Genomic DNA, 107056 nt, shown 5'->3' on the forward strand with positions numbered 1-107056 from the left:
TTTTTCAAGAGAAAATTTTTCTAATCATCAGATTCGAATTAAATTAAATCTATTAAGATTTGGATGGTAAGAAATTAATCAAGGACAACGTAAATTCGATATATAGCATTAGTATATATGTTAATTAGGAACTAGAAATCACTCGGATTAACACTTTTTATAAGTCAATATCTTCTTTGGTTCTTATTTTTTAGTACTTTGAATTAACTATAGGCAAGAAAATCTTAAAGTTTATGATATGTTAAAATATAAGTTAACATTCTGGATTGCTGCTTTTCGCGCGCGCATTTATGTAGATTTTTGTAAAACAGTCATAGGCAGACTATGAATTGACCAAGGTTATGGGGGCATGGCCACTAACATCTGAATACCGTCTAGAACCTCTTTTAATTAACTATTGTATAACTACTTTGCAACTATTTTTCATTTTTCTAATTATATTTATTGCTACTTGAAACTACGTTGCGTCCTCTCTTATTTTGTTAGATTATCAAAACTAACGACATCAATATACTTGAGTTAAACTATGGCATTAATTTAGCCCTCGTGTCTAACAATTCAGGTATTGAAAGTAGGTTTTAATTCAATAAATCATAAGCAAGATTTTTTCAAGTGAAAATTTAAAATGATATACCGAATTAACATAGAAATATATGCTATTCATGTGTTGTATAATTATTTTTCTGCTTAAAGATCAAGCTTCCTGCAAAACCGAATATAATCAATCGCTTTTGGATAAGTTTAATTTTACTTAAGTAAATACTAAAGCTATTTTAGGTTTATAAGATATCAAATAATATTAACTAACACAAAACTAAATATTTAATCCATTAATTATATAAACAGTAGTTTAAGATGCTCTAGCTTGACAAGAATTATTTTGATGCTTATATGTACATATTTATGCACACTAGCTATTAATAGAATTTAAAATCAAAAATTTAATAAAAATGGCTAATGTCTTTGATTCTGATGAAGATGGAGGTGTCAATGAAGTGGTTGCAAATGATGAAGATGATGAAGAAGATGATGACTATATCCCAGAAAAACAAGGTATGCATCACTTAAAATGTTATTACAATTGGTTTTGAAAAATTATTTCTTTTAAAATCTGAATCATAATTTTTAGTAAATAAGATTAGAAATTGTAACTTTTTGTTGTTCAATATTAATAGTATAAAAGCATTCAAGTTTAAAAATTATGGTTTCATTAACTACATTTGTACTCAACAAAGATTGACACATGATATTTTTTCATGAAAAATAAGAATGCAAGACCACAAAGCTTAGAAACAATCCAATTTACACTAAGTAACTTAAAATTAGTAGATGATAGTATAACCAGGGCTGGATTAAGGGCACTGTTGGCCTAAGTCTGGTTAATAAAGAAAAGCCTAATTTTGCAAACAAAATGATAATGTAAACAAAGTTAGCACAAATATATATATGTATATTAGTGTATGATGTTCAACATTGCTTTTTTCCTTGCCTCAGTAAGCTGTAGGTACCAAAAACAAGTGCTGTCAAAACATCTATTTCTAAACTCTAGATATTAATACTACATTGAAGGGTTGTAGTATGTTGTTCAGCATTTAATATAATATATCAGCTTCTTAAGATGAAAAAGTTATTATATTTCATGCTGCTTTTCTTGTATCTCTTATCTTTTTCATCTTTAATACACTAAATTTGCTTAAGAACAATGCATATGTTCTTGTAACTAAGCTATTATACATAAACAGCTCTTGCATTAGTATTACCAAACATTTAGTCACTTGGAAATCTGATGTGAATCTGTTAAGATCCTCCATATATGTATAGATTCAGAGAAAAGCTAATACAGTTCCTGAGTCAAGTCTATGTGTACTTCCAATCTAGTAAATTCATCCACCATGTGCAACCACAATTTAGTGGGCTAAACCACTATATTGCGGTTACACACGGTGAGTTTAGTTCACTTGATTGGAAGGATAAGATGGATTGCACAAGACTCTTGGCAAAAAGGAAGCCAGATTAGATGCTGCAAAGTAAACCTAGTTGCTGACAATACTGAGGTATTACCTTTGTAGAGAAAAAGTTTCAAATTGTTACTCTTGAGCATGTTTCCTCACCTCCTTTACCAGTAACAATTTTGATACCTACAATGGTGCGTAATGAAATTTTTTTTCTTATGATAAGAAACTGTCTCTACATATCTGTCTATATATGGCCTGATCCTTTATTGTTGTTTCTTCTAGTTCTATTTTAGCTTTTTGTAGCTATCACAAAGTTTTGTCAGGATTTGTATTCTGGAATCATTTCTCTATGTTAGAGTTTGCTGCTAAACCTAAATAACATTTGACATGAGAAGTGATGCTGTCTCTTTTAGTGGTGGTTATAAACAGTCAAAGAATATCCCCATTTGTTGGAAGATGTGAGCTTGGTTTACCATTCTCTATCAACCAGACTTTTGTTCAGTTTCTTGTTATTACCATTACAGTTTTCTCTTGCAATTATAAATATCAATCGTTTTAAACTGTCAGTGTACTGAACTCTGCAAACAAATATCAATTAAGTGTTTATTATACTTTACTTTTAGTAGTTTAATATTACGCTGTTAATCCTAATAATAGTATTAATCATCAACCTTTTGATTTTCTGTTGAATGAACAAACTTCTATATCAATCATTTAAAATGTATTAAAATGAAAAAAAAAAATTATTATTTTAAATAAACTGATTAGTTCATCCTTAATTTGGTGTGTAGAAGAATAAAAAAACCTTACAAAACAATTATTTTAGAATATATATCAGTAAAAATGAAATTTAAATTGTTCAAAAAATATTCTAATATAATTTTGTCATTAAGATGTAGTTATAACTATATTGGGTTTTTGTAACTTAAAAAGTTGTTTATGAAATATATCAAATTCAATTTCTCAACGTTATTTAAAAAACTGTTATTTTATGCAAAAATGAGATTTATATTGTTTAAATTATTTATAATTACATATTATCTTTATATTATTCAAATTTAAATCTTGTTGTATATATATATTAGAAACCTGTTAGTTTTTTTTTAAGTTGTTGTGTCTGATGATGCTGATGATTCTGATCCTGATTTCAATGCAAAAAAACGCAAATCATCAACAAGTAAGAGAGGCCGTTCTTCTAGAAGTTCACCACCAGAAAAAAAAGCAAAAGTTACTGATACATCTATTAAAAAAGCCAAAGGAAGACCCAAAAAATCGTCCCCTACCAAAGCACCTGTTCCTAAAACTCCAGGTCAAAGAGGAAGACCACGTTCTATATCAAAAGTTACTCACAATAAATTAAGTGAAGAAACAGAGAAAACTAACGATGTGATTGATTCAAAAAGAAATTCACTTAGAAGGTAAATTTTTATTAACCAGTAGAAAATAGCAAAACAGAATTCGTTTAGGTGGTAAACTTTCATTTACCAGTTTCATTTACCTTATTGTATTGTAATCAATAAAAGTTAATCGGAGAAAACTGAGGGAAGGAATGCAAAGAATTAATTTCTGAAATTAAATGCCTGATATTGATTTAATATGTTTATATGTTGCATTTATGAATGGAATTGTATAAAACTTTCATTTGCATAGCAAAATATTACTGTACCTAGTTAGATTTGTATAGCATATTTATTATTATTCTTTACTTTAATAATAAAATATTTTGACTCGTTACTTGTTATAGATATAAATATTATTGATGTATATATTATTATTATAATATTTCAAAAAAGTACATATAAAAGCGTGTCAACTAATAAAATGTGAAAGTAGAAAACCTACCAAAAAGAAGTACTCATCAATTTTTTTTTAAAATCTAAATAGTACTTCTAATGCATTAGTATATAAAATTGAAATATCTCAAAGAAATAAATTTATTCTTGTGAATGTCCAATATAATTTCAAGCTTTTGCTTTTGTGGTCCCCATAAGCACAGCGTAATCATAATTATTTGATGTTTTTTTTTACAAAAAAAATTCAAATCTTTAGTGTCTCTGCAAAGGGTTTTTATTTTTTTCATTTTTTTGATTCATGATTACCCAGCACTTTTCAAAAACTACCAATTCTGGGTAGTTTAGAGGATTAGCCATTTTTAATCAATGTTTACATCATTTTATTCTATAGTCAGTTTATCATAATGACTTAAGTCAGACCAGAATACAGGTCCATTATCATTTGATTTAATGAGAGGTAAGAGATGTTTTTGTAAGCCATCTTTAAAATATATTTCACCAGTTAGTGTCAACTTACACATATAAAATGCTGATTTTTTGCCACAACTGTGAATTACTTACTAAATAAAGGCTTTTTTAGCAAATTTATCATGTTTTATATATTTAAATTTTTTATTTGCTTCTCTATAATTAGAATTATAGTAGACAGCCCTAGGATTTTGTTGACGATTGTACTTGATGTAAGTTCTATTGTAATTTGGCACTTTTTGTGAGTTGAAAGAGTGAAGACCATATTCATTTCAAACTTTTACAACAAAACTGTGAATGAAAGAATCCATATTTTTTGGTCATTCTCTGAGTTAGAGACCTGGGTTAATCTTGAAACCATTAACAAGTTTTCTAATCAGTTTTTAATTTTGAAAACCATCCATCATCAATTTTCCATCACCAGATTTTGGTCAAATTGACTTTGTTTAAGAAAAATGTTAAGTAAAACAACTAATGATGTAGGGATGAATTTACTTCTATTAAAAACTTCCAAATATTTGTGTATAATTGTTTCTCTAATGTCTTTAGTCTTTTTTTTAAATACAATTTAATGGAATTATAATTTAATGGTAAAGTTAAAACATTTCATAGTTACAACATTTAGTAAACAAAATACAAACACAATAAGAATTTTATCAATATAACCACTGAAGAAAAAGGTGTATTTAACATTTTACGTTTTTTTAGTTTACATGCTTTACAAAAGTATTTCACAGTAAGGAAATCATCCTTACTGTTTAGCAATGCAGGTTGACAGCTATTATTCTAAATATGCTAAAAATTGAAATATTTGCATTATAAGAAACTTGTAATCATTAATTGTTTGTACAGTCATTTATATCAATAGATGACTATACAAACATAACTGCACATAATCGCTGTACAAAATAATTGTATCAATGCTTTTAATGTAATGCAGCATTATAGATTTAGCATTTTGATATAAAAATTAATTTACACCATTTCGATGTAGATATAGTATGAGAATAAAAGTATTATGTAGTTAGTGAATGGCTAAGCTATAAACCTTTGTCTATTTGCTGTTTGATTGATTGTGTCAGCTAAAGTAATAAGTTTGGATTGGGTAGTAAATCAATGGACAATAGTCTAAGAAACAAAGTAGTTTTTTTTCTTTCATTTTTTAAATTTTTTAAAAAACTTTTATTTGTATAGAAACCCATTCAGATTTTTAATGTTTTAAAATTTTTCCTAAAGTAAATAAATTCCTTATTTGCCATTTTCATTTTATCAATGAAGAGTATATTAAGGTGGAATGCAAAAATGCATCTTGTTTAAATTTTAGCCCAATAATAATGAAGAATTCTAAAAATTTTGGTTAATTCTTTCTCAATTTTCAGGAGCTCAAGAAGCACTCGAAAATTAGTTTCTTATGCTGATGCTGATTTTTCAGGAGAAGAACATCAATCTGAGTATGATGAACTTGAAGATGATGTTTTAGAAGATAAAAAATCAAAAGCAGATGAACAAGTAAACAAGAAACAGCATGTTGAGAATTTATGGTCAACTTTTAAAGATGATGTCAATAAAAAAACTAAGAATGTTGAAACCAATGAAACTTTAAAAAACAATTTTGAAAAAATCGATAAAGAAACTGATGTAGCAAAGCATAGCAAGACCAATCAAGATACAAAATCAGTTTCAATTCATAATGAGAAACAATTGGATAAGTCGCAAGAGGCTAATGTAGAAAAATTGGAAGGTGATGTAGTGACTGAAACAAATATCTCTGAAAAAAAAGAATTTGAGCCCACTGGGAATTCTGAAAAAGAATTAAAAAACAATAATGAAAACATTGTAGGTACATTTCAAGATGAGAAAAGAAAAACTTTTTTAGGAAGCAAAGTTGAGGAGCAGCTTCAAAAACCTGTAAGTGCTTTCAGTGTAATGTGGTAGTTTAATTTCAAACTCAGCAAATAGTTTTAAAAAAAAATAAATAATTTTAAAAATAGTTTAAAAAAAAAAATGAATAATTTTAATTTGTTAAACACAATTTCAGTTACTTACAAATCAACCAACAAATTTTTAAACCCTAATTTTTTAAATTCTTCTTGTTACAGTTTGCTAGAATTATTATGTTATATTACCTGAGAAATTAATATTCAATCCTAAAAATTCAATCCAAGGTTTCAATAATGGGAGAAGGAGCAAAGAAAACTGTCTCTGTTACTGAAACATATGATTTTGCTGGTGAAACTGTCAAGTAAGATTTATTTTCCTAATTAATAACACAAGGACAGAAAAGTATTTCTTTAACAAGTTTTTTAAGGAAATTGTTATTGTCTTGAGATTTGGCAGTTTCAAAACTGTTTTTTCTCTATCAGGTCTAGTTTTTTTTTCCTGCAGGACATTTTTTTAGAAAAATATTTTAAAATGCAATTACTTTTAATTTTTTATAACTTCAAATTTTTGGCGAAAATATTTTTCTTGTATCATTGCCTATATCACCAAGGTTTATGAAGAATGATCTAGTGAAAGTGGCAAAGTTTAGTGTTTATATTTGCCCCAATTTTTCAAACTGGATTATTGTAAACTTGATCTTTGTAAGTTCTCTCATTTAAGTTCTTTCCAAGTTTTCACTAATGTTCTGAAGCTTTTTTGAAATCAGATCAAAATACATTGACATATCCTTTAGGGAAAAAAGAAGAATTTAAAAGTCCTTTCAAATTATCCACTTGTATTCATAATAAAAATATTTCTTATTAATAAGCTTAGATTTTTTAACTGTATATAAATTTAAAAATGAAAAAGCGTTCACTTTGATACTAGTTTAATAGTAGTATTAAAATGTACACTTTTTTTTCATTATTTTCTTTTTTTTCATTATTTTCTTTTTTTTTACTACTTTAGTGGTTTTTAAACTTATAAGAAAAGAAGTTATTTTTTATAATTTAAAAAAAAAGGTATGCTGTTGAGAAAAAACTTTGCCTGATTGAGAAAAATTAAGTTCATATTTATGTTCTTATGCCTAAAAAAAAAAAAAAATGGCTAAAATAACATGTGATATGTTAACATGTAGAGAGCTTTCTTTTCTTTGTCTGTTTAACAAATTTTTAACTTTTAGATTTATTTTGCTTTTGGCATTTTTGTTTTTTATGACTTGACTGTCAGAGTAGTGTTCATGTATTTATTTTATCTATGCAGTTCATACATAAATTTCTAACTATTTCAGAGTCACTAAACAAGTTCAAGCAACTGATGACGTGTCACAAAGTTCAAGTAGCTTTAATAGCAGTCTTTCAAATAGTTCATCATCAAGTAGCTTGTCATCAAATGAGTAAGTCCTTCAATCATTATTTATTTTTTAAAAATTGAATTAACTTATATTTATTTGAGAACAAGTCCTTATTGTATAGCAATTGAAGTAACTACAAGTTCAAATAAGGTTTAAGATTTTCAACTGCAAAAGTTTGAGCATTATTCTGCTACCTATACGATATAGTTCTTTTCCTTATACTTATCTTCTTCTATGTTCATCATATGGATTTATTAACTCTTCATTATTTCGTTTTCACTTCATTAGATACTAGATGTTGGGATTATCTTTTTAAAAATTTTGGTATTCGATGTTTATGTTCTGGTACAATAATAATTGTAATAATTATTATAATAATTACAGAATTATTACAATAATTACAAAACTATTCTTGAAGGTGATGTTTTGAGAGTTTGTTTTTTTTTTGCTGTGTATTAGCATGTCTTTGTCATCTTTTCAGTTTTTGTAATGAACATTTTTCATTGCCTTTGAAATCTTTATCTGAATCAACAGTCTGAACAATCAATGAAAGGAGAATTTGGCCTTTTTTTAGTTAAGGTTTTCTGTAACGTCAAGGTTTATTCTTTTTTTTCTCCACTTCATTTGTTTAATAAAAGACAACTGAGTTAAATTTGTTGAATCGATCCGACATTGTGACTCGTATATAGTTTGTTTTTTAGAAGTGAAACTCAAGATTTATGATTTTACAAATAACCTTTTGTTTTATAATAGTAGGGTTGTTTTTTTGTGACTATTTTACAAGGTTCATTGCACTCCTAGAAAATATTTCTTAACAAACTTAATTTAAATTCCAGTCAGAAAATTTCTTTTTTCTCTATTGTTACATTTAATTCTTTAAACTAATTGCATTAGTGAATAAAAAGTTTTTCTTTTTAAAAAAAAAAACATTAATAGGTTGTTAAAATTTTTTTTTTTAAAGAATTGCAGGGTTAAAAGTTTTAAAGAATTGCAGGGTTAAAAGTTTTAAAGAATTGCAGGGTTAAAAGTTTTAAAGAATTGCAGGATTAAAAGTTTTAAAGAATTGCAGTGTTAAAAGTTTTAAAGAATTGCAGGGTTAAAAGTTTTAAAGAATTTCAGGGTTAAAAGTTTTAAAGAATTGCAGGGTTAAAAGTTTTTCCTAAATTTATTTGTTTTAGTTGCAATGAATCTTCTTGTCTTGCTTTTCTTTCTTTTTTTGTTTTTTTTTTGTTTTTTTTTTGCTTTGAATTTGTGTTTGTGTTATTTAAAGTTCAAAGCGAGGTGGTGTGGCCAATGTCCTTGATTCATTTACAAAGAAGAAGAAGATGAGCGTTCTGGTACGGAAAACAAAATCATTTTTATAACAGAAAGAAACTGTGACGTCATATTTTAACTAACTTAACGCTCTTAACTCACCACACGTCATCAGGATTTCTCTTACTAAACTTTATGTCAGTAAGGTCTTCGTTTAATGTGCATAAATGTCTATAGGATCTCGTCTCATCGTAGGAGCTCAACTGATGTTGTGCGGTAAAAATGACAACGAAAAATATTAGACTTAATATCTTGGAATACAGTTTGTATATTTCGAAGCATTAAAACATCATCTTTGAAAAATAAGCAGACATAAAGACGTTCAATTTGATCTTATTAATTTCATCTTTTCCGTAAAAACTGGAGCTGCTTTTTATTCTGAAATTAGAATTTGGCTATTTTAAATTTATGATTCCATGACATTTCTTAAAACTCCAAAAGTTTCATTATGGTCCCTATGTCTTTATTATTTTTCGGTGCAAAGTTTATTTGATGAGAGTTTAATATTTTTTTTTTTCAGGAAAAATCAAAGCATGATTGGGAAAGCTACAAAGCAGAGGCTGACCTAGCTGACGAAATGAAGCACAATAAGGGTGTTGGGTATGGAGTTTTTTTTGCTTTGTATAAAAGTTAAAATTGTTGGAAAACAGTTAAAGTTTCTTTGTTTTTAACGAGTTTTGTTTTTACTTCTGAGTATCATTATAGATACCTTGATAAGCAAGATTTTCTTAATCGTGTTGATTATCAGCAGTGGGAAAGAGAGAGAGAAATGCGTTTATATACCAATCGTAAATGATTATTAATCCAAGTAAAGATTATGCTGGTGATTCGTGGTCAGAGTTGCAGTTTTATTTATTTTAAAACTATTACTATAAGCGCGTTTGGAACAATTTTAAAAAGATAATTATTTAATTATTGCGCCTATAGCAACAACAGCTGAAAAAGGTTTATATGATGAAAATGAATAATGCTTTACGCATCTGTGTTGTGAAATGTGTACAAACTCTCCTTTCTTTTGTGTTTATATTTTCCCTTTTTTTTTTTTTTTTCGAAACTGTTGGTTTTGAAATGTACAAGGTGTGAAATTTTTTATTCCAATTTCTCGTTTTATCTTGTTTTTTGTGTTGTTTATTATCCAAGTAGATGTTTTGTGACGTCTGAAATCAGCTGTTTTCGTGTTTTTGTTGCTTTAGTGTGATTTGCATCGAAAACTCTTAGAACATAGTTTATAACCAAATAAATCTTATTGTTGTTAAAACCGAAGTTTATAACAAATTGCGATCGATTAGCATAAAAAAGCTTACTTTAAAAAATAGCACGCAACCATAATTTTTAATCTTAGGTTAATATTTTTTAAGAAAATTCATTTGGAGGTAATTCAGTCAATGTGCAGATTTAGTTAATTTAGCGTCTTCGATAAGTACTGCAAATAATATCTTGCTTTAATACCTTTACAAAATTTCGCTTTTTTAACCTTTAAATAATTTAATAAAAACTTAATTATCGAGCCTATTTTAAGGTGTGCAACTGAACTAACATAATATAATCAATTCTAATTTTAAAAATTAGCTTAGTAAACGAGTCAAAACATCGCACAGTTTTACTGGGTCTTGCTCAAAGTTAAGTTAACCTGAGGCTAGTCTTAAAATTTTCGTTGCCTGTATTTAATGGTTTTTGAAAAGAAATTGGTGCTTTAAAATTAATAATTTTTTTCACAACATCTTTACTCACCAGAAAAAGAAAAAATAGGTTTTCCGTTAATTTCCGTTCTATTTTCCTCTTAAACCAATTGTTATTCACAACTATTAGTTGATGTCAGTTTGATCATTTTCTATAAAAGGTTGGACAAAACTGCGAGTAATGACCAGTTTAGTCGCATTTAAGCTTTTTTGAGAATTCGAGAAGACCCGAAAGTTAGAATACACAAAAATGAGTTGAAAAGCAATAAACGAAACAACGGAGTGGCAGACAGTAGATATGAAGGATGGTTCTAGGATCAACGACAAAAGCAGCAAATAAATTAATGCTTTTCCGAGAGTTGCGTCAGAAATACTCTGCAGACATTTTCCGAGAGTTACTTCAGAAACACTGTAAACATGTGCTGTCCAATAATACATATTTTGGGTGGAAATTTGTGGGGTTTTTCTTAAGGATAATGGTACCGAGTTTAAAAATTTTATTTATTTTTCAATCAACAAGAATTCTTACAGTTGAGCACAAACAATAGAGTATATTCATTATTTTTTTCTTTTTTAAAACAAAGGAATCAATGCATTTAAATTACACAAATTGTTTTTGTGGTTGGTGCAGGGGTTGTTTTCCTTTTGGGGCATATGGGTCAAGAGCTATAAAATCACAGTAAAAGTAATTAAAATTAACTTGAGTTAAGGAAAAAGAGCTTTTTAAATTGTCAGAATAAACTAATTCATATAAATTTACGAAAGTTCTAAAAATATGTAAGAATCCAAGGGCTCTTTTCTCCATTTGGGACAATTGGGTCAAACAAAATACAATTTCTGCATAAGCCGTAAAAACAACTAGTTAAAAAAACAAGAAGAATATCAAGAAAGTATGTTAAAATCCCTGGGCTCAATTTTTCCATTTAGGGGAATTGGGTCTAAAGCAATAAAATGTTTGTGGAAACCATAAAAAACAACTTTAGTTCTTATGTTCCTGAAAGTAAAATTGTCAATATGATTATCATTAAAAATTATGATAGATTTATCTTTGTTTACATTTCAACAGTAGGATCTGAAATAGCAACCCAGCTAACACAAAACGTTCAAGAAACGGTCGGGCACGTTCTAAAAACTTTTCCATCGTTCTTCGAACATACTTGAACGTTTTGTGTTAGCTGGGAATTAACTGTCCTCAGTATATAATAGTATTTGGCCATTGACACAAAAATTCTTTAACAGATTCAGAATGATAATATAGTGCAGCCCCATTATACAACAAAATGTTAAATCTATTACCTATTAAAGGAGCAAACTTACACTTGTTTTCACCTTTTCCAATAAGAAAAGAATTGAAATATCGTGCCACACCCCAGCTAACACAAAACAATCAAGAAACGTTCTTCGAACGTATTTGAACGTTTTGTGTTAACTGGTACCAGGTTTATTATTTTCTTGTTTGTGGAATTCTTTACATGCAGTGCATATTAGTCTTACTGCCCCAGATTCAAAAATTTTAAATGCAAAAGTGTTTTTGTGAGCATCACTCAAAGCAATTTTTTCAAATAAATTTAGTACTTTATCTGTCTCAGTTGCAAAGTTTTTTAAAAGATGTAATTTACAAAAAAAGTTTGACAAATCCTTAAGTTCATTTTTCAGTTCACTTGTTAAACTATCCCAATGTTCTATAACTTTTGGTAACAATCATTTTGGTAATCTCTCATTTCTTTGAACTTACTGTTAAACAGTGGATTGACAGAATCTAAATCTGACATATATGTCTTAAACGAACAAATTGACTTTTTCAAAGTTTTTTTCCCTGTCTTTGTGTCTAGAATATCACAAATATGATCCAATAAATCTGTTAAAGAACTCAAATTTGGTACAGCATCCCTGGAGGCCATTTCTAATAATCCTAATGATTTCTTGATCAGTTAGTCAACTGAAAGTTTTGATAATGTTTTAATATTTGTTTGTTCCATCTCCACGGAAATAGTTTCCTGTATCTTTCTCAATATAACATTTCCTCTTTTACTTGAAGCTGTGCAAGAATTAAAGCTTCTGACATAAATCTAGATCTTGTATCTACTCAGGGGAGTTTTTTAAAAAAATTTTAATAACATTATTGACCTTGTTCATACTGACTTTTAATGATAACTTCTCGAATACCATTTGAATAACGTCCTCTTTCAAATGTTACAATTTCCTCATCTTCCTACAATTCCAAAAAGAACATTTACGTAAATGTTTTCTTTGTTTTATGCTTCAACTTTTATAAAGTCCTTTAACTTCTGACTTTATAAAAGTGAGATTTTTAATCGAAAAGGGAAATTCTTTCGTTCGTTTTACTTAAATTATTTTTCACACGGTTTAATTTCTTTTTGAGATTTCTTTTTTCTTGACATTTCAACATTTGCATTTTTATTTTCTAGCATTTGATTAAGGTTATTGAATTCCAAATTTAAAGTTTGAGATTGTTTTTCAAATTGTGCTTTTGATGCAACAACTTCTTTTTCTTTTTTTTTTTCAACTTTATATCTTGATAAACAATCTTCGTGTTTAAATTTCGAATTTTGTTCGTTTTATTCTTTAGCTTCAATGCACTAAACTTTTTTTCTAGGAGTCAACAGGCTTTTGTTTGTTGTTGATTTAGTGCGTTACATTGCGTGGCTTTTCTTAGAAAATCTAACTTCTCTCCATTGCTGGTTTTTACAGCTAATTTAAGTTTTTTTAATTTTCACTTTCAAAACTATTCAACTGGTTATAATAGTCTTCAAAAATTTTAGAGTTTTGGTTTTGAGATAATGTAAGCCTTTTGTAAGATTTTTTTCTTTTTCAGATGATGTTGATTGTAAAGATGATTGAACATTTGTTTCAGATAATGGTGATATAAACTTTAAAAGGAAAAAATCTACTTTCTTTTTCTTAGTTAGTAACCTAACTTTTTGAATCTCTCGTCTCATTTTCGAAAACGAAGTAAGGTCATTTTTAGCAATTTGGAAACTGTAAAAAAATTGTTGTCTAAAAATATACACATATTGGCTAAGCTTTTGTCTTCTATATTTTGATACCAGAAATACAAATCTCCATTCTGCATTTCAAACACCAAGATATAAAAAAACTAACTATATATCAAAGTTACATTAATAAGCGCTTTCTATGTAAGCATGTAAATAACTAGCGATGTAGGTTGAACGGAGAACCATAATAGCGCCAAGGAAAAAATCGAAAAAATCATGGAAATGTATTTTTTAAATTGCTAAAACCAGATATAAAAAGCAAATTGTTATAAAAACAAATATCAGATACTGTAATTTAATAAGCTTAATATTCTTTTATAAGGTGCTAGAATCCCAAAAAAGCGATGTAAAACAGCATATTTACTTGTCAAAATGTGTAAATTAATATAACTATGAAGAAAACGACTTTAAAAATTTTCTGGCTTCTTTTTTAAGGAGCTTTAAAAAATAACCTTTACAGAACTATATTTTTATTTAACATTTGCCAATGGAATGCAACTGACAATTTGGTTTGAAATTAGATAGCTTTAAAAATATTTCCTGAAAAAGTTGCCGAAAAATTCGCGTTTATGTTGAACTAGCGACATAGGAAAAGTCACGTGACTAAAATGCCTATTTAAAGTATTGGTTTTTCTAAATTTAATTAAGTAGATTTTTGTAATATCTATACAAGTTGAATCAACTAACACATCTACATAAAAATGCTTTTTTAATGTAGATGTGTTAGTTGATTCAACTCCTAAATTTGCAATCTTGTTAAACCAATCCAAAAGATATTCAGAGCTTGCAAAAAAGCACGTAGCTTGCAAAAAAGCACGTTATTACTGTGTTCGACGATAGTTAAAGCTATAATTGTATGTTTTAGTATGGTACCTTACAAATTTTCCTTAAAAAAAAAGTTATTTCAAAATCTTCTTTAGTTTTTATTTCATGGTAATTTAAACTTTTTAAACAAACAAAAATTTTAATACGTCTGTTTTTTTTTGTTTTTTTTTAAATTCCTGTTTAGTTCCAGTCTCTTTAGTCTCCAGTCTCTTGGAGAAATGTGAAAAGTTCGAGCTACTTCTCGTTTTATATTTTCAAAGAATTAAGCTTAAATTTATAATAACACAATATAAATATTATTACAGTATAAATCAAGATATCCGGATTAACCAAGGTATACAAGAGTTACAAAAAAATTATTTAAAACTTATTTAAAACTTAATTATTTAAAAATTATTTAAAGCTTGTTATATTTATGAGTTGTTATACGTTTTTATTTTGAAACACTTTTTTAATTCGGAAAGAAAAAAATATAATTAATGAACACGATGAATGCTCAATGTAAAATCACACTTTTACAGAATTCAAATCATGAAATTTAAGTCGCTCTCATTTTCCAGGATGCGTGCTTTTGATTTTTTGATGCAGCGCAAAATCGCTTCAGCGTTTTATTTGCTTTGAAATAAGAGATTTATATATAGTTATGATAAGTAATTTTCTGCTCAAAACCATGTTTCAATTAATAGTATCTTCCAAGTTGGAGAGAATTTACCACCCCACCTTGTAAATTTTGTTCCACGTTATCAATTTTGTAGAGTTTTGATGGTTTAATGTTCTAGGTGCCAATCGGATTGCAACATTTTGTTACTCATTTTTATAATAATTTTTAGGAAGGGAAAGTATAAAAGTTCTAAATTACAAAATGAGAAAAAGAAGACATCAGTTTTGAAAAAAAAACAAACAGTTATTCAATATCTTTTGACCAATAAGCATCACTCAATAAGTGAAATATTAATTAAAGGTGATATATAAAGACGCACTATTGAGCGAATCCAAGATAAATTTAAAAATGGCCTCCCATTATGTGTTTGGAGACAAGACAAATGCGGTCGAAAAAAGAAAATTAAACCCAGGAACGAGAGAATGCCAGCAAAAATAGGAAATGAAAATAAATTTGCTACATGTTCTGCAATTACCAGCAAGTTAAACGAGGTGGGACTAAATGTAGCAATAATCACAGTTCTACGAAGTTTGTATGGATTGGGCATTAGAAAGAGAAGGCAAGCAAAAACGCAAAAATTAACTTATGCCCAAAGTAATAGTAAATAAAAATGCTAGTTTCACGGTTGATGATTGGAAAGGACCAGTACAAAAAAGTCTTAAAACTTATCTTTTACTTCAATTGAAGAAATGGTTTCCCAATAAGCAGAAAAAAATAAATATGCAAGATGGAGCCTCATGCCACACTGCAAAATCTATTAAAAAGTTATTAGCTTCTCAAAAAATTCCACAATTGGATTTGCCAGAGAACTCCTCAGATATAAACTCCATATAAAATGTATGGGAGTTATAAAAAAAGAGAAATTTCCATGGAGGTCTTAAATAAGAACCAAGTGATTTGAAAAAGTTATTTGGCGTCGTCTTCGTGTGGTGATAAAAAAATAAGGGAGAATCAACAAAATATTGAGGATTTCTTTTAATAAACATATTCTTCTTCTTCTTATTATTATTATTACTTTGTTAGAAAGTAATTGTATTTTACAAAAATATAAAATTTCTGTATATATATATATATATATATATATATATATATATATATATATATATACATATATATATATATATACATATATATATAAAACAAGTTTTATAACTAGAATAGCAAATAATAAAAAAAATAGCAACTCGGACTTCTAATTTGATCAGGGACTGTACAACCTGCTTGAATATTTAATTCCGTCTAAACCCATTTATCTGGATCATCGTCTTCTCGGCCTATGTGACATGAAATAAATCTATGGGTTCAGCTCTGTGAGCAAATGTAATAATGGCTACAGAAAAATTTAACAGCTCTAATCTGTGAAAATATAGATAAGTTGCTGAGCCAACCATAGCGTAGATAAAGTTTGGATTATGCTGAAAAAAGTTCAAACTCATTTATATTTTTATTTTTCCATTTAATAACAAAAGAGTTCCAATAATCAGGACCGTTGTTTATTTTAAGTGATAAAAATAAGGTTTTTTAGCTGTATTTTAAACGCCTTTATTAACAGCCTACATAAAAAAACCGTTATTCATGAACTAATGCTTTGATGAGAAAAGGTTTATCGATGTATTATCTTTTGTCGAAGTGATTTTTTAAAACTCAAATTAGATTTAAAGCTTATGAAAATGTCTTTTTGTTGTTAAATTTCTAGATTTCACGTACACCAGCAACGGCTTCTTTACACAAACATAAGCAAGATTCACTTTTTTGTTTGAATTCAGTTTCGCTAGTACCAGCTCTTAAATTTTCCATACTTAACGCTCTCCCTGGTAGTGGCAGTGCAGAAATTAAAATATGCGATTTGTTTGTTTCCTTTTTGTAACCTTCTGTGCTTATCTTCATTTCCAGGTAACTTTTGGGTCGGTAATAGAGTTCAGTTTTACCGTCAGACATTTTTATGCAGTTAATGCGAGTCTACTTGCAATCCAACAGAGTATTTAAATCTTGCACATAAATAGTTTACGAATATTATCACGCGCTGTTTGATCCTCGTTATATAACAAAACAAAAACCAAAACGTTTTTTATTTGAATAATTAAAAAGCTTCAGGATTTGTGAGAAGAAAAGAAAAAACGAGACGAAATATTTGAAGTATGTCGTAAATATGTATATATTTCTTAAAACCAGATTTAAGTGAGCTATTTACAAGAGCAGTTTAACATTTCAGATTGTCGTTAAGTTGATTTTATTTTCCGTTTACCACACATTTTTTTTTACGCGTCTAAAATTTGTAAAGGTGTTATAAGGCTATAATAACTTTTAATGAGTTATCAAACTTTTGTTGAATTTTAAAAAACACGTCTTTAAAAGTTTATTATGAACGTTTATAATGTTTGCATGTTTACAATGCGTCCTCAAACACATTTGGTTTTAGATTTTTACTTTATACAAATACTTGTTGTTGTTTTTTTGTTGCAAAATTGACGTTTTTATTTTTCTTTTCTTTTTATTCATAGTTATGAAATATTCATAATTTTTTTTTCTGCGTCATGAAATATTCATAAGTTTAAATTAGCCCTAATTAGCAATTAATTAATAACGTTAGAATTACAAATAACAGATTTCTTAACAAACTTCGATGTATAATATTTCAGATAATTGTTAAAATAGTTATAAATCAAATTGTATAGTGGAACTGATAAAACAAGCTTTTATTTTTATTTAATCAATCAGTCAAATAATTATTTACTGTCAAATAATAAATTACAGTCAAATAATTATTTACAGTCAAATAATTATTTAACAGATAAATGATTAAAATCATAAACCATAAGTCACTTAAATAAAAATATGTATTTACAATTTTTTTTTGTAACGAAAACACACGTATAGTAAAACAGCGATACGTATGTATACCACATATGTATAGGAGCTTTATGAGCAGCCTTATAAACAAGGTAAAATGCTATTAAGTATTTTTTGGGAGGTGCGTTTCAAAAATTTTTAGGAAAATTGAAATTTATCGACTTACTATCTAGAAAAAGGTTTTTTTTCGGCGATCAAACAAGATTTAAATACTGATGTCTATACATATTTTTTCATCGAAAAAACTCCCCTTAGATTTAACACTGTATTTACTAGTCTGAGCAATCAACTTTTTTTGGATATGATGTCCCACTATCTTTCAAGATATTCCACATCTTGTCTTTCATTATTTATTAAGAGTAGATTCACGGTGCACAAAGGCCCCATCACCGTGAATAAAGGTATATTCCAGTCTTTATACGACGACTTCCACTTTGTCGAAATCGCTATTATCAGCTTTGCTGCAATAGTGCGTTCGAATATTTTTAAATTGGGTAGTAGTAGTACAATAGTAGCAAGATCGCTTTTTAACATGAGTTTTGATAAAATTTCCCAGTTGCCATATATATATATATATATATATATATATATATATATATATATATATATATATATATATATATATATATATATATATACAGTTGTGGACAAAATAATAGTAGTGTGATTAAAATTAACGAATTAATATTATTATCTTTAAACAGTTACTGAAAATGAAATTGTTGAAATTTTGTAGAATGCTGTACACCACTACATTAAATATATACATATACATATACATACATACATATATAAATATATATATATATAAATATATATATATATATATAAATATATGTATGTATATATATACATATATATATACATATATGTATATATATATATATATATATATATATATATATATAATATATATATATACATATATATATATATATATATATATATATATATATATATATATATGTACATATATATATATATATATATATATTATATATATATATATATATATATATATATATATATATATATATATATATATATATATATATATATATATATATATATATATACATAACACAAGTTTGACAAAACTCAAAAATTACGTGATGAAATTTATCAAATATTAAATTTAAACTTGAACAGCTCTAAAACTGTGTTTGTATTTTTTATCGATAGTTTCTCACTTTAAGGCCTTTATCACACTAGCAAACTTTGGCAGCTAATTGTTTGGAAATAAACTAAAGCTGTGAATTTAATTTTTCTTGTAAGATTAATTAAGAATTAAAAGTAGGAAAACGAAAATTTTTAACAAGAGAACATAAAAAATCAATAAAATTAAACAACTCGAAAATCTCGATAAACTTGATTTTAAAACAAATATCCAATAATAACATAAACTTGAGTCAAGTTAATCGAGTTTTTAAAAACCAATTAAATTTTTTCATCGAATTTTTGCGAGTTCAAACAGTTCAAATATTTGATAATCAAATAGTTCAAGTTTACTCGAGTTTTTCAAATTTATCAAGTTTCAAACTCGAGCTAACATGTTCCTACTTTATACCACCCACATTTATTTTTTTTTATACATATCTTTTTCACTCTTTAGCTTTTATCATTTTTGTCTACTTCATTTCACACAGCCAAATCACTCTTTAAACCATTTTTTAGTTTTCTAGCTCACATAATTCCTAAAAGGTTTTGAGGAATGCTTTGGATCACCATTTTTATGAAAAACGAATGTTTTATAAAATAAACAACGAAAAACTTGTGAATTGCAAGATATACTTCATTTAGATGTTGATTTCGGGTACTCAATTAACTATAATCCAGGAATTTTTGATTTCATAAGAGACTTCAAATAGCTTGAATAAGATCAGTAGCGAGTAGAATCAATTGTGATCAAGTTGTTTGCGGTTAGAAACGATCAATGATAAATCGTATATAATCGGTTGCATTTTTTTTTTCTTTTGTAATCTGATAACCGATTAAAGTCAGTAACAAGAGAGACCAATTAATCGCTTATAGTTATTGGTTAAAAACTATCAGAGATTACTCATTTATATAATTAAAAGCTTAAACCACGTTTAATCGTTTAAACTTTTTTTTCAGAATCGACATTAAAAATCAAAATCAGAAACCAATCAAAGTTTGCTATTAAAATTCCATTCGATAGTTATTAGTTACCAACAACAATCAAATTACAATCGGTGCCGATTTTTGTCAATTATGAAATAATTTTGCAAAATGTTCTGAAAGCTTCAAAGAAATTTCTACGCTTTATTAAATCTTTCGTAAATTCACTGTTACAATTATAGCAATAACTGTATTTATTTTAATTATTGCATTTTTTTACTAAAACTTTTTTTTAATGACTATCATTATTGATTTACATATACCGGGGTTGGGCAAAATAATGGAACCACCCTTAATAATAGCAACCTGATATTCAAGTGTCTGTAAAGCCGTCAATGATCGTTTTATTTTTACTTTTATCATTTATTTCTAATGTACCTTGTCTATATTTCTAAATAATATATATTTTTTTCACATAAAATTGGTTTAACAAAATAAAATTGCTCGGACATTACAGCCTATCCATTTTCAAAAGAGGCCAAATTGTCGGTGCTCGTATGGCAAGAATAAGCGTGATCAAAACAGCCCAGATGCTAAATACTTCAAGAGGTATCTCGAAAGTAATGAAAGGATTTAAAAAGAACGATAAAACCTCGTCATCAAAGCTCAATTCTTGATTGAAAAAAAAAGCTTTCTGACCGTCGTACTCTAACTCGAATTGTCACCAAAACCACCAAACAGCCGCCGTTATTGTGCTGCTGAACTTAATGAGCATTTCAAAAATTCAATTTCTACAAAAACTGTCCGACGGGAGCTTCATAATGCCGGATTTTATGAAAGGGCTGCTATCCGGAAAACTTTGTTTTCATTAACAAACGTTAAAAAACGTTTAGAGTGGTGTAAAAATTACCAAAACTGGTCTATGAAGTAGTGGAAAGATGTAATATTTCCAGATGAATCGTCATTTACACTACTTCCGACCACTGGTTGAGTTTACGTCTGGAGGCAGCCTAAAGAAGCATATGAGCCCAATTGGCTTTTTTCTACTGTGAAACACGGAGGAGGATCTATTATGATCTGGGGAGCAATATCGTAGAAATTAGCTGGCTCAATAGTTTCCCTTCATGGCAGAATCAAATAGTCATGACTATTTGACTATTTTACCAGATCAAATCCATCCAAGAATCTTAGAACTATTCCCGGAAGGCAACGCAGTATTACATCGTAAAAGTAGTTTCAGAATGACATGATAAACATTCTGAGGAAGTAACTAATCTTATCTGGCCACCACAATCGCCTGATCTTAATATTATTGAACATTTACCGTATTTAATCTGTAATTACTACCAAAGGTGATCCTACCCCTTATTAGAATAGGTTTGTTTGTTTTTGAAGGTGTGTTTGTTTTTGAAGGTGTGTTCATTTCCTAAAAGAACAAACCGAACAAGATTACAAAAAAAATTAGTTCATTTCAAAAAAATAGTTTATTGTACTAAAAGAGATTTATTTTTTTAAACTTTTTGTAAAGATATCTTCGAATATAGCAGCTGCATTCAAGACACCAATTTCATCAAAATGTTTTCCAACAATCATTAACCCAACTGGTAAATCACCAACAAAACCGCAGTTTAGTGATAGTGCTGGATGTCCCGTCCCATCAAAGATAGATGTATTTTTTATCATGTCAACACTCTTAATCATAACTTCTTTCATCGGTGCACCCTCCTGCGGAAGCTTACACGGCAAGTTTGTAAGTGTTGGCATGATGATTATGTCGTTCTCTTGAAGTAGAGAGTTATAAAGCTTTTGCATGTGGACAATTGAACTAGAAGCTTTAGCGTAGTAGTATGGGCCGTATTTTTCTTTGATATAATTGGATAACAGAACAATTGACTTAATATTGTATGATGTCTCAGACAAGTATTTATCGTACCCTTCTTTCATCTGTTTAACGAGCGAATCAGATTGTTGACCTATCATAAAAGTTCACTGCTTAATCGAAAATAAGTTTGGTTTCAATAAGCGATATAATGATTAAAAATAACTAAAAACCAAAAAAAAAGAATTTTTATTCTCAGCATGACTTTTATGATTTTTGCTGGACTTTTTTCAAACTTCCTAAATTTAGAATTAGTAATCGTAACTTCTTAGTTAGAAGTTCTTAAACTCCTAAAATTGTCGAGGAATAATCCAAGTTCTGTATTTTTGAAATATTTCAACTAATTCAGTTTAGGATCGATTCTAAAAAGCTGCTGTGTTATACGCAGAAAAAAATAAAAAACAACATTTGTAAATAAATGTTGTGGACCAAAATATTATAATCACTGTTTACTTTTTTATAATTGAGAAAAATTTATTTTTATGAATGAGAAAACGTTTAAAGGAAAAAAACAATAAACCTGCGAATCCAGTTCCATAACCACATCCTTCTATCATTGATCCAAATACACCGTCAAAAAATAACGGTGTTAAAAATCGATGGGCGTCTTTGTGTAGTGGCAAACTTACACTTTTTATACTCAAAAGCTCACTTTGTTTCAACCAATCCACTGATTGATAGAATTGTTGCTTTACATCTTCATCGCAGAGATCGACTCCTTCTTGAAGGATAGCAACATTGATTTTCTTGTCAGAAATTACCAATGGATAAATGAGCTTAGAGTATTCATAAACTGGGGCAAACGGATTTTGACGATAATCGATCCCACTACCATATCCTATCAATAAAATATCATATTAAGCTACAAGTATAAGCTATATATTATATATATATATATATATATATATATATATATATATATATATATATATATATATATATATATATATATATATATATATATATTTGATTATCATACATCATGCGGGGAATTTTTATAAAGAAATATTTATTAATGTATTTTTTAATGCAATACATTTTTGGATGTTAACACATACCTGCCAAAACTTCTAAAAAAAGAGCACAGTCAGCAACATTTTTTGTCATAGGTCCTACATGGTCAAGGAAAGGAACGATGGGAATCGCTCCAGTGTATGGAATTAAACCGTGAGTTGGTTTTAAACCAACAATTCCGCAGCAACTTGCTGGTATTCGAATAGACCCACCTTGATCACCACCTAAAACAGTTGTGAAACAAATAAAAGCTGTGGAAGTACAAAATCAGATTATTTTACAAACATGCATTTACTTATTGCTACAATTACTACTTCTTTTTTTATAAATTTACCAGTTACTTTCTCCCTTTTTTATTTTTAATTTATAATTGCAATCACTAATTACAAATATAAATTTAAAACGTCAGAAAAAATTCTTGAAGACTTTGGTTTTTTTAAGGTGCTTGAAGTTTAGCAATTTGTCTGTGTTTATCGCAAACGTGGAGTTTTACACTGCAAAGAAATTTATCCAAAAAATATGCTCAAGTGAAATTTACTACTTTGATTTTGAAAAAACTCTTTAACTGCAATCATGCATCATTACCCGTAGCCATATCAACTTCTCCAGTTGCAACAACAACTCCGCTGCCAGAACTTGATCCGCCGGCTGAATATTCAGTGTTGTTTGGGTTTCTGACAGGTCCGTATGTTGTCATAAAGCTAGCTCCGCTAAAGCATAAATCTTCACACGTTGTTTTTCCGACGATTAGCCCCCCTTCGTTAAGTATTCTCTGAACAATAGTGGCATCATACTCTGGAATGTACCCTTCTAAGACTTTGGAACCATTCATCATAGGAATATTTGCAACAGCTGTGTTGTCTTTAATTGCAATTTTTTTACCTGACAACTTCCCTTCTTTTTCCCCTTTGATATTGCATACTACATACCAAGCAAGATGCTTATTATCTTCAACGGAAGGGTATATATATGAGCGATCACCTTGAATTTCATCTGATGGGAGAATAAAGTCTCCAACAAAGTTGTAGTTTTCAATAGACCCCTTCATTAGTTCTTGGTAAACCAGTAACTCGTCAAAAGTACATTTTAAATTGTAATGCGCATTTGTTTTTTGGAGGTCATCTAAATCTGGTACAGATACCGCCATTGATGTTTCTGATGCCATGTTATGATTTTATGTTCTGGTTTTTTCTTTTTTTTTTTCTTTAAAGATAAAAAAGTGTAAAAGATAGAAACACATCTCATACTCGCGAGAAAGACACATCTCATACTCGAGAGAAAGACATTACGTTTTTCTAATATCAATTTTTCTCATTTACATTTCTAATTACTAATATCTTTATAAGTTTTTAATATCAATATAAATTTGTTTTTTTTTTTTTAAAAAAAAAAAAAATCTCTTACAATGTCAATAAAATACTAAATCGCGTTACAATATTTTATATGAAAACCATTTAGATTTCTAATTTATTTTACGGAAGCCATTTAGATTTCTAATTTATTTTACGGAAGCCATTTAGATTTCTAATTTACAGATTATGATTATTTCATTGTTGCCTAAGATTAACAAATTGTTAATTACATAAGATTTAAAAAAAAAAAGTTAAATTTTAATTATTTAAAAAAGATCAAATAATTACAGTTTCTCATCCAACAATCATTGGACTATATCTTGAGTTATACTTTTAAAAATTCTGGCATTCGAAAACAATGATTGGTTGATATCTTGAGTTATGCTTTTAAAAATTCTGAACTTTATACACAAACTTCATCAAAGTATTCAACTAGTTGTAAGACTTATTGGCAAGTTATCAACAAAACACCAGTTTATAGACAATACCTAAAGTACCATTGTAAGTTTGTGAAAGATCGGCTCCACTCTAAATTAAATCAAAAATCTAAATTAAAAAAAAAAAAAAAAAAAAAGCTAACGGAACACTTGGTTGTCAGTAATAATAGTCTTCTGAAAGAGATCAGATCAGGCACGTGGTGCATTACTAAACCATCACTGAGCTAAGTGATAATGTGTAAGCATCAAAAAACCTTGGTGATACAGTTGTTGTCAAATTGGGAATCAATGAAAGAGGATCATTTCTAAAGGTTAGTTTTATTAATTTTTTGATGGATGAAAAAATTGATTGCCTCAAAATCCAATCCTCAAGAACATTAAGCTACATTTACATATTAGTGTGCTAAGCCATCTTCTCAAAAACCTCTTTGACCTTTGTTCAGTTGCAAAGGAATGGCCAGCCCTTTGTATATCCCAAATCAGCCCATTCATTGAGGCCACTTTAATGGCAATGATTGCCTGAAACTTCTGAGAGGATTATATCGTTTGGAGCAAAAAGCAAGAAAACATCAGCCCAGCATTTGGCTTCATTCAAACTTTTTCTTTTTTTAAAGATGTTTTTATATCTTGATTTGGGAATACTTAGGATATTGATTACAAAGCGAAGATTGATAACTTCAAAAAAAAAGCAACTCTTCTTATCATTGTAACTTCTTAAGCACATGCTGCATTTCATCATGTTCGGAAATTTCTTAAAGCCAAAAAAGTTGTTCTTGAACTCTTTAGTGAACAACCAATAAAAGCCCTTCATTCAAATTTCAAGGCACTTTGGAACCGACACAAAAAAAATACAAAACATCTAGCTCTAAGACTGCTCTAAGCATCTTCTCTCCTGCACAACTGACTACAAGAGTAAAAAGTCTATCCAAGTTTTCGAATTTCTGTCGAAAAATGAATATCAATCTAAAGAATAGGCTTGGAATTTTTGAACCTTGAATAGATTCATGATTTGAAATTGTGTTATGGCTTTTGAAAAAGATAAAACCCTTTTCAAAAAAAAAAAGATAAGAATGACAGAGAATTGAAAGTAAAAAAGTCTTAACAGAATAAGTAAATCTAATTCAATTTTTTACCATAGCACAGTGATTCAGAAACACTAAAAATTTGGCCAAAATATAGTTTTTTGAGTAGCGTAATTTCAATAATGTTATTAGCAAACTATTTTCTACAGTTTCTTATGATTCTAATGGTATAAAAAAATAAATACTGAAATAATAGATTTAAACGTTAATATACGTTTGAAACTGATCGAAAACAGCTTTTTTTTATCATTAAAATTTTATCATTATTAAAACTTAATTTTCTCCCTATATACAAAGTTTTTCATTTTAGTTTTTATAACATGCAAAGATAACAGATAATTCTATTTTAATTTATAAAAAAAATTTAAATATGTACTTATACAAGTTGTAAAAAATCCATTTAAAAAATGCTTTTTTAACGATTTTAAACTGTTTTTATGGTGCTAGGACTTTTTACCTTAGACTTCCTTCACGAAGCCAATTCTTTTTTTAAAAAGGAGTTTGTAGCATTCTATAAGAAACCAAAAAAGTTAGCTGCCCCAACTTGCCCCATTTGGAAATAATGTAGTTTTAAAAAGTTCATTTTATAGAAAAAATTAGCAACTTTCATGTTTTGAGAGTTTTTCCTGACACGTCTGAACAAAACTTTTTAATTTAATTTTATTCTAGTACATAGCTTATGTAGTTATCTATGTTGTAGAATATATATATATATATATATATATATATATATATATATATATATATATATATATATATATATATATATATATATATATATATATATATATATATATATATATAAGCATACAAAAGTTAAAATAATTTATCTCTCTTTTTAGTTTAAAATGAATATAAAGTTTACTAAACATCAGCTTTATTTAGTTATTAAAGACAGAGTTTTAATCGATAAAAATAAATTGCTTCAAAATTTACTTTTTGATTACATTTTGGAAGTTAATCAGACAGACTTGCGTTCTTCTAAACAATATAGAAGTATACTAAAAATAATGGAAAATTTTATTCAAAACCTAAAAAAGAAACTTTATAATCATAATCGACAACGTGATCGCTTTGAAATTAAAGAAGCAAGTTGGCTTCAATCAGATCTAGTTATTCTAGAAAAATTAGAAGAACATTTTATTGCGTCAACTTTTAATAACATAACGTATCAAAATGAAAAGAAAACACCTGGAAGAAAATGCCTTGAGTGGGAACAATCAAGCAGCAGAACAAAAAGAAGAAAGAGTGAAAAAATGGGAAATCTTCTTATTACAAGTGATCTAATAAAATCAACTATAATAATTTCTCAAGATGGAAGTAAAACAATTCAATTATCAAAGAGCGCTCTAGAACTTGTTAAAAAATCAAATAAAAATAGCATTGATGAAATCCAAAGTGATAATGAAACTGATAATGAGTACAATGAGTATGACAATGAAAACAAAGATGAAGAAAGTTATGAATTAGTTACTGAGGAAATAGATTACGAAGATGTATATGAACATAATAAATAAGACGATGCTGATTTATTTTTAAGCTTATTTTTCAATTTAGGTGAAATATAAAACGTATAGATCATGTTAACTAATTATTTTCATAATTTTTCATTTGGTTTTCAAAATGATAATTAGTTTAAAATTTAATTAGTTAAAATTACTCAGGGGCAAGGTGGTGGGGAGGGGGGCCCCCTGACCATTCTTAACCATTTTTTTTTATTCTTAACCATTCTTAACCATTTTTTTTAATTTGCTACCCCCTGACCATTCTTAACCATTTTTAAAATATTTTGAGTCTTCTTTCCTTGTCTACTTTTTTTACATCTTAGAGTAAATTTTCAGCAATTTTGAATAAATATTTTTGACAAAATTAATTTTGGCCTAATTTTAAGTTATTCCCGATCACTGTGCATAGCCATGAAAACTGATTAAAAAAAAAAAAACAAAAAAAAAAAAATAATAAAAATACGGCGCACAAACCTTTTACTCAACCTAATAATTACATAGTCCAAGACTTTAGTTGAATATGCGCTTATTAATTTCAAGTTCTAAATGTTATTTGAAGTGTTTGAGTTTTTCCCAAAAAAAAGCTCATAAGCTCTTATAGAAATATATCAAGTTGATTTTGTCATAACGCAAGTTACCAATAAAACTAAAACAAAAACTTTTTTTATTACCAGAGAAGTTGATATAACTACAACGGTATTACCAGTGGCTATATTACTTCTCCTATTTTAATAACTACCCAGCAGCAAGGATTTCAGCCTGGTCAGTATTACTTTCAATTTTTACTAACAGTACAAGAAAAAAAAAATTTCTAATACTATCCTTCCTACAATAAAACCCCTTTTGTTTAAATACATACTATTTGAACAGAAACACGATATTTGATTTTGTTATTTGCTTTGCTTTGTTTTCTAAAAAAAAAAAAAAAAAAACCAAACAAGGGTTAAGTAAACTATTCGGCTGCAGTATGTTATACTAAATATATATATATATATATATATATATATATATATATATATATATATATATATATATATATATATATATATATATATATATATATATATATATATATATATATATACAGAGCTGGAGAATCGCTTTTTTTTTGGAGTGTGATAACCGATATTCCGATAGCTTTCCTAATTTGCCCATCCGATAGTTCGATAGTTTAAAAAATTTAAAAGCTTTTTTTGTTTTTTTTTACCCATTTTGAAAAAAATACACATTTTGATGAGTTTTTCAAAGTTGAAAGAATCGATTTAGATTTACAACTTGCATACAAAGTTTAATAAATACAGTGCAAGGATAGCTAGGCATAAGTTAAATTAAATTTTTTATTATATAAAAAATACATAAGCTATGAAATAAATTCCCAGCCCTCTCTATCAGGGCCATCCATTTCTCATCCAGGAGGTAGAGATTTTTTGAAATACAATACCCCTTTTCCTCAGAAGAGGGCAAAGGAGTATTGTATTTCTTAAACATTTCCGACCAAACACTTCTGTATAGCAGTGGGAACTGGTCAAATGAGAAGTGGGTCCTGCTGTTGCCCCTGACCCTATTCCATCCATCAAAGGTTTTCTCTATCTCCTCTTCCAGGCGGCCCTGAGAGGCCATCATATCGTTATTCTTATATTATTGAAGAGATAATTTTCAGCACCTGCCATCATTTCGTTCCCGTCAATCTCCTCAACAGGTCTTACTTTCATCACTGCCCCAGTGATTTTACTCCTCTTGATGTTGGCCTTCATCAACATGTTCATTTGCCCAACAACTCCGAGCTAGAATTGGGGGTGGAGCACTGTGGCTATGAGAAAGTTATTATCACTGAACTAATACTCAAACTATTTCTTGAAGGCCTTCGTAGGGTTGTGAGGGTTCTCCAGCAGGTAATTGAAAAGATACTGCCCCTCGACAATGCTGTTGTCATTCTTCAAGACTGCTTCCTTGACCTATATAAGCATAAGAGTGGGTAGGAAAATTCCTATGTGAGCCTTTTCCTCAGACTGTAGACTGTCTAAAAAACTAAAACTCTTAGAGTTGGTAGTTTTCTGTCAATGACCTCCTTGATCTGGTTTGCCATTACTTTCCTCCTATTCTGAAAATTCCATAATCCCTGTACCTTGCCAGCAGTCTTCGCGAACGGAGCCTTCGCACCAAAGTTCCAACTAGGTATCTTAAAATATTTAATCATATTTAGTTACTTCTTCAAAATAAGTTTAAGTTATGAAGCATTACTAGCCGTAACAAAAATTCAAAAGTAAGGATTTATACACTACATACTAGGACCTGTTAAGTGTTAGGTCTACGTATCTACATACCTACCAAGCAAATAGGGGCGTAACTAGGTTTTTTCAACAGGGGAGGGTGTGTGTGCAATTTTTCCTAATCTACATTAGCCTAGTCTAGCCTAGCATAGCCTAACCTATCCTAAATAAAATTAGCTTTGCCTAATCTATCCTAACTTAGTTTAGCCAAACCTAAACCAACCTACATTATCCTGTTCTAATCTAAGTTAACAGACCCAGCAATTTTTGTTCACAAAATCAGTTAATAACTTATATTTATAAATAAAAGTTAACTGGCAGAAAAAACTAGTACTGACAAATATTAACGGATATTATCTGGCAGTTAATATGCTGACGAATGTCTTCCTCTCCCTCTTATTATATATGCTAACCAGACAATCCTCATGACTGTATACCAATTATTGCCTCCAAACTTATTCGCTTTGGTAAATCTGCTAAGGGTTATATGAATCATGAAGCTCCCTATAAATATTTATGTAACGGTTTTGACCAGTAGCTGACATAATAATACCCAAAGACCAGTATTTGTTTCCTAATCAGTATTTTTAAAAGGAAATTTTGTAAGCCAACCACGTGGTGGCAAAGAGGAAGCTAATCTTATTAGATAAACCTAAGAATAAGGTTAAAAAGAAAATGGCAGTTATACAATACGCTTCTAATTCTGTGATAGACTTGGGCTTGCCTAAAGCTTTAGATATTTTTATGTTAAATTATAAAAGAAAAGATAGGTCTAACTACCTACCTGTTCTTTTGTAACTTAACATAAAAATATCTAAAGCTTTAGGTTTAAGCCCAAGTCTTTCAATTCAATTACAATATTGATACAAAATTTAAATTAAATATTAAGTTTATGTTTATTTTTCGGGTGATACGACGTCATTGAGCTGGTGCAACGAAATTTGATGAAACGACATGAGTAAGGATTAAAAACACTGGGTGTTTTACTCTACATAAAAATTAGGGAGACGGAAATTTAAAAAACAAAAAAAAAAAAATTATGGACTTTTCATATTTTTGAACTTTTGAATTTGTGTTGCTATTTAAAAAACAGCAAACAAGTAAAAAGAATTGGAAACTTTTTCAAAACTGGTTTTTTAAAAATATTCTGGATAATAAATATTCTAAAAATGCCAATGATAGAATACAGTATCAGCAAAATTTACAAAAATTATAAAATGATAAAAATGCCAAATGTAAATTGTCAAGGTATCTGATAAGAGTAGCTAATAATATAATCCTCAAAAAAAGGTAAACTTGTTGCTATTTGGTAGTTATGGTAACGATTGAAAACAGTTTGGTTATGGAAAAGAAATTCGCTAATTACGGTACTTGCCCAAGTATTCACGCTTAACTGATCATTTGCAAACATGACGGAACCATATATTCGACTGATAATTTTTTATATTGCTTTACATAATCCATGACACCCTTTTTTCCTCTCAAAAAAAAAAAAAAAAGTACACGATAACAAATCTTAACATGTATTTTCATATCAAACGTCAAACCCTTGGCACAGTAATTCAAATTAAAGTAGTTCCTAACTTATGAAGGCAATTTTAAGTGACTTTAAAATGACAGCATTGACTTTCAATGTTTTTTTTTTTGTTTTGTTTTTGTAAAGAAGTTAATGTTGAGCAAAAATTTTTATATTTTTATTTAAAATACAAATTCAAAAAGTTAATCTTTTTTTTTTTTGTTTGTAATTCAACAAATATCTTTTTTAAAGATTGAATCATTTTTTTTTTTTTAAAGATTGAATCTTTTTTTTTTTTTTTTAAAGATTGAATCTTTTTTTTCTCAATCTGCCACCCTACTTTTCCAGCAAAATTTGAAAATATTCTGGCACAGATCTGCATTATCTTAAGACAATGCACTTAAAACAAAATGATCAGAAATGTGCTGAGTATCCGTGTGTATTTGACATGTGATACTGCTTACTAACAATAGTGCTTAGATATGTTAATGTCGCTGCCTTAGTTGAGAAGTTTGCAGAATTTTAGGTAGAGATTTTCTTATTTTATTCGTACGCGGACGCCTGTGAATGAAAAAAAAAAAAAATTGAATTAAAATAAAAAGGACGGCTTTATACCAAGTTCCAATTCATAATATTCAAAATAAATAAATCTTTCGCAATTGCAGTTGGATTGACTGTTCGAAAAACTACGAAAAGTTGTTTCTATTCAACGACAATACAATTAAAACAGAAATTTACATAGAAAGTACCAGCAATTGTTTTACACCGCGCCCATGTTTTCAGTTTTATTTGCGTCTTGCATAAATCGTCAAATAAAAAAAGTTGCACAATTACTTCAATGTAAACCGTAGAAACTACGTAAATAAATTGAAAAGTTGGTATGAAAACTTCCAAATATTTAAAAGCTAAAAAGATTTAGTTATTATTAAAAAAGTCTTGTGTTGCCGATGACCACCTACTTAAGTCTAAATTATTTAAAATAGATTGATTCGTAATGATAAATAAAAATTAAGGTTTTATTAGGAATTTGATGAAAATTTCCCAAGGTATGATTATGTGCATAAATTTTTAAAGTTATGATTTTGTGCGTAAGTCCCATACAGCAAAAGCTGGGCTGAATTTGTAAAATGCACTCAGAGGTAAAAGAGCCAGTATAAAATTTTAGTGGATTAATTGAATTTAAGAATCTGAAGAATCATTTAGTAGTTTATGCATTAGCATGAATTTATTTACTCATGAATGCAAAATTCTGTCGTTGTCAAAACAATCAAGTGAATAATGCAATTCTGAAACTGAACTTTTTGAAATAAACAATCTTAATTAACAATGATTATGTTTAATAAATGATTCTTAGTTTATGTTATTCTATTTTTAACTATGACACTTAAATTAAAACTGTGTTTACACGATACACGTTAAGTTAAAATGGGGTTTTAAATGAAACTTTGTTTACGTTAAAAAAGTTTTATCTTTTCAACCGCTCCATTTAAAATTACCATCGATGTGTCTTCATTACCCCGATTTTCGGAAACTTTCTATTTTAACTAAAACTTTCATTTTTCGGACTTTTTTCGCCATTTTCAATCAGTTTCCCTTGAAAACGAGGATAAAACAAAAACGTTTTTAAATTCTTCTTAAGTTAATAAAAAGTGCTTATAAAATCGGTGTGAATAGCGAATGAGTTTAAAATTCTACGATTGAAACATTCTTCATTGTCAGTGTGAGCAGGGTATAAAACTCAAGCATGTTTTCAAACCTAAACGTTTTGAATAAATAGAAAAAAAAAATTATCCTAAATTCTTTAGTAAGAGTTCACTTTACTAGAATATTTTCAGAAACTACTCTTATATAGCATTCATTAACTGACTTGTTGTTTTCTATACGAGGCAGAAAGCACGACTTTTTTAAAGTTAGTTTCTACGGAATATTTGTATTTTTTGATAAAAGCTTCAGTGTCGCAAACAAACAGCATGATAAAACATAGTTAGTTATATATTTTAAAGTTCTTAGAGACATTGTTAAAGCCGTTTAAAGCACAATAAGTTATTTCAATTTTCATAGTATCCTGTTTGAGAATGAGTTGCTTCAATTGAATTCTTATTTTTACAAAAACTGCTTTTCATGCGGTTGAAGTTCAAATCCATTCGTAATGGTATACCATTCATGACAAGGAAATCCAACGATACTCTAATTTACCACATTCACGGTAACTATGCAAAACAACATGAAATATTAAGATGTGTTTGTACCTTTTCATGTTCTTTTGGAGCATGTTTGTGTACATTGTTAGTGGTTAGTAACTTTATATGGTTATATAACTCAACAGTTATATTACTATCAAGCTTAATATGCAATAATTGCTAGTGGTGAGTAACTTTAGTTGCAGACTTTGTAATGAGCTTTTAGTGAACTCTGCTTACAAATATAAACATTAAAAATGTTTGCTTAACATGTGAAGCACATTTGCACCTTTATTACTTTTTAAAAAATTTTTTACAACATATTTCACTCAATTATCATCTCAACTTATATCAGTCAAAATGTCGGTTTATTTAACATTTGCAAACTAAATTTCTAAATAATCCTCTCTCTACCTTAAAATAATGTTGCGAAGTCTTTTATGAAATCGGAAAAATATTTTGGGACAGAGAAATGTTTATTAAAATTCTAAATAACAATTCAAAACAAAATATATAAGAGTTATTACCAGGCTTAATTAAGGCTAAGAAAAGGTAAGAACAAGTAAAGCTTAGAAAATATGTAAATAAAATAAACTAACAAACCATATATAAATAAAATTTCTAAAATTAAGTTTATTCATAAACTTTGTAAAACCAAATTTATTTGTAAAATTGAATTTATAACTTGAGCTTAAAAGATAAGCCTCACAAAAAAAATCTGTAAAACTTTTATTGGATTTAAATTTACGCAAAAATTTTATAAACCGCAAAAAAACGTTTCTCATTTAAATGTTTGTTTTTTATTTTTTAGCTTTTAAAATAATTCATTTAAATCTATTTTTCAACTTTTAAAATAATTTATTAATAAACTATTTTTTAGCTTTTAAAATAATTCATTAATAAACTATTTTTTAGCTTTTAAAATAATTCATTAATAAACTATTTTTTAGCTTTTAAAATAAGTTTCAAGATGACCGAAAGAAAAAATTGTATTGCTATTGACGGTAGCAAGCAGTCCGAACATGCTTTCAATTGGTATGTAGAAAATTACCACAGAAGTGAAGATACAGCTCTGCTAGTTCATGTGCAAGAAACGCCTAACCGATCCATAGAAACATTTGTTGAGGGGAAAGCAAATCGCTACGAATCTGTGTATAAAAGACTTTCAACGAGCGAAAAGGTGTTGGAAAAATTTAAGGCGAAGTGCGTATTAAAAAACATAAAGTTCACACCATATCTTGCTCCTCAAAAAAATAGCATCGGTCACACAATTTGCCGGATTGCAGAAAATAACAATGCTTGTGTGATTGTGACCGGACAAAGAGGGATTGGCAAAATAAGCAGAACTTTGCTCGGAACAACCAGCGATTATATAATGCACAACACTCAAATACCAGTTTTAATTGTGCCTTTTAAAAAAGACAAAAAAAAATCAAAGAAGAAAGAAAAAAGTTCGAAGCAAAATGAACAACAATCAAAGAAGGAAGAACAACAATCAAAGAAGGAAGAGCAACAGTCAAAGAAGGAAGAGCAACAATCAAAGAAGGAAGAACAACAATTAACGAAGGAAGAACAACAATCAAAGAAGGAAGAAAAACAATCAAAGAAGGAAGAACAAAAATCAAAGAAGGAAGAACAAAAATCAAACAAGGAAGAAAAACAATCAAAGAAGGAAGAACAAACATAAAAACCCCTAAGACCAGCAGTTTATAATTGTTTAATCCAGTATAAATTGAAATACAATTAACTTTATTTGTTATTTATTTAATTTTGAGTAATTATGCAGCTCAAGCTACTTTTGAGCTGAATGATTGCCGCAACGTTGGGCTCTTACCTTTTGTGTGTAGAACAAGATGTTTTAGATAATAAGTAGCATGAGGAATGGAGCTAAAACCTGATTAGCTTAGTAATCTTCGCTAGACAGGCACCCAATTTTTAAATTTCCTGCGTTCTGGGGACATTCTGCAATCACTAATGACATTTAAAGTATAACTTTTTAAACAATACTTTTACGATTACTTGTATTTGGAAGCATTATTTATAAAAGTTGTATTCAAGTCAATTTTAAAAAAATATCCTAAAACTTCAACAGTTTTGTTTGAGTTAGCGAGTAAAGCAAAAGCAGTTCTTAATACCCCGTAAAAATCAATAATATAACTATCTAGTATAAAAGTTCCGATACTGTATCACTCTCTAATTTGAATACACAAGTGCAGGTCTTAATGACTTGATAAGAACCCAATGTAAAAAACAATTTTTGCAGTAGTGATGAAGTAGTGCAAAGGTTTTTAATTATTTTCAAAAAACTGCAAAATGTGCTAAGGTCATAAATTTGAAAACAAACTTTACTATACCAAATTTGAAAAAAAGAAAAAAAAAAAAACCGGAAAGTTGAGAAAATTGTCATTCAATGATAATGCAAGCATAAAAACAAAAATTCCAGAAATAATTGTATCAAGAAATTTAGTCATTCTCAGCACAACGTAAAGCAGTTATCCTGAGCACAACATAAAGCAATCATTCTTAGCACAACATAAAGATTGAATCCTGCCGTAAACCAGCAATTGGCGATAAAAAGTAAATTAAAGAAATAAATTGGCAAAATGAAAAAGTAACTTTTAAAAAAACAAGACTGTTGCTAGCTATCGTCTTGATATTCAATCGTCTTCAGCACTCTTACACTTCTATCATTTCTAAATCTAGTGACTCGAAGCAGTGTATATAGGCCAAAAATAGTAAAATGAAATAAGTGCGATGTCTTGAAATATTTTAATGCTTAAAATTAAACAGAGAAAATTTGAAACTTAAACTTGAGAAAAAACTTGTACGGATTGTTATATCATTTTAAAAAATGCTGTTGTAGAAAGTATATTTTTTTTGGAGAAAAAGAATTCATTAACAGTTTATTTATTTTCAATCCCCCCCCCCCCCCCCCCCCCCCCCCCATTTAACGCTAAAAAATGAAAACAGTTCAACAAAAATGTTAGCAATTTCTGAAAGACGAAAATCGATAAAAACTAAAATAGTTTTGTTGCAGATCCTGAATGTAATGAATGTTCTGATGTTTAATCTAGCCACAAACAAAAAAAATTTTATTGAAAACAATTCTCCTGTATTTTGTCAAAACTTTTTAGTTCCAATTCTAACAGTGATAGCGTACTGGTTTATAACATTACTTTTAGCTTGTATTAAAAGTAAAATGCATTCATTTTAACCAAAAAGTTAATAAACGGAGCCTTATGGAAATTCAATTCGGTGTTGCTATATTTCTGAAAAGTGTTCATGAAAATTTTTTTACGCGAATGGCAGCACTAAACTGCCTAAATGTACCTAGTTTGATTGTTTACATAAAGTGAAAATTTTTTTTATATGGTTTTAAATTGTCAATTATTAAAATTCGAAGAACGCTCATTTAAAGCTATATTTGAATAGTTATGAAAAAGAGGCTGTTTCGTCTGCATGCTTGCAGAGAATTGAAAAAAAATTTTGTTTAACACCAAAAAAAAATTCAAAACTTTATCATAAAAAATTAAACCTTTTAGCAAACTTTACCGCACTATTATAAACTTTCCGACCTTCTGTGACTACTGCCGACAAAAATCACTTGAAAGTTGACTTTTATGGTAGGGCAATAATTGCAAAAGTATTCCAGATCATTTTTAAGAACATCAGAATCTAAGTGAACCTATGAAGCAGAAAAACTACGAGTACATTTCTAGTAAAATGATGCAGACATAAATACATCGCCAGTCTTTTTTCTCAATCTTTTTTGATAAACGATGAAGCAAACCAATAAAACTATGGATGGAATTAAACAGATTTTTGAGACACAACGGTCCAGTGCTATTTACAATTAGAAAACGTTGGACAACTATTACTACCAAAACGCCAACGCACATTGTGACGAAAAGCCAAAAACGTGGCCAATATTGTTATCTCCAAAACAGAAGCAGACTACCCCCGCAAAATCAACAATGCTGGATTTAATGGTGATAATTTCCATAGCAGCGGTTGCTATGAAAATTCAGGAGCTCTAGCAACCGCGTAATTTTAGCCAATATCAGTGTCAATCCTCAAACAGACCTATCGTACAGCATTTTTACTCCAAGAAATAAGCATTAATAAGGTCACATTTTTGTAAATAAGAAAAACGTTAATACATACTTAGAATATATTTAATTACTTTAACAGAAAATGTAATGTTTGTAAACTATTGTGAAACGATAACAAACAATCTAAAACATGTTAAATGGTAATATTAGAATCATCCAAATCAAGTAAATGTAAGGCTTCTGGATCTTATTCACTTTTGCTCATTTACATCTAAGATAACTTAAGTAAAGATCAGATGATGAAAGTAACATGTACATCAGATCGTGATTTTGACATCAGATCGTGATTTTGACATCAGATCGTGATTTTGACATCAGATCGTGGTTGTGACTTTTTTTTCTTGACTTTTTCCTACTGTTCCATTGTCTATAAAATTTATAGTCTTTATTTTTAGCTTCTTGGGCCTCTTCTGACAATTCTCCAAGAGACAAGATGTTGCTCTTGATAATTTGTTCGCTATGGTATAATATCTTGTAAAGTGTACTTGACATGGCCTCCAACTGTAATAAGTCTTGCATAACTCGGCAGTTTGGTGTAAATATTCTTCAAATTTAATTGAGTATATTCTATGTCCACTCGATAAGATGGTGAGACAGGTTTATATTTCTTAACAAATTCCCTTAGTTCCTGGAATTTCTGATTCAATAAAATTATATTTTAAGGAAAAATGCTGTGCTATCGTTATCAACATAGAATTTATCTTTTTCAATTTCTATTATTACTTTGTTCTTTAATGTTTAAAAAAAAAGCTGTTCAAGGAGCAATAAAAAAGAATATTATATACAACTATTAAATATAATTATAAATAACTAAAACCATCTAATACATTCTTTCTCTTGTTTTTTTAACAAAAAATGGCACAAGTTAGTTTTGAAATTCACACAGTCAAAGTTGGTTACAAAAATTGTAATCAAATTTCATTACAAAAGTTGTAATCAAATTTGATTACAAAAATTGTAATCAAACTTGATTACAAACATTGTAATCAAATTTGATTACAAAAGTTGTAATCAAATTTGATTACAAAAACTGTTTCAAATTTGGTTACAAAAACTATAATCAAATTTGATTACAATTTTTGTAATCAAATTAGAGAACGAATATGATTTTGAAAACCATTTTTTACTGGGGGTCAGTAAAACATTATGTAAAATAAATTGTCATCGAATATTAAAAAGAAAATAACTTTATTTCAATGCAGAAAAGTACACCCAAAAAAATTAGTAAAAGCCATACATCATGGGGAATAAGCCAATATCAGTTATACATTTTTAATGTTTAATGCAATATGTGAATGAAAAGATGAGTACATAACACCAGCCACATAATCATAAACTTTCTGATCAAGCTCAAGGGACTAAATATCTGTCTTCTTCAAGCTATAGTTAATACTGCTATATACTACATTAACTTCAAACAAAGCAGCCATGGCCACTTTTAGAAAACTTTTCATTGATAATTTCAACCACTGGATATCTATTCAAAAATAGCATAATAGCAGTGCTGTTTCTATTTTGAAGAACATACAAATTAGACCATAGAGTGAGGTTCTTTATGTGAAAAGAAGGTTCAATAAGAATAAGGAAGAGATACTCTAAAATTTTTAGAAAAGCCAATGCCATGTCATTTCCTGATCTACCAGACTGGCCCTTAGACCAGTGAAAGATGTGGATTGTAAACAGACACTCTCTTAAATAAATAAAAAATTCGACACCTTAGCCTTAGAAAAAATTATGACATTTTCCAGATGGAAGTTAAGAACAGGACACCCTGATTATCTTTTTTATGAACTAAATGCAGATACTGCCTTGCTGAAAACAAATGTTAATTTTTGTCAAATAATTGTAATATGTTTTTTAGTTGCTTTGCATCTCCTTTCCTGACAAAATTGTTCCTATAGCTGGTACAAATGTGTGACTTCTTCTCCTCATCAAGATTCCAAATATAATTCAATAAACTGTGGTAGGAACATCTATAGCATTTAAATTTGAAGTTAGAGCAGTTCTTTACTTTTTGCAGTTTTCTCTTTCTTTTTAAGGCTTTTTACCTGCTTTTGTACTCATTGGCATCTCATTTTGTTTACATTACATTTCCAGGCCTCTGGATTCCTAGTTCGTTTTTTCCCCTTCCTGTGAATAAAAAAAAAAACATTAGGCCCAGTAGTGCAAGTTGCAAAAAAAGCCTTTTTACCCATCAGACAGATATTATTATATTAAAAAAAAGTCTGGCTACATAATAACTTTAAAATTATGTACATAAAAAGTGTCAGTAAGCAAAGTTAACCTTAATAAAAAAGATTTTAATTTGCGAACATAAAAAAGCACCCATTCCACACTTAATTTAATTTTTTGGGGGCTATAATTTCAATAATACCTTACCTTTTATCTTGATTTTACACAATACAACAAATTATTAGATTTAAACCTATTTCACTTATCTCAATAGCTTTATTGAAAAGACAAGAAATAACAATAATTTTATTGAAAGACCTAGAATTGCTAGATTTATCACTCAGAGAACTGTGAAACATTTAATTTTCCTTCGATTGATACTAGAACATTAGCTGCATTTGGTTTGTAACTGGGATTAGCTGTCATAAACAGTAATAATCAGAATCAGCAGCCCTATGCATATAAACATTCAGTTCAATTAAAAATAACGAGCATCATTACTCTTTAAATTAACTAAAGAATGTGACCAGATACTAGATCTAATCTAGTAAATATAAGTCTTGTAGAGCAGAGTCTAGAGGGAGTATATAAGTTTGTTGAATATCTATAGCCTTATAGTAGTGTAATTTTCAAAAAGATAAATGAGGATGTATTTTCAAAAATATAAAACTCTGCCATTTACAAATTTTCGCGTTATTGCTATAGCATACATTTCCTTAAATTGTCTTCAAAAATCACCATTAAAAACAAAGTAATTTAAAATGTTTACAAGAATTGTTGGTTAAAAATTATTAATACTCTTAACTATGAAGTGTCGTCAGATGTTCTAGCGCTTTCCGCAATTGAATTACTAACACTAATATCTTTTAGTGTATTAGCTTTTTAAACTGAGAATAAAAAAATCAAACAATCAATACTTCGTGTTCATGTTGAGGTAAATAGAGATCACCAAAGATGCGTGGGAGACGAAGAACGGGGTTTAAATACACTATTGCAATAACATCATTTTTTGTGTAAGAAAGTTTTAAAAAAGAATTTTAATAAAAAAAAAACTCCCCGATTTAAGAGTTTCAATAAGGTTAAGTATAATTATTGCGACCCATTAAGATAAGTTATTTCTTAGTTACACAAACGTTAAGATAACTTGTTGCTTATTTATACAAACGTTAAAAGTTTTAATTACTTCAGTTATCTGGTCCCGTTTATTAACTATCTTTGCGCTAAATAAATACATTCACAGTTATTAAAAAATCTAAAAAAACTTGTTACACTAAGAGATCAGATAAACGCATATTTTTGGTATATTGGACGGAGACATTGGACAGAGACCTATTCATATTTAATTTTGAATTAAACACAGAAAACATATGCAAATATATTCTCAAAGTAAATATATCATGATGTAGTAATCAAACAACCTGGATGACGGTTTTATGAGCCGTTGTAGAAATTATGGATAAGCCGAGATAGATATTATAGATTAGCCGTGATAGAGATAAGCGGATTTTTATTAATATATATTCATATGAATGCAAATAGTATTTCTGTGTCGGTAGATAGGTTTTTCTTAGTCATTTAGTATAACAATAAATTGTTCATCAAAATAATGACTATTCTTTTACTTTTTCTAATGGTATAGTTGTAAGACAGTGTAGTTGTACAGCTAATACTATTTCATGGTAAACATTTCAGGTTAAGCATCTTAAAAACCATTTACAAGTACAATAAAATGCTCTAAAAAAAAAAGCATAGAAAAAGTTATCTTAGGAAAAATTAATTTTAGGCCTAACCTTTAGTTTTAGCATCGTCAGTCTGACGCAGCATCGCGCAAAAATTCTTTTTTGTGTACAACTTTGTTAACTCAAGACCAGGTCTTTTGATATCTTTAAACAAGTTGTTGAAAGCTCATCTCTTTGGAATACTTTTTTACAAGATTTATTTTCATTAAACGAGACGAAAATCAACTGGTCAGTTTTAGCGAATTGTTTCAAGTCAATCAAGTGTCGGAGGAGTGCCCACAAAAAAACCATGAATGCAGTTCTTTAGCTGCTCAAATTGCGAAGAACTTTCCTCAAAAAGAACTAATTTTAAAGGAAGTAAGTTATTGACCTTGGTAATTTCGTTTATCCTGCCCGTAACGCGCTCTAAATAGCTTTAAACAACTCTTTATATGTCGAATATGTGAAGAAAATGCGATAAAGAAAATGAAAAATGCAAAACAAAATGTTTTTGTTGCTTGCATAGCTTTAAAATATTTAGGTTACTTTTAATAAACATTGTTCTTTACTCAACAATTAACTTAAAGTAGAAGCAATCGCCTCTTCATAAGATGGTAGCTCATATGCAGGAGGATAACACATCAGGTGACCTAAATAATAAATAAAAAATGCTGAAATTTTAGCTTATTATAATTATTCGTCATACTATTACAAAAAATAAATGCAATATCTTCAATTAATTTGTCAATAGCCTGAGATATTAAAAAGGGAAAGACTAAAGTTTTGGATTGATTAATTGTAATTCAGTATAATTCATTATAATTTATTATAATTCAGTATAATTCAGTACTCTACCTTGAAAGATTACTGCTGAGTTTGTATATTGAATCCCATTGGTTTGAGGAAATTGGTTTTCGTACTGGTGGTTTCCACTTGACAAATGAATATCTGTGAAAGTATAATTCTGATAAACTTCTGGATATCTTATGGATTCTTCGTATCCTGGAACGTTCGAAGTAACAAATATTACTTGAGACACATTGTGCAATGTTGATTCTGCGGTGCTATTTTTACAGTTTACAGGGCAAACACATAAATGAATCAACAAAAGCATAACGAATGATCCTACATGACATAACCCTATAATAATGGCGACGCGGTGATCTGCAATGAAGCCAAACAATGTTACCACAATTCCAACCATTATAAGTAACACTTCAAATAATAATAAAAAGCGCCAAAATTTTCTGAAGTTCATAATTATACTAAAAAACTAAAAGTATTTATAAAATTATTGCCAAAAATAGAATGAACATACAACCTTGTACTCAGGAAGCTTAGAAAGTAAACAGGCCATGATGTCATGGTTCAATAATCCACTGAACCGAAATCTTAAATCTTTTTTTGAAACCATTGAAACTTTTTTAACAAGTTTTTCCATTTCCAATATTTTTTAACATTTTTTAACCATTTTTAATATCTGAATTTTTTTCAAATATTTTTTAAAAATAATTTTCATTCGCAGTTTTAGTCGTGAAGAACGTGACGCAAGTTTTAAGTTTTAATGAGTGGTCTCTGCTGACTTTATCATAATAATAAAGTGTATTGACAAATCGAGTCGAAGAAAAATACTTTATTGTATTAAATAAAGACGAAGTTTAACAACTACTCAACTCACTATCATTGGCTGCTAAAAATCATAATTCAGTAGCATCCTTGAAAAAAAAAAAGATAATATAAAAAAAGCATGTTTGGCAGTTAAAATCAACACAAGTAAAATCTCTTTATATTTCAATATAATACTTTTCATTGTTAATTTTAGCTGATCACTGGAATTAGTTCATCTATATATATCAATTAGATCCATTTCAACGTTTAAAAAGAAAATTAATTCATCTTGTATGTAAAACGTTTCTAGCGTAACAAGATTAACTTTTGACATAACTCATTTGATGAATCGCTTACAGCAATTGAACTAAAAGTACTTATTTATAGTTGCTGCTTTACTTGTCTTCTATAATTAGATGCGCATAAATCAGCCATTTTTGATTGAGATATGATAATCAACGGCCCAACTAAAGTGGAATGTGCTCCAAATCATTTGGATTCAAATGTCTTTTTATTTCCACTTTTGTTTTATCGAAATTAATCTTCTCTCAGGTTCAGCTTCAGTATTTATGAAGAAAAATTATGTTTGTATGTAAAAAGTATATTTTTACAATTTCGAAACTTTTAGAAACTTATCTATATCTTTTATATAAAGGATAGATAACAATCCCTGTTCAAAAAAGCTGACAACGCCCCCCCCCCCCCCCACCTCCTGGTAACAATTACAAATTTCAAAGTTTAATTACATCATTGCACTTACTTATTATGTACAAAAAAGTAAGTTTGTTTTAGGAACAAAAATCTTTTTGTTTGAAACAAACGAGAAATTCAGTTAATGTGTTTTGTCAGAAACGAATAATCCTTTTTATTCAGTTAAGCTATTAAAATTGATAAGTGAAATAAAAAATTTAAAGAAATAGTAGAATTCACATCAAACGATACACTAAACCTTGCGGTTCGACTCTGTTTCCCAAAAAAATTATATTTTGAAAAGCAAAATATTTATCGAAATCTAATTTTCATTGAGTTCTACTAACTTATTGTAAAAGACACAAAAAGATTAATATTTTTAATATTACACAATTATGTTAAAAGTAGAAAAATACGCTTAAAAATAATGCAGTATAATTATTTTTGAGGTTTACAAAATATTAAATATGAATAAAAACAAACCTAATACTGGTTTTATATACTTTTATGAGTTTTAATTATAAAACTTAATATATAAATTTTATTTATAAATTTTTAAATAAGTTTTGTTTAAACATTTAAATGTTGATTCATGTCAAAAAAAATCAAAAGGTGAAAGATCAAAGAAAATCTTGTCGTGTGTTCTAGGACTAAAACTTAATTTGTCAGTGAGAGGACAATTTCGAAAAAAAGCTTATTAATAAAAATTCTGTTGGAATTAAGAAAATTTCAATAGTCTTGGGTTTCACTCACAAAAGTTAAAGCTGAAGATTTGAAGTTTGCTGAAGTGCTTCTGGAGTGGAATAGGTCTAGATGACGAAGAAATGACAAAATATCTTTTCAAAAGAAATGATGATTACTTTGATTAAGTTTGATGGAATTGTTCTTTGTCCTGTTGATTCTTTGTACAAGCCGCAATTCAAACATGAAGACTGAAGTATGTTACTCAAGTCTTCATGTTTGGATGGCGGTGAACAAAAATCAGAACAATCAGAACAAAATCCAGAAAACGTATAATGCTTTTTGAACTTTGCTTAGCATTAAATGCAACGTTTTTAGCAAAAAGTTATGCACGGGAGTTATGGTTCTTTACTTTCGTACTTTACAGCACTGGTCTTATATTTTGTCGCTAAACTTTTGAACTGCAAATAAAATTCTATTTCAGGTACTTTTTAAATTGTTACTGTTCTATTGTATTGTATTAACTCTTTTTTTTTATTGTCCAAGTTTATATATTTATATTACATGTAAATCATGACATGTAAATAATGTAAACTAAAATAAAAAAAAAAAAAAATTGACAATAAAATGAATTAAGACACTATAAACATATATATTATTCAGCAGAAAACATTTTTCAATTTTGATTGAAGTTGTATTCTTTTATAAGGTGATCTTAGCATATTGTCCCTCACATAGGTAGGAAAAATTTGAATTTTATCAATATAAAGATTTTTAACTCCTAATGCTTCCAGAGCATGGTTTTAAAAATACTCTTCTGTTTTTCTTGAATATTTAAAAAATTATGCTGAGGGGGAAATGCTTATTCATTGTACAAACATGATCGTTAAAGCCTTATTCATTGTACAAACATGATCGTTAAAGTCTGGTTATGGCTACGGAACAGGGCTGGGCCTGGCTTGCCAGACCTGGCGCAGTGCCGCCATGCACATTGGCTTAATTATGGCCAAGGGCTGGCTAGCCATTGCAGGCTCTGGCGTTTCAAAGGGCCACCACTGGCAAATGCTAAAAGGTCCTATGCAAGCCCATAGATTCACCAGAGCCGAATCGGTGACGGGCCAAAAACGGTAAATCGCTATTATTGTAACGTTCCTCTTCATCAGTTTTATATATTGCATTTACATATCACTCAAATGTGAAGAGAAAGTTTTAGATTATTAATTTATTTTAATTAAATTATTAAAGCCTGCCATTTAAATGTTCCTTATTAATGGAATAGAGAAAATACCATTAAGTTAAATCACCCTTTTCGATTTGTAAATTTAAAACAAAATGAATATAAACTGCTTCATCAAAATAAAACCAAATTAAACAAACAAATTCTATTTATAAATCTTGTAAAGAAGAATTCGTTAACAAAAACAAACTATTTTTGATTTAATTATTATATTATATATAAAGTAAATTGTTAATAATATATATAAATTATGACATAATTATAATATATAATATAAATTATTATATAAAAATATCAAAAAGATGTGATTTATGTTTATTTAAATTTCTTCAGAAATGTTTTATAAGGGCTTACCTATTTTACAACTTTTTTATTATCATTGATAAATTATTTGTCATCATCAAAATCCCTTAAAGAAACATTTAGAACTAAAATGTAAAATCAATCTGTGTATATAATTTATGCCAGGTTGCAATTATAGCAACCATACTACCAATGATTGGTATTTAACAATGTTTAAAGCTATTTATCTCAGCAGACTTTCCTAGGGCTCTTTGTTTTCTGCCACTGTTATGATCAGTAGCTCCTGCCAAATAGTGAACAACGGCTTTTTGGATGTCACTTTTGGATGTATCTTTGGTTTGACCATTTTTTCTTAATGCTCCTGTGAATATACATCATCCTTTGTAATTGAATACAACATTACTTGTTACTAAACATAATATTAAGAATAAAATATACATTATGTATGTTATCAAAAAATGTATGATACATATTAGTTTACATCATTAAATGTTAATAATTATACCTTAAAGTTTAACAATAATCCCTTCTAGTTTAAGATATAAATGCATGTAAGAAGACATTAAATTTTTTCATAATGTATTATATATTAAACATCTAAGTAAAGAATCACTACTGTACTTTTTTTATTAACATTATATACTGTTATACTTACTATTGATTGAAATTTAAGATTTCTGCACAAACATATAATAAATTACTATGTTGGTAGCTTCCAAAAGTTGTAAGTTGGTTAGCAATTATCATTTTACCTATACCTATATAATAACTAGGTTTCTTTGGTCTAAATTAAAAACTTTGACTTTTTTTTCACTGCTATTTAACAAAATAAATTTAAACAAACTAAAAATAAAAAATTATACTTAGTCTTACTGAGAACTTGTACCTTATTTTATCATACTTATTATAAAAAACGAAAAAAGAGAAAAGGTAACATGCAACAAATTATTGTAAGAATATGTTTTGTTAACCAAAAATTATATATTTATATTTGAAATTTATGTAAATACTTTTGCGAAAAAAATGTTATGATAAACAAAAAAAACAGTTTTTTTTATTTGAAACTTATATATTTATCAATATTTGAACTCAAGATGTAGAACTTCATTACAATCAGTTTTCTAATTTTCATTTAAGCGTTCGTTGATTCCGTCGCCATCTTGAGAGTCCAAAACTTGCTTCAAAAAAATTGCCGTAAACGCTACTCAATTTTGTTTTAGAGCAGTGGTCCATGAACCACTGCTTGACGTTTATCCACAACTGGACGTCCAGTTGTGGATAGCCAGCTCTAAAGTGCCATTTGTGTAAATATATCGGCCCATTTTTGGATAACCAGGATTGGCATGCTGCAAACGGACCACATGGCAGTTGCTATCTGGCAAACCAGCTCTGGTGAATCTTTCACGGTACAACAATAGCTCATATCGGTTTCAGCATGCCATTCATAGAACTTTAATGGCCCGTAAATGGATCGCCAGAACTGACGTAGCCGGCACTGGCCCATACGAGCGCTGCTACTTGGGTCCTTGGTAGATCAATTTGAAGGGAAACATTTGTTGAATTGCTTGTAGTGTCAAATATAATCCAACAAACCTTATAAATATAAAAACAAGGAGCTATTTTATTCCAACACCTTTGTGTTGAAATAAAATGGCAACACAAACAACGCAAATGCTTCCTAAAAAAGTAAAACAAGCAAAAAAACTCCTAATAAGATGAGCAATTTATAAATCTGTTGCAATAAATGATTATCACTCTAAAGAAAGAGAGATCTATATGCCACTGTTAGGTATTATTTTAGAGAAAACTGAGTTATTACACAGTAAATTATCGTTTGTAGTTAGAATTTTTATAAAAAATATCGAGGAGTTAAAAATATACTGAGGGGATAAAAGATATTGAAGGAATAAAAAATATTTATTAAGTGACTTTGTTAAAATGTTTTCAAAAAGGTTTGAACGTTTGTTTCAATAAAATTTTTACCATTTCATATAAATCTCTTTTCTAAATACTTTTAAAACCCTCTGAAAACCTGTTTATTACCTGTTTATTACCTGTTTATTACATTCAGAAATACTCTTGAAGGTAATGATAATACTTTTCAAAGCCTCTATAAGAACATAGAACCATGATTACATGATGTTTTCAGCAAATTATCCATTAAGTCTCCTTTTTCTAGTTAATAGATAATAAAATTTGTAGCCTACAGTCGTACTGACTGAATTTGCGTTTATAGTCTTTCCAAACGCTTTTCATTTGTTATTTTTCATCTTCATTCTATCAATGATTTTATGGTGATATATGAATATATTGATACCGCGAAATCAATCGTATACTACAGGTCTTTCTTTGGTCTTTTAAATTCCAATTTTGATTTGAAAACGTTTTTCTTTTTAACATTTAAAAAATAATAACTAGATTTAATTTCAAGACTGTAGGTTAACTGTATTTAATCTACATCTAGAATGCACAAAGATATAATAAATAAATAAAGAATGCACAAAGATAAAACTAGTTATAGCGTTAAAGTCGAACTGTAAGCTATTCATAGCCATTAAACATTTACATTACTGTTTCAACATTTTTTTAAATCAAAAACATACAAAACTTATTTGCGGTGTCAACCTTCAGTCGCTATTCAGGTTTGTTGAAACTGGAGTTAGAGATGAGGGAAGGTAGACAGAGGGGAAAATGACCTCTCAATTTTTTCAACATTGAGATGTGCCCTTTTTCCTTTTTGGTTAAATATTAAGACAATCCATAAAAATTTCTATTGGCCCAGTTTACGTTGAAAAATGTATCATGGTTTACTAAAATATTAGAGCTTAGAAATTTTGATTTAAAAAAATGGAATGAGAATGGAGATAAATTATAGGATGGTTGTTTGTGGTGTAAAAATCTTAAGGAGTTTTCTTGAGCCTTATCCTTAAGATAAATACACTCGCAGTTGCACAAAAATATGCATTAATAGTACAACGTTACTAAACTAAAATATACTTTTAATAAAAACTAACTGTAAAATAAAATGATGCTCAAATACTACAGGAGTAGTGCCGAGTCGGCCCACAAACCTTAGCACTCAAAAATATTTGCTCTAATTTAATCTTATGGATTACTATATACAATGAGTACACGCATTCTTGCCAACTACGGTACTAATTTGTAAAAAAAATTTTTTAACGTTTTAAACCAAAAATGATAACTCTTAAACTTCAATAACTGCTTAGAGTTCGGCAAAACTGAACGATTAGCAAAATGGCCGAATGTTCGATTTTGCCGAACTTTCGGCTCATCCCCAATTCAATGCATAATTTTTTTAATCCAATCAATTCCTAATCCTCCAGCAAGTTTTCATGTTATAAACCAAAATTGAAATTTTTAAATGTATGATAGTACAAAGCTCTAATTAAGATTGCAGATCTACAAACAAAAAGTATCGGACTCTTATCGGAGTTAAATGTTAATGACACTTTTTTGGTGTTAAATGACGCCCTTTATGTGTTAAATAACGCTTTTTAGACCAAATCTTTTTAGACTTTCATCAATCTGCTACATAAATATTAGTTTCTATATGCCAAAAATTTTTTTAAAAATTCTGAGACTTAAAAACTTAAGTACTAAAAAATTTGTCTTGAATTATAAACTATAATTTGAACATTAAGTCATGGATTACGACTCATGTTATTTTTAACTCCTGTTTCTTTGGGGACCTAGAAAACCCTTTCTATCAAAAAACTGGCTGCTTACAACTTTTAAGAGACTTTTAAATTTTTAGCAAAGCTGATTGCCTTTCGCTCATAATAAAAAACATGCATTAAATTTTGCAGTAAAAGTTTATACATTTTGAATTCAACGGCGATTATATCGAAATATTCGTTGACTTAAAGTGCGATAGGCCGATGTAATTCCTCCTGGTCCGGTCTGTTTTTTGAGATAAAAAATAACAAATTTTTCAAAAATAATTTATTCTTTTCAAATTTATCAGAAAGTAAACATCAGAAAGCTTTCAAAGTGTGATGTTGTTTGAAACAGTCCGGATTATACAAAGAAACATTGCAATCTGTGCTTTGAGAAAAAAATTATTTTCACTTGCGTCTGATGATGTTAAGTTTCAATGACGCTTGAAAGCGTCACCAGTCTCAAAGGGTTAAATTAAATTAATTCTATAATTCACGTCTATCATGATATTTATATTCAAGTGCGTTTGAATTATTTGTTATATGTACATTTATTAAACAATATATACTGTTAATCTATGAATATATTTATATCAGTATTAAAGCAAGTATAATATAAATAAATTTATTAATTAATTCATACTCAGCATGTAAGAAAGAAGCAATTAGAATGGTGTTTTCGTACGTATGTATATGTTTTCGCATTGATACATATATATATATATATATATATATATATATATATATATATATATATATATATATATATATATATATATATATATATATATATATATATATATATACACACACACACACACATACACACATTGTTATATAAAAAGGAATGTTTAGGATTGTAGGTGATTTAAGGTGAATTTTGGGGTGCTCTCTGTAAATGATTTTTATGCGCTTGATAATTTTTGGTCACTTTAGTTGAAAGAAGTTTTCTTGCTTCTTGGTGTTCTTGTATGTAGATATTGCAAATGAACTTTGGATCTCGTCATGTTCTTAAAACAGTTGGCCTCTTTTCCAACTGCAGTGGTGTTAAAAGTCTTTTCAGAGGCATTTCATAGGTCTATGTAGCGTCATAGTGCTTCTTACTTAATTCTGGCATACAATCATAGCTAAAAGCCATTCATTCAAATAACACACGCCTAAAATAGACTTTCAATTTTATGCTGTTTCAGGCTTTCTAAAAGAAATTTCCCAGTGGATAATCTGTGGAATCTTAAAATTAAAACTTCATTAAGCGATGTTTTAGAAATTTGATGTATCTTTCTTAAACTAATCACAGATTTGGAATCATCATGAAAAATTGAAGAAACAAATTTTAAACATAAGGAGTAAATTTTTTTTGGTGACCAATTTTAGCTTTATCTTATTTAAATTGTATCTAGAAGTTAACACATCATATAATATTCAAAAATGTCAATAGGTATCTGCATCCATTTTATGAGGTCAAGAAAATGTCTCTTGACCTCGTAAAATGGACGTTAAAAATAAAGAATGAGATTTTAATATAAAAATGAAGAAAAAAACCTTTTTTGAGCTTACTCTATTTTTATTTCTGTTAACAAATTAAGGAATAATGGTCTTTTTAAAAATTTTTCTTAAGCTGACCAAATGAAAACCCTTCTGCAGTTAACTATTCATTTATTAATTGCCAAAAGATGCATTTTGTAATTGTAAAAAAATGTGAATTATTATGAAGTGTTGTGAATAAATGTGATATACTTTTAAAATAATGTCCTAAATATTATAATCTAAAGTTTATAATCGCAATGTCTAAAAATGTCTAAAATCGCAAATGACGATTTTTCGTTAATATTACATTTCACAAATATTCACGAAATGTCAAAAAAATCGCAACTTCATGATTGTTTGTTAATATTACATTTCCCGAGTATTTACGAAATGTCACAAAAAATCGGACTAATGTCACAATTTTTCACGAGCTACCAAACAATTCAATTTAATTACAGAGGCCAGCGATAAAAAATCTTTTTTTTTAACGATTTTGCATGATTAATATGTTTTTGGGCGGGCTGAGTATAAAAAAATATTAATGTCAACTCATCAACCATATTTTTTGCATTTGAATATACAGAACGTGAGAAAATCGTTCTTTTTTAATTAAATGTCTTTGCACTCTAATATAACACAGCTTGGAGTAAATCTAAAGAAATTAGGTTGGGAGTAGTGGTAAATTGCTCTTTGTTTTTCCACCTTGATTTTCTTCGCTATCAGATATTATTTTTCTTTTGGTCAACATACCCTCACTTTTCAGTTTCGTGTTCATGCTCTCTAAGTACGGCTAACAGTGATTGTATAAATATTATCCTAACAAATTTTATTAAATAAATATAGTAAGTTTTTAATTAAAAAACATGGTGTGTTAAGTTAAATAAAAGTGGTAATTAACTCTTTTTATATTCGACTGTTTTCCTTACTTTTAAAAAAATCGATATTATCTCATAATGTGACTGAACTGTAGATAATACTAAAAAAAAATGCCAGATACGGTTTCCGCACCCAAGAGCACATAAGTTGCACTTGTTTAAAACTTTTTTAAACATACTTTTTTGATGGCCAGTGTAATCTTATTTTTTGATGGCCAGTGTAATCTTATTTTTTGATGGCCAGTGTAATCTTATTTTTTGATGGCCAGTGTAATCTTATTTTTTGATGGCCAGTGTAATCTTATTTTTTGATGGCCAGTGTAATCTTATTTTTTGATGGCCAGTGTAATCTTATTTAAAAACAATTTTTCAGTTTTACTATTAAAAACCTTTGCAAGAACCTAATAATTTTTTAGTCTTCAAAAAATTCTCCAAAAAAACAAAATGAAAATGGTTTTTCAATACTGCATCAAAATGATGATGATGATGATGATGATGATGATGATGATGATGATGATGATGATGATGATGATTATGATGATGATGATGATGATGATGATGATGATGATGATGATGACGATGATGATGATGATGATGATGATGATGATGATGATGATGATGATGATGATGATGATGATGATGATGATGATGATGATGATGATGATGATGATGATGATGATGATGATGATGATGATGATGTTTAATTTGTTTGGTTAATATTACTTGGATTACGACTTGTTCAGTGACTTTTACTTTTCTGAAGTTTGGAAATCTACTTAAAGTCGTTTTCTGAAGTTTGGTAAGTTACCCTATTAGACATTTTTAGTTAAATTATGATCTAAATCTTGCTTACAAAAAGGATGCCATAAAAAACAAACCTATGCCCATGAAACTTAGAATTTGTTGGTTGATTCTTTTACACAAAACATTTATGTGTTTAGAGAGATTTGTTATGTGTAAGGGGTATTTGTCAATTATTTTTATAACAAAATTTAACTGTTGTCTTTTGATTAATTTACTGAAAAATTTATTTAAGAAAGAGGTTCTTCAGACCATTTGTACACAAGATGACCAGTTCTTTAATATTAATGTTATCACTGGTTAATGAATTATTTACAGCATTAAAAAAAAATGACTGTGGAGTAAGAAACTTGAAATCCTTGACCCAGCCAATCAATCCAGCTAAAAATATTCTATGTAAGACAAAGAAATGTTACCTACTACGCGTGACGTTCAAGTTTCATTAATATTAATAAAAGTTATAACTTTATTAATTTTTTATGCTATAAAATACTTAATGCTATTGACATCATATCTTCGCCATTCATGAGAATTCACATAAATGAAGGAGAATCACATATATTCATAATCTTTATTGCGATATTCAGATTGCTTCATTGAAAGATTGATATAAAACTGTGTAAGTGTTTGCATATTAGTGAAAAAAGAAATTGTCATTTTTATATTTTCTTCTTCCACAAAGCAAAACCGTTAAACACCTGATAACGAATTAAACACTAGTTTTCTTAATTCTCACAATGACGCAAAGAGGGGTTGTTTAATGGTTTTATTTCAAGTTGTTACAATAACAAAGAGATTTATATGAGATGATATAAGTTTATTGTCGAACTTGGTTAAGATTACTGAAAGACTACAGCAAACCTCTTCATTTGTAAATATTACCGTGAATATTATTACAAATATATTTCATATGAAAAATGCAGCAGCCTTTTTTTCTTTTATAGAACAAAAGTTAAATAAAACTTGACCATGGAAGGAAAAAAAATTTGCATTGCCGTGGACGGTGACAAGCAATCTGAAAAAGCGTTCCAATGGTACGCAGAAAATATCCACAGAAAAGAACATCAGGTGCTGTTGGTCCACGTGAATGAGTCGTCAAAGTTGTCAGTAACAACATTGATGGAGGGAAAAGCAGATCATTATGAAAGTATTTACAAAGGACTCTTGAAGAGCGAAAAAGTTTTAGAAAAATTCAAGGCAAAGTGCATCGCAAGTAACATAAATTTTAAGCCATTTCTTGTTAATCAACAAGGTAGTATTGGTCAGACAATTTGTGATACTGCAGAGAGTCACAATGCTAGTTTAATCGTGACCGGAAAAAGAATACTCGGGAAAGTAAATAGAACCTTGCTTGAAAGTACCAGCGATTACATTTTACATCATGCCCATGTTCCAGTTTTAGCTGTACCCTTCAAAATGGCCCCTAAATGAGACGGTGCGTTAAATGGCCCCTAAATGAGACGGCGCGTTTGTTTCAGTACATTTAAAAAAGTGGACATTTCATGTGTGAAACTTAATCATTGTTAATTGTTAAAAAGATATTGTAATTTGTCATTGTTAATTGTTAAAAAGATATTGTAATTTGTCATGTTAGTTTTGTTTGAACATCACATTTAATTCTGAAGGATATTTATTATCCCCTTTAGCATTAATGTTAACAATTTAACTAATAAATATTTCTAAACCTCAAGTCTTTTAAAATTTAAAATTTGCCTGATGTTAAAAATACGTCAAAAAATTGACGGTTAGAAACATTTCACTTCGGGGAGAACCTTAATGAATGGGACAAAATTATTGAATGAGACAAATTCAGATTCTTACAGAAGCATCGATGTAAGGATATTCAAATTCCTGTAACAAAGAGTGATAGAAACAAGAACTCAACTGACCGACTCCATTCTATTGCTCTATGACTGTAATGACAATGGATGTTATTGTGTTTTCGAATGTAAAAAGTAATTTTTAGAAACGTTTTTTTTTTTTTTCTGATTTTGCAGCAATTTTTGAAGTTATGGAAAATAAAATTCCATGCTTAAATAGATAACAGTCTCTAGTACTACAGTGAGTAAAACATTCAAGCTTAATTAATGGTGTTTTTGGTGTGACTAATCATTTTGGATAAAGTAATGCGCATATTGAATGAGACAAAATACTAACTATTGAATGAATTTAGCAAAGTATTATTTACAGCTCAGCAGAGGGATGCTGCAGTCCCTTACTTTTATCCCCATGGGTAATGGGTATTATTTATACACTTTTATACTGCAATATTTTACTTAAATAAAAATAACTAAATATAATATTCTAAAATGAGAAAGTTCTGTTTTGATTGAAATTTAATTAGAGTTAAAATGTTTATAGTTAAAAATATTTTTTGTGTGGTCTTTATGTATGTATCTATATATTTAACTACATTTACAGTTAATAAGCTAATTTGAAAAATGATTGAATTAAATACGTCTATTTTTAATTCTTTTATGTTTGTCCCATTCAATGAGACATACTTAATGAATGGGACAAATGTCATGCTCCAATAAAACTCTCTTTTTTCCAATAGCCAAATGCAAATCCAATTTTTTTGTTTTTCTATATTATTGAGCAAGAGTCGGTGGTTATCAAACATATTTAAATACGCATATTAAACAATTTTATCAACGTTTAAAAAGCATTTTGCAAAAACTGTCCCATTCATTGAGGTTTTCCCCTACTAAAATTGATTCTTGTTGAATAAATCATTTAAACTAAATTGTTATTAAAACCAACCATAAAGATTTTTATCCTCCTCTTTTGCAATTTTCTAGTTTTGCCACAAAATAAAAAATGGCTGTTCGCTAAGTAGTTTAAAAAATATTTTCAACCTAAAACAAAGTATTCAATACTTTTGTTGACTCATAAAATTTCACGAGCACAAAGCTTTATTGAACGATTTATTATTATTGTCTGCAAGAACAGTACTTCAAAAGTCACACCACTCAAACATTAATCTATATAATGTAAAATAATTCAAAAATATAATAAAATCTTTTACGTTGTCCTTTACAACTTTACAAAAAATAGAAAAAAGTTCAACTATTTTGCGAAAAAAATCCTCGATAAAAGATAAATTATTATGTAAGATGACTAGAGATTTGTAAAACAGAGGATGCACAGTGTGGAATCAGGTGGTCAAAAATCAATAGAAATCAAATTTCTATATCTGGAATTTTATTAAAAAAACATCGCAAAATCCAAAATATGAATGCTCTAAGTTTTTCCGTTTTGGAGATATTTAGTAAAGAAGTCAAAAAAAAAACAAAAATTCGTAAATCATATGAATCGTGAAACATGGGGGTTACGAAGACTTGGGGGTGTTTTTGAGAGTTTTCTTGATTGGGACCACTGTATCGCGTAGGAGGTATATTGGACAAATACATACACAATTCAAGTCTGGATTATGAAATATTACCTTTAATAGATGAAGATATGCTTCTACGGTGATTATTCCAATAGAACAGTGACCTCAAACACACACCAAACCTCATTAAATCATAGTTTGATTACTCCTGGTGACAAAAACTAAGCTCAAAATAAGCATAAGTGGTATAAACAAACTATTAGCCTTAGAATGCAAATTATAATAATTGTTCAATTTTAGAACCAAAGTCGGCTTCATTTTGCGATAGCTTTCTCATTAACTAATGTAACTAAAATGATTGTAATTGTACAATAATTCAGTTAAAGTAGTCGGCTTGATTTTGAGATTATTAATGTAACTAAACAAAACCTTTAGTGAAGGAAAACTAACACTTTCGAAACAAAATAACAGGATAGGTAAAAAATTCAATAACCTCTAACTGCTCAAAAATTTCGTTATATTTTTATCACCAGGGGCTACAGATAAAATCACTGTAATACAATGGCCTGTCACCATCTCCTGTTCTAAGTCTTATTGAGAATATATGGAAACTACTTGATAAAGTACGTTTGCATGGTAGGTTCAGAAATGCTGCAGAATTTATTGGACCTTTTCTCGAGTTTTTCCAGCATGTTTGGACAGCTTTAAGTGAGAATTCTTAATAATGATTTTATACATCAAACTATTTCTTATTTTCGTTTCAAATAAATTTTTTAGTGTTACTGAATTGAAATTTTTCTGGGACATTTATAAACCTCAAACAACTATTAACCAATTTTTTTCTACCGTTGAAATCTTCGAGTTTATTTTGAGAGAAATCACAATACCTTTTAACAATAGTTCTCGGAAATTACAAACTTTAAATAAAAACTTTACGCAGATAAAAGATTATCCAAACCAAGAAAAAAAACGCTTTGATTAAGTATTTCCTACTAGAAATTGCATACTATTATCACTTGTGATAGTCAAGGTATCGCAGTATACAGCACAAAATAAAACTACAAATAATATTAACAAGCACTTTTATTGGCTCTAAAGAAACACCAAACAATGTTTAAAAACATTCAAAAAATTAGGATATAAAAAAATGTTAAAGGCTCAAACAATTAGGATATTAAAAGAGACAGTAAAGTCCTCCTTTGTGACGTCGCACTGCGCACTGACAGTCAGTCTTTCTGTTGCTCCGACAAGTTTTGGGTCGCTTGGTGCGCTATATTTAAATAGGAGGAAGGCAGTTCTTCGAACAACTAAGTTTGATGTTAAGAGTTCAACTCTTCCATGAGTTGACTTCACACTGAAAGTAATAGACTCTTCTGCACCGAAGTTGAACACCATTAATTGAACATCGACGATGCCAGATGAAGGCGCAGTAAACATATTTCCGGCAAATATGGGAATCATGAAAGCTGATTTTGCCTTTGAAAGTCCATTGGATACACGTTGGAAACTATTCCCATGCTTTGTGCTACCTTTAATGAAATCACGAATTTCAAAAACATTTTGAAAAAATGTTTCATCTGTTGTTTTAAGTGAATGATATAAGTAGTTTACATATAATAAAGTTACTATTAAAAAAGGCCCCTACCGTAGCATCTCATTTTGAATGGTAAATCAGGGGGTGTAAGTTTGGCAGAAAACATGTCACTCTCTTGCTTGATTAAAAGTAAGTCTGAAATGATGCTTCCTTTCAAATTCACAATTTGACATTTAAGAGAAGATAGCTCAACATTGTTACCTCCTACTCGTATGACCATATTGTTTTCTTGTCCTATATATATCGTAATAGGAAAAACAAATGGAAATAAATTTCATGAAAAACGTAAGCTTAATGACTTGTAAACACAAGATTTTTGCAAATAAAAGTTATCCAATTAGCTGTGGCTTAATTTGCAAAAATATTTTAAAAATCAAGTATTTCATTTGATCTATATATTTTGATGCAAAAATAGCAAAGATGTTGCAAAAACTTAACCCTTTTTAAAAAAAAGAATAACCTTTGATCGGATCATTGAAAGAATATGCAGGACTGTTCTTTGCAGGATTCTGCTGATAAATAAAGGAGTAAGCAAATTCAATAGGATCACGTGATATTGCTTGAACACTATATTTGTATTCTGCTGTGCTAGATGGAAAGGTAAGAGTCCATTTACCAAAAAAAGATTTATCAGAATAGGAAATCTGGTAAATGGATGCCATTGAGGTGGTTGTTGTAGCTAATTTAAATGATCCATCTTGATGATGCAACTTGACCAAACCAGCAGCATTTTGAACACTTGCTGAAATAGACACAATGATCTTTTCAAGCCCATCATCTACAACAAAATCTTGAGTTGTTTCTTCTATTTGCCTTTTAAATCTGCTCTTTAATATTTCACCTGATGCAACGACAGTATCTTGCTGCAAACTACTTTTCACATATTCTGTAAAACTCAATATTTCCTTATCATTTAATAATGGGAAAACCAGACCTAAAAGAATTCAAGGCTTATAATTTTATAAATTAAACTAATTTAACAACAACAACAAAACCAACAGCAACAACAACAACAACAACAATAATCATAATAATAAAACTGATAATACTGATAACGATAATAATAATAGTAATGATAATGTTATTATTAACACAAACTACAATAATATCAACAATAATGTCAATAATAAAAGTTCTACCTGATGTATAAGAAGCAATCTCTTTAAAACTATCTATTCCTGATCCACACCCATCAAGATTTGCAAAAAAAGTAATTGGTGAGGAAGAAGAGGTGGCTGCAGCTTTTAATGCATCCATATTTGATTTTGAATCATCTTTTGCACTAGCATCAGTGAAAACAAACATTGGGCTGCTGTATTGGGGTCCTTTATTAAAAGCATTTAACATGCCAGTAAATGCAAGCTCAGGACAATCACCACCACCCTCTATGCGAAGATTCGAAATAGCATCAATGACTTCAGCTTGTTGCTTCTCACTTTTATAAATAGCTGGTCCAGCATCTATTTAAAGTCAGACAGAAAAAATCTAAAATCTTTATTTTAATAGCTGTTTTTTGACATATCCATCTATAGTTTGAAAGTGACTAATTTTTTACTTAAACAGTTGAAATAAAACTGGTATTTAAAACTTTTTTAATATAATGAGGTAAAATGCTAGCAGTATTTACCAGGGTCATTAAAAGGAGATAGTATGTAATCAACAGGAAATTTCCTGGTACTGCTAATTATAGAATTTGCAATTCCTTTTGCAGCATTGATTTCATCACTCATAGACCCAGTTGTGTCCATTACAAACATCAAAGTACTGCCACCATCACTAGACATGATCCTTGAAAATTTTTCATCTCCAATCTGTGATTTTATCTGTTTCAAATATTCTTCTGATGCTGTATTCATTTCATCAATTGCGAGTCCATTTGCAATTTCTTTCTAGAAAACAACAAATGAGCATGCAAAGTTTTTAATAAACAAAGGTTCAATAAAATCAAACTTTAATAACCTAAAAAATCTACCACATCATCTTTTCATCACCAACTTTTTCCTTAAGTTGTGATAGTTGTGCTCAAAGAACTACATAGTTGAATACAAAAACTTTTCAATATTTTCAGAAATTCTATCCTTATGATCAGCATAGGGGAGACCAGGGTTAGTTGGATAAAGTTTTATTTTTTGAGCTCTGTGCATTTCTGGGTGAACTTTTTGAGGATGTCAAGCTAATTGTTCACAAAATGTCCTACAGACCCCCAAAGCCCAAAATATTGAAAAACATAACATATATCAGGTTATAGTGAACCATAATACTCTTATATCTAATCAAGTTTATTTGTAGCTAATGCTATTATATTTTAAAATTGAAAAAGTGATATAGTTACAAAGGTTACAAAATTAGTAAAAAAAACACAAAAAACGCTATAACTTCTATGCACATGCGCTAATTATCCTGATACTGCACTGAAAGATGAATTAGTTATGTAGGAAGATTCCATGTGAATTCTAAAAGTTTTTGATGAAAAACTCCAAAGTTAAACCCAGTGTTTCAACTTACCCCTGAAGCCAACTAGCCCTGGTCTCCCCTATTACTATTGTTTTATTAGCATATTATCTTTTTTTTCCTCCTCCTCCATCATGATGATCATAATGAGCATCATGATGATGATGATTGATCATGATGATAATTGATCATGATGATCATGATCATGATCATCATCATTACTATTATTACTATTACCATTATTATTATTATTATCATTATTATTATTGCTTTATTTAAACACTGTTGCCACCATTTTTAAAACTTACTTTCATTAAATTGAATAAAGATTTTCCAAGAGTGACACGTGCAAAATCAATAGACCCTCCTTTAGCAGCTTTTAATAAAAACTCTTCTAGCTCTTTTAAAAGCGTATCAACAGGTTTGCGAGATGTTGGATCAACTGAGATAAACTCAGCAGCAACAGCCTTTTGAATTTCAAAAATTGCTTTCAAGGATTTACCTACATGAGTTTAGATGGATTAATCAAATTAAATTATTTCTTTAGTAACTATTATTTAAGAGTTACATAATATAAATTTATTTTTATTCAAAACAAATATCAAAAGTATTACAAAACATCTGCTGTTATAAGTAAAAAATGTAAAAATAAATCGCTGTAATTTATTACCAGAAACTGATTTTCCAGGATTTGTTGAAATGTAAAATGACGTTAAAAATCCTTCAACAAGTGATTGAGCTTTTGCAACACCATCGGCACCTGAAGTGAATATTTGAAAAAGATTTGAAATAACACGTAAGTAAAATTTTTGTTTTGAATGCTTAAGTAATGTTTAATATAATAAGAGTAAACATTACTCAAGTATTTTTTTTTTTGAAGATCTGACTTTAAATCTGATTTTAAAGGGAAAACTAAATGAATCTGCTAGATAAGTTTATTTCTCCCTTAAAAATATTTAAATTATTAAAATGTTAGTTCTTAAAAGTTTTGCTTAGTTGAAAAAAAAAAAGGTTCAAAAATAATTGTTTAATCTGCCAGAAATTTAACAACAAAATTCGAGAAATGACTGTAATACAAATGAAGAGCTTTCAAATTAGTAAAATGTTAGCAAACAAATTACTTTTAATTTCATCAAACAAAATTAATTTAAGAAACTATTTTTCTACTTTCAAAAATTCTTCTACTTTAAGATTAATATTCAGCAGCAACAGCTTTTTGAATATCAAAAATTGCTTTCAAAGATTTACCAACTAATAATAGTATCAAACTGCTTCCAATTTAAACTTATATTTTCTTTCTGCTTTATATTTTGTTCAATGCTTTTTGTTAGTTTTGTATCTTTGATGTCATTGATTAAGTGCATGAACAAACTGAAATTAACTAGGTTTTACCACTCCAAATCTGTAGTCTTATTATTATTAAAAAACTCATACCGAGACAGAAATCATTTTTGCAACCAAGTGTTTCAACTTTTAACCCATCACAATCTTTACCACCATTTTTTGGTGTAGGATTATTGCACTCTCGAGTTCTGGTTTGGAAACCTCCTCCACATGTAGCTGAGCAAGGACTGAAACCTGACCATTCACTAAAACCTCCATCTATATTTAATAAGGTCATTTTAAAAAAATATACAAACACTAATTATAAATATGCACATTTACACATATCTTAATATATGTAAAAGAGATTGGCTTATACCTATAGCACATGTTACATTACAACTTTTTGTTTCTGTACTTGGCCCAAGAACAGTACATGACTTTCCATTTCCTGATTTAACAGGATTATTACATTCTCTACTTCTTTGTGCAAAACCACTTCCACATGAAACACTGCATTCTCCCCAATCACTCCATTCACTATAGCCTCCATCTTCACCTAATGACAGGTGATGCGCATATATACAATGGCTTTTAAGTGTATTTATATAGCATTTCATGATAATAAACGGATGAAGCAAGCTATTTAATAAATATAAATTATAAATGTGCCCTGGAAAATCTGAAGATAAACTAGAACATGTCAATAAAATAGATTCTAATGCTCATATTAGGAAAATACTTACCAACTAAATAAAGATAATCACTTGATTCAGCTCCTAAACAATCAAAACTTGATGTGTCATCACAAATTTTTGAAGAAGTGTCTCTACAATTGTTTTGGGTTGGTGTTACTGTTAAGTCAGCAATGTTGAATCCAACACAAACACCAAAAGAGGAGAATAAAGAAATTGAAAAATGTGAAAAACGTTCAGCTTTGGCTTTCAATTGACATTGACATACCAGGCTTAAAGGGAAAAAAAGATTTGAGATTTTTTAGCAACATTCTGCATTCAACATTCATCTAGCAATTGCTGTAAACTCCTATTTGTAACTAGGATTGTGCATTCAAAAAAGCATGAGGTTCTATACATTTTTTGGCCATATAAAGTTTGAAATAAAATGCTTAAGCAAAAATTTTTAGAATAAGCAGTCAACAAATGTATGGAGTTTCTTAAACTGCTGCAAACAGAAAAAAAAAGTTACCAACCTTCTAACAAACACAGGGAGTGGTGTTGAATGATTTTTTCTATTGTTAAGTAAAATTTTGCTATTTAGATTTTCTTCATAACATCCTTTTTTTTCATAGGTAGAATCTGAGCAGGTCTCTAATAATGAAAATTTCAACTGAAAAATAGTTTATGTTTTTAAATACCCAGCCATAAAATCCTCATTAACTATATAATAGCCTAACTACTTTTTTTGGATGAAATAAATTAAACTTCACCCTCTAGTTTGATTTAACGCTCTAAAGTTTTGATTCTGGCAAATCAATACCAGCTATAACTGTCTTTTCTGAGCAATCCTACAGATGAGATTCTGTTAACACATTTATTCACAACATAAAGATTTTGGAAAACTCCATGCAATACAGATATTGTGCGTACTGCTGTAAAATGTGTTCAGCTGTCTGGAACATTTTAAATTTACAATGATTTGAAGCCAAACTTTAAATGTATCAAATTTTCTTGAATCTTTTACCATAATCTAGAGTTTTTTTTTATAAGAATCAATACAAAAACCTTAAACAGACTTTATCAATTGCTGTAAAACAACTTTATAGCCTCAAAAAAAAATGCTTGAAAATGTTAAAACATACTTAAAATAGCTTGACTACTAAATTAAATATTTAATTTAGTGGTCAAGCTATTTTAGGTATACTTTAGTTTATTTTGCTTGGACATTGATTCTGCTGGCTTGGATTATGGAACTGTGACACTAATGATGACTTAATAAGTTGATAAGTTGCTAAAGCAGTTGCTCATACTTAAGCATGAAACTAATATACCAAATGAACTAAAGGCTAAACTTTTATAATAAGCTTTTAATATCACTTTAAACATACCATAGGTAAAACAGTCAAAATAAGTTCATACTTTACTCCAATATGGTTTAAATGTCTAGTCATTATACAAAAACATTAATTAGAAAAATTAAATACTTAAAGATTGTAGTCAAACTGTAGGATTTTATATGGAAAAACTACCTTTTTTCTATTCTCTTACTATTCAATTTATTTTCTTCTCTTACAAAATCAGTGAGGTGTTTTAATTTTTTTTTCCTAAAAAATCAAATCATGAGCTTGATGGAGTATCTTTTTATGAAAAATGATACCAATTTAATTGTGGTTTATTTGTTTAAACTGAGGGGCAGTGGAGGAGAGGGGGAGGGGGAGGGGAGACTCCAAGACTTTCTAGACTATGATACTTACTTTAAAGTAAGCATCAGAGTCTCGGAAGTCTTGCATTTACAATACTATTGTCAACAATACTTAAAAGTTATTATCAGAAAAATCTCTCTGACCAAGACTGATGCCAATTCAGTATTAGTATCATAGGACAGGTATCGTAAAAAATCAAAGATCCAGTGACTACACAATACTTTTTGTAACAGACTCTGATGCTTAATTTAAAGATTATACATTCACTAAAAGTTTGAGAAATCATTTTACCAACTTGGAACTTCATAAATATAAAATGATAAAAAATTCTATATTAGCTGTGATAGTACACAAACACTGTATATTTATTAAATTCCACGATTAAAAAACAGACAAACAAATGAAGACTATCTATGTCCTGCAGCTCAGTGTAAAGTATACTTGTGCTAATATGATTAAAAAATTCATACCAAGGCAAAAATCTTTATTGCAACCAAGTGTTTCAACTCTTAATCCATCACAATCTTTGCCACCATTTTCTGGTATGGGATTATTGCACTCGCGAGTTCTTGTTTTGAAACCTCCTCCACATGTAGCTGAGCAAGAACTGAAATCTGACCATTCACTAAAACCTCCATCTGTAAATATAAATTTTTACCTACAAATAATAACAAATCCTAATTACAAAAAAAGAAATTTATATACACACATCTATATATAAATAACTGTAAAATTGAGATCCACTAATCTCAAAATATAACTGGATAGCATATACAGCAAATTTTTTGAAGCTAGTTCTGGCCTCTCAAGATGGCGGAGGAATTAATAAACAGCTATATAAAAATTAAGAAACTGATGATAATAAAGTTTTACATCTTATGTTTATATATTGATAAATATATAAGTTTTAAATAAAAATCTTTTTTTTTTTGATTAAACAATTTTTTTTTCTTAAAAATAACAGAATATTATGTATTTACATAAATTTCAAATACACATGTTTTTTTGTTTAACAAAACATATTCTTTCAATAACTTGTATGTTAAATTTTCTGTTTTTAATTTTTTAGAATAAATAAAGCATTCAATCATTAAATTCGAAACGATGAAAAATTTAAAAAAAAAAAATTAAGCTAATGCAAAAACTTTAATATTTATTCTAATCTAAAGAAGTTGAAAATTATAAAAATGCTTTTTATTTTAATATTTTTCATTATTTTGAATAAATAAGCGAACATTTATGCTAATCAACGACATCAAATTCTGCACAGCGTCTTGGCATTTTTTTCCCCTGCTAATGTCCACTCTCTAGTCAAATCTTTAGCTGTACTTATTGTTTTGCCACTCTTTCGCAAATATCCTTTGCTGATTCCCCAAAATTTCTCAATGGGATGGAACTATGGGCAGTTTGGTGGATTTAAGCTTTTTGGTATGAATTTTATGTCTCTCAAATTTGCCACTCTACGGCCTTCTTAGAATAATGACAAGAAGCAAGATCAGGCCAGAACCAGCAGGGGACATGGGGACTTTGATAAAATGGTCTAGCTTGCAAGCATTCTTTGATGTAAACATCTGAGTTTAAAGTTGACGATGTGACAAAAGTTTGAGATCTCAAACCACAGCTGCATATTGCTTGCCACAAGAGAAGTTTCTTACATAATATATCCAATGATTTATACTTGAACTTGTTACTGACACATCCACAAACAATTGAAGTGCAAAATTTTGGACCTGGAAGCTGTTTGAAGTCAGATTTGATGTACGTTTTATCATAATTCTTTTGTCATAATTATGCAGCCATTAAATTTTGTAAGCACTTCATCATAAAGTTTTCAAGCTTGAGTTTTAGCGGTCAGTGATTGCTTATCTGATTGGTTTGGATATTTAATGGCTTTAAATAATACCATCATTACCTAATGTAATTACGCAAAAAAAATTTTTTTTTAATGTGTTAGTGACAAGTTTTAAAAGAAATTCATCATTCTGAATTTAATGATTGCATGCTTTATGATAAAATAAAATACCAATTGTCAGTAGAACTAAGTATAAATTTTAATTTTAACTTGTTTAAATTTAGTTTGATTAATAGTAGTGAAGAAAAAGTATTTATTGACAACCGCTAACCAACTTGACAATGGTGCCAAGTTGGTTAGCAATTGCCATTTTAGACCAAAGAAACATAGTTATTAGGTTTAAAAATGATAACCGTTGGCAGCTACCAACATGGTAATTTATTAATTGCTTGTACAAAAATTTCAAATAATTAGCATTTGTTATATAATTTATGTACCTTTTAGTTCTTAACTACCTATAATGCTATGTTTTAGAAGGTTAACAACACAACTCTATGGTAGGTAGCAGAGTTTCTTTTTAAGATAAAATATTTTCGCAACATGGCATCTTGAGAAAGTTATTTAATTTCTGTATAACTGTAACCATAATATATAATAGTAAGTGAAACAGTATAGTATATAATATAGCTAAAAAAGTATAGTAAATGATTTAAATATTTCTATATTCAGAAATTTATTAAACAATACATTTTGAAAATTTTTTTAAAGGTGTTTTTACATGCTTTTATATCTTAAGAGTGATTATCCCTAAAATTTAACAGATAATTATTGAAATTTAAAGATATAAACTTTATACTTATTATAGATTTTTTAATAGCATACATAATGTATGTTATCGAAAAATTTCCTTCATAATTTTTAAAGTTTTGAATAACAAGTCAAAAACAATTGACTCGTTTATTGAGAGCTGGAATATTATAAAGAATAAAATATATTATTTAAAAATTTACATTTTGAATTTAATATTCTTATTAAATAATATATTCATTAACTACATTCATGTATCAAATAATCCTAGAAAGAACCACTGAGTTGTGTGTACTCAAAGCACTCAGCTTATCATATCTTACTACCAAAATAGAAAATATAAAATTTATCAAAATTGAAGGTAGACACCATTGCTGCTTGCCATACAGTTATCTTATCAACCTTCTAGCACACTGGATTGGGTAACTAAGAGCTAAAAGGTTCATAAACTATACATAAATATTACATTTAATTATAAATTGCACTTAAAAAGTATTTTGAATATTTTGAACTTTAATATATAAATAATTTCTGTTTTTGTCTACTTTTTTTAAAATCATTTCATTTCTTTCAATTTTTTAAAAATTTATTTCATAGTCTAGTTTTTCTAACACAAATAACTCTAACTATTTTCTTTTGTATTTTTGTAAAACCTTATAAAATATACATTGGTCACTGCTAAGAGCTCTAATCACCGCCATCTTGAGAGGCCAATTTTGGCTTCAATTTTTTTTTGAAAAAAAAAAAAAACAATAGAACACTCTATCCAGTTATATTTTGAGATCAGTGCTTGAGATAATTGGCTCATACCTATTACACATTTTATACCACAGCTTCTTGTTTCTGTACTTGGTCCAAGAACTGTACATGAGTTTCCATTTCCTAATTTAACAGGATTATTACATTCTCTACTTCTTTGTGAAAAACCGCTTCCACATGAAACACTGCATTCTCCCCAATCACTCCATTCACTATAGCCTCCATCTTGACCTAATGGCATGTAATATTACATAAATAACAACTGATAGTGAAAGTGCAAGCTAAGCTTTTTAGACAAATTTTAATGAATTGAAATTTCAGCAACAAAAAAATAAAATTATCTGATTAAAAATCTACAATAAGTAAGAAATTTATACTTTTACAAAAGTAAGAACTATTGCTAGAGAAAAGATTTTTAACAATCATTAATTTTACATAAAATTATGCAATACAACAATTGATGCTCTCTTTTTAATTACAAAAATTCTAATAATTGTGTTCAGAATTCTAATAAACGAAATAGAAATCACAATAAAGAATGAAAGTTGCATTAAACTTTATACAAATATGGTCATCTGGAAAATACCTATATACTTGATCAGCGCACAGTGAAGAAGTACACATAATAAAATAAATACTTACCAACTAAATAAATATAATCACTTGATTCAGCTCCTAGACATTCAGTACTTGATAAATCATCACATGGATTCAGAAAAGTATCTTTACAGTTACTTTTGGCCGGTGTTACTTTTATGTCATCATAATTGAGTCCAACACAAATACCAAATGAGGAAAACAAAGAAATTGAAAAATGCGAGAAGCCTTCAGCTTTAGCTTTTTGTTCACATTTGCATGCTAGGCTTAAAGAATAAAGTTTATGCAAAATAATGCATATTTCATACAATTTCAATTTTAATCTTATCTATTTATTACAGATTTACAAAGAATTGCCATCTAAAAGTATTCTTAGATTTAGAAATCTAATTAACAAACTGTCATTACTTTTTTCTAAAGATTTTTTCAGTGTGAAATCAAGTTGGCAAAAAAGTGCATAAAAAAGAAAGTTTTGAAATTATCAAAATAAAACTGTAAACACAATTGTATAAAATTTTATGCTTATGCTACATGTGTATAAACTAATGTATGTATGTATGTATGTATGTATGTATGTATGTATGTATGTATGTATGTATGTATGTATGTATGTATGTATGTATGTATGTATGCATGCAGTCTTTATTTATTTAGTTTTATCTTTAATAATAATATTTTTCTTATGTTAAGCTTAAATTTTATACTTAGTTAATCATGATGTTTAATTGAATACATGAATTCAATTAAATATCATGTATAATTTTAAGAGACCAAAAGAAGGAAAAGTGATATATTTCCATTACAAAACAAACAAGACAAATTTTTTAATATTGATACTTAAATTACTTAGTTTATACTTTTCAACTATATTTTAATGTAGTTTAAAATGCTCCAATACTTTTTGTATTAAAAAATCTCTAAAAATCATGAAGTTTTTTTTGAACTTATAGACAAATTATATTTAGTACTTAAGGTTGTTAAATTAGTACATTAGATTGTTAAAATTTTAGTATATTTCTTAGAAGCTAATCTTTAAAGTACAGGCTAGATATTGCATAACTATAGGATAAGATTAACACTAATATATGTCAACAGAGAAACAGTAGTTTAAATTTAAAATAAATTAAAAAAAAAAACAGTTGTTGTAAGATTAAGTATTCTTTGAACACAGAATTTAGTTTTACTAACTTTTTTTTTTTAATTTTAACTTGCCACAACTTGTAACTTTAGTTATTGGTTGACAGTTTTAACGCTTTTTAACAATTTTAACTTCACAGTTGATGTGTTAATTAATGCATGTCACCACATATCAAAAGGAGTCTACATACCAGTAGGAACTCCTTTTAATAAATTTAAGGTGCTTTCGCATATCTCAATATAAATACACTGCAACATCTGTGGTTCTTAATAGAAAAAAACTTGATTCCTAATAAAATAATTATTTTAATACAAACAATATTTTTTTGACTAGAAATGAATTTTTTATTATAAAAAAAGTTAAGAAAAAAATTAACTTGTAATACACTGTAGAGTCGTCTAAAAAACAAGCAAACAAACAAAGCAAAAACAAAAAAAAGAATAAACCACATGGAATTTGTCTGATTTCTTAACCCCTTAGGCATACTTCAAATAAAACACTTATTCTAGCCCATTAGTATTGCTTTAGTATTGATACTTTTTTAAAGGATGCCCAATTTCAATGATACATTTTTAAGCACGTGCAGAAACGTCATACGATAGAATAATAAATAGCTTAAAATTTCGGTTGCTAAGTTGTTAATCGACTTTTAAAAATAAGTTTCAGCGAAAGTTCACAATTGTTAACTTTTCGCTACACTTGAATTACTTTTTCAATTTTTGTTTTGCTTTTGTAACGGATTTATTTTGTATAACGGATCAAGAATTCTTGACAACGCAAGACTCCATCTTTTCTGTTTCTCAGTGCACTTCTATTTTCCAGTAAGCGTTGATTGCTTTTTAAAGAACTAAAATGGAACTTTTTTCTAATAATTTTTCAATTGTTTCACAGCTACCTGGGATACCTTATTTTTCATGAAATGTATTGGCGTTACGTTGTCAAAAGATTTGCGTTGATCTACCGATTAAGAATATATGTGCATGAGTCAAAATTAACACTGAAATTACTTGCAATCTTTGAAATGAAATTTCAAAAAAAAAAAGAAAAGTTATTTAATTGTTTGATATTCAACTTGTCATTATAAATACCCCCTGTTAAAATTTTTAATAAGGTTTATCTTATTTTTATTGTTTACGTGTCAAAAAAGTCGAAAACACGTAACAACTTAAAAAGCAAATACGTATTCAACTTAATTGTAGTGCAAACTCACAAATATTTGAAATTAATGTAATAATAAAATACAACATTCTAAGGAAGATAATGGAGAAAAAAAGAAATTGCAATAGAAAAAGTATGTTTCCTCAAAAGAAAAAGAACGCGAGCTGAATTTTCAAGTTGAAAAGTAAAAATGGTAAAGTCACAATTCGCTTCAAAAAGAGAACTATGTAGGTAATGAAGGACGTAAAGTGTTTTTACGCAGGTCTTCAAGTGCAGGTCCTGCTTATTGTAGTTAGAAAAAAAATTTTTTGATTGGCAAAGATGACGGTATTTCGCAAGTTTTCCCTAAATATAATTACTATAGCAACAGCTAAAGAAAAGAAAGAAATTTCAAATTAAAAAAAATTTCAAATGTAAGAAAGAAATTTATATTAGTGCAATTGTTCTGGTCCAGAAAACAATTTCAATGAAAAGAAGATTTTGAAAGGCCTAATTTAAAGAATGATACATATAATTTTAAAATCAGTAAAGTAGACTTAAACAGACTTTTTAAAAAGTTGATGATGTGTGAATTAAAGCTTAACATGTTTTAATAGCAAGCTTTTACAGCCAAATATTTTCCTACAGACATTCCCCTTCTTTTTACAAAACTTGGAACCAATATGAACTTTGTTTCCCTGTATTTCTGTAAATTATAAAGTATAAAAAGCACAAATCTATAAGTAATTCATGCACACTAGTTTTAAAATTCTCATTCTAAAACTTTTGGCAGGGCCATTCCAGCGAGATCCAAATTTTTTAAATAAATGCCATATCTAACTTTGTCTCTGGTAAAAAAGTAGCATTAACTGGATTTGCAGCTATGAAAAGTGTTGGTTTTGCAAGAACTCTTTTTTCTTTATGGAACATTTCGTCCCAAATGTTTGATTAGAAGATTCCTTCAACAATTACTTCCTTGTCATTTTTTTTCCCTCAAAAATTACCAAGGTGCATGTTAAAACAATAACGCTCTTGCAATATAAACGTCAACTGTTTGTTAAATTAAAAGTTTAATGGCAAAAAAAACAACACTTTGCAAAAAAAAAAAAAAAGTCGCTGTATTAAAAGCGGTCACACTAAATGCATAATCGCACATCTAGTGTTTAAGACAAAATTTCTTTGAGGTTGTCTTATGTATAAAGGTTTTTGATGTTGAGTCGAAGAGAGGGTAACTGATTAAATAAACCCTATTTTATCTTGGGGTGATAGCTTCAACGATTATATTAAAAACTTCAGTTATTACTGTATTTTTCTGAAATATATATATATATATATATATATATATATATATATATATATATATATATATATATATATATATATATATATATATATATATATATATATATATATATATACAAGGTTTCCCACCGGTAGAAATTATGTTACTGACCTTTTAACAAATGCAGAGAGCTGCTTCGGATCATTGTTTCTATTGTTAAGTAGAATTTTGCCATTTAGATTTTCTTCATAGCATCCATACTTTTGATAAGTAGAGTTTGTACAGCTTTCTAATAATGAGAATTACTTTATTACAGGTATAACGAACATTTAGCATTTTTTAACTTATATCCCAACAACCTCGTTTATAATACAAGAACATAGCGTAAGTTCGTTATTAACGCGTTTTTTCAGTGATATGACAGTATTTAATCAAAATATGTATTAGTGTCAACATGTGTCAGGTGGATTGGAGTTGTATTTTACATCTGCCTAACAGTGATTTTCAAATCATTTGTCAGCGCTTTTAACAAATATTACTCAACGTTTTGAAGAAAAATTGTTAAAGTTCGCAAATGTGTTTGGAATTTATTTCAATGCATGCTGGTGTATGTTATAAATAAAAATGATGTTTCAAAATCTTTTTCATTTTTTAAAATCAATCTTAATGCTTACCCACAACGTTGCTTAATACTGATGCTATTGCAACGCAGACTAAAAATATACTCCCCACCATTATCTCCAGTGGTTGCTCTTTTTTTTTTTCTACGTGTAAAAGAAGTGTACTTTACTGCTCATTAATTAAGGAATTATTGATGACCTTGTTGGTATTGGATTATTTTTATACTTAAGTAGGAGTGAAAATAACAGCAGTTGTGTAAACTATTATTTCCATCTGCAAATAAATCTGTTCAAACTTTCTTCAAAACACGTTTTTGCAATTAAGTTTTTTGCAACAGTTGTAATAATATCAATAGATGTTATTAGTTAAATATATTATAGTAATATCAATAGATGTTATTAGTTAATTATATTGTAATAATATCAATATTTGTTTTTTTATGCATGAAATATAATTGATGGGAGTAAGATGATAGGAGTAAGTTTGAAATTCCAATTCAAGGTGGAAACTTGTCTCTCATACGATTGAACTTTTACTTAAAAAATCAAATCCATAAAATATAAAAATTTTAAACTTTTTAAGACTTATCAGAGTCTTCATACAACAGGTCACTGTTTTACCTACTAACCAGCGTAGAATGGTTATTGACAATTATAAGTCGGCTTAATAAGCGGGCATTCTTGCATGCTGCATGTAAGAGTAAGTAAAGTTCAGTTGTTTACTGTTCGATTTTTTTTGAATTTTTTATTTAGACAAACTTTGCTCCAAATCTCCAGTAAGTTAGTTATTAGATTACCCTTTAGAACAAAAACGAAGAAGATTAAATAAACAAAAGGAGTGCGGTATGGTTCTACGTACAAAAGAAAATAAATAACAAAAATACTGCACTTAATATTAATCGAAGCTATAAGGAATTTTATAATTATAATATATTATATTTTTTATGATATTAGAATTTTATCATAATTTTTGGTTTTTTTTTTTAGCCAAACTACCTGATTATCTATTAACATTCTCTGTTAATATTCTGATTAACTCACAAAGTTTCAAATGCTGAATTCTCGCTGAAAAAAAAATCTCTGATAAATAAATACGATTGCCCTGACGACGCACTTCTTTAATGTTCATAACTGAAGTAATTTGCTGCTCAAACACCACATAGAATAGAAAATCTTCATGTAATCTAACAAAGAAAAATGTAAATTGAAAATGAAATAGTCAAGCCTCAAAAGTAGTATCAAATAAAATTGCATAGCACCTCCCATTTCTCTCCCTAGAGCTTTTTTAATTAAAAAAAAAAAAAAAAAAACCTTTTTCAACTTGTAATGAGTTTTAAGGAGTTAAAAATAATTGATAAATTTTTATAGATGAAACAATATTTAAACCTGTTTTTCTCTTGGGCCTAAAGTATTCACTTAGAAGATTTACTTTTTTAACCTCATATGTTATGTACTTTTATTTCAATCGTTGTATTTTTTTTACTTCAGCTGTAAGGATGACACTAAAAATTATTAACTTACTAATTCTAAGTGTTTATTAAAAAATCTCAAAATAATAAGAATCCAAACAATAGATATAGTTACTTGGTTCACTTAAATTTGAGAATAATTTTAATGGGCATATTTTTAATGCAGGTTAGATTCCGTATTAAACAGAAATAAAAAAAAAAAAACAGAAATAAAAATTTATTTTAGTTTTTCAATGGTATCATTTCGTTTTTTTATAAACACATTAAATCTGGTGCATTAACATCAAAGTATGTGAGGAATTTTTATTGATTTCATTTGAAGTTGTTTTTGCTTCCTGGTCTTTTTGTTGTACCCTTTCAAAAATTAAAAAAATACAAAAACGGTATAGGTTCGAATTTGAAACTTTTTGAAAATTTTACATCCAGGGAAACTTGCTATCCAAATAGAATTTACATCCAGAATAAAATTTAGGCTGAAACTGTTGCCAAAATTAATTAACTAAGAATCTAAATCAGGTTCTGTTTTTTTAGTCTGAGTGAATTTTGCTCATGTATGAATGAATTTGGAAAAGCAAGAATGCAATGAAAATTACAAGGGAAATGCAGCGTATCTTAAAAATCACCTAATTGCAAACATTCATCGATTACTTAAAGTTTATGCCTTCACAGTAAAACTGTTCAAGCAGATTTTAATCCCCTAAATGATGATGACGAAGAATCTCAAAACCCAGTTTTTGAGAAAGAATAAAACGTGGATTTCAATGACATTTTAAAGAAACATTTCTCTCCTTCTGACTGCTGAAACATTTCTCTCCTGACTGCAGAAATATTTCTCTTCCTCTGGTTGCTGAAAAAACAGCTAAAAAAGAAAACTAATCACTGCGTTGAAGGATTGTTCTCAAGTACTTTTTGAAATGTGATACGTTCAAAGCAACTTAAACCAAACAAAGAAGTTTTGATTGATGCTTTACCCAATAATGAAACTTCTCAGTTATTAAAGATTTGTTAAATAGTGATTGAAGGAAGTGCAACTCAACAAGAGCCGGCAGATAAAAAATCAATCAAAAGATAATTCAATTCATCTATGCATATTCTCATATGTTGATGTTGCAAGATTTTTGTTGTTAAAAATAATTTGGTTGAAAACTTCTTAACAATTATTAAATTTGTTTGAGCATTAAATGAAAGATAAAAATAAATATGATTTAAAACACAAAAAATCTAAATATAAGTTGACAAAGAAAAATGATAAATAAATAAAGAATGAAAATTTAGATTTAGCTTTGCTTGTTAATACTATTTTTTTAATCAGATGATTGTTTGAATTGAATGAAAGCAGATTAAAAAATTCAATGTTATTATAGATGATTTCACTGTAAACATTGTTCGGTAAATTTAGGTCGAGAAATCAACTTACCAAACAATAACATACAGAAATTTATAAAATGTTAACAAAACCAATGGTGATAAGCTGTTCTCGTTAAAAGAACCGAAAAAACGAGTTGTGAAATAAAATATCAGTAGAAATTAACAAGAAAGAAACGCACTTAAACTTACAAAAAAAAAAAGTATATTTCATTAAGTCATTCAACCAATTTTTTTTCTTCAACATCAACAACAACATCTCCCATCGCTTAGATTTTTAAAATCGTTTTTGTATTATTAAACAGTCCATTTCTGCACAGTTAAAGTATTCCTAATGTCTATTTAAAAAAAACAACAACGTCATAACTCACCTAAAAAAAGAAAATAAGAGGATAAATTAAATAAGAGGATATAAGCGTAACAGACAGTTTTTAAAATTAAGACAATTTGTCTTTTATAAAAGCGGCTGTTTGTCAATGCTAAAGCACTTTGAGAGAGATTAACGCACCATGTAACATTCTATAAATCTTTTAAAAATGTTTTCAATATACTTCACAATAGCATTTGTAGTTTTTTACCTTTTTATAAAGATTTGCTGGAGGTTTTGGATTAAGTCATATGGACTTTTAACAATTGCTACACCACCAACAACACCGTTCTTTGGAAATTCTCTTCAACTTCAAAGCGATCCAGCAAAGTTCAACAAACAAATATGTGAATGGAGTAGAGTTTACGGCAATGTGTTTTGTGTGTGGCTGGGCTTAAAACCGGTCATAATTTCGTCTTCAACAAAGTTTTTAGAAACACTTTTAACCAGCCAAAAAGTTATCAGTAAGTCGTCTACCTACGAATTTCTGCATGACTGGCTAAAAACAGGTTTACTAACAAGCACAGGAACAAAATGGAGATCTCGTCGTCGGCTTCTAACTCCTAGCTTTCATTTTTCAATACTCAACAGCTTTTTAAAAATTTTTGAAGAGCAAGCAGCTCGTTTAGTGGAAAACTTGCGCATTTCTGCTGAAGATGGAAAAGTAATAGATGTTCAGGTTCCAATCAGTTTAGCCACTTTGGACATAATATGCGAGACATCGATGGGTGTAAAAATAAACGCCCAAAGCTGTCCAGACTCTGATTATGTAAAAGCAATCAATACCTTAAACAGAGAAATATCAGAACGATTTAAGAACCCATGGCTTTGGTCAGATATTATCTACAAGCTGTTTCCCTGTGGTAAACGTTTTTACAAAGCGCTGGATGTTGCTCACAAAATGACTAAAGATGTCATAAACCAACGCATGAAAATCCGCTCTCAAGATGCCGAATATGAGAGTCCATCAACAGAAAAGAAGTTCTTTCTAGATATACTGTTGGATATTTACGAAAGAGGTGAAATTGACGCTGAAGGCATTCAGGAAGAGGTGGACACGTTTATGTTCGAAGGTCATGATACTACCTCTGCTGCATTAAGCTGGACTTTATGGTTGCTAGGACGCAACCCTCATGTTCAAATGAAGCTTCATTCAGAAATTGATAAAGTTGAAGAAAGCGGAGGTTCACTGCATGAAAAGGTTCGAAGCTGTAAATACCTCGAGTGTGTAATAAAAGAGTCTTTGCGAATGCACCCACCAGTTCCATTATTCGCCCGAGAAATTGAAGAAAATATGATCATTGATGGTCAATTTGTTCCCAAGGGTTCTCAAATTGATACTTTTGTAATGATGGTTCATCACAATCCTGAGTACTGGGAAGATCCGTACACTTTTATACCTGAACGTTTTGAGAATGATGAGCTTGCAAAGCGAAACCCATACAGCTTCATTCCGTTCTCTGCAGGACCCAGAAACTGTATTGGTCAGAAGTTTGCAATGATTGAAGAAAAAATGCTGCTATACAGTATTATGAAAGCATTTTGTGTGGAATCCATGCAAAAAGAAGATGAAGTTCACGGAGCCATTGACGTAATACATAGATCAGTTAATGGAATCATGATGAAGTTTTCTGAAAGATAATTCTTTTTAATTGCATAGTTTTAGTGTTCAAAAGCTTGAAATTTAACAAACCTGAAACAATATTTGTAAAGATCAGTTTTTGAAGTATTTTACTGAGTTTAGAAATAGTTGATGATACAATTAGTTATTAACCTGCAATAAACTTTTAAAAACAACTTTATTTTTATAAGATTTAAATATAAGTAATTTACATATTCCCATTTATTTTAGGTCTATGAGTTTTAGGTACAGAATTTAACTTGGTTGATAATAACTTAAACATGTTTGATGGGTTCTGGATATTCTTACTAAAATAAAAAAATTTTCAGGTCAGTTAACCTTAATTTATAATCGGAAAGTCTCTTTTATAATTTTTTTCTGTCAAGTTACAATTATGACAATAAACAATTTGACAATTATGACATTCATAACTACAAACCAAAATGGATCAATGCTTAGTGAATACTTGGGTTCAGAAAAAGATTCCATTTCTTTGAATTGCCACAATACAAGATTCGTAACTTAGAAAAAACTAGGAGCCTTTGATAAAGGAACTATTCTATTGAACAACAGGTCATTTAATCAACCATCAAAATATTTCCAAACAGAATTATTATTTTTAGAAGTCATCATTTTTTATTTCTACAGGTAGAGCAGAAAGAGAAGATAATAGATTATTTTATGTTCATCTTTGGACGTCCCAGGACGTCAAATACCCATTAAGATGAGATAATAGATTTTTACAGACATTAATTTCAGCAAAATAAAACACAAGCATTTGAAATGTCTTAAAAATTCGACACATTTTTATTTCTCAGATATTTGGTGCAACAGTTTTGTCGTTAAAATTATTTTCGTTAAAAAGTTCTTCACGATTGTTAAATTTGCATATATTTCACCTCTCCCATTCTCTCGCAAATCTCTCGCATGTACATCCCGAAAAAAAATCCATAAAATATAATTACATGTTTTTCGATAAAAAAATTGTTTTTCCATAAAAAATACGTTTTTTTTTATGGAAGTCCTTATGTTTTTCAACTAAATCTCTATGTGTTTTGCATAATTATCTTTCACAGTATTGCCACTACTATAACGTTTCATATCATGTTTCATTTTACCCTTACATACTGTGTTATATTCGTTATTGCATAACGCTATTCAAAATAAAGTGAATTTGCCAGCTACATATCTACTTTTTGTATTCCTATGATAACGAAAATACTTTTTCTCGCTTTTCTCGGTGGTTCATTGCATTTAGGAATAGTGACGTCTACACTAAGGTGCCCCACATAACCATCATTAAAATAGCCTATTTCCTCTTCATTTTATGGTCTAAAAACAGATGTAGTCATAAGTCAGTTAACGGAATCATAATGAAGTTTTTTGAAATTCGTTTGAACTTCGGTGCTCAAACTTTTTTTGAGTCAATGAAGTTTACTTTAAGATGTTTTCTACTGAAGCTTTTTAGCCATTTACGTAAGTGTTCGTGGCTCAAGGCTTCGGCAATCATAAACATTCGTTAAACAATAAATGATTTATCATCAAACAAAAGTTAATCAGGGTAATTGATGATGCAACGAATACCAACTTAGCATTTTATTTTTTCAAATTGATTAGTTTGAAAGTGAAACCTGTCATTGCCATAAAAAGAAAGCAGTTTAACTAAAATATTCCCTTCTCATAGTTTGCAAAAAAACACTTCAGAATTATTGCCAAATGAGGGCTTTTCAACCAACAACATGTATAGTTGGAAGCAAAAACGGGGGTCAGAAAGTAATTTGGTAGAAAATATTTTTATAATTTCGCAAAAGTTCCTTTTTTCGCAAAAACATTAAACGGCAAATAAACACAACAGGAATAACAATTGTTTTATATATATAATATAGTTGTGTTATATATAATATGGGTAACTTTCATATTTCATTGTTTAACTGTAAAACAATCAAATTTAATTGTTTAACTGTAGAATATGAAACGATCATCTCTGATGAAACTCACAAAATATTTCTGACAATACCTCATTGTGTAAAAGAATTTTGAACTTCACGAGTTCGTGTACATAGATTTCAGTTTTTATGTTTATGTTATGATATATGATCAGTTTTCATGAAACGTTGATGGCAAGGTATTTATAAGCGAAAAAAAAAAAGTTACACTTGGCCGGCATTTAATTTTTTCTTCTAATAAAAACATTTTAACATTCAATATATTTTTACGGCTTAAATAGTACGTGAGAATACAGAATTTAACAAAACTTAATTAAATAAATGGGAGTTGATAAACTTTTGTCATTAAAAGGCTTTAAGAAAATATCTTGTGAAATATGAAAAGTGCAGAAAGCTACAAGAAAAGACGCACCCAAACTGGCTTTCAAATAAACTTTTTTGAAAGAACTTGCATTAACTTTCACAAATTGTTTATTACCAAACCTCTTTAAACTTTTCAAAAATTCTTTTTTCTTTTGCATGCGTCCTCTTATTGTTCAGAGCTTTAAAATCGGTTTTTTTTTTATAGGACCTGGGAATTGTATCCAGTTTAAAAGTTAGTAATATCTATTTTTAAAAAAACCGTCACGTAAAAAAGAAAATAAGCTTAACAGATACTCAGTTTTTAAAAATTAGATAACTTATCTTTTATAAAGGCGGCTGTTTGTAAATATTAAAGCACTTAGAAGAAAGATTGACGAACCATGTAACATTTTATAAAACTTTTAAAAATGCTTTCAATATACTTCACAATAACTTTTGTAGTTTTCTACCTTCTTGTAAAGATTTGCTGGAGGCTATGGATTCAGTCATATGGACTTTTAACCATTGCTACACCACCAACAACACCGTTCTTTGGAAATTCTCTACAACTTCAAAGTGATCCTGTAAAGTTTAACAAACAAATATGTGAATGGACTAGAGTTTACGGCAATGTGTTTTGTATTTGGTTGGGCTTAAAGCCGGTTATATTTTCGTCTTCAACAAAGGTTATAGAAACACTTTTGACCAGCCAAAAAGTTATCAGTAAGTCGTCTATCTACGGCCTTTTGCATGACTGGCTAAAAACTGGTTTGCTAACAAGCAAAGGAACTAAGTGGAGATCTCGTCGTCGGCTTCTAACTCCTAGCTTCCATTTTTCAGTACTCAACAGCTTTTTAAAAATCTTTGAAGAGCAGGCAGCTCGTTTAGTAGAAAACTTGCGCATTTCTGCTGAAGATGGAAAAGTAATAGATGTTCAGGTTCCAATCAGTTTAGCCACTCTGGACATAATATGCGAGACATCGATGGGTGTAAAAATAAACGCCCAAAGCTGTCCAGACTCTGATTATGTAAAAGCGATCAATACCTTAAACAGTGAACTAATGGTTCGATTTAAAAACCCTTGGTTTTGGTCAGATGTTATTTACAAACTGTTTCCCTGTGGTAAACGTTTTTACAAAGCGCTGAATGTTGCTCACAAAGTGACTCAGGATGTAATAAACCAACGCATGAAAATCCGCTCTTTTGATGCCGAATATGAGAGTCCATCAACAGAAAAGAAGTTCTTTCTAGATATGCTGTTAGATATATACAAAAGAGGTGAAATTGACGCTGAAGGCATTCAGGAAGAGGTGGACACGTTTATGTTCGAAGGTCATGATACTACCTCTGCTGCATTAAGCTGGACTTTATGGTTGCTAGGACGCAACCCTCATGTTCAAATGAAGCTTCATTCAGAAATTGATAAAGTAGAAGAAAGCGGAGGCTCACTGCATGAAAAGGTTCGAAGCTGTAAATACCTCGAGTGTGTAATAAAAGAGTCTTTGCGAATACACCCAGCAGTTCCTTTATTCAGCCGAGAAGTTGAAGAGAATATAATAATTGATGGCCAATTTGTTCCCAAGGGCTCAGAAATCCATATTTTTGTAATGATGGTTCATCACAATCCTGAGTACTGGGAAGATCCGTACACTTTTATACCTGAGCGTTTTGAGAATGATGAGCTTGCAAAGCGAAACCCATACAGCTACATTCCGTTCTCTGCAGGACCAAGAAACTGTATTGGTCAGAAGTTTGCAATGATTGAAGAAAAAATGCTGCTATACAGTATTATGAAAGCATTTTGTGTTGAGTCCATGCAAAAGGAAGATTAAGTTGACGGTGCCATTGATGTAGTACATAAATCAGTTAATGGAATCATGATGAAGTTTTCTGAAAGATAACTTTTTTGAAGTGAATTATTTTAGCGTAAGACTTTGAAATTTGATTGATTTGAAACAATATTTGTAAAAATTAGTTTTTTAAGTATTTTACTGAGTATTGAAATAGTTGATGATCTGACGAGTTACTTATAAATGAAATGATATCTAATTTATAACTTTCCTCTTTAATTATGCGTAATTATGTATGATTCCATGAAATTATACTTAACTATATTTAACATTTTGTAGTTTCATATAGGGAAGTCCATTAGCAATAGTTTGTCGTATAATTTTGACCAATCTGGTTTTCATGTGGTAATGTTTATCCTCATAATTTTGTTTTTGAATATGAACTTTGAAGCAAAAAACATCTGTCAGGTATTGTTATGTATGCACCAAACCGAACATTCGGCCGAACTTTGAAAAGTGTGTGTTTAAAAGTTGCGGAGTGAAATTCATCTTACTTTATACTGAAATGTTTAAAGAGTTTTTTTACACAATACCGTTGCACAGTGACTCAGGATGATCAAAAAACGACAAAAACTCAATAAAATTTGTTAAAATTTGTAAATAAACATATATATGTGAAAATAATATTTTTAGGTTCAAAGAGTTCAAATTTGTTAACAAAATTATTTTTTACAAGCACCTTTAACGCGTATATTGCGAGCATAGGTGTTCACAGCACGTAAGGTTTAGCTGCACGCGAAGAAAATTTTAATTAAAATTTTAGAATTTTAAAGCCAATGTACAACATCTTGGTACATTAATCTAATTGATATTTGCATGCTTCTGGCAGAATTACCATCATTTATTTCAGCTTCTACTATTGGTATTGTTATGCCATCTACATAAACACAGCTTTAGCAATATTAATGGTAACAGCTGAAATCAGAGAAAAATATATATTTGTAGGAGAGTATTTAACTTTTTCCACTAAAATATCGTACAAGAAGAGGATAAATATTGTATATCGCTGAGGTCAATATTCACTTTTAAATCAAGAGCTTGATTTACACTCATATTTAAAAGAAAGGTTTTATCCAAGATGTCTTTAACTTTTTTGAATTTTTCTGTAAAAAATTTGACTTTTTTTTTAAAAAATGTACTTTTTGCAGAGACTAAAAATAGCGCAATGATGTTCTACACCTAGTTCTTTTATCTTTTCTCTTTTGCTCTTTATTTTATTTTTTCTTCTCTTATTTTTTTTCTCTTTCGCTCTCCAAGGATCACCCATTGTTTATGGGGTTTTCCAGAACTAAAGTGGTTTTTTTATTGGTCATAAGATTTTCTTGAAGCCATTGATATTTTTTTTCTATTAAATGAATCATAATTTCTACCAGAATGTTTTAGTTTTTTCTTCACTTTTTGCTAATTTCTTCAGTTTTATATGATTTCGTTAAGTAAATCCTTCCATAATCCTAATTTATCCACTCCTAATTCACGTATATTCGGAATAAGAACTAATCTTTTTATTGTTATTGTTTTTAAGAATCGCCAAATTAATAAAATCATAAATATTTTTCAGAAATATTGTTGAGTGCTTTACATCATTTTTCACTTTACTCTGTTTAACATTTTATGCTATTATTTCTTTGACATCACATTAAGTTTCCTATAATGTTTAAGTTTAAAATGTTAGTTGTATATTTCAGGAAATACTGAAGTTGTTCAGTAAAGCAATTTCAAATATGTAGTACTTATTATATAGTAAGTCATTATTCAAAATTAACATTAAACATTTTAACAAACTCTTAAGTAGCGTGTTACTTGAAAGTATTTGATATACTAAAACAAGTTTTGCAAGTAAAAAATTCAAATTCAATAAGTACAAATGTCAAGGAGTCCATAAAAATCTTGTTTTCCGCCATTTTTATTTGTTTTGATATAATAAACTACTGTTAAAAAATAGCGGAAAACAAGGTTTTTATGGATTCACTGACATTTGTATTTCTTTAATAACTCCCTATACAACAGGTGACCACAGCAATCAACTGTTTTTACCCATATCAACTTTAAAAGAGTGACACTAAAGGAAACATTTTGTACGAAAGTTTCGCATTAAAAAATTTATAAGATATTATGCCTGAGGAAATGGTGCAAAAATTGGCGAATCCTTAAAAATTAACTAAAAAGCAATTAATTCCAGTTTTCTGGGAGTATTAGTTACATTATAACTCAATTTATTAGTTCATAGCTTTTGTTTTTTTTTTTGGTTTTTTGCCAGTTTTTTTTGATTTTTACTGACTGTGCGTCGTAGGCAAGGATACGGTAAAGAGCTTTTTTTACACAGTACCGTGGTAGGCAAGCATACGGTAATAATCTCTGTTCTTCAATGAATTTGAGTTTAAATTCACCGAAAACTTTTAAAAATAGCTTTATTTTTATAAGATTTAAATAGAAACATTTACGTACCCCAAATTATTTCAGATTTATGAGTTTTAGTTACATTTAGCTACATGGTTGATGGGTTCTGGATGTCCTTGATAAAAAAAAAAAAGTTGTTCAGGTCAGTGAACGTTATTTAGTTGTTAATCTATATTCTAAACATTAAACCAAAGTTAACCTCAAATTATAATCGGAAAGTCTCTTTTATAATTTTTTTCTGTCAAGTTCACAATAAACAATTGTGACATTCATAACTTCAAACCAAAGTGGATAAATGCTAAGTGAATACTTGGGTTCAGAAAAAGACTCCATTTCTTTGAGTTGCCACAATACAAAATTCGTAACTTAGAAAAAACTAGGAACCTTTGTTAAAGAAACTATTCTATTGAACAACCGGCCATTTACTCAAACTTATAAATATTTCCAAACAGAGCTATAAGCCATCATTTTTTATTTCTACTGGCAGAGCAGGAAGAGCCCAGTGGGCATTTGGACGTCCATCAACGTCCAAATCGGACCATGGACTTCTATGTAGGACGTCCATTAGACGTCCAAATGAAACACCTTTCGACCGTCCATATTAGACGTCCACTGACGTCCTTCTTAGACACTTTTAGGACGAATTACGTCTGGCAGACGTCCAAATTGAACTTATGGTTGTTGTATATGGGCATTAATTACACTAAAATCTAGGAATAATTACTTTTTTGAAGTTAAAAATCTATTTAAAAGTTTAAACACAGGTTTGGACATTTTCTTGAACTATAACAAACAAAAAAATGCTATAACAACAAAAAAAAAATTTCATTTGTTGCTGCAAATGTCCATTTTCCCTCTATCCCACCTTTACTAAAACAGCTTTGCAAAGGTTATGACATTATGTTTACACATGTTTTACTACTCTACATGGCGTCGAACCATCAACACCTTTAATCTGTGTAATCTAGAGAAAATGAAAATTTTAACTAAAAAAAAGTCAAGGGAAAACAAATCTATAGTTGAGGAAAGACAATAACAGTCTACATCAGTTGATGCTTTTAAATCAAAATAACATAAACTTTGTTTTTAGTTTTGAGCTGTGTTTATAGCAGTAGCATTTTAATTTTCATTGATTAAAATTACTTTTCAAATAAGTTTTTTAGATAAAAAAAAAAAAAAACACTAAAAAAACTTTGGAAACCTCGCTGCTTTATTTGAATTTAATCATTATTCCTCTTTCTCAAACCTCTCTAACGTGTCAAGTGGTTCTGTAAAAACATCATCCGTTTAATCTGTGTAATTTAAAGAAAATAAAATTCACCTCATTATTCTGATCCTGCCATTATTTTCAAGAAGTTCATGGCAACCAGAAATTTTCTTTTGATTTTTTAAGAATTTGATTAAACCAGTTCCATAAAAATATTGGAATTCTGAAAATAAAAGATTTTAATTAAACATTTTAAAACATTCATCCATCAAAAATGACTAAACATGTAACTTTTTGATTATATTTAATTAGCTTTTTTTATTCAATAAATTCTTAATTCTAAAACTAAAATTAAATCAAACAATTGAAAAGCTTATATCATAAATAACGAAATACAAAAGGATGAACAAGAAGCAGTTTTCATAAATTATCTGTAATATAAAATTGGTAAACTCTAGCTTCACCTATATTTGAATGTTTCCTTTTTAATTTATCAGTTTTAAAATGATCTTAAGTTGAAAATTCAATGCCAACATTTTTTTTTAACCAAATCATGCATAAAATCAAGCAACACACTGGGAGTCAATTTCTCTAATTTTAAAAAATAATAAAGTTAAAATAAATACTAAGAATAAATAGTTTATCTGGAGTATTTTTGAATAAATCTTCATATCTGTATTTGAATACTTTTCACTCAGCTTATGAGAAAATCCACTGCTTATAAGTTCATTAGAATGGAAAATAAAGTCTCAGGTCTCATGCTCAGGTGCATGAACTTTTTTTGACTTTCCTAATAGTTGATACAAAAAGTTGTTTATGTATAACTGTTTTTTATCATGAAAAATGATTACATAAATAATAATAAAAAAAGGAACCTTGAGGAAGGAATTGTGTTTAAAGTCCGCCAGCGTATACCTTGTGGACTACCCACTCCTCTCCAGGGAAGACCCAGTAGCGCGTCGACTCTGAATTTGCAAAAAAAAGAAAAGTATTAGTTTAATACAAGTACGCCGGCCTAGCCAGCTCGCTACACTTGATCTTAGCCATTAAGAACCTATTCTGACTCATCTTCTGTTTGAAATTGAAGTATCTGGTTGCATGTCTCTAATGCCCCAGCTTCCAAAGTAAAATTCAATAAACTCAAATTCTTTCCATCCTGGCTCTGGAGCAGCCCACTCAGAAATATATATCCCAAGAGTTTTGTAACTTTTGGGTGAGAAATAAACAATAAATTTGGCTGAATTAATCCTATGAGAAGGAATTACTGTCTTGGTTGGTAGACCTTTTTCAGTTGTACAGTCAACAACAGTACTAAATAACCTGAGAATAAAAAAAAGGACTTAATGCAACTTATCAATAAATCAAAAGCACATACACTTTGAAATTTTTCTAAAATTTTTTTAAAAAAAAGAAGGAATATATTTTTAATAAGTACTCCAGAATTTTAAAAGGGGGGAAAAAAAATGGAAGCTATCTTTATAACGTAGATAATCGGCGCCACTGCAGTTTCTCCCCCCCCCCCCCCTCCCCTTTCTTTTTTTTTTTCTTATGATTGATTATGATAGAGAATTTTATGCTGATTCAGAAAAATATAAAAACATAGACCTGAAAATTAACGGAAAGTACTCTAATTCGAAGTCAAAGTTGTAAAAAATCCCACTAAAAACCCTAATATTCGCCATTTTTTTTCAAAACGCTTTCATTTTTAACGAAAATTAATTACCGTCACACTGCGCAATAAACAGACCTGGTTTCCATCAGCCTTCGCATTATTATTTTAAAGTATTATAGCGAAAGTGTTATAACTAAATGAAATAAATGGAAGATTTCAAATAAAGGTTGAACGTAGAATGTGAAAATGTAGACAAATTGATTAATAATTATTATGGTATCGCACGCTGGTTTTTTTTTATTAAAAAAAACGGTCTGAAGGTTACATTTTCTAAATTTTACGTGTTTAAACAACTATGAACTAAGTTTCAAAAGTTCTTGCTTTTAGAAAAAAAAAAAATGTTGAATTCTTTATTAAAATTTATTACAAAAATACATTACTTTCAATATAGTTTATTCTCTAATAAATCAAAAAACGGCTATTTTCATTGCTACAAAAAATTGATAATCATACTTTAACGACGTTTTTAACGTAAAAACCATGCTATTAATGTATTGCTTTTGTCAGCAAAAAGATCATTAACTTATTATTTTCAAAATGGCGAATATTAGGGTTTTTAATAGGATTTTTTACAACTTTGACTGTGAATTAGAGTACTTTCCGTTGATTTTCATAGATTAAAATATCTTGTATATTTTAATCTAGTAGATTATATCTGATATATTTCAATCTAGTAGATTAATATATCTAGTTAATTAGTTATATAGAAAAAATTCTTGTTAGATATCTAGCTAATATGTATCATTGGCTAAGCTAGCACGCTGATTTGCAAGCTCCGTATCTTTTATTTATTTACCGATGAGAATGAAAAAAACATTTACTCGTTTCTCTCGGTCATTCATTGAATTTCGGGATAGAAATAAAATCAATACCAAGGTGTCCACACACACTATTTACTAAAATAGCGCATTTCCTTTTCATTTTATGGTCTAAAAATGAATGTAATCTTAAGTCAGTTAACGAAAATCATAATGAAGTTTTTTGAAATTCGTTTGAACTTCGGTGCTCAAACATTTTTCGAGTTGATGAAGTTTACTTTACGATGTTTGGGGCTGAAGCCAGCTTTAGCCATTTATGTAAATCTTCATGGCTCACAGGTTCGACAATTATAAAAATTTGTTTAACAATAAATGATTCATCATCAAACAAAAGTTAATCAGGGTAATTGATGATACAACGAATACCAACTTAGCATTTTATTTTTTCAAATGGATTAATTTGAAAGTGAAACCTGCCATCGCTATAAAAAGAAAGCAGTTCAACTAAAAATTATTGCCAAATTCAAAATAATTGCCAAATGATTACTTTTCAACCAACAACATCTATAGTTGGAAGCAATAAACGGGGGTCAGAAAGTAATCTGAAAAAAATATTTTAACATTCAGTATACTTTTACGGCTTAAATAGAACGTGAAAATACAGAATTTAACAAAACTTAATTTAAATAAATGCGAGTTGATAAACTTTTGTCATTAAAAGACTTAAAGAAAATGTCTTAGAAATATGAAAGGTGCAGATATCTACAAGAAAAGACGAACTCAAACAGGCTTTCAAAATAAACTTTTTTGCATAAAATCAGTTGCATTACATTCCGCAAAGTGTTTATTACCAAGCCTCTTTAAACTTTCTTTAATTTGGTGATATTATTCCTCAACATCAGCCTTTCCTTTTTACTCAGAATTTTAAAATCGTTTTTGTTTTATTTGATTAGTGAATTTAGTTGAAAGGTTAGTAATGTCTACTTATAAAAAACAATCACATAAAACCGTCACCTAAAAAAGAAAATAAGCTAAACAAATACTTAGTTTTTCAAAATCAGTTAACTTATCTTTTATAAAGGCGGCTGTTTGTAAATATTAAAGCACTTAGAGAAAGATTTACGAACCATGTAACATTTTATAAAACTTTTAAAAATGTTTTCAATATACTTCACAATAACATTTGTAGTTTTCTACCTTTTTGTAAAGATTTCCTGGAGGCTTTGGATTAAGTCATATGGACTTTTAACAATTGCTACACCACCTACAATACCGTTCTTTGGAAATTCTCTACAACTTCATAATGATCCTGTAAAGTTCAACAAACAAATATGTGAATGGAGTAGAGTTTACGGCAACGTATTTTGTATGTGGCTGGGCTTAAAACCGGTTATAATTTCGTCATCAATAAAGTTTTTAGAAACACTTTTAACCAGCCAAAAAGTTATCACTAAATCGGCTACCTACGACTTTTTCCATGACTGGCTAAAAACAGGTTTGCTAACAAGCACAGGAACAAAATGGAGATCTCGTCGTCGGCTTCTTACTCCTAGTTTCCATTTTTCAATACTCAACAGCTTTTTAAAAATCTTTGAAGAGCAAGCAGCTCGTTTAGTAGGAAACTTGCGCGTTTCTGCTGAAGATGGAAAAGCAATAGATGTTCAAGTTCCAATCAGTTTAGCCACTCTGGACATAGTATGCGAGACATCGATGGGTGTAAAAATAAACGCCCAAAGCTGTCCAGACTCTGATTATGTAAAAGCAATCAATACCTTAAACAAAGAAGTTACGTTACGATTTAAAAACCCTTGGCTTTGGCCAGATGTTATCTTCAAGCAGACTCCATGTGGAAAACGGTTTTACAAAGCGTTGGATGTTGCTCACAAACTGACTAAGGATGTAATAAACCAGCGAATAAAGATTCGCTCTCTAAATCTAGATGATGAGACTACATTAACAGAAAAGAAGTTCTTTCTAGATATGCTGTTGGATATTTACGAAAAAGGTGAAATTGACGCTGAAGGCATTCAGGAAGAGGTGGACACGTTTATGTTCGAAGGTCATGATACTACCTCTGCTGCATTAAGCTGGACTTTATGGTTGCTAGGACGCAACCCTCATGTTCAAATGAAGCTTCATTCAGAAATCGATAAAGTTGAAGAAAGCGGATGCTCACTGTATGAAAAGGTTCGAAGCTGTAAATACCTCGAGTGTGTAATAAAAGAGTCTTTGCGAATGCACCCACCAGTTCCGTTATTCAGCCGAGAAGTTGAAGAGAATATGATCATCGATGGCCAATTTATTCCCAAGGGTTCCGAAGTTAATGTTTTTGTAATGATGGTTCATCACAATCCTGAGTACTGGGAAGATCCGCACACTTTTATACCTGAGCGTTTTGAGGATGAGCTTGCAAAGCGAAACCCATACAGCTACATTCCGTTCTCTGCGGGACCAAGAAACTGTATCGGTCAGAAGTTTGCAATGATTGAAGAAAAAATGCTGCTGTACAGTATTATGAAAGCATTTTGTGTTGAGTCCATGCAAAAAGAAGATGAAGTTCACGGAGCCATTGACGTAATTCATAGATCAGTTAATGGAATCATGATGAAGTTTTCTGAAAGATAATTCTTTTTAATTGATAATATTTTTAGCGTTCAAAAGCTTGAAATTTGATTAACATGAAATAATCCTTGTAAAGATCAAATTTTTGATGTTTTTTACTGAGTTTAGAAAAAGCTGATGATATATTTATTTATTAGCATATAATAAAAGTTTAAGTTCATATTTTTGTTTATGAGTGTGAACTCTTTAACAGAGCAAAAAAAGTTTGAATGTAATTTTTAGGGATGCGCCGTAGGTTCTGTTCGGCCGATCTTTGGCAAGTGTTTGTTTAAAATTTGCAGCGTTATAATAATCATACTTAGTTCTGAAAAAGTTTATTTACAGTTAGTACCATAGTAGGCAAGAATCCGTATCTCAAATGTTCGTTAATGAATATGATTTTAAATACACCAAAAATATTTAAAAACAACTTTATTTTTATAAGACTTTAATATAAAAAAAGTTACATATTCCCGTTTATTTTTGATCTTTGAGTTTTAAGTACAGAATTTAACTTGGTTGATAATAACTTAAACATGATTGTTGGGTTCTTGATGTTTTTATTAAAATAAAAAAAATGTTCAGGTCAGTGAACATAATTTAGTAAGTAAGCTGTATTCCAAATATTCAAACAAAGTTAACCTCAAATTATAATCGGAAAGTCTCTTTTACAATTTTTTTCTGTCAAGTTCAACATAAACAAATATGACATTCATAACTACAAACAAAAGTGGATCAATGCTTAATGAATACTTGGTTTCTGAAAAAGGTTCCATTTCTTTGAGTTATCAAAATAGATGATTTGTAACTTGAAAAAGCATGGAGCCTACGTTGAAGAAATCATTCTATTGAACAACTAAGTTTAATGAATGCAGAAATAAGGCGCTTGAGTTATGGACTGTTTAAACTTGTCATTAAATCATAAGAGCTATTTTACGTTTTTTGTTATTGTATCATACATTATTTAATATAAGTTTTTACATAAAATAGCTGACTTAGAAGGAGTTTTCTTTAAATTTATGATAAGATATTTTTTATGAAATCTCCTAAATATTTTTAATTCTTTAAACTGCAATCACCTTTAATAAATTTACCTTTAATAATCTTCAAAATGTGTTTTTATGTTTTTAAAAAAAGTTCTACTAGCTGTTTTAAAAAACATTTTGACTTTTTCAATATAAACTATTTAGATTGACTACAGCTTCGAATGAGCTTTGTAAGTTTCGCTAATGTAAATGTCTTAAATATTTCTTTAAATTCTCAATAAAAACTTTCAAAATTTTTTTGATGCGCCTGCGCTTCAGTTGGGAGCACCATTTAAAAAAATAGTCTCTAAAGTTTACTCGAGCAAATAAGAATTCCCACTGACAGAGACAGCAACTGCAACAGTTACTAAATTGCCTCTCTCAGCATAAGTAACACATCCAACTTGTTTAAAACGTCTACAAGCTGCAAAAATGTATATGTAATTTTATGTAATATGTGTATATATATATATATATATATATATATATATATATATATATATATATATATATATATATATATATATATATATATATACATATATACATATTTATATATATACATATGTATATATATATATATATATATATATATGCTAGTGTATGCACACAAGGTTTATCTACACTAGGAAAAGTTCGTCAACCCTAATAATCCTGATGTTTACACTCAAAGTATTGCAAAACCTGTGGGCACGAGCGAAAAAAATGCTTCATCGACAAAGTGGAACTAGTGAAGCCTTGTTTATGAGTTACTTGCATAAGTTTTGTGTGGAGAAATTTGGTCACAAAAAAGGTTTTAATTTTTAATGCCTTCCTTTAACTGCCCATCTTAACTAATCAAATTTGAATTAATTAAAAAGTAAAATATAAAAAAAAAAGAGATAAAATTGAAAAAAAAAAGATTAAAAAATTAAAATCAAATTATTAAAACAAAAATTAAAAGATTAAAAGAATTAAAAAATATATAATATAACAAAAAATATATAATATATATATATATATATAAAATATATAATATAATAACGAAGTTTAAAAACATACTTCAGTTTTTTTCTAATTAATAAAGAAACAACAAGAAGTCAAACAAACACTAGATTTTATATATATATATATATATATATATATATATATATATATATATATATATATATATATATATATATATATATATATATATTTATATATATATATATATATATATATATATATATATATATATATATATATATATATATATATATATATATATATCTGTTATTTAAATGGAGAAAAACAACATTTAATTAATAGCTGATGATTGCCGTACTATTAAAATGTAAAAATGATTGACAAAATACAAATCAAAGATTGTCAGATTACACTTAGTTTTTGTGAAGCTCATATTGTAACTTTCACTAAGGAAAGCTGCGAGCTGTAGTAACATTAGAGCTTATCGAGGTTCGCTTTAAAGCTGTTGACAGTTAGAGAACTGATTATTTTATCTGGTAACATGTTCCTTGCCTTGGCAATTCGGTTGTTAAAAAAGTGGAAACGAGTGAAATTGTTGCTGTCCTTCTCACGGTGAAGTCGTTCTCTGTGATTTGCTCTTGGTGGAATTGTGATAAGGGGAAAGTGCCAGTTGACTGTGTCGATGTTATTAATAATCTTATATTTTTGGATGAGGTCACCTCTTTTATGACGTTTAACTAGAGAAGATAGGCGAAGTTTTAAACATCTGGACTTGTAGTCTAACAGTTAGTCTGGTCTTTTTTTGGTTCTGCGCTATATTAAATCAATAGTTTGTTCATCTTTAACCAAATGAGGATTCCGAGCCGGAATCGCAAACTCAAGTAAAGGACGAATGTAGGTGCAATAGAGCTGTTTCCATAAAGAAGCATCACGAGATTGGAAAGTGTGTTTTAGGATGCCCAACATTTGATTTGCTTTACATGAGGCAATGATGGATTGGGTTTCTACTTTAAGATCATTGGTAGTTTGAATTCCCAAGTCACGCTCAGAGGTGGTTGCTTCCAATGTAGTTCGAGTCGTTATTGAACAAGGGCCAAATTCCTCTATTGAGTACTTAAAAGGAGTTGATTTTTTTTGACCAAAGTGCATGACCTTGCATTCCTTTGCGTTTAACTCCATGAGCCAAGATTTAGTCCGATAAAAAATTTGGTCGATATCTGATTAGAGTTGAAGTTGAGCAGCAAGTGAGTCGGCAATGCTTAGGAGTTTAGTGTCATCAGCATATATCTTACAACTATTTTCTTTGCTTATTACATCCGGCAGATCATTGATGAAAATGACAAATAAAATTGGACCCAAGACTTATTCTTGTGGAACTCCACTTGTCACAGGTAACCAATACGATATATATATATATATATATATACACACATATATATATATATGTATATATATATGTATATGTATATATATATGTATATATATATATTCTGTTGTGAGCAAAAAATACCGTGAATTTGTTTATAAAATAAAAAAATCTTTATTTATTTTCTAAATTCATTTTATCTCCTGAAATGATCACGAATTACGGGATGCAGTGTTAGATAGTAACCCAGATAGCACATAGACGTTGGCCCAACGTTGGATCAACGTCGAAAAATTCGTTGGCCGATGGTCGGCAACCGACATCGAGCCAACGTGGATTTGATAGTCGACGCGACGTCGCAACCAACCGTTGGGTTAAAGTTGGCCCAACGTCGGATATCGACGTTGGGCGAGCGTCGCATTCTGACGTTGGTCCAACGTATAATTCAAATAATATTAGTTTTACTTGTTTGCAAAAACTTTGATTTTGATTCAAAAGGTGTGCTTATCTTTTCAATCAAAAACAAAGTTTTTGCAATCAAATTAAAACTATTTATTTGACTAAAGTGTAACTTAAGTAAAGCGTAACAACTTCTTTGTAATATTAAATAAAATGTAATGTCCAAATAAGTTTGAATAAAATTTGACGCTGATGAACGAAAATAAAACATTGATTAATGAACCAACTTAAATTAAACAATTACTAAGAGAAAATCAATATTTGTTGTAATAAACATAATTATGTTAAAGTATTTGTACAAATGTTCAAACAAAATAACGTTCTTCTCGACTGCTAAGCATCTTTACGAATCTTGCATCTTTACTTCACTTGAGACTACAACAACGTTCGAATGTTCCTCGTTACACAATTTCATAGAAATCTTTCGTTTTATGAGCTTTAGGCATTGCCATAGCTACTGCTAAAATTATAGGTGTTCATATATTTTTGTGTTTATATATGTTATTAGCAAACACTTATCAGTTTCAATTTTTTTACACAAAGTTTCGTCAATAAAGACTTTTCAGAAATCTGGAGGGAGAGGGGAGGACTAATCGCTAATTGGATTTTTGAAAAGTCTTTAAAAGTGATTTCTAATAATTTATTATTGCTTTGTTTTTATAAGAATAGAGGGGGTGTAACCTCTTCAAATTATCAAAATATCTCTTTTTTTTTTCGTTTAAATTTTTATTTTCCCCCCTTAACTTTTGTTTTAGTCCCCCCCCCCCCCCCCACAACTTTTATGATCTTCCTATGCCACTGCATGTATGTATGTATGTATGTATGTATGTATGTATGTATGTATGTATGTATGTATGTATGTATGTATGTATGTATGTATGTATGTATGTATGTATGTATGTATGTATGTATGTATGTATGTATGTATGTATGTATGTATGTATGTATGTATGTATGTATGTATGTATGTATGTATGTATGTATGTATGTATGTATGTATGTATGTATGTATGTATGTATGTATGTATGTATGTATGTATGTATGTATGTATGTATGTATGTATGTATGTATGTATGTATGTATGTATGTATGTATGTATGTATGTATGTATGTATGTATGTATGTATGTATGTATGTATGTATGTATGTATGTATGTATGTATGTATGTATGTATGTATGTATGTATGTATGTATGTATGTATGTATGTATGTATGTATGTATGTATGTATGTATGTATGTATGTATGTATGTATGTATGTATGTATGTATGTATGTATGTATGTATGTATGTATGTATGTATGTATGTATGTATGTATGTATGTATGTATGTATGTATGTATGTATGTATGTATGTATGTATGTATGTATGTATGTATGTATGTATGTATGTATGTATGTATGTATGTATGTATGTATGTATGTATGTATGTATGTATGTATGTATGTATGTATGTATGTATGTATGTATGTATGTATGTATGTATGTATGTATGTATGTATGTATGTATGTATGTATGTATGTATGTATGTATGTACACACACATACACACACGCACACACACACACATCAAATACAAAATCTATATTTAAATAATAAAATAGTTTATAACAAACATATGTAAGATATAAGCACTATATACAAATAAAATTTCCGTAAATAAAAACATAAAATATTTTTGATGTATTACCTGCATAAACATGGCGACAAAATATTTTTTTAAAAATAATTAGTACATTTGTTGATATTTCACTTTCATTTTTTAATGCCACATTTTTTAATAAACAGAAAATTATTGAAAAATAGTATCAGTATTTTACTGCAAAAACTAGAAGTAAAATGCTTCAAAATTCTCTTATACAAATAATATATGAATTCCAATCACCATTAAAATGCTGCAAATGCATATAAAATACATTACCGTATCCCTCTTTAACAGCTGTTAAAGAGGGATATGGTAACAAATGACAAATTACAAAACAAATGCTTTACTAGACATAACTGAAAAAAAAAATTTTAACAAAAGTTTCATTCAGTAAATAATGAAACAAAGAAATTTTAAATTAACACACCACTCAGCTAAAGATGCGATAATACCTTTTTCATCAGGATTGCTATCCAGATCATTTTAATTTTTTGAGTCTGATGTGAAATAGCGTTCATCCTGATCATCGTCATAGTAATTATTAAGAATTTGAAAAGGAAAATTATCTTCATCATTGTCAATATCAATCTCATATGAATTGTCATCATAACAAACATTTTCACAATCATTAGAAATACTGCAGGTAGACACATTACTTTTCTGATAACTTTTACCATAAATTTCTTATATATCTTATCAACTTGCTCTCTCACTCTTCTTCTGTTTGTTGCATATGAAGCAGCCATCTAAACTATTAGTATCAGTTAAATTATATTGTATAATATTAGTAGCCTAATATTATAAACCATTATTAATACAAAAAAACAAAATTTAAAATAAAAATTTTACTTGACTACTTTAAAAATAAGAAGAGCAAGAGGTGATTTAATTCAATTTTATTTAATAAAATAAGTAAAAATATGGATAAAGTTAAATGGAATCATCCTCCTAAAATAATTAAATATGCAATAAAAAGAGGTCATACTCAGAAAATGCAAAAGCAGTTCACACATTCTACTAAGCATCGGCGTTACCGCACCGGCGGTAAAAAAATTTCGGTAAAATGCGGTAAAATGCGGTAAAACGCGTAATACGCATTTTTACCGCAGTGCGGTAAAAATGCGTATTACGCACTTTTACCGTATGCGGTAAAAATTGCGTATTACGCATTTTTACGCTTTCTTGTAACAGAAGACGGTAAAATTGCGTAAAAATGCGTAAAATCGGTAAAAATGCGTAAAAATGCGTAAAATGCGTAAAAATGCGTAAAAACGGTAAAAATGCGTAAATACGGTAAAACTGCGTAAAAGCGGTAAAAATCGGTAATTTCGGTAAATTGTGATAAAAGTTTGTATAAGCGGTAATTATTATGGTAAAAAATTACTTTGTTTTTATCAAGTCAGATAGTTGTTAAATAATTAATTACCCTCTAAAATTAAATTAGTCTCCTATATAAGCTTGACAAAAGTCAAGAAAGACTAACAACCTCAAAGTTCTTCAGTGATCTGATTAGTATACCAAAATCACTACCGAATCAAACCATCTTCAAGAAACAATGTCTCTTTGGAATTATTTTACCAAGCTAGACAGAGAAGAGGATAACATCTCTGGCTCTGGCAGAAAATCAGGATTTGCTGAGTGCAATAAGTGCAAAAAAATGATTAAGCTGTCTCAAGGTAGCACCAGTGGAGTTAAAGCTCATTTAAAGTAAGTGTTTTACTCTTACTATAATTTAGTATATTTTAAACCACTGATCTCAAAATATAACTAGATAGCGTATTCTATTGTTGTTTTCGAAAAAATATTGAAGCAAAAATTGGCCTTCCAAGATGGCGGCGATCAGAGCTCTTAGCGGTGAACCGATGTACATCTAATAAGACTATTGTAATATGAAAGAAAATAATTAAACAGTTTTGAAAGAAAAACAAGACAATGAAACAAAATTTTAAAAAGTTTATAGAAATGAAATGATTTTAAAAAAATTAGACAATTAAAGAAATTGTTAATTTAAATGTTAAAGTTCAAAATATTCGATATAATTTTTTTATGTGCAATTTACGATTAAATTAATATTTATGTATAACTTATGTACCTTTTAGTTCTTAGTTACCCAATACAGTGTGCTAGAAAGTTGATAACACAACTGAATGGTAAGCGGCAGTGGTGTCTACCTACAATTTTGACAAATTTTATACTTTCAATAACGCAACATGCAGTTGTGCGTTATTGAAAGTATAATACTAACCTTCTCAGGGCGTGTCTAGGGGATGTCTGCTACGTCGCTGGACATACCCAAAATATGTATCTTTATATATTTTTTCACAACTTCAATATTTTGAATAAATATGATGCGTCGGTAGATAAAAGCAAACAGAGCGAATAATTATAGCAAACTAAAGCAATAATTAAGCAAACTATACAAGGTTAATTGTTCGAACGGATGGTAAGAAGTTATTAATCCGGGATAACAGTTAGATTTACGATTTGGTATTTTATTATAGCGCTTTTCAAATCGAGAACGGTCTAAAGTTTATTAAAAAACGATTTATATATTAAACGGAGGTTGTTTTAATTTTTGACTTAAACAAATTAATAAAAAACTTGAATGGACATACCTTTTTTATTAAGTTATAAAGTACTTCATTTTTTAAATATTTTCTTTTGTTAATTTAAAAAAAATAAAAGTTATTATTTCTTAGAGAACAAATTCCGGACTTCCATTTCAATTACACCCTTAGTAAAGTTTTAGTCAAATTCTTTTGATATTTATCATCAGGAGGAGAAGACTACAGTTAACAACAAGCATATATTAAAATATATCAATGGACATCCCCAATTGTTTTATACAAAGCTGTGTATCTTTTTAATTACTTGCATTTTGAACAATATAAAAAGAAAGTAAGGGTTTTAAACACTAAAAATTAAATTCGGACTTACGTTTGTACATACACTAAGCCGTCTTACCTCATATATGCGTTTCTCAATGAGGAAGGGGGGGGGATGCTAAAATTTAACATTTTTGGGAAGGGGTTAAAATTGCGACTTATCCAAAAAAATTCCTGTACAGGCCCCTGCTTCTAGCACAAGCATTGGGTAGTTAAGAACTAAAAGGTACGTAAGTTATATTGCAAATGCTAATTATTTTAAATTTGAGATTTCTGCACAAGTAAACAAATACTTTTTCTTCACTACTATTAAACAAACTAAATTGAAACAAACTAAAATTAAAACTCCTACTTAGTTTTACTGAGAATCTGTATTTTATCATATGTGCCCATAATTATGAAAGTGGTCTAAGTCAAAATTAAAAAAAAAATGAATTTATCACTTATTTCACACGACATGATTTTAAACTAAATATATTCAATGTAATTTTTACGATATCGTCAAAAATGAACCTTTAAAAAGTAGTTGTAATTACAACGTTATACGGAATTTTTAATTTATTCAAATGCGAATCATTAAATATCTCGAAATAAGAAATATGACTTAGACCACTTTCATAATTATGGGCTCATATTTATTCTAAAAAACGAAAAGCAGAAAGTTAACATACAACAAGCTATTGTAAGAATATGTTTTGTTAAATAAAAAAATATTTATACTTGAAGTTTATGTAATTATGTAATATTCCGTTATTTTTATGAAAAAAATCTTATGCTAAACAAAAAAATAGATTTTTATTTGAAACTTATCAATATTTGAGCTTAAGATATAAAATTTGATTATCATTAGTTTCTTAATTTTCATATAGCCGTTCGTTGTATCCGCCGCCTTCTTGAGAGGCCAAAACTGGCTTCGAAAAATTTTGCGTTTATATGAATAAACGAGCTGGCCCGGATAGCGATCCGGGCTAGTTTGTTTATTCATATAAACGCAAAATAAAATTAAGTTGAAATAAGGACAACGTCGAGATCTCGGTAAACGGGCTGGCTCGTTTGCCGAGCCAGCCCGCTTTCCATATAAAGAGGCCCTAACTCTAAATTTTCACCAGTCAACAAAAAAATCTATTGAAATGGCTGCCCACAGTTTAAAAACAGAACCTCTGATCACGTGGTATTAGTTTAAACTTTTATAGCATTTGTTTAATAAGACTGTACTTCAGGATAAAGTAACTACTTCACGCGTTGACAAATTACTAAACAAATTACACCAAGGTAAAGGAAATTAGTTGTCGGCACGAACAGATTTTCATCATTTTTTCAAGATAAATATTTGTAAATTTGGGAACTTTTTTCGTGTAAACAAAGTCTGTCAATGATAAAATAGATCTGTATGGATAATTTTAAAATGACTAAAAAAAGTATAACGAAGTATAAAAAAGCTTAAATTAAATTTTTTATTAAGATCTGGTTTCATTCAACTCCTTGGTCCTTCATTCACCAGCCTTAATTTTGTGTATTTTTTTAGTATTTTTTCCGACATGTCGCCATTTTTTGCCTCGGCTACTTTATAAGCTCCATAATTTATATTCCTTAATGCATTATTTTTTTAGTAGGTGTATTTTCTTATAGACTTTTATATAATTCATTTGATAAAGCATAACCTTTTAAAAAGTTATTCAAATTTATAATTATCTTGCAAAATGCGGTCAGATATTTCATGTTTTCGCTTTTCATATTTCATATATTATTTCAATTGTCATAATAAGCTCATAATAACCCATTTGTTTTTGTCAAATAAAAATTAGTTTATATATAGCTGGTAAATCATTTTATGTTAATATTAAATACTTAGTTATTCTTGCGGTTTGCCATAAATTGACTTTGCTAAATTCTTTAAAACTGTGACAAATTATTTTTTTCTTTATTGTATTTACATTCATTTTATGTATAAGTTATTTATCCTTTACTGTATATATTTCTGTTGTTAAACATAAAAAAAAAGAAAATTTTATAATATTCATAAACTGGATGTCTACAGCAATATAATAGATGGAGTAATTCCCTAGACATGAAACCATTGTGCTCTAGGTAGCTACAAAACAATTTGATTTTTGTATTATTTATTTTATCTCAAGTTATACATGTACTAAGGTAGTCAAGCAAATGATCTCAATTTCTTTTCATTGTCCGCGTTATTTCTTAAGGTATTAAGAATGTCTATCTATATAAAACTAAGCTTAAAACTTAGTTCTTTTGCTGTTATCTTTAATAAATGAGAGGAAGTTGAAATGACTGGTTAGACGAGTCCAAAAATTTTCGTTAAATCCGACAGACTTTAATATAATTTAATTTCTAACTATGCGCAACGAGCATGGTTCGCAAAAAAAACAATAGGTTGCACGTCCATTTCTTATATGTCCATGGTAAAATGCAACATGATAAAAAAAAAATTATTTAGAATTTTTAAAAAAACACTAATGTGTCTTGTGGTTCATGTATTTATTTTTTATGAACTATCTACTACTGAAACATTGTAATTCGCATCCTTTTAAACATATATAATTCCACTATTTTATTTCAGATCCTGCAATCCGCTATCTTTTTACCAGATGCAAAAAGTCGATAACGAAAATAAAGAGAAGAAATTTCAAGAAAAGAGGAATGCTCAGGCAGAGGCTGATAAGTCCAGTACCATAAGAAGATATTTTGGTCCTATTAATAAAAACAAAAGGCTTGATAACCTCCCACATGATGCATCATCAAGTCACCAAACAAAAATGGACGACTTTACTGAAACAATAAAGTGGCCTTCACAAAGTGCTCAACAGTTGGAATTTGATACCATCCTAACCCTTTCACTAGTTCTCTCTAACCTCCCGTTTCACGTTATTGAAACTGCTGGCTTCAAAATGCTGCTGAATTATCTTTGTCCACAAGCCAACCTAAAAAGTCCAACCACCTTATCCAAATTCAAGCTACCAATGATTTATCGCAATCTAAGACGTGATGTAAAAATGCAAATTGAGAGAGACATCCCGCATTGCGAAATGGCAGCTTTCACTACAGATGGATGGACTGCAAGAAATGGTGATCCCTTCGTCTCCCTTACATTGCATTATGTTACCAAAGACTTTGAACTCAAAAACTTATCTTTGGATTGCCAAAACTTTATTGGGAGACATACAGGGGTTTTGCTTGCACAAGGAATAGACCACATGATTTCTCAATTTCCTGGTCTTCAGAGGGAAGACCTTTACAAAGTGGGTGTTACTGATGCTGCAGCCAACATGAAGAAAGCAATCACGGAAAGCAAAGAGATCAGTGATCATCTAACCTGTGCCGATCATCTGCTCAACACTTGTTTAACAAAGGCTGTAGAAAAATCAGAAGGAATCAATGGTATAATTAAGAAATGTAAAGGACTTGCTCAAAGGACCCACCAAAGTTCATTAGACTGGCAGGACATCAAGAAAGCGTGCGTGGAAGCAAATATAGAACCAGTCAAGATCATTCAGCCAATTGTAACAAGATGGAATTCTAACTTTATGATGCTTAAGTCAATCCTCAGATTGAAGGCTGGTTTACTGGTTGCTCTAGAAACTCTAAACAAACCAGATCTTCAAAGTTTGATTCCGGATGAGTTAGAGTTTATTAGTATTTACAACATTTTACCATTTCTGGCAGAATGTAAGCGATGCTCTGATTCCTGGTCTTCTGAAAATCTAGTGACTATGCATAAAGTTCAAAAAGACATATTAAATCTCCACTTGCTTTGCAAAAGAACCATAAATGACATTGAAGAGCGTGACCCTCAAGTTGCAGAGTGCCTACACAACTTCATGAAAGAATTTGAGAAGGGTTTACCTAATTATGGCGTTGGAGTCAAATACTATAATGTGGGTTCACTTCTGCACCCATATTATAGAGGATATACACTCAAAAATATTGCAAACAGTGAGGAAGGGAGGGAAGCCGCCATCAAGGAATTGGTTGACAATCACCCAACCACAATCCAGTTCTGCGAGTCATTGGTTGATGATCATACTTCGCTAGAAACATCAGATCTTGACGAAACTATGGATCCAGTGGACCTTGAGTTTTTGAAAGACAGGAGGCAGGTTTCAGCGCATCGCCCTGGGACTTCACAGCCTAGCCAATCAAAGCTCAAGCCACCCTTGATGCTTGAATTTGAAAAGTATCAGACTATGGCCTTACCTGAAAGGGATGTGGATGCTTTAGAATGGTGGAAGCAAAATAAAAATGAGTTACCTTTGCTAGCTGGTCTGGCTAGAAGTTACTTGGCTATACCTGTGACTTCTGCTTCATCAGAAAGAATGTTTTCAGTAGGAGGTAGGACAGTTACTGATTTTAGACATAATGTAAAACCAGAAAACACTAGCATGTTAGTTTTTGTGAGTCAAAATTACGCAAGGGTTCCTTCTAACCTCAACGATTGGGAAAAAACTTGCGAAGAAGAGCCGTATGAATTACCACATGTCACACCACCAACTAAGAAGACTCACCAACAGGGAAAATCACATAGTCAAACTGAAACTAAAAAAAGAGGTGCACTTGAAAAGGCTTCTCCAACTTTATCAGATACTCAAACTGGTCCTGAACCTAATAAGCAACAACAGCTACAGTTAGATACTCAAGAGAGTCAAAGGACTCTAGCTCAACAAGAAGGGTATGAAGTGACTCAAGGTAAAGACCAAACTCAAAGTGTCTCTTTGTTTATTCCAATGACACTCCAGCACAATCAAAGTAGAATCAAAAAAGCAAAATTAGGTAATATAATGAAGTCGAATTGGAAGGGGAATGAGAAAAAAAAGTACAGAGCATCTGAGCTTGCAAACATTTTATTAGAGACAGATGATGATATATCTGATGATTAATTTTTTATCAATAACTTGTTTGTTTAAAACTGTAAATGTAATATTTACTAATAGAAATACAAAAAGCAATTTAAAGTATCTTTTTTTAGTTTTTCGGTAATCAGCAAAAAAAGAGGTAATTTGTGATAAAATGCGGTAAATCGTGATAAAAAGCGGTAAATCGTGATAAAAAGCGGTAAAAAGTGATAAAAACGGTAAAAAGTGATAAATGCGGTAAAAAGTGACAAATGCGGTAAAATTGCGTATTACGCATTTTTACGCAAAATTACCGCGGTAATTACGCATTTTTACGCTTTTTACGCAGATTTACGCATTTTTACGCAAATTTACGCAAATTTACGCATTTTACGCAAATTTACGCATTTTTACGCATTTTACGCAAATTTACGCATTTTTACGCATTTTTACCGACGGTGCGGTAACGCCGATGCTTACATTCTACCACAAGATTTAATGTCTTCACAAACCTAACAGTTAACAATTGGAATAATTAAACAGGAGAGATAATCAACTCTGATAATGTGAATGTCTTCAAAAACAAGTTTGGTTGTTTCAAAAACAAACAAAAGAAAATAAAAATATAAAAAAATAATGAAAAAATGAAAAATAAAATGAACACTTTTCCAAAGCTGTAAAAGTTTAACATCTACAGATGTTAGACTCACCACATTGTATGTGTAGAGCAAAAAATTTATTATTATTACTATTATTACATTCTAGCATTTTATATCTTTTACAAATTTTACATCCTATCATAAATATATAAACAGTAAATTACTTAAAGTTTTTTTTAGAACATTAAGAAATTTACTATCAATATTGATTAGTCCAAATATTGATTCGTCAATTCAATTTTTATTAAGAAACATATCTTTTGAATAAAATACAAGTATAAGAGCATAAAATGTAGTCTTAATGCATGATATGGTAGCCTAATAGAAGCTTTATAGCACAACTTTGTAGATTCTTCTGCAATCAGTGCTGCTCTGAGGAGAATTTGGTGAAGCAGCACAAACTTGCTTCAGGCCATGATAATAAACAGGGTACTCAAGTTCTTGATACAAAATTAAAAAATTCTACTATCTCTAATGTAATATAGAAAAAGTTTATTTACAAATTATGTAGCTACATAATTAGTAAACTACTAGTTTAAAGTTAAATAAACACAAAAATGGAAATAAAGTACCTGTATCTCTCTAACAAACTGGATTCTAACAAAGGGGATTTCTTTTCACAACCACTTCTTCGCGTGATTCAATCTTTTTTGATTCTTTTAATACCACTTCTTCTCGTGGTTCAACCTTTCTGAGTTCTTTAACGACTACATTTTCTCATGATTCAACCTTTCCGAGTTCTATAACGACCACTTTTCTTCTCGTGATTCAATCTCTTTGTTTTAGAATAATTTCTTTACAACTTCTTTGCATAACCAACAGCTAACTAAAAACGGGATTTTTTTAAGAATGGCGGAAAACTTAACTTTAAAACCTGTAACACACTGAACGAATTCAAAAAAGCAAAAATTCAGTCGTATTCGGACGTTGGCCCGACTTTGGTTCGACGTTATTATTTAAGTGATAAAATAAAGCAACGCTTCCGACGTTGTGCCAACGTTGGCCCAATGTATGTGTGCTAGCTGGGAAATTATTGTGATGCAAAAACCAAGAATTATCTCTCCACAATCCGGTCTTTTTTGATGTCTAGCAAACGACGTGTAGCACCCAACTCGTATTCTTTGTTGAAAGTTTTGACGGTTGGAAGAAACTCATAATGCACCACACCACTGTCATTATGACCTTAATTTTTGACTTTCTTTGACGTGGTTTTTTCGGTCCAACAAGGTCAGCAAGGCTCGGACTGTCAATCCAAGATTTTGGAGCACCAATTCTTTGATTTGGTTGATGTCCAGCTTATTTGTTGATGTTTTTGGTTGTCCTGGCCTCGCCTCGTCTTTAAATATTTTGTATCACTCATATATTCTTGTTTTCGATAGAGCTTACCGTATATACTCGCGTATAAGTCGAGAAATTTTGGACGAAATATTTACTCTAAAACAGCAATTCGACTTTTATGCGGGTCAGAAAAAAAAACAAATTTATTCCTAGAAATTTTTTTTTTCGTATTTCTTATTTTTTGATTAAAAAATTTTCATTTAATATTGATTTTGTATTGATTTTGGATCGACTTATACGCGAGTATATATGGTACTTACCGAAGGGTTTCTGCAATATTTTCAACGTTTCGGCAGCGGAAATTTCATTTCAAAACGAAAAATTCACTTAAAGCTGTCTAAAAAAGGGCACGTATCTCAAACAATAATAAATATTTTGACGTGTACAAACAACAAATGTTGATGATGGTTTTGCCAACTTAAAAATAAAAACATTTGTCCCCATCGAAATCACAAAAAAATTCAAATTCAAATTTTCCCGATATTTTTTGCCCTCAGTATGTTTATGTTTATTCCATCTATCAATGTTTGCGTACCATACCCATCCATCTGGTATTATATGTGATCCAGGTAAAATCAATAGCAGCTCGAAGTGTTTCAACTGTTCTATCAAGCGCTTCAACGAGAAAACATCTTTCCGGAGTTAAGCTCATATCTGCAGAATGCCCAGTGACCCTGGCATCAATGTCCACGATGGTATTTCCTGCGATGAAACTTAGCCTGTAACGTATATACCTCCTATTTCACATGGATTTTCCTCTAGCCACTGTTCAGGAAGTTTTCTACAAAAGTTAGACCAATTACCTACAGTATGTTTGAGATTTACTTCTGCTTTGCTTGCAATGTTTTTTTTTGTCTAAAATTAACAGCAAATCCTTACATAATCAGTTTTATTCGACATATTGAAAGATGATTTTCTGGCGTTAAAGATATCAGTTCTTATGCTATTTTTTTTTAAACTGTTGACAAAACCAAGTTTTTTCGTTAATTACTCCATTTCGATTTTTTATTCCACATTGACTTTAACAAGTAGTTTGTAGAATTGAATTAGATGTAAGTCGAATACGAGCACACCAATTGATTACGAGCATACCAACTGATTACAGTTTTTACAAAAAATAGCCTATTTCCTTTTCATTTTATGGTCTAAAACTAGTATGTAATAAATGAGTCAGTTCAAGGAATGATGATGAAGCTTTTTAAAAGATAATTCTTTTGAACTTTTATGCATTTAAAGATTTTTTTTAACGATGAAGTTTTCTTTTAGATATTGGTGTTGAAGCTTTTGAGCCACTTACTCAACGTTAGTGTTGGTGGATTCACTGGATTTACTCTAAGTAAGTGTTTGTGACTCACTGGATTGGTAAACATTTATTAAACAGTAACTGATTTATTGCCATACAAAAGGTAATCAGGGTATTTGATGATGCAAATAAATATCAACTTAACATTACTTTTTTTAAAATTGATCAAGTCGAAAGTTGCACCTGTGATTACCATAAAAAGAAAGCAAAAAACTGAAAATTTCGCTTCTAAAGTTTTGCTATAAAAGCACTTTAGAATTATTGCCAACTGACAAGTTTTTAATCATCAACATGGAAATGTGGTTTAAGTAAAAGTGGAAGCTAAACGGCATTAGAAAATAATTTGGTAGAAAATAATTGGTAATTTTACGAGTCTTTTGCCCAAAAACATAAATTTTAAATTACAAAACACATTAGAAATAAAAGTTAAAGATAATATGAATAACATTTATCTTTAATTAATTTTTATATCATTTTTAATTATCTTTTTTTTTAATATTTAATAATAAAACGATAAAACACAACATAAAACGATCGTTTCTGATGAAAAGCAACAAAACATTTCTGACAACAATTTGTGTAAAAGAATTTTGAACTTCACTAGTTTATAACGTAGGTTATATACTTAGATATTAGTTTTTATGTTTATATACTTAGATATTAGTTTTTATGTTTATGCTATCATATATAATCAGTTTTCATAAAACGTCGGTGATAAGATATTTACAGACGAAAAAAAAAAAAGAAAGAAAAAAAAAAAAAAAAAAAAATTACACCGTCCGTACATTTGCATTTTTCGTTAATTTAAAAAAATATTTTTAATCATTTATTCAATGAAAATCGAGCGTTAGAATACAAAATTTAACAAAACACAATATTTGACAAAACCTTATTTGATTCACTCTTCTCGTTAAGAGACTTAGAAATGTCTTGTGAAATGTGAAAAGTTTAGAAATTTACAAGCGAGTGACGCACCAAAACTTAAACAGTTTATTCCGTGACGTCACTGGCCGCACCTCCGCAAGTTGCTTCTGAACCGATTTAAACCGTTTTTTTTTCTTTTACGTGCGTCTTGTGTCATCGTAAAAGCTTTAAAATCGTTTTTGTTTTATTTAACCATTGAATTTGCATTTAAATGTTCGTAATAAAAAAACTGTCACCTAAAAAAAGAATATTAGCTAAACTTTTTTTTTTTTTTAAATCAGATAATTTGCGT

General features: G+C 29.1%; 5 protein-coding genes, 3 long non-coding RNA genes and 4 pseudogenes across 19 annotated transcripts in view; 8 read left to right on the forward strand and 4 right to left on the reverse strand.

Moving 5' to 3' along the window:
* Nucleotides 1-917: 917 nt before the first annotated feature.
* Nucleotides 918-10045, forward strand: LOC145193235 (uncharacterized). Of its 2 annotated transcripts, XM_090101169.1 has the most exons (8): nucleotides 918-1053; nucleotides 3064-3373; nucleotides 5596-6124; nucleotides 6382-6458; nucleotides 7428-7532; nucleotides 8761-8827; nucleotides 9325-9404; nucleotides 9510-10045. In XM_090101169.1, exons 1-8 carry the CDS (start codon nucleotides 951-953, stop codon nucleotides 9598-9600), a joined length of 1362 nt encoding a protein of 453 aa, XP_089957295.1. In that variant the 5' UTR covers nucleotides 918-950; the 3' UTR covers nucleotides 9601-10045. The 2 variants fall into 2 exon arrangements, with proteins under 2 accessions (XP_089957295.1, XP_089957296.1); XM_090101170.1 differs by lacking the exon at nucleotides 8761-8827.
* A 10272-nt stretch (nucleotides 10046-20317) lies between these two features.
* Nucleotides 20318-27981, reverse strand: LOC149882783 (uncharacterized). 5 transcript variants are annotated; one of them, XM_090101282.1, is made up of 6 exons: nucleotides 27856-27981; nucleotides 27659-27726; nucleotides 22853-23032; nucleotides 22315-22632; nucleotides 21433-21888; nucleotides 20318-21341 (listed from the first exon to the last, which is right to left on the reverse strand). In XM_090101282.1, exons 3-6 carry the CDS (start codon nucleotides 22899-22901, stop codon nucleotides 21274-21276), a joined length of 891 nt encoding a protein of 296 aa, XP_089957408.1. In that variant the 5' UTR covers nucleotides 22902-23032; nucleotides 27659-27726; nucleotides 27856-27981; the 3' UTR covers nucleotides 20318-21273. The 5 variants fall into 5 exon arrangements, with proteins under 5 accessions (XP_089957408.1, XP_089957409.1, XP_089957407.1 ...); XM_090101283.1 differs by lacking the exon at nucleotides 27659-27726 and having other exon boundaries at nucleotides 27856-27969; XM_090101281.1 differs by lacking the exon at nucleotides 27856-27981 and having other exon boundaries at nucleotides 27659-27811.
* Nucleotides 27982-33212: 5231 nt separating this feature from the next.
* Nucleotides 33213-34902, forward strand: LOC145193117 (uncharacterized). Its single transcript, XM_090065511.1, has 2 exons — nucleotides 33213-33336; nucleotides 34101-34902. Exon 2 carries the CDS (start codon nucleotides 34121-34123, stop codon nucleotides 34835-34837), a length of 717 nt encoding a protein of 238 aa, XP_089921637.1. The 5' UTR covers nucleotides 33213-33336; nucleotides 34101-34120; the 3' UTR covers nucleotides 34838-34902.
* A 3531-nt stretch (nucleotides 34903-38433) lies between these two features.
* Nucleotides 38434-42933, reverse strand: LOC149882784 (uncharacterized). The gene is made up of 3 exons (XM_090065540.1): nucleotides 42008-42933; nucleotides 41225-41802; nucleotides 38434-39392 (listed from the first exon to the last, which is right to left on the reverse strand). Exons 1-2 carry the CDS (start codon nucleotides 42408-42410, stop codon nucleotides 41729-41731), a joined length of 477 nt encoding a protein of 158 aa, XP_089921666.1. The 5' UTR covers nucleotides 42411-42933; the 3' UTR covers nucleotides 38434-39392; nucleotides 41225-41728.
* Nucleotides 42934-53087: 10154 nt separating this feature from the next.
* On the forward strand, nucleotides 53088-54137 carry LOC149882785 (uncharacterized). Its single transcript, XR_016456533.1, has 2 exons — nucleotides 53088-53170; nucleotides 53496-54137. It is a non-coding gene; the product is annotated as an uncharacterized LOC149882785 (long non-coding RNA).
* A 2813-nt stretch (nucleotides 54138-56950) lies between these two features.
* On the reverse strand, nucleotides 56951-71980 carry LOC149882786 (uncharacterized). Of its 2 annotated transcripts, none has more exons than XM_090100047.1 (16): nucleotides 71820-71980; nucleotides 71317-71434; nucleotides 67634-67854; nucleotides 67043-67222; nucleotides 64104-64271; nucleotides 62464-62581; nucleotides 62000-62220; nucleotides 61633-61812; nucleotides 61365-61532; nucleotides 60601-60690; nucleotides 60239-60432; nucleotides 59107-59368; nucleotides 58619-58939; nucleotides 57940-58413; nucleotides 57531-57713; nucleotides 56951-57414 (listed from the first exon to the last, which is right to left on the reverse strand). In XM_090100047.1, the coding sequence occupies exons 1-16, from the start codon at nucleotides 71878-71880 to the stop codon at nucleotides 57044-57046; spliced, it is 3330 nt and encodes a 1109-aa protein (XP_089956173.1). In that variant the 5' UTR covers nucleotides 71881-71980; the 3' UTR covers nucleotides 56951-57043. The 2 variants fall into 2 exon arrangements, with proteins under 2 accessions (XP_089956173.1, XP_089956174.1); XM_090100048.1 differs by having other exon boundaries at nucleotides 61633-61895; nucleotides 71820-71961.
* Nucleotides 71981-72341: 361 nt separating this feature from the next.
* LOC149882787 (uncharacterized) lies at nucleotides 72342-72949 on the forward strand. The gene is made up of 2 exons (XR_016456316.1): nucleotides 72342-72465; nucleotides 72753-72949. It is a non-coding gene; the product is annotated as an uncharacterized LOC149882787 (long non-coding RNA).
* Nucleotides 72950-75023: 2074 nt separating this feature from the next.
* LOC149882788 (cytochrome P450 4V2 pseudogene) lies at nucleotides 75024-76768 on the forward strand (annotated as a pseudogene). The gene has a single exon (XR_016456315.1). The product of XR_016456315.1 is annotated as a cytochrome P450 4V2 pseudogene (transcript).
* Nucleotides 76769-79111: 2343 nt separating this feature from the next.
* LOC149882789 (cytochrome P450 4V2 pseudogene) lies at nucleotides 79112-80994 on the forward strand (annotated as a pseudogene).
* A 6815-nt stretch (nucleotides 80995-87809) lies between these two features.
* On the forward strand, nucleotides 87810-89463 carry LOC149882790 (cytochrome P450 4V2 pseudogene; annotated as a pseudogene). Its single transcript, XR_016444565.1, has one exon. The product of XR_016444565.1 is annotated as a cytochrome P450 4V2 pseudogene (transcript).
* Nucleotides 89464-93418: 3955 nt separating this feature from the next.
* Nucleotides 93419-106217, reverse strand: LOC149882791 (uncharacterized). 3 transcript variants are annotated; one of them, XR_016456263.1, is made up of 4 exons: nucleotides 103772-104195; nucleotides 103028-103052; nucleotides 95791-95822; nucleotides 95171-95556 (listed from the first exon to the last, which is right to left on the reverse strand). It is a non-coding gene; the product is annotated as an uncharacterized LOC149882791 (long non-coding RNA). The 3 variants fall into 3 exon arrangements; XR_016456261.1 differs by lacking the exons at nucleotides 95791-95822; nucleotides 103028-103052 and adding an exon at nucleotides 93419-93618 and having other exon boundaries at nucleotides 95258-95556; nucleotides 103772-106217; XR_016456262.1 differs by lacking the exons at nucleotides 95791-95822; nucleotides 103028-103052 and adding an exon at nucleotides 93419-93615 and having other exon boundaries at nucleotides 95258-95556; nucleotides 103772-104202.
* A 750-nt stretch (nucleotides 106218-106967) lies between these two features.
* LOC149882792 (cytochrome P450 4V2 pseudogene) overlaps nucleotides 106968-107056 on the forward strand; it is a 1797-nt pseudogene continuing 1708 nt past the window's right edge. The window contains exon 1 of the transcript XR_016456264.1: nucleotides 106968-107056. This exon is cut by the window's right edge and continues 1708 nt beyond it. The product of XR_016456264.1 is annotated as a cytochrome P450 4V2 pseudogene (transcript).

Source organism: Hydra viridissima, unplaced genomic scaffold (genome assembly GCF_058129835.1).
Source record: "Hydra viridissima isolate aposymbiotic clone 2 unplaced genomic scaffold, HvirCarnegie_v1 scaffold_10, whole genome shotgun sequence".
Taxonomy (NCBI): domain Eukaryota; kingdom Metazoa; phylum Cnidaria; class Hydrozoa; order Anthoathecata; family Hydridae; genus Hydra; species Hydra viridissima.

Bases quoted from the DNA above. Each gene is read 5' to 3' on its own strand.
- LOC145193235 (XM_090101169.1), top strand. From the start codon at position 951: ATGGCTAATGTCTTTGATTCTGATGAAGATGGAGGTGTCAATGAAGTG. The intron at 1,054-3,063 runs GTATGCATCACT...TTTTTTTTTAAG, and splicing joins CTATATCCCAGAAAAACAAG to TTGTTGTGTCTGATGATGCT. The intron at 8,828-9,324 runs GTACGGAAAACA...TTTTTTTTTCAG, and splicing joins AGAAGAAGATGAGCGTTCTG to GAAAAATCAAAGCATGATTG.
- LOC149882783 (XM_090101279.1), bottom strand. From the start codon at position 23,973: ATGGCATCAGAAACATCAATGGCGGTATCTGTACCAGATTTAGATGAC. The intron at 21,889-22,314 runs GTTTATTGTTTT...CTTTTATGATAG, and splicing joins TTATGGAACTGGATTCGCAG to GTCAACAATCTGATTCGCTC. The intron at 21,342-21,432 runs GTTTAAAAAAAT...TTGTTCTTTTAG, and splicing joins CGAAGATATCTTTACAAAAA to GAAATGAACACACCTTCAAA.
- LOC149882784 (XM_090065540.1), bottom strand. From the start codon at position 42,410: ATGAACTTCAGAAAATTTTGGCGCTTTTTATTATTATTTGAAGTGTTA. The intron at 41,803-42,007 runs GTAGAGTACTGA...TTTATTATTTAG, and splicing joins CTCAGCAGTAATCTTTCAAG to GTCACCTGATGTGTTATCCT.
- LOC149882786 (XM_090100047.1), bottom strand. From the start codon at position 71,880: ATGGTGGGGAGTATATTTTTAGTCTGCGTTGCAATAGCATCAGTATTA. The intron at 64,272-67,042 runs GTATGAGCCAAT...TTATATTTACAG, and splicing joins TGGTATAAAATGTGTAATAG to ATGGAGGTTTTAGTGAATGG. The intron at 60,433-60,600 runs GTAATAAATTAC...AAACTCATGTAG, and splicing joins TCCTGGAAAATCAGTTTCTG to GTAAATCCTTGAAAGCAATT.
- LOC145193117 (XM_090065511.1), top strand. From the start codon at position 34,121: ATGACCGAAAGAAAAAATTGTATTGCTATTGACGGTAGCAAGCAGTCC.